Source organism: Oncorhynchus keta, chromosome 18 (assembly GCF_023373465.1).
Source record: "Oncorhynchus keta strain PuntledgeMale-10-30-2019 chromosome 18, Oket_V2, whole genome shotgun sequence".
In the NCBI taxonomy this organism is placed as follows: domain Eukaryota; kingdom Metazoa; phylum Chordata; class Actinopteri; order Salmoniformes; family Salmonidae; genus Oncorhynchus; species Oncorhynchus keta.
The window spans coordinates 5,064,286-5,208,464 of record NC_068438.1 but is presented as its reverse complement, the minus strand read 5'-3'; the positions used below and the strand labels follow the sequence as shown (position 1 = coordinate 5,208,464).

The 144,179-nt window shown below is 43.1% G+C and overlaps 3 protein-coding genes across 6 annotated transcripts; 1 reads left to right on the top strand and 2 right to left on the bottom strand.

Annotated features, from left to right (window-relative positions):
* Positions 1 to 11,241: 11,241 nt before the first annotated feature.
* On the bottom strand, positions 11,242 to 12,450 carry rnf26 (ring finger protein 26). The gene has a single exon (XM_035791221.1). It carries the CDS (start codon positions 12,448 to 12,450, stop codon positions 11,242 to 11,244), a length of 1,209 nt encoding a protein of 402 aa, XP_035647114.1.
* Positions 12,451 to 26,354: 13,904 nt separating this feature from the next.
* On the top strand, positions 26,355 to 72,993 carry LOC118397092 (cell surface glycoprotein MUC18-like). Of its 4 annotated transcripts, none has more exons than XM_035791551.2 (17): positions 26,355 to 26,517; positions 56,238 to 56,365; positions 56,693 to 56,924; positions 57,073 to 57,143; positions 57,397 to 57,484; positions 57,980 to 58,159; positions 58,512 to 58,639; positions 59,120 to 59,255; positions 59,611 to 59,726; positions 65,769 to 65,910; positions 65,986 to 66,116; positions 66,598 to 66,736; positions 66,984 to 67,019; positions 68,250 to 68,339; positions 69,355 to 69,481; positions 69,899 to 70,004; positions 70,252 to 72,993. In XM_035791551.2, exons 1-17 carry the CDS (start codon positions 26,454 to 26,456, stop codon positions 70,279 to 70,281), a joined length of 1,944 nt encoding a protein of 647 aa, XP_035647444.1. In that variant the 5' UTR covers positions 26,355 to 26,453; the 3' UTR covers positions 70,282 to 72,993. The 4 variants fall into 4 exon arrangements, with proteins under 4 accessions (XP_035647444.1, XP_035647446.1, XP_035647447.1 ...); XM_035791553.2 differs by having other exon boundaries at positions 70,247 to 72,993; XM_035791552.2 differs by having other exon boundaries at positions 26,360 to 26,517; positions 56,241 to 56,365.
* Positions 72,994 to 79,310: 6,317 nt separating this feature from the next.
* cbl (Cbl proto-oncogene, E3 ubiquitin protein ligase) lies at positions 79,311 to 132,454 on the bottom strand. The gene is made up of 16 exons (XM_052467213.1): positions 131,678 to 132,454; positions 119,699 to 119,946; positions 103,542 to 103,688; positions 102,825 to 102,981; positions 89,024 to 89,145; positions 87,888 to 88,025; positions 86,904 to 86,991; positions 86,276 to 86,407; positions 85,893 to 86,105; positions 85,120 to 85,251; positions 84,405 to 84,782; positions 84,134 to 84,228; positions 82,867 to 83,019; positions 82,541 to 82,629; positions 80,359 to 80,583; positions 79,311 to 79,906 (listed from the first exon to the last, which is right to left on the bottom strand). Exons 1-16 carry the CDS (start codon positions 131,819 to 131,821, stop codon positions 79,608 to 79,610), a joined length of 2,760 nt encoding a protein of 919 aa, XP_052323173.1. The 5' UTR covers positions 131,822 to 132,454; the 3' UTR covers positions 79,311 to 79,607.
* Positions 132,455 to 144,179: the final 11,725 nt, after the last annotated feature.

Below are 144,179 nucleotides of genomic sequence, written 5' to 3'. Positions count from 1 at the left end.
AGAGTTGTATCACCACAGCACAGCAGATCCTCATTCAAAACGATTTGTGCCCATTGGTTACTGGAGGCAACCTGGAGGGAACATCTATTACCAAGTGCCTCAAATATAAGAATTCACAAGTAATTTGTGAGCCAATTTATCTTGGTAGAATATGTAAGATAACAGTCTTTAGGGATTGAAGTGCCCTGCTGGTTATAACAACAGTAGCTAAATGTTTAAATTACATTTACAAAGACATGAACTTATGGCCCACTTCCTTTTTTCCCTCATCCGGCCCAGCTCCAGCCCATAAACTCTCCTCTCGTCACCTTATTCATGGACAAATGTTTATACAATGCATCCTTTCCTAGATTCCTATTCTACTTCTAATCCATCACAAAGTGAAGGGGGGGGGATCTTGGAGTTTGAAGCAGTCCATGGCCCTACTGTGTGGGGGCGTGGGCATTGAGAGAGCTTTTTAAATAGTTCCCATTGGCTCAAGAACTATGGAATGTGTGTGCTGCATAATGGTAAGAGAAACTGAAGCAGAGATAGGCCTACACTTCCTTTTAGAACAAGGCCCCGAGCCAACTGTGAACGCCTGTCTCCGGTGTGAGTAAGATGAACACTTAGGACAGGTCACGTCCATTGGTGCTGCACTCAGAAACGGAAATGAGAAGGGAACTATTCCACGAGATTGAACTATTTATATATAAAATTGTGTGCGCCCTCCTTACAATTCTGTGTCACTTAGTCTGTCACTGAACTCTGGACATTGTATGTCATTGCCAAATAGCGCCATCCCATTGATGATAACTACATAAGGATTAGGATTGACGAAGGATACATCAGGATTGACGAATCTTGTTCTCAGATGTGCCTTTGCTCTTTGCTGACAGTATCTATGCATATCCCTCTGTCAAGAAACAGTAGAATTAGTATGTTTCCTTTGGTGATGTGATGGTGCCTTCTACAGATTGTCACTGGAGTCAAAAACCTACCCTCCCCAAAGACTTGGCCGATGTCATCAACACAGAACACTGGTCCAACGTGGTCCTGCAATCATCAAAACATCTTTGATTATTCCACACACATTCAAATCGATCTCATAATGTGCTCATCTTTGATAATATTTTCTTTGACAGAATAGACAGTATGGCACTTCTACTGGTATGTACTATTAAAGGAATAGTAGAACTCACGTCTGAGGCGTAAAAATCAGCATAGAACACGCTCTTCTTCCAGTCCTGGTCAGTGAGGAGGAAGATGTCTAGAATGTTAGCTGGCAGGCTAAAGTTCCAAAGGCACCGAGCCTTCAGGTAGGATGTCCACTTCCGCTGTAAGGGTCCTCTGGCCACCCACGTCCCCATACACACCAACCAACCACATAGAGGTAGACATGCTTGGTGTCAGTGGAGCCAACACATTTATATCAGATGATGACGTTAGAGCATATTATACAACTGTATCTTGCAGACATGTGCCACTCGAGAAACCTTGAGCTGGTTTGGCAGGTCAAACTCCATGGCCTCTTCACTAAATAACAGACTTCATTGTCATCCCCGCTAAGGCTGTTAACGCTCTCGGGGACAACGTCCAAGTGTCCCAAGGAGGGTTCTGAAATAAGATACAGTTCAGTTTTCTCAAGGAGATTGAAAACACAGAAATAATGCCACGTGGGTTTTATTATTTAAGGCATACTGAATAAAGAAAACATCCAATTCAAAACTGCAATATTTCTCTGTTGAGGTGTCTTTTAGCTATACAAATAAGGGCAGGATTCAATCTGATCGTGCATTGTCGAACAATACGCCTTTTAAAGGGAATGTTCCCGCGCTGGAGATCATATTCACAGCAAATGCTGCATATGTCGGCTGAATAGAAATGTACCTCTATATATGCTACAACGCATGATCGGATTGAATCCTGGCCTAAGACACGTTTGGACACACTGTCAGAGTATTCTGTAGCACTGAGTTAATAGAGGCGGTAGAGCTAACTCTTAAAGGGAAATTCCAAAAGTGTTTCAACTTCACATCCATCATCTCCGGCACCACCCCAGCATCAACATAGATAAAATGGCGTGTTTCTATGTTTTTGTAGTAAACAAGATAGAGGAAGAAGTGTGTACAATGACATCATCTGTGCATATCATGTGATTTTAACCAATTATGAGTAGGCATTGCCTACTAACTGGTTGATGATGTTATTGGAAACACTTATCTCCCTCTATCTTTTTCCCCACATATGTTGATGTAGGGGTGGTGCTGGAGATGATGAATATGACGTTGAAAATGTTTGAAATTTCCCTTCCATAGCTGGGGAGGAGTGATATCGGAACACCTGCTCAGTGCCCAGGAAGATGACTGCTGTGGCTGAATAAAGGTCTGCCCCTGATCGATGAGGAACAATAGCAATCATCAGAACGAGAAATGACGGATCTCAAAAGAATGTAAAGAAGTCTATCCGTAATGTATTTTAGATCACAAACACAACTTTCGGTGTCGGTGCACTAGTCTAACACTCCGTCCTTGGTGTGGAGGCACTGTAGACATCATAAAGTAACAGTACTCACCAACCATGACGAGGTTGATCTCGGGGAAGGATTCAAATGAAACTTTCCCTCTTCCCTTCTAGGGTCACCTTTTCGTTTGAGTAGGCATGTTTGGAGATCACAATCCATGTTTCGTTGCGATGTAGAGGTGTACATTATTGCTGTTATCTTTAACCACTTTGAAAGGTAGTGGAGCCCCTCACAGACAGACAGAGGGAAGGTGTGTGATGTGTGTGTACAGTTAGTTCAGTGTTAATATCCAGAGTATGACAACTGCTTGAAGTCACATGATAGCGTCAAACAAGAATAGAGATGTTCTGTCCTGACTAGGTTATATATGTGATATTGTAGGCGTGGGTCCCACGCCTACAGTCTTAAGTCTTAAGGGTCTTGATATAGTCTCAGCATTCCAACTGGAATAGGATAAGGTTTGTATAATTATGTGGTTTGTTTCTAAAACATCTATCAGTATATTGCTTCAGAGTTGTCTGTGAGGAGAGATGCTGCATCATAGAATCCACTTGCTTCTGATTTTTTCCCCCATTGGTCTTGCATTCCTTTTACTGCTGCTCTGAGACCTGCCAGTAGACCTGCAACAACAGAGAGCTTCACATCTACAGGAGCGCTCTGGAGAGCAGAAAATACCACGCACAGGTAACTTCCAAAAATAAAAGAAACACCAACATAAAGAGTCTTAATAGGGCGTTGGGACTGCACGAGCTGCCAGAACAGCTTCAATACGCCTTGGCATAAATTCAACAAATGTCCGGAACTCTATTGGAGGGATGCGACACCATCATTTGGTGTTTTGTTGATGGTGGTGGACAACTCTATCTCAGGCGCCGCTCCAGAATCTCCCATAAGTTCTCAATTGGGTTGGAATCTGATGACATAATAATAATAATAATAATAATATATGCCATTTAGCAGACGCTTTTATCCAAAGCGACTTACAGTCATGTGTGCATACATTCTACGTATGGGTGGTCCCGGGAATCGAACCCACTACCCTGGCGTTACAAGCGCCATGCTCTACCAACTGAGCTACAGAAGGACGGCCATAGCATATGGTTTACATCCTTTTCATGCTCATCAAACCATTCAGTGACCACTCGTGCCCTGTGGATTGGGGCATTGTCATCCTGGAGGAGACCACTCCTTCATTTTGGCAGTTACCTGAGCTTTATTAGACTACGTTTCTTACCACAGCCTTTTTTCGAGATGTCCATGAGGTCTAGGATGTACACGGCCTCTCAGGCTCCAAGGAACAGGAGACCCAGATCCTCTCTCAAAGTCATGGTGGATTATTCAAATAAATAAAAAAAACAACTCTCTGAAACTTTTAACATACAAATTCCAAAAGAAAGAAATGATCTCACTCCAATACATTTTTATAAAAAGCAAAAATAGTTAAGATCTTGCTACCATTTAAGGGAATATACCTGTCTATTTGTGGAAAAATCACCCTGATTAACTCTTTAGTCATATCCCAGTTTACCTATTTGCTTCTGGTTTTGCCTACACCTGGTGACCTGCTTTTTAAATCATATGAACATAAAATATTCTATTTTATTTGGAACGGCAAGCCAGAAAAAATTAAAAGGGCCTATTTATATAACGAATATGAATTTGGAGGGCAGAAATGATTAAATATTAAAGCATTAGATCTCTCACTAAAGGCATCAGTCATACAAAAGTTATACTTAAATCCAAACTGGTTCTCTAGTAAATTGTTACGAATGTCTCATCCTATATTCAGGAAGGGCCTTTTCCCCTTTATTCAGATTACACCTGCTCACTTTCGGTTGTTTGAAAAGGAAATAATCTCCAAAATATCTTTATTTTTTAAACAAGCCTTAGAAAGTTGGTTGCAATTTCAGTTTAATCCACCTGAAAATACAAAACAAATGATACAACAAATATTATGGTTAAATTCAAATATACTAATTGATTAAAAAACTGTATTTTTCGAAGAAATGTTTAAAAAGGTATATTTTTTGTGAATGATATCATAAATAGGACTGGTGGAGTTATGTCACACATGTAAGCTAACACAGACATGGAAATGACTGCCCAAAATTACAACCAATTAATTGCAGCATTAACACAAAAATGGAAGAGGCAAGTAGAAGGGCATAAAATTAAGGAACTTGTATGTCGGCCCTGTATTAAAGAACATAAATGGTTAAAGAAAAGTGTGATAAATAAAAACATATACCAATTTCATTTAAGGACCAAAAAAATGACAGCTGTGCAATAAAAATTTAAATATAGTTGGGAAGAGATTTGCGATGTACCCATTCCATAGCACATGGTTTATTAATTGATACGCAAAACAACGCCGGATTCAAAACTTCAAATTTTTCAATTTAAATTACTATACAAAATTCTTGCAACTAATAGAATGTTATATACAGTGTGGAGAACAAGTATTTGGGCTACATTTAGGCTACAGGACAATAGGCAAGCAGCTTGGTGAGAAGGCAACAACTGTTGCCGCAATTATTAGAAAATGGAAGAAGTTCAAGATGACGGTCAATCACCCTCGGTCTGGGGCTCCATGCAAGATCTCGCGATACATGGCCCTCGTGGGGCATCAATGATCATGAGGAAGGTGAGGGATCAGCCCAGAACTACACAGCAGGACCTGGTCATTGACCTGAAGAGAGCTGGGACCACAGTCTCAAAGAAAACCATTAGTAACACACTATGCCGTGCATGTCCAGGCCCGTCTGAAGTTTGCTAATGACCATCTGGATGATCCAGAGGAGGAATGGGAGAAGGTCATGTGGTCTGATGAGACAAAATAGAGCTTTTTAGTCTAAACTCCACTCGCCGTGTTTGGAGGAAGAAGAAGGATGAGTACAACCCCAAGAACACCATCCCAACCGTGAAGCATGGAGGTGTAAACATCATTCTTTGGGGATGCTTTTCTACAAAGGGGACAGGACGACTGCACCGTATTGAGGGGAGGATGGATTTTCCATGTATCGCGAGATCTTGGCCAACAACCTCCTTCCCTCAGTAAGAGCATTGAAGATGTGTCATGGCTGGGTCTTCCAGCATGACAACGACCCGAAACACACAGCCAGGGCAACTAAGGAGTGGCTCCGTAAGAAGCATCTCAAGGTCTTGGAGTGGCCTAGCCAGTCTCCAGACCTGAACCCAATAGAAAATCTTTGGAGGGAGCTGAAAGTCCGTATTGCCCAGCGACAGCCCCGAAACCTGAAGGATCTGGAGAAGTTCTGTATGCAGAAGTGGGCCAAAATCCCTGCTGCAGTGTGTGCAAACCTGGTCAAGAACTACAGGAAATGTATGGTTTCTGTAATTGCAAACAAAGGTTTCTCTACCAAATATTAAGTTCTGCTTTTCTGATGTATCAAATACTTATGTCATGCAATAAAATGCAAATTAATTACTTAAAAATCATACAATGTGATTTTCTTGATTTTTGTTTTAGATTCCGTCTCTCACAGTTGAAGTGTACCTATGATAAAAATTACACACCTCTACATGCTTTGTAAGTAGGAAAACCTGCAAAATCGTCAGTGTATCAAATACTTGTTCTCCCCATTGTATATCCATCCTGCCCTGCCTAAAATCTTCGAAAGCCAAGTTAATAAACAGATCACCAACCATTTCGGATTCCACCGTACCTTCTCCACTAGGCAGTCTGGTTTCCGAGCTGGTCATGGGTGCACCTCAGCCACGCTCAAGGTCCTAAACGATATCATAACCGCCGATAAAAGACAGTACTGTGCAGCTGTCTTCATCGACCTGGCCAAGGCTTTCGACTGTCAATCACCGCATTCTTATCGGCAGACTCAATGGCCTTGTCTTCTCAAATGACTGCCTTGCCTGGTTCACCAACTACTTCTCAGAGTGAGTTCAGTGTGTCAAATCGGAGGACCTGTTGTCCGGACCTCTGGCAGTCTCTATGGGGGTGCCACAGGGTTTTATTCTTGTGCCAACTCTTTTCTCTGTATACATCAATGATGTCGCTCTTTCTGCTGGTGATTCTCTGATCCACCTCTACGCAGACGACATCATTCTGTATACATCTGGCCCTTCTTTGGACACTGTGCTAAGAAACCTCCAAACGAGCTTCAATGCCATACAACATTCCTTCCGTGGCCTCCAACTGTTTTTAATGCTAGTAAAACTAAGTGCATGCTCTTCAACCGATTTCTGCCCGCACCCTCCCGCCCGACTAGCATCACTACTCTGGACGGTTCTGACTTAGAATATGTGGGCAACTACAAATACCTAGGTGTTTGGTTAGACTGTAAACTCTCCTTTCAGACTCACATTAAGCATCTCTAATCCAAAATGAAATCTAAAATCGGCTTCCTATTTCGCAACAAAGCCTCTTTCACTCATGCTGCCAAACATACCCTCGTAATAAAACTGACTATCCTATCGATCCTTGACTTCGGCGATTTCATTTACAAAATAGCCTCCAACACTCTACTCAGCAAACTGGATGTAGTCTATCACAGTGCCATCCGTTTTTACCACCAAAGCCCCATATACTACCCACCACTGCGACCTGTACGCTCTCGTTGGCTGGCCCTCACTACATCGGCTCCAGGTCATCTATAAGTCTTTGCTAGGTAAAGCCCCGCCTTATCTCAGCTCACTGGTCACAATAGCAACACCCACCCGTAGCACGTGCTCCAGCTGGTATATTTCACTGGTCACCCCCAAAGCCAACACTCACTTTGGCCGCCTTTCCTTCCAGTTCTCTGCTGCCAATGACTGGAACGAATTGCAAAAATCTCTGAGGCTGGAGTCATATCTCCCTCTCTATCTTTAAGCATCAGCTGTCAGAGCAGCTTACCGATCACTGTACCTGTACACAGCCAATCTGTGAATAGCACACCCAACTACCTCATCCCCATATTATTACTTACCCTCTTTCTCTTTTGCACATCTCTACTTCCACATCATCATCTGCACATTTATCACTCCAGTATTAATGCTAATTTGTAATTATTTCCACCTCTATATTGCCTACCTCCCTACTCTTCTACATCTGCACACACTGTAGATAGATTTTTCTATTTTTATTTTCTTTTGTGTTATTGACTGTACATTTGTTTAAGTGTAACTGTGTTATTGGTTTTGTCATACTGCTTTGCTTTATCTTGGCCAGGTCGCAGTTGTAAATGAGAGCTTGTTTTCAACAGGCTTTACTGGTTAAATTAAGGTGAAAAGCACAAGGTGCACGTGTATAATGATCGTGATGTTTAATCGCCTTCTTGATATGTCACACCGTTTAGGCGGATGGATTATCTTGGCAAAGGAGGAATGCTCACTAACAGGGATGTAAACAAATGTGAGCATACACTTTTTTTTAAATAAAATTTTTATGCTTATTTTTATGGGATCTTTATTTCAGCTCATGAAAAATGGAACCAACACTTCACATGTCACAGATGGGATATATTTAGAAAATACTTTGGGAATTAAGTCCCAGAAGTTATAAACCACAAAACTCTAGTGAATAACTAGTTCCTGGAGGAAGTGGTCCCCGATGTCCAGTAGAGTCCCCTTTCCTGACCCCTTCCTACACACATCACCCCCAGCTGCTGCTCTTCACTGGTTCCCTCTCCCTCTCCTCACAGATGGGGAAGTCTGGTGCAGGGGATGGCTACTTTCTCACATTCAGAGATACTATCACCATAATGGCTACATTTATATGGAGTTTTCAACATCCCCATCCTACTTGGTTTTCAAGACAATCTAGCAGTTTTAGTGAACTTCAGAGTGGTGGATCAAAATAGAAATCTTGGCAATGGTGGCATCTTGGCAATGGTGGCATGGTAGGAAATAGGACTTTTTAACTAATCCAAGTTCAAAATGTATGTTGGAAACATTGCCCTATCATTTCGGAGATTGACTCGAGACATTACCAATGTCTGGTGCATGTAATGTCAAACACTTATTTGGGGATTCATTGGTCAAGAGGACCGGAATCAATTATACATTAAACATGGTTTTATCCACAAGGAAATAATAGCCTTTATTATCTCAAAGATGCTGACGCATCTAGTGCTAATATGATCTATTATGATGAGCAAAGCATCCTGTAAAACAGAACTGGCTGTGACGCTGTTCTCTTTCTGGTGGATTGTGGCAAACCTAGGTTTGCTCACACAAGCTGGTAAACCCAATCTGTAACACAAACCCAGTCTATTGACTGCTCTGAACAGGGATGCAAAGTAAATAGTGAAAATGCATCAAAGACATTTTTTTTCACAACAGAAAAACAATACCAAAAGATTGTTTGTTTATTCTCTCACAGACATTTGTCATTCTCATTCGTGAGTATGGCCACATTCAGAAACATTTATAAAACTAAATAAATGTGTACATGACACATTTATCCTCTTTTATCCAGAGACTTACAGGAGAAATTAGGGTTAAGATTTTTCAACTATGCAGCTCAGGGATTCAAACCAGCAACCTTTCAGTTACTGGCCCACTACTCTTAACCACCTGCTACCCCATTTATGGCTTATTGCAACGTGCATAACTTTGTGCCATGTCCCCTGGATACACAGGTCAGTCTTCCTAGACAAAATAAGCCATGTGAATGGCAACACGTGTGGTCTGTGGTAAGAGTCCACTGTATATGTAGACAGGAATGTCACACAATGATTAAAGGGCTTTGGGAAAAGAGGTCAACTCAGAATATAACCTAGAATTTACTCTGGACATCAAAAATATAATATGCCTAATCATTTTTCATATTGTATCAATATAATGTCACGTCAGATAATTCATGGGCCCAACCTTTTCTCTCTCCAGATTTTTATCAATATTTCACATCATAGACCATTGTTGGTTTTATAGTTATTATATTTTTTACATGGGGTGTTAACAAAATGGCAGGCCTTTTGGAAAATGTTGGTTTGGCACTAGAGAAAAGGCAAAGTATTGAATGAGTGATTACAGTATCTGTTGAAATAACAGACACATGTTAAGACTTCTGATTGGAACAAAGACAGTGGGAAATTATTATAGGCTACACAATGTCAATGAGACTAAGACAGTCACAGGACATCAGTCACAGGACATCAGTCACAGGACATCAGTCACAGGACATCAGTCACAGGACATCAGTGACAGGACATCAGTCACAGGACATCAGTCACAGGACATCAGTCACAGGACATCAGTCACAGGACATCAGTGACAGGACATCAGTCACAGGACATCAGTCACAGGACATCAGTGACAGGACATCAGTCACAGGACATCAGTCACAGGACATCAGTCACAGGACATCAGTCACAGGACATCAGTGACAGGACATCAGTGACAGGACATCAGTCACAGGACATCAGTCACAGGACATCAGTGACAGGACATCAGTCACAGGACATCAGTCACAGGACATCAGTCACAGGACATCAGTGACAGGACATCAGTCACAGGACATCAGTGACAGGACATCAGTCACAGGACATCAGTGACAGGACATCAGTCACAGGACATCAGTCACAGGACATCAGTCACAGGACATCAGTGACAGGACATCAGTGACACTATGGTTCATGTTCTGGCTCCTCTGTCACAATATTGAAGTCAGTCCATCGTGTTTGACCCCAAAATATATTACGGGCAGAGCCTATCCAACATTTATGAAACCTTGGCCCAAAAAAGGCATATCAAATATGACTCACCAGCCTTTTGCTTTTATTGTCACTTAACAAGCCTTTCTCCAACACTTGCAATCTAATTCAATAACCATTGCAGTTTGTGCTGTAAATCTTCAACATGGCATTTCACAGAGCTTTGATCAATACTTATTTTGAGCAAAGAGACAAAATTGAAACAAGGAATTATGAACCCATTACTGACTAATGGTGGTAATTGTGAACATGTCAATGTTTGATCACAAGTTAAAAACATTTTAAGAACTATAAAGATGAATAAACCTTGTGTGGAGCATAAATTATGCAGTGTTCATGTGTCAGCATAGTGGAAAGAATTGGCTATAGTGACAAAAATGATGGAATAATAATTTGAACAAAACCAACATTTTGTTTTTCATGACAAGACAGATAGATCTAGTTAATCATTTCTGACACTGATATTTTTAGACAACCATAGCTTATGAAATTAACCATTTCCCACAATACAAAAGCATTTCACACTTTTTATGGGTCTCTGGATGTGAACTGCTTGGAACAATATTGGCTATTGACAAATTGCATTTGAGAGGTTGTCACCATTTAAACCTATACATAAGCTACAAAATGTGCTTTTACGACAACATTTGGTACGTATGGTATTGTCTCCAGTGTTTTAAACTGCCAATGGAATGCTTTCAAACTGAACATATGCTGAATAAAGTAAATTAACTGCTATACAGCAAACATTCCTTATTAGGTTCACACACAGTTTGGAACGACATGAAGTGTATAGAACATGAAGTGTTCAGTAATATGAACAAACAAAAGTATAAACATTTTGGCAAGCACTGTCATGGTGGTCTGAACAAAATACAGGCATCATTTATGACATCAGCCACGGACGACAAGCCATTTCAGCAGTGCACTGGACTTGGATAGCGTGCGTCTGAGCTGCAATGTACTGCAGGTGTAGATGTAGCCTATAGTCTCTGCACATCCTAAACCTGAGATTCAACATGTTAACAATGCAGCACTCTGGGTAATGCCCCTCCCCCATTTGGTCCCTCAGAGATACACATCCATGGTATTAAGGATCATATGGCGGCAGAGCGGACAGTTCTGCTGGTAGATGGGCTGGCGCAGCAGTATGTGAGTACAGTCCCGACACAGACACAGGTGGCGGCAGGGCAGCAGCACCACTGTCTTGGTGCTGTCCTGGCAGATGACGCACTTCTTCCTCTCCTCATGCTCCTTGAGCAGAGTCAGTAGGCTGTCGGCCGGGGGACCCTTGGAGCTGGAGCTCCCCTCCCCCGATGAGAGTTTCTGTAAAGGCCTGTCTGTGCTGCTGGAGCTGGGGAACGCTAGGTCCCACAGGTCATCCATTAGCTGGCGTGGCCGGGCAGCATGTTCAGTGGGTGGTGCTGCGTCTCCTTCCCTACTGTCCGTAAGAGCCCCCTGTTCTCTGTCACTGGGCTCAGGTTGCCTGGCGTGGCCGTCACCCCTCACTCTGATGTTCCTGTAGACTGGTGTTATCGTTTGGTGTAGGCGGCTGGCCTGCCGCTGAAGCCTCTGCCACACGCCCCTCTCCAGCACGTAGAGGCGATGGAGCGCCCTCTGTATGAGATGCAGGGTGGGGACAGAGTTGACAAAACCGAAGGCGCGCCGGGCTCCAAGACTGGTCAGCTCAGGGTTCATATAGACTGTGGCGGTGACAACAATGGTCACTGTGAGAATGAGGCCATAGATGTTCAGGAGGAAGACGCTGACGAAGATGTGTCCGAGCGAGCCCAGGAACTCCAGGGCCAGCCTGATGGGAGTCCAGAGAACGACTGAGGTGCCAACCAGGCTGCTGTACAGAAAGGTGAAGAGTGTGAGGGTGAGCTCCACAGCCTTCTGCAGGGGGCAGGAGACTGCCTCCCACATGCTGACTACAACAGAGTAGACGTTCTGTGTCCCGATGAGCAGCAGGTTGACCACCGTGTTGACCAGGTAGAACACCAGGCTGACCGCAATGCCACAGCCCTCCCACACCTGCTGCAGCAAGCAGTGGCCACACAGCAGCCCACGGTGGAACAGATCCCTGACACGCAGGAGAACATGTGAGGACAAGTAGCACACCATTTTGAAACTCTCCAGAACACCTCCCAAGAGGTGCAGCCAGCGCCCCAACATGTTGACTGTGCCCTGGGCCAAAAGTGTTACGCTGTCCATCATGGTGACCATGCAGAACACAGTGAAGTTCCAGCACTTCACAATTGAGTTGGTCAGTAACATGGGTAGGTTATTCACAAAGGTGATACATGCCGCCAGGAGACGTATCACTGAATGGACTATTAAGAAATTTAGGTCCAGGAGTAAAGATATGAAATTGAAACATTTCCCAATGGTGCAAAAGACTAGGTTCACCAGACCCATGACAAAGTTCTTACTCGAGTTGCTTCACTATCTTGATAAAATCACGTTTTTTTGTCTGGCCAGTAAAGGTTAGATATAGCTAGCTAGATAAGGTTGTCGGATGCGTTGTCCACTTCTCGTTCGGTACAATTTGCCAGCTAGCTAAACTAGTTAGCGATCTAGCATAACAATGCTAGCTCTATTAACTAGCTAGCATAGCTACCTGCCAAACACGTTGGTAGGGCACATTCCACTTGCAATTTCAAATAAACAGCTGTGCAACCGCGTTTGTTTTGGCTAAAGTGCAAACATATGCACGCACTGTAAATCAGCGTACGTTTACTTTCAAACTCGGGCTGGCTAGTAGTTCAACTTTTCTTGCTAAATTACATTTCCGTTTTAGGCTCACACAATGTTACATTTACTCATGGCCCGTCGCCAATAACGTATCTCTCATCTCCCTGTTCAAAATCCACCATAATCCAATGCAAAATAAATGAAATAGTTATTTACATATTTACACGCTGGCCACCGTAACGGTTTGGTCACATGATCTTCTCCTCCAATGAATCACGTCCGCGAGCTTTTTGCGCCTGTCAGCATCACGGGAGTCAAAAGCAGGACGCGTGTATGTAAATTCAACTGGTTTAAAATTAATTTCCTTAATTGAAGCCAATGCAGTTGGAAAAAATATTTGATGAAACAACATTCAATACATTTAATTTAATTTACAGTAACATTTTCATCAGAACTTTATATTTCATTTATTAAATGAAAGTACGTTTAGTGAGCTAGGTCTTTGACTAGGCAATTTATCTTTTTATCTTTTTTTAAAACTGGGCTTTAATCATACACTACAGCCATCGTTTCATGCACGCTGTAAGGGTGACTCAAATTCCCTTCGCACTCTGTGTTGTCGAGCTTCCCATTACCTCACCTGATATAGGATGTCAATAAAAACTCTGTTTTTCTGAACAATAACTTCAACCAAGTTTCCTTCCTTGTCTGATGATCATCCTCTCCAGCTGAGGGTATGGAATTGTGGAAGGAGAGCAGATGCCAAAAAGGAACTGATATGATCATGGGAAACAGATTGAATCATTGGAACCAACAAAGACACCATTTGTTTAAGCAATTAATGTCACAGTATGGAGGAAGAGCAGTTGCATGAGTTCAGTTACTTCTTTAGCCTATTAAGAGTCCGCTGTGTTTCTTTGTACTCTATGCCTTTTATGGTAACAGTTTGACTGGGGGCAGGACTCAGCTTCCCATGTTTGTTTTACTGCTGGACCAAATGCTTCATTTGCAGTACCATCAGTAACATTATTACATTGTTACATCTGTTGAGAGGCAGTGGGATATCATGCTTATGAGGAACAATTTTACTGGTGCACTGTTTGTTTTTTGCCTCACAGGTGTTTTTGGACTAATCATAATTTTGCGGGGGTGCATGTGCATCCTATAGGTTACCTGGCGAGATTTGGTTCTGGGTTGCCGAGATTACAATGCGACCACCAAACTATCTCAGATGACGATTAGGCATACATGTCATGCAATTTTGCCTGCCTTTGATTATTTTATCCACAAAAAAACAAAGTAATAAACCAGTAATAAACCCATCAATGAGGTAACAAAAAAAAATGATGGCCTCAGTACACTTATAAATTCATCTCTTAAATTATTGTTTAGACTTTACAGAGTAGATACACCCCTCCAGCAAGCTCACATCTGGGATTCATTCCACTAAGGATAAGTGTGACACTCAATCACAACCCCAAGGCACAGGGCTACTTACTTCAGCTCCAAAGGGGCATTCCCAATAAGGAGGAGTGTATTGTTCTAGATTTTCATCTTAACCAAGAAAAATATGTTTTATTTCATCTTAAAAACCCAGAAAAATTATCTGTTTTATTTCTCAGTTGGTAGAGCATCTTCGCCAGGGTAGTGGGTTCGATTCTCCACCCATACGTAGAATGTATGCACACATGACTGTGTGCTTTGGATAAAAGCGTCAGCTAAATGGCATATATTATTATTATTATTATTAAAACCCAGTCAGAGGGTTATCTGTAGTATGGATGTAAAGACAAACAGCCAATGACCGACATGAGCACCCCCCACACACACACACACACACATTGAACATTTGTCAGTGACGACAGTCCCACTATCACAAATAAAACACAACTTATCATGCTGGGCCATAGTGGCTCATGGGTCTGCGTGTACCTACATCCGGGCCGCCAGTTGCCCATCCCTGCTCTTGGGCCAAAATGGAAACGGTCTCGTCAGAGGCCCTGGGTAAAATAAACAAACAATATTGAAGTGTCCCAGATTGGAGAACAACGGAAACCAGCAGGATGGGTCCCAGGGAATAATAAGCAAACCGCTTGACACATTTCCTACAAGGCGAGGGGACCCGCCAAGGACACATTTTCTGGCTGGAAAAAAAGATGGTCACCCCTTTTAACACAGGAAGTGATCTGATGGGTGGCGTCCCCTGGTCTGCGTTAAATGGCTGTTTAACAACTGGGTGTTGTGATGATCTTGTCAACTATTTGTTTCTCCAAGCAGGGAAAAGTTAACTAGAATGAATGGTAATTTATTCATATTTTACTGTCCACTGTCTGCAATCAAATAAGCTTGAACTATTATCAATAACTCATAAGAATGAAGTAATATATCACTTTTATATTTCTCATGTGGCAAATCACTATAGTTTCATGACATAATGTGAAAGGAAAGGAAATCAGTTAAACCCCAAATACTTTATTTAACTTTCCTCTTTTGACCTTTAGGCATATCTATCTCTGAAATGTGTGACAGTATTTTTTTTTTCATTTAGGACTTTGTGGTTCGTTTTCGGGTAGCTTGTATTGCGACCATCTAATCCTCTGTTGACTTTGGCAGCCTGCCAGTGTAACTGGAGGAGAGTACTATTAATATTCACAGACTGGGAGAGGGTGTGACAGCGAGCAGGGGGTAATCAGCAGACCAGAAGCTTCTATGGGAAAACACAAACTCCAAACAGAAGAAATCACTGGCGAGCAGACTGGTCACAACCCAGGCTAAGACCCTGCATACCACAGCAGCCCACAGGGGTAAGAAAGAGCCATACATGTGCAGAGAGAGAGAAAGAAAGATAGACAGAAAGAGAGACACACAGAAACAGAGTGTGGGGGGTGTGTGTGTGGGGGGGGGGGACTGAGGCACTGACTCACTGAGAAAGAGAAAGATCTGAAAAAGTAAGACTACTGTTGAATGTGGAAGTCCCCCAGGATGACATTCTTGGTCCGTGAAAGTTCTCCTTCCCAGGACCATTGGAACGGCTCTACTAGGTTGACACGGTGGTCACTTGTTAGCTCAATGTAATTTAGAATGTTAGAATGCTCAATGTTATGCTTCTTTTAACATTTTAGAAATGAGTCCAGAAATGTGCAAATTTTGCCATTCCAAAAATAGGCATCACAGATGCGATAAACTGAGTTAACTCAGTTACAACTGGATGGACTTTGGACAAAGAACAGCCTAAATCACTCTCTCACTCTTCATGGCGTTGGGTAGGACTGGACATACCCTGAAACCCTGTCTGTGGGATGTTTAATGGTTAATAGCCTATAATTACATGTAATCACCATGGAGACAGGGATTTGCAAAAGCTTGCGTCTCTTATCAAAGTGTCCCTTTGTCACAATCGAAGTTATAGTGACAGAGTTGAGCAGGAAAAAAAGGACTCCTGCGCACACTCCGTGCTCCCACCCTTGTGCGCATTGGACAATGGCCCTCACTCATTCGTGCAAATAACCCCAAAACAACTTGCTCTTGGGCCTGGCCTGGAAAGAATGACTTCTTTCCCTCTTTCCTTCCTCTAGGCTCTCCTTAGATCATGAGCTATAGAGTCTCTTTCCACCACAGAGAGCGAGCGCGATAACAAACAGGAGTTCTGTCCAATCATCAATCACAATCATGCAGGGACCAGGGTACGCTGGGTTATATGCTGAGGGTTCTAGGCTAGACAATACGCCAAAGGGGAAATGACAGGGCAACCGGATTCAAGGACAACATTTAAGTGTGTTTATTCCCAACAGACGTAATGTCACGCACTGACCTTAGAGAGCCAAATCTATTTGGTTATTTGGTCCAGAGCTTCCGGCGACAGTACCCAGTCCAGAGCTTCCGGCGACAGTTCCCAGTCCAGAGCTTCCGGCGACGGTCCACAGTCCGGAACCTCCAACGACGGTCCACAGTCCAGAGCCTCTTGCGAGGGTTCCCAGTCCGGAGCCTCTGGCGACGATCTACGGTCCGGAGTCCCCGGCGACGATCTACGGTCCGGAGTCCCCGGCGATGATCTACGGTCCGGTGTCCCCGGCGACGATACACGGTCCAGAGCCTCCGGCGACGATCCACGGTCCGGAGCCTCCAGCGACGATCTATGGTCCGGAGTCCCCGGCGATGATCCACGGTCCGGAGCCCCTGGCGACGATCCACAGTCCAGTTCCACTGAAGCGGAGGGATCATCGAGCGGAGCGGGCTCTACATCCCGAACCGGAGCCCCCATCGAGGCTAGATGCCCACCCGGACCCTCCCCCATGGAGTCAGGTTTTGCGGCCGGAGTCCACACCTTTGGGGGGGTTCTGTGTCCCCTCACAAAATTCGAGAATATCCTGACTTTCTGTCCCTCTCTGTCAGCCAAGTCAAAAGGTTACTCTCTTGGGTCTTCTAGGGTCTTTGCAGTCCCTGGGAACTGAAAGGGGAAGAGGCATCCAGGCACTTTTTTTGTTGTCTTTTCCTTACTCAGTCCCAGTCTATTTTATTTTCCAAACTGAATGCTCCCAATCTTCCCAAACCCTCTGCCTAGGATGTATTATATTACAGGTAAAGGGCACTCATTCTTGAGATTTATCTTGACCAAAAGATAACACCGGCATCTTCTCTGTTTATACTGTACATCACAAATATACAGCAAATCTACTGACTATTTTACTTGTATCATTTGCATATTTACATCATTTTTTAATTAATGGTCAAGGAAAGAGCTGATGACAGCTATAATGTAAGCATAAACTGACTTACCATCCATAACCTCAGAGGAATAAGGCTGACACAGCCTATCATGACAAAGTGGTAGAGACGGTAAGACTATTGTTTCAAAACCCACAACATGGCAGTCATTTACGATATCGCAGCAACGCGGGTCTTAACTGCATTCATCATGACTTCCATGTACTAAATGAGTATGCTTATCAAGGCACAAGGCAAGACCCAGATGCAGACACAGGAGACAGATGGTTGGAGTCTATGTCATGGACAGGCAAAATGTCAAAACCAGATCAGAGTCCTGGAGGTACAGAGTGGCAGACAGGCTCTTGGTCAAAAGGTAGGCAGAATGGTCAGGCAGGCGAGTACAAAGTCCAGAAACAGGCAAAGGTTAAAACCGGGATGACTAGAAAAAGGAGAATACAAAAAGCAGGAGAACGGGAAAACCGCTGGTTGACTTGGAAACATACAGGACGTACTGGCCCAGAGAGACAGGAAACACAGGGATAAATAGACTGGGGAAAACAAGCGACACCTGGAGGGGGTGTAGACAATAACGACGACAGGTGAAACTGATCAGGGTGTGACAATGCTATGACATATCGTTTCAATATAAGCCTCTTCTCTTCTAGGTATTTCAGGAATGGTCACATGTACAGTAAACATATGTCACATGACCTAGTAGTAAAACAATGAGTGATTGGAGGAAACGTTTGGATGTTTTTCCATTTTCTTCTCCTCTACATGTCAACTATAAAACTCCACCCTTCCTCATGTGCGCAAGCTCTGACACAATGATGAGAATTGTCCATCCACCCACTGACTGTGAAACGTAACCTACCATAGCCTACACACCACAGCTAGACTAGTCTGTGCTGGGCTGAAAGAAATGCAGGAACAAATTCCCAATCTAATCACATTATTGACAGCTGTGTCTTAGGTTGGCCTCTCATCTCACTACTACCAGACTGTCCATTGACCATACGGCTCTACTGTAATTTAGATCAAATCATTTGTCTCACAAAAATACTGCACATTGTATTCTATAATGTGAAAGCCAACAAGGCGAGGCATGGTCCACTGCTGCTTCTGTAGTAGCAAAATAAGTACCCATATTCAGGGGTTGGAAAGGAGAACAAAATCTGTCTGGGGATACACCCATGTAAAATCCTTGGAATCAGTTTTACAAAATACAAGCTCTGTTTTTACAAAAGATGACCATTTATTTCACATCCCCCCATTTCCCCCCCTGCCTGTATTCATGGCTGTTGTTTGCATACATTACATTGTGGATACAAAAGGTTCCTTTACCTTGGTCATTCATAACAGAACAATCTAATATGATAATTTCTGTTGACATCAGAATTGTTACTTTGCCTAAACTGAACGTGTGTTACATTTCACTGGTTTGTCTGGGAACAGGGGCCCCTTCATCTGCTAACCTATCACTACACAGTGTAAGGATTCTGCCAGGCCATACAGGAAGTGGAAGCATCAACAGCCTCTTTGTTTACGTCCCCTTTTTATCCAGAGGTGTCGTGATCTCCCTGTTTGACTTCTGGTAAACTTCTGAAGGTCATCCACACACCAGCCACCACTCCGTTGGCCTCTGTCTTCCCTAAGGTCACAGCACTATTATTCCTATAGTAAAGTATACATTTTCACACGCAAAAAAAACTGAACAAAGATACTCTAGAATCTACATCAAAGCTTCACCTGCAACATGAAGAAATATGTTGGATGAAGCCTTTTCAAATAATGTCAAACATATTTATGTATTGTGTGTGATGACTAGCATTGCTCAGAGACAGATGTGTAATTCCCTCCGTATGAGTACTCTATGAGTGAGTGTTGTGGATCGGAGCTTTAACCAAACCAGAGAAAATGGATTTTGCTGTAAACACAAATGGAGGGAGGAAGAGGAGGAGGCAGTTGTGGTCATTTATCTGCGTTTAACTTATGTTTCCATCAAAACAGAGCAACGTCTCCACAAAAAGATTGTCGTCTGATATCATGGGGAAAGAAAAACAGAGCGCAATGAAGTCTACTGAGCATAAAAGGAGTTGTCTGGTCTGTTGAATGGCCTTCATTATGGTTTTAGAAAGCTTGATCCCCCAGACGGCAACACACCTGCCCTGCACAGGACTACACAAGACTACACAGCAGATAAGGCAACGATGAAAGACTAAAAGCCTTTGTCTTGAAGGAAGCGTGAACACCTCTTCCACCTTTAATCATGGTATTATTATTGATGCCCCCTGCATGTACTGTACCTCACCTCAAGGACTTTTAAGTTCACAGGAGTCTGATCTGGGGAGGCTTGGCAGCTCGCTGAGAAAATAGCTTCACAGAGGCCTCTCCCACAGTCTCCAGTAGGTCACTACAACATAAATAAAATACATATCTTAAAGAACACAGACTTGAAATAGAGCCTATGAATGGCAGACTATGAAACATTAAAAACAAAGCCATAAATGTATACAAATATTGAAATATTGAAATCGTAACATTGACAGTTCCTAATAAAATATCATATCCCAATTACATTTTTATTTAGTCACTGTAAAACTTATTATATATCTGGAGTTTCATTCCAAAATCCTGTACACTGAGTGTACAAAACCTTAGGAACACCTTCCTAATAGTTGCACCCCCTTTTTCCCTCAGAACAGCCTCAATTCATCGGGGCATTGACTCTAAAAGTTTTTTAAAGCATTCTACAGGGATGCTGGCGTATGTTATCTCCCATCCCACAGTTGTGTCAAGTTGGCTGGATGTTCTTTGGTTGGTGGATCATTCTTGATACACATGGGAAACTGTTTAGTGTGAAAAACCCAGCAGCGTTGCAGTTCTTCACACTTTCAAAACAGTGCACCTGGCACCTACTACCATAACCCATTCAAAGGCACTTCAATATTTTGTCTTGCCCATTCACACTCTGAATGGCACGCATACACAATCCATGTCTCAATTGTCCCAAGGCTTTAAAATCCTTCTTTAATTAAAATGTCTCCTCCCATTCATCTACACTGATTGAAGTGCATTTACCATCAATATGGGATCATAGCTTTCACCTAGATTCACCTGGTGAGTCTATGTCATGGTAAGAGCAAGTGTTCCTAATGTTTTGTACACTCCTTGTATCTACATTTTCAGAAATCTTGGCAAATTACTTTGTATTAAGAATTTATAAAAAAGAGGTTGGTGTGTTTTTCATTATCTAATAATGGCATGGTTGTTGAATGACAGACATGCATTTGTTTAAAATCTGTCACTTGATGGTTTTATTTCAGAGAGACAAATAATCATGGAAATGTTTTTTGTTGTTGCTAAATGCTAAATATCCCCCTCACTCTCAGATAAATTAGTACTGCTAGGTTTAACACAGTCAAATGTAACAAATAACTACATTTTTAATAAAGAACTGTTCAAATTTCCTCCCAAATGGCACAGTGGTCTAAGGCAGTGTTTGAGGGGTCACTACAGACCCGGGTTTGATCCCAGGCTGTGACCGGGAGTCCCATTGGACGGTGCACAATTGGCCCAGCATTGTTTACTTGGCTCCTGGTGCTCTAGTGACTTCTTGTGGTGGGTCCGGGGCCTGAAGGCTGACTCAGTTGTCAGTTGAACAGTGTTTCTTCCGATACATTGGTGCGGCTGGCTTCTGGGTTAAGTGTGTAGGTGTAAAAGACTGCGTTTTGGCGGGTCAACTTTCAGAGGACGCAGTACTCAACCTTCATTTGTGACATTAATATTTAGTGAATGAAATTACATTTAAGTCATTTATCAGATGCTCTTATCCAGAGCGACTTATAATAAGTGCATATTTAGCTAGGTGAGACAACCACATATCACACATTGTATACGAACATGCCATTCCAGCTAAACAATGGATATATAGCGTTTTGCAAAAAAATACATTTTCATACATGTCTAAAAATCTATTAATAAAAATCAGAGAACAGTAAAATTTTACACATAGGCAATATTTTCTCATGAAAAAACACAAATCTGAAAAATTGGTGGACATAGCATTTTGGAAATAAACTCTTCATATCTCATTGAAACCTCGGTGCTACTACATCCATTCAATCCCCTGACACAGAAAGAGAAAGCAGGAAGAGGAGAGAGAGAAGGGCGGGGGGGTTAGACAGACAGACAGACAGACAGACAGACAAAGAGCAATCTGATCAAATAAATCAAATTGGTTCATAACAGCCCACTTCACTTCAAAGGAGTAGTTCAGTTAGACTCAAAGACCCACAAATGCAGAGGAGCCAAAATGCTATTGCATTTTCCTACTGCTGCCAGTGCCTAATGGTCAGAAGGAACCTTTCATTACTTGACAGCAGTGACGTGTGTGTGCTCTCCCACAGGTGTACAAACAATCAGCGGCTTTGTATGCAAACACAGTGTATATTGAGACTGTCGACTCGGATACACTTGGTCTCACACCACAGGAGGAACTCCAAAGCTGATGATAAAACTCCTGGCTCTAGTGCGGCGAGCACACTGCGCTTTTTGTACTGGAGTTAGCCTGGAGCTAGCCTGACTACCTAAAAAAAAGTATTCTGTCTACCTGTAGCAGAGGTTTTCTTTCAGCGCGGAGTAGTAGTTCCTTCTTTTCAAGTTCTTTATCATGTGGCAAATGTATTGAGGCTTGTAGTTGAAATCCATGATTTCCGAAGGCCCAGATATAGCACATTTTGAGTACAGAGGAATAAGCAGAGCAATCTAAGTTTTCTAATAGGCTTTGATTTATCAATTAGAACAGCTGTTGGTCAAGCAATTGAATGCTCGGGAATGCTCTGGAACCAACTGAAATGTAATTCAATGCCGTGTATGCTTTACGAATCTGGCAAGAGAACAGGCCCATGTATCATTTCAACACAATTACATTTTAAGGGACCCTCTGTCCGATCATACACTATATATACAAAAGTATGTGGACACCCATTCAAATTAGTGGATTCGGCTATTTCAGCTCCACTCGTTACTGACAGGTGTATAAAATCGGGCACACAGCTATGCAATCTCTATAAACAAATGGTGGCAGAAGAATGGCCTTACTGAAGAGCTCGGTGACTTTCAACGTGTCACTGTCATAGGATGCCACCTTTCCAACAAGTCAGTTCGTCAAAATTCTGCCCTGCTAAAGCTGCAAGTGTAAGTGTAAGTGTTGTTATTGTGAAGTGGAAACGGTTGGGAGCAGCAACGGCTCAGCCGCTCACAGAACAGGGCCGCCGAGTGCTGAAGCGTGTTGCAACACTCACTACCTAGTTCCAAACTGCCTCTGGAAGCAACGTCAGCACAATAACTGTTGGGAGCTTCATGAAATGGGTTTCCATGGCCGAGCAGCTGCACAAAAGCCTAAGATCACCTTGCGCAATGCCAAAGGCCGGTTGGAGTGGTGTAAAGCTCACCACCATTGGGCTCTGGAGCAGTGGAAACGCGTTCTCTGGAGTGATGAATCACACAGGTAAACGCTACCTGCCCGAATGCATTGTGCCAACTGTAAAGTTTGGTGGAGTAGGAATAATGGTCTGGGGCTGTTTCTCATGGTTTGGACTAGGCCCCTTAGTTCCAGTAAAGGGAAATCTTAACACTACAGCATACAACGACATTCTAGACGATTCTGTGCTCCCAACTTTGTGGCAACGATTTGGGGAAGGTCCTTTCCTGTTTCAGCATGACAAGACCACCGTCAATGCCCAACATCAGTGCCCGACTTCCCTAATGCTCTTGTGGCTGAATGGAAGCAAGTCCCCGCAGCAATGTTCCAACATCTAGTGGAAAGCCTTCACAGAAGAGTGGAGGTTGTTATAGCAGCAAAGGGGAACAACTCCATAGTAACGCCCATGATTTTGGAATGAGATGTTCGACGAGCAGGTGTCCACATACTTTTGGTAATGTCGCATATTTTTCACTCATACACGTCAAATGGTTTTCCCCACTATTTAAACATTCACAGTGTAGGTTGGAAAAAGTATGTGAACCCCTAGGCTAATGACTTCTCCAAAAGATAATTGGAGTCAGGAGTCAGCTAACCTGGAGTCCAATCAATGATATTTTGGTTAGAGCTGGCTTGCCCTATAAAAAACACTCACAAAATTTGAGTTTGCTATTCACAAGAAGCATTGTCTGATGTGAACCATGTCTCGAACAAAAGAGATCTCAGAAGACCTAAGTCTAAGAAATGTTGACTCGCACAAAGCTGGAAAGGATTACAAAAGTATCTCTAAAAGCCTTGATGTTCATCAGTCCACAGTAAGACAAATTGTCTATAAATGGAGAATGTTCAGCACTGTTGCTACTCTCCCTAGGAGTGGCCGTCCTGCAAAGATGACTGCAAGAGCACAACGCAGAATGCTCAATGAGGTTAAGAAGAATCCTAGAGTGTCAGCTAAAGACTTACAGAAATCTCTGGAACACGCTAACATCTCTATTGTTGAGTATACAATACGTAAAACACTCAACAAGAACGGTGTTCATGGGAGGACACCATGGAAGAAGCCACTGCTGTTCTAAAAAAACAATGCTGCACGTCTGAAGTTCACTAAAAGGTACCTGGATGTCCCACAGCGCTACTGCCAAAATATTCTGTGGACAGATAAAAATAAAATTGAGTTGTTTGGAAGGAACACACTACACTATGTGTGGAGAAAAAAAAGGCCCAGCACACCAACATCAAAACCTCATTGTAACTGAGGGAGCATCATGGTTTGTGGCTTCTTTGTTGCCTCAGGGTCTGGACAGCTTGCTATCATGGAAAAATGAATTCCCAAGTTTATCAAGACATTTTGCAGGAGAATGTTAGGCTACCTGTCCGCCAATTGAAGCTCAGCAGAAGTTGGGTGATGCAACAGAACAACGACCCAAAACACAGACGTAAATCAACAACAGAATGGCTTCAACAGAAGAAAATACGACTTCTGAAGTGGCCCAGTCAGAGTCCTGACCTCAACCCGATTGAGATGCTGTGGCATGACCTCAAGAGAGCAGTTCACACCACACATCCCAAGAATACTGCTGAAAAGTTTTGTAAAGAGGAATGGTCCAAAATTCCTCCTGACCATTGTGCAGGTCTGATCCGCAACGACAAAGAAATGTTTGGTTGAGGTTATTGCTGCCAAAGGAGGATCAACTAGGCTACGCTGGGGTGGCAGCATAGCCTAGTGGTTCGAGCCTAGTGGTTAGAGCTGACAAGGTAAAAATTATGTCGTTCTGCCCCTGAACAAGGCACTTAACCCATTGTTCCTAGGCCATCATTGAAAATAAGAATTTGTTCTTAACTGACATGCCGAGCTGAATAAAGGTAAAATAACCAAACGTATCCAAGGCTTCACATACCTTCCCCACCCTGCACTGTGAATGTTTACACAGTGTGTTCAATAAAGACATGAAAATGCATTATTGTCTATGTGTTATTAGTTTAAATAGACTGTGTTTGTCTATTGTTGTGACCTAGATGACGATCATCAGATCTAATTTTATGACCAATATATGCAGAAATCCAGGGATTTCCAAAGGGTTCACCTACTTTTTCTTGCCACTGTAGATATAATTGGCACCAGGGGCACCATAGGATACTAGAGCAATAACTAGTGATCAAGTGGACTTTGTCTTTTGCAAATGAATGTCAGACATAAATTATGCAGACAAACAATGTGAAAAATTGTGATTAGTATATCTGTATAAACACATATTTTTGCCCTATTATGTGGTCTGAATGTAGTGAAAAGTGGATATTTTATTTGGGAAAATTAGAAACTGGAAGTCCTGCCGCTTGCGCAGTCAGCGTATTACAGCTGTGATAGTGTATTGAAGTACTTTCGAATGCTAAAATTGAGTGTACTTAGTGAGATTTAAATCATTTACACAAACAGATTTCAACAAAATAAAGTCCCAGATTACAAAGATGATGGCAATATACAAATAAATGAATGCTGAAAATATTTCACATATCTTAAAATTAGTCAAATTGACCCGAGAATTGGTATATAAATGCAATAGTGTTGGGGAGAAGTGAACTACACGTAGTTCAACTTGTTATTTAACTACATTTTGCAGTAGCTTGGTCATAGTTTATCTAAATTCAAATCTAGTTATTGTTTTCAGTAGTTAATTCACTTTTTGCCATGTAGTGGTGTAGCTAACTACTGAAACTACACAATCCTTTTTTGCAAATAGAAAATAAAATTCCTAATTCTCACTTGAAACATAGTTTTTGTGTTTAATATGTGCTACATTACACATTCTGTTGACATATTTACTTCAGAGTGATTTGTTCTTGCAATTTCAAGTCTATGACATTTTATATTTAGATATGATCATTTATGAAGTAGTTGGGATGTAGTGAACTACTTTTTCAAAGTAATTTTAGTTAAGTAAACTATATTTTTCTTACGGGTAGCTTCAGTTTAGCTTAACTTCTTCCAGTGTGAAGTAATTGGTACCTTGGTAAACTAGATTTCTAGAGTAGCTTCCCCATCACTGAAACTCAATACATTGAGTAATGAGTGCTTGCTTTGTTATCCAAATGATCTTGTGTACCCCGTTCATTGCTGCTCGCAGCTATATGTTATATTCTATTATATTACATTCTAAACAATCAAGGAACCCTTGTACCCAACCATGTTATCATTAAGGCTACCTGTTCAGAAAGATTACTGTCTGTACTATCGCCTTTCCCCTACAAGTTCCTCCTACCAACTACACTGTCCCTCTCGACCATATCTGCACCCAGATATATTGCCCCTCTCGCACCCTGCGTCTGTCTCGCAGTTTTCCAGCATCGTCCAGCCGTCACACTCACTCTCAGGACGACACTGGGCAGAAGCAACAACATGGCTTTACGAATGAAGGCTTGCATGTTCGTGGGACTTTTCCTGCTTTCTCTGACCTGGAAAGGTATGTGACCTAATACAGATCTAACCTCTTGAAAACACTGCATAGGACGCGGTTTTCTGCGGTCTATCGTTTGGTGACTACTGTACTGTACATTGGAAACTTTGCGGGGTTGCTCGTCAACTGAAGGCTGGCTTCTTGATGGAACGCTTCTCTGCTCCGCTCCGAATAAGGTTGCGTAGACGCGGCAAACTGCAAATATGTGATGTTGCTACCTTTATTCGGCCGTTTTTCTGGTCAATTGTTTAAGAAAGCTGAAAAGCAAATGGTTGCTTATTTTCACAAATTATGAATATAGTTGCCTAGGATGTTTAAAGCATATCAGTTTTCTACCATCAGTTAAAGTTAAAAGATACTGTAGGTAACCTAGTTACAATAATTCAAGTAATTTAAGTGTTTGAGATTTACATCAGAACACATGTGCACGTCTAATGTGTATAAAGTAGTTATTTATTTGTCATCATATAAATAGTAGTAGTAAGTGGATAGAATAAGTGGATTCAATTAGTCACCCCTATACAGCAAATTCTGTCTTGAAAGATGGTCATTAGATTGTATCACTTAGCCTATGCATATGAACAAAAAGCTCTTATTTCATGTTTGTATGCATGCCCTCACTATTACTGTTTTTGAGTCATTATTTTGTTTTGACTGAATACCTAAATACTGTAATTTTAGGTATGTGTGACTCTTGAGGAATGCAATCTGTAACTGGCTATGAGAAAGATGAAAGTTGTCGCAAAGAGACCACTTTTCTAGTCTGTTCTATAGCTTACTTCTTTTAGATCAAAAACGATTTATTCACAGAACTGCAATTGTGAAAAGCATTCCACTGTATTTTTGTCCATAATGAAATAGCTCAATTATTTCAGATTTTATGGGTGCCTACTCTAAGGTCTATGAATGTTTGTGCAGTAAGCCCATCAAATACAGCTATGTTTTTGTTATATGCTTCGCAGATACTGGTTGTTACAAATGTTTTTTTGGTCATTTGGTCGAATATGTTGTTGAGAAGGGAAAATCAGCTGCCTAGCTGCGTACTGTCAGGTCATGTCTTCCTAGCAGGGTTAATCTTGGTCAGTCATGTTCTGACAATGTTCTGACAACATTTACAGACGTTCTTATCCAGTCATACAGTACAGTAGTGAGTGCATACATTTTTATACGGAGTCAGATATGATCACTCTGTGATGGATGCAGTATGCATGCTCTTACCAAATCTACACAGAACGATTCCTAGGGGAAAATGTAAGGGGAAATGAAGGAAAAATGATACAGGTCCCTCTGCTAGGCTATACCTTAGTGACATCTGAGAGTATAATATATATCTTTTTAAATGGACTAACTCAATCTGTGATACAAAAGGAGCACCAGTCAAACCTCTACGGGATTGGTGTCCCCGCCATGGGACGGTCGAGCCAACGTGCGCTAATGTGATGAGCATGATGTTTTACATAATAAGAACATTTCCCAGGACATAGACATATCTGATATGGGCGGAAAGCTTAAATTGTTGTTAATCTAACTGCACTGTCCAATTTACAGTAGCTATTACAGTGAAAGAATACCATGCTATTGTTTGAAGAGAGTGTTATGACACAGTTATGAATTTGAAAATGTAAATGTATTAATAAACCAATTAGGCACATTTGGGCAGTCTTGATACAACATTGTGAACAGAAATTCAATGGTTCATTGGATCAGTCTAAACCATTGCACATACACTGCTGCCATCTAGTGGCCAAAATCTAAATTGTGCCTAAGCTGGAATAATACATTGTGGCCTTTCTCTTGCATTTCAAAGATGATGGAACAAAAGAAATACAAAAAAAAAAATGTGTTCTTTGTATTATCTTTTACCAGATCTAATGTGTTATATTCTCTTAAATTAATTTCACATTTACACAAACGTCAAAGTGTTTCCTTTCAAATGGTATCAAGAATATGCATATCCTTGCATCCGGTCCTGAGATACAGGCAGTTAGATTTGGGTATGTCATTTAAGGCGAAGATTGAAAAAAAAGCATCCGATCCTTAAGATGTGGAATGATGACTTATAAGTGTATTTTAGGGCGTACCACCTGGGTGGGGTGGGAGGATGGAGGGGGTATGTTGTAGGAAGTGTGGTGCGTATAATATCCTATTTTACAGCTCAGTCATTTCAAAGCATTTTTTCATCATATTTGTCTGTTTCTATTTATTTAGACAGGTGTCTCCGGTCTTTCCCTTACAACCCATCCTTTGCGTATCTGACTTCCCTCCCCTCTTACCCCTTTACATCTCTGGTCGCCTTCTCTCCCCTCCTGTTTGGACACTCGTCTCGCTAACTCCCTCTCTTTATTGTTTTAGCTCATGCTCGGCTATTGTTCCTAATCTCATCCTTTCCTTGACCTCCCTGCTTCTGGTGAGCTTACTTCCTAAACCCCTGCCTTACTTCTTGGCCTCGGGGGACCAATTGTGGTGTTTTCCCACCGCCCCTCTTATCCCACACTCCTTGTTTCTTAGGAAGTAGATGCTAGTTTTGGACTACGGTGGGAATGTCATAGCTATCATGTTGGACATACATATAGCATGGGTTGATAGAGCAGGTTACATCATGTGACTTTATAGGCTACGTCCTCATTGTTTACTGTTGGTCATGTTCTTGATTTCTTACTATGGGTTTGTCTGATGTCCATATGTTGTCTACCTGGTCTATTCTTTGATGGGCCTCCTTCACATTCACATTTGACAGCCGCATAAATAGTCAGCCACATTAAATGTTTTTTTCATTCTGAAAAAAAAAACGTCAAAGTCTGGTCTTGCTGTGTTGGATTTCATATTAGCCTCAATTGATTACTTATGCCAGAGTGATCAAAAGGGTTTGCCCTCATCTGGTTGCTATGGAGGCCAAGTGTCATATTGGACACAGACTTCAAAGATATCTTTGTGCCAGGATGCCAGCATGCCAGCTTGTTATTGACCACAAAGGCCCCAGCAAATACTTTGACATTTACCCTCAAAGGAGCAACATCACTTTAATAACGTATCTAAATGCATTAATGAAGCTGCTTACAGTAATACCTAAATTAACCTTCACAATAGTGAAGGCATCAAAGGAGTGGTGGTATCATCAGGGATTCCAATAATGACCTTTTGATAATGATAGAATGTACTTCCTGTAACACCAGCCAAATGCAGGGGCAAACGGCATGCTCATCACAAAGACATCTCCCATTAAAAGGACGTCTTTTCTTTTCTTTTTTTGTTGAGGAATGCTGGTGATGGGCTGGGTGTTGAGAGGGGCTGCCAGTCAATGTACATAATTAAAGTGATTGTGCACCACCTTAGAGCTTAGATAAAAATGAAGTGTAGATCTGGGCAGCAAATCAGCAGAGAGCTGTGATTGAAACGGAAGTCCCTATATTCGGGCCTCTGGCAAAGGGGATAGAGTGCGGAATGCCACTGTTTCACTTCCAAGCCCCACTTAAATTTTCACGGTGACAGAGTTCTTACACTGTAAAGCCTTGTTCATCTTAGCCTCCTGATAAGAGCAACCAGTTACAGCCAGTGGCACACATTCTCCATCCTCATCCTGTTTATGTAACAGTTACGTTTTTAGGTAGAATCCTCCTACAGTCAAATGTATCCAGGAATTCAAAGTAGTAGCCTGGGATATGATCTTGAATAGTTAACATCTTTCTTCACACTGGTTGGAATCCTTGTGAATGAAGCCTCACCACAGACACTTTGCTTGATGTCTTTAAAAAATATATAATTTTTTTCCACCTTTATTTAACCAGGTAGGCTAGTTGAGAACAAGTTCTCATTTGCAACTGCGACCTGGCCAAGATAAAGCATAGCAGTTTGACACATACAACAAAACACTTACACATGGAATGAACAAAACATACAGTCACAGTAGAAAAAAACTAAACAAAGTCTATATACAGTGAGTGCAAATAAGGTCAAATAAGGGAGTTAAGGCAATAAATAGGCCATGGTGGCGAAGTAATTACAATATGGCAATTAAATACTGGAATGGTAGATGTTCAAAAGATCGATGTGCAAGTAGAGATACTGTGGTGCAAAAGGAGCAAAATAAATAAATACAGTATGGGGATGAGGTAGATAGATGGGCTGTATACAGATGAGCTATGTACAGGTGCAGTGATCTGTGAGCTGCTCTGACAGCTGGTTCTTAAAGCTAGTGAGGGAGATGGGAATCTCCAGCTTCAGTGATTTTTGCAGTTCGTTCCAGTCAGTGGCAGCAGAGAACTGGAAGGAAAGGCGACCAAAGGAGGAATTGGCTTTGGGGGTGACCAGTGAGATATACCTGCTGGAGCGTGTGCTACGAGTGGGTGCTGTTATGGTGACCAGCGAGCTGAGATAGGGCGGGGCTTTATCTAGCGGAGACTTGTAGATAACCTGTCGCCAGTGGGTTTGGCGACGAGTATGAAGCGAGGGCCAGCCAATGAGAGCGTACAGGTCGCAGTGGTGGGTAGTATATGGGGCTTTGGTGACAAAACGGATGGCACTGTGATAGACTACATCCAGTTTGCTGAGTAGAGTGTTGGAGGCTATTTTATAGATGACATCGCCGAAGTCAAGGATCGGTAGGATGGTCAGTTTTACGAGGATATGTTTGGCAGCATGAGTGAAGGAAGCTTTGTTGCGAAATAGGAAGCCGAATCTAGATGTAATTTTTGATTGGAGATGCTTAATGTGAGTCTGGAAGGAGAGTTTACAGTCTAGCCAGACACCTAGGTATTTGTAGTTATCCACGTATTCTAAGTCAGAGCCGTCCAGAGTAGTGATGCTGGACGGGCGGGCAGGTGCGGGCAATGATCGGTTGAATAGCATGCATTTAGTTTTATTTGCATTTAAGAGCAGTTGGAGGACACAGAAGGAGAGTTGTAATGGTATTGAAGCTCGTCTGGAGGTTAGTTAACACAGTACTATCAGATATCAGATATGGTGGTTGGGGAGCGTAAACTGTATGTAGCTAGTGATAGATCAGTGGACGCCATCATTTATCGTTACCTCTTTTATAAATCATTACATCATCAATCAAATGTGTGATGTAACAAATGTAGCAGATCTAATTACATTCTTTTCGAAGACGTTATATTATATTTCATTATGTTCATGTTATGCAGGTCTAACCCTATAAAAATGCTTTATCATTTTACATTTGAAAGCAAGCCATAACCATCATGCTTTTAAGAACAGTGCGGTAGGTTTATAATGTTTGATAAATAGCAGCTGGTTAGCCACCCTGCTCAGAAATGTAGCTGTGGTTGTTTTTTTTAAATGCCGTAATGTCCTGTGCTGTACCCAGATTAGGCCACATTGCCCCTTATCATCATAGTCCAGAAATAAACTTTAGCTCAGCTCTCCAAACGTTGTTTACATATTCACATTCAACACAAAGTCCTTGTGACAAAGTCAAGAAACAGGCCACCTCCGCTTTTTGATATTGTTCGGTTGTTACTGTGAAACATCCATCAGAAATGCTTGTGGAATGTAAATTCATTCTTCACACAATGGTCATTCATCGGTTTTAGACCTGTGTGAAAATGTCCAGATCTCTGTGCGAAATCAACAGGACAAGTTATAAACTCTAAAGGATAGGCCTTTGAGTTAGTATCATATACATTGTTTTTATAGAAATATAAAAAATAAACACACATTCATCTTGCAAAGCATAATCATTTCTAAGAATTAGCAGGATGGTACAGGAAGATGGAAGGAGGTCAGGAACAGAAACATGAATGATTTCTTTTTCAGCATTTAGCGTCATCTTGGACCCTACTTGGAATCTGACTCAAAAAGAGGAGAGTGAGGCTGAGTTGTGACGATGTTGCTTGGTTACTGGCATGGTGCTCTGAAGTCTGAAGACACATCAAAGCTAACTGGGGAAACTGCCTGATTGATCAGATAGTCACAATGATGTAAAAACATGCTGTCCTCAGCGCTAAACGGCTAGAGGCCGTTGTCAGGGGTCTGGTTTTGAGGGATGTTTTGGGTCGTCAAGAAAACTTGGGGGCTTTTCCAAATCAACCCTATGATTGAATTAGGTTAGAACAACAACCAGAGTCCGTTAGGGACCTGCTAGCGTAATATTTGTTTAATTGGACCCCAAAGGATCTCTCCTTCAACTGGATTACTGCTGTATCTGGCTAGCTAGAAAGGAGCACACTTTCTTTATCTTGAGCAGCCTGTCAAAGCTATTGAACGAAGCCAGGCTTCCTGAATGAAGTACCCTCTCGCAGTAGTCTGCAGCCACACTGGTGTAAAGGACTCAGGAAAGTTTCACAAGCCGAGCTTCGTGATTATATATAGAATTTGAAAAATAATCAATCTTCCAAACCATTAACTTTTATTGTTGCTCTCTCTTACTCTCTCCATTAAGTTGTAGAGGACACCATCTGAAGTGTGAAACAAGTTGGAGAGTATAGCAGTGGCTACCGGGGCATTATGTTTGCTGTGTTGTCAGGATGAAATGGCCTAATGATTTTTAGGCTGTAGGGAATGACTTTCAATACTAGAGATGGCACAAGTAGAGACAAACAATGGACAGAAGCCAGGAAAGGAAATGTCCTGTGTAAAGTCCAGATCGGAGAGTATGAATCTGCCCCCACAGACAGGCATTACCACAATCAATACATGGTGTGCTGGATCAGACTGGAGAAATGAAAGGAGCAGTCCATTGATTTGATTGTTTGTTTGTGTGGAGGCTCCCTCCCAGGCCCCTCCACTGTTGACGTCAGGGCATTGTTGACACTTTGCTAGCACTGGTTATCTCGCTTAAGCTAATTGGTAGCACACAACCACTGCTCGATCAATTAAGCAATCAGGCTCGTTGAATGAAATCTCTGTCGTCAGCAAATGTTTGAAACAGCCATACAAATGTTTTTTTTTTTATGATAAAGAAAGACAATTCTTGTGTCTTTTTTGTATTATTTCCAGGTGTAAAGGATCTGGTTCCGATCTGGTTTTGATTTCGATTGGTTCAACGCCGCGTGCAGTAATGCATTTACAGATTGGCTTGATGTGAAATTGCCATTACAGTCTTTCAATGTCTCCAGATGTGCAATGAGGCAGCCCGTATGTAAGACACCTGCCACATGTTGCATTAATATGTCTTCTACATCGGGGCTGTCGGACAGTCCATTGATCCATGAATGTTTAGTGTGTTTGAAATCACTTCAGCTGTTGCTAGAAATTCCACCACTATCTTGTCATCAGTTCAACAGAAATCAGAAGAGCTAAAGTATGAGGGCAGTCTTGCCACTATCTTGCCCTTAGCTCTTTTGATTCCCGTTGAACTGATCTCTAGACAGACGCACACACAGCTGCATACACCAGGCGCCAAAACTGTCTGAGAGAACCCAGACGGAGGTTCAGGTTACTGAAGTCTTCATTATCCAGTAGCATGTCTGTCCGCATCCCCCTGGGGTCATGTCTCAAGCACTGCTGCTACTTGATTCCTCTGAAGTCCTCCAGCCTCTGGAATCCTCCTTTATTGGCCACCCACTCCCACTCCCACACCTCCTTCTACCTCATTTCACTACACCCGCAATAACATCTGCCAACCATGTGTGTGTGTGACCAACACAATTTGATTTGATTTGATCTCTTGTCGTTTTCTTCGATACAGACCAAGTGTTCTGTCATTGGAGCTGAATAAGTGTCAGACTGGTGTCATTGACATAATGCTTGACCGCATTGGGTGTAATTACCTGCCAATTACCTACCTTACATGTATCGAGCCCAGAGGAGGCTGGTGGGGAGGAGCTATATGAGGACGGGCTCATTGTAATGGATGGAATGGAATTAATGGAACGGAGTCAAAGATGTGGTTTCCATATGTGTGATGTGTTTCATACCGTTCCATTCATTCAATAGCAGCCATTACAATGAGCCCATTCTCCTATAGCTCCTCCCAATGGCCTCCTCTGATCTAGCCTAACAATTTAGCGGAAAATGCTAAATATATTACTGCAAAGATTGCTGCACTGCCCACACATGTTACAGGCTTGGGCCTTCTTGGTTCTGTCTATTGATGCCTGTTGATGGTGTGATCTCACCATCACAACAACAGTCATGTAAAGCCCCCTTCATCAAACTCTCAGAACAAGAGATCACAGAGACATTTGATTCACTGTTTCAAATCACTGAACGTTGGAATAACAAATAGCGAGCCTGCTTCGTAAGAGAGAGGGGGGGATCTATCAGGGTGCACATCCTTTGATTGGTTATTAGCAGCTTTTCACACAGACTACACGTTTACCCTGAGAAATTGTCTGGGTGGTCCGCAGCACGTTTAAATTCATCACCAACACTCTGATTGCCTGTTGCTGCAGTGCTCTTGAACAGTGTAAACAAAGTCGCCTCCATTCAATTTACTCCCCAGCTTTACCAGAGCACTTTCACATTGTGTTTATCTCAAAGGAGACTGACCCCACTGAGGCACCGTATAGGGCTTCACCATGGAGGAGCTAACATGGACATTAAGGGACTAACCACCTCTTCACCTCTTGCTGTTCTTCTCCTGTGACTTGCTGCCGTGTCATCAACACTTTAATATGAGTCTTCACCTGAGATCCTGAGAAGATACCTAGTTCTTAGGAAGTGTTCCTGTTGGTGTCTGTGGTAGCTAGGTGTTTCTGTTATGAGGTCAGAAAAAGTGTTATCGCAGTAGAGTAATTTTACTTTCCTGAATAGCTTGTGTGCTTGCTAAGACAGTCTTGGGTCTGGGTTAAAGCAACTAACCAAACCAAGTCAAACTCTGTATGCCACTACTGGTCAGCCATAAACTGATGTTTTGTCCACTGAGGAAAAATATTTTTGGTTTTTCTTTGACAAATAGAGAGCTCTCTTCCTGGCCAAAATCATCAGCGGTCACTTAAAATGTTGCTCTGCTCTTGCAAAATCCGTAATATTGGTATACTGAAGTTGGTCATTATTAAACAGGTGTTTGATCAAGGCATAAGACATAAAAATCTGAGAACTGAATTTCTGTTCAATTTCTTTCATACCAGTTAAACTTACAGTGTCTTGCGAAAGTATTCGGCCCCCTTGAACTTTGCGACCTTTTGCCACATTTCAGGCTTCAAACATAAAGATATAAAACTGTATTTTTTTGTGAAGAATCAACAACAAGTGGGACACAATCATGAAGTGGAACGACATTTATTGGATATTTCAAACCTTTTTAACAAATCAAAAACTGAAAAATTGGGCGTGCAAAATTAATCAGCCCCCTTAAGTTAATACTTTGTAGCGCCACCTTTTGCTGCGATTACAGCTGTAAGTCGCTTGGGGTATGTCTCTATCAGTTTTGCACATCGAGAGACTGAAATTTTTTCCTGACTGTTTTAAAATAACAGTTTTATATTAGCCTGTTATGACTGCACCTTCATCAGACTGTCTACATGTATCAGTCTATGATTTTATTTCACACCTACACAATTAGTTGTGACTCTCAGTTTGTTTCGCTGTCTGCCGTTTTCTCAGAGGACAAGGCATGATACCATAGAAGGACATTATTTAATGTTTGTATGCTTTTGGATACAATAACCAAACAAATGTTTCGGGACAAAGCCAAGTTGGCATGTAAACGGCTGCTTTAATACTCGACTCATTACCTGGTTGTGAAAGATTATTGTTGTTTTCTCCAGATTTCTCATTCATTAAGATGTTATATGTGCCAATTCTTGCTGTCTCCGCCTATTTTAGGAATGAAATGTTGGGAGACAAACGCTGAGAGCTAAATCAAATCAGGCTAGCTTTTATTTCCTCTTTGCCCCTCAGGAGCAGTTGAGGTCATTTGATTCAGTAATTGGCATATTTTGTGGCTTACACCTCTCCATGCATTCATGTGGTTATTAGATAATATAGCTCTACGCATGGTTCTCACCCCCTTCCATAGTCTTGTGATGATAACGGATCGGAGAGAGTCAGGCATGACAGCTGTGCTCTGTGAGTCTGTGTGAACCAAGGGAGTGACATTTGTTTCAACTTTTCACCCCCTCAGCTGACGACACACAGACACAGATGCAGAGAGAAGCAGAAAGGCACACATGCACACACACTTTGATCTTAACGACAACTAAAATGACATTTGTAAACATCCCATGCAACCGTCCAAATTTTTGATCATGGATGGAGATACAGATACAATTGATAGAGATATCAAGTGCTAACACACCTAAGGTAGCTCTAACAGCCTGCTTGTGCCATGAATGAAAGAGGCCTGTTCTGTTCTGTGTTCTTCATTGTCCCCTTGTCCACTGTCACATGAATTGTGTTGTGTGGAAGCCACGTCTAAAGCCCGGAGCTCATTACGCGATTTGCTGGAATCTGAGGCCACTCAGCGGCTTTGTGTTTGGTAAAATGGTCCTTCTGCCCTGTCTCTGTCTAAGCATTAAGCTCATGGAGCCAGATCAAATTGAATAATGCCCTTAGATAGAGTAGACAATGGGCTAAATGAGTGAGATTGCATTTATTTTTTGACCCTAATTGACCTTTTATACACTAAATATGTGTTTGTTTGAGTCTGGCACTTTTCAAGAATCACCATACAAAGTGGTATAGGAAATGTAGGTGACATTGCTGAGTAACAACTGATGGCATTGCAAACACAAACACAGCGGGATCGTACCAGCTAACAGCAAACGTTCCCACAACTTTAGACAGCGTCCCCTTAAGAGTCTCTTTAGGTTATTAACTAACGTTTTGATAGGAATGTTCCTGTGATGTGCAAGGAATGTTTTCAGGAGACCATTCCGTTAATGTCAAACTTAATTTGCGGTTACCATGTTCTCAGGACTTAAGAAATTAATGTTCTAGACACGTTTCATGGGAACATTGCAAGAACATTCATGTGTCCAAAGAAAAATATATTACACATCACACTTTTTACCGAGCCAATCAAAGCCCTGATTGGTGAACCACCGATCCATGTTTAACTCTTTGTCTGTTGGCAAGGTTATGGATACTCACCTGTGGTGGCTCCTCATAGGAGGAAATTCAGTGAATTTCACAAAAATAAAAATAGTGAAACATTTAAAAAGTTATCCTTTTTAGATAAAACTATGCTATATATATTCACGTCACCAAATAATTGATTAAAACACATTGTTTTGCAATGAATGTCTACAGTAGCCTCAACAGCCCTCTGTTGCGTAGCACCATGGTGTAGCAGGAGGACAGCTAGCTTCCGTCCTCCTCTGGGTACATTGACTTCAATACAAAACCTAGGAGGATCATGGTTCTCACCCCCTTCCATAGACTTACACAGTAATTATGAAAACTTCCGGAAGCCACTCCTCAGTAAAAGGCACATGACAACCCACTTGGAGATTGCCAAAAAGCACATAAAGACTCACTGACCATGAGAAACAAGATTCTCTGGTCTGCTGAAACCAGTATTGAACTCTTTGGCCTGAACGCCAAGCATCACGTCTGGAGGAAACCTGGCACCATCCCTATGGTGAAGCATGGTGGTGACAGCATCATGCTGTGGGGATGTTTTTCAGCAGCAGGGACTTGGAGACTAGTCAGGATCGAGGGAAAGATGAACGGATCAAACTACAGAGAGATCTTTGATGAAAACCTGTTCCAGAGTAATCAGGACCCCATCCAATCTGACAGAGAATGAGAGGATCTACAAAGAAGAATGGGAGAAACTCCCCAAACACAGGTGTGCCAAGCTTCTATAGCGTCATATCCAAGAAGACTCAAGGCTGTAATCACTGCCAAAGGTTCTTCAACAAAGTGCTGAGTAAAGGGTCTGATTACTTATGTAAATGTGATGTTTCAGTGTTTTATTTTTTATACATTTGCAAAGATTTCGAAAAACCTGTTTTTACTTTGTCATTATTGGGTATTGTGTGTAGATTGATGAGGGGGGAAAACGATTCAATCCATTTTAAAAGAAGGCTGTAATGTAACTAAACAAGGGGTCTGAATACTTTCCGAATGCACTGTATTTAACACACAATTACATTGTGCATGTTAATTTATACAGTAATTATTATACATCATGTCCGCACTTGGGATTTGAATTCACAACCTCTTGGTTCACGGCATTCTGATCTTCCTGCTATGCCAGCATGTCAGTTATCAGTTAATCTGAGTATTCTCATCATTGATTTTATTGACTTATTTCAGCAATTTAAGGGCTTTCTGTATTAGTTGCCTAATGTTGGTGGGGCATATTAACCTGTTTTAAAGTTACTCCTGAATCACTATAATCAATCAAATATTCTTTAGCACAATTACTGGAAGTCTATGGTATCTACTAGTATGCTAGGAGTTATCATGGACTTCCAGTCATTGCGTTAAACACTACTAGCAATTGTGCTACCGCTAGTTAGCAACTTCCTTCAAACTTCACGCAGAAGCATAAACATTATATCCACGGGTTTATCTGGGGAATTAGATAAATGGCTAAATGGCTTCATTGCCAAAATCCTGAAGTATGCCTTTAAAATTTGGAGATGGAACTCTGTGCTGTGTATTGTTTTGGTATAACTGCAGGCTGCATCACAGCCGGCCGTGATTGGGAGTCCCATAGGGCGGCGCACAATTGAGCCAGCGTCGTCCGTGTTTGGCCGGGGTAGGCCGTAATTGTAAATAAGAATTTGTTCTTAACTGACTTGCCTAGTTAAATAAAGGTTAAATAAATAAAATGACTGTCATCGTCATTGCTTAAATGTGAAATGTGAGAAAGTACAGACATACTACTGTAAACATACACATTTCTGATATTCTGAGAATATGGCAACCGTGTTCTGGTTATGTTTCTATCAGAAGCAACACTGTGACCTGATCCATGTTTTGTCAACAAATTAGCATTGTTCCAGATAGAAATGCAACGACTAGAACTGATGTGATTCCTTATCAGAGACACGTTTGTTCCAAATGTTATATGTGCTGTGGATTTTTAAAAAGACGACAGAGTTCTCTTTGAGATGCTCAGCTATCTAGAATTCTACATTCTTTCAAGGAGAAACACATTTAAATTAGAACAGATAGGTGTGTTGTAACTGTTGCCAAGTAATGACATTAACATACTGTATGTTGCTAAGAATGTGAGAGTAGGGTGACTCCCCTTGCAGGTCTCAAACCTAGGCCACCAGCACCGATGACAAACACTCTCACTACTGTCCCAAGAATGTATATCTCTAGGGCATGTGCTTATTAGGCCAGTACCACCCTATCCCCTCCTCCCTACGCACTTGTGTAGATTTGAAACAACTTGATAGATGTAAGCAATATAGGGTGAATGCACTTTGAAGTAAATCTTAGCTCTGTTAAAAGTACACTCGAGAAAAAAAACTTTTATTGAGCATAGTGATTCAGGAGAATCATTAAAACAGGTTAATATGCCCCAACAACATTAATGAAACAAAATCAATGGTAGTCCAAATTAGCTGATTACTGACACAGATATGTGGCGTAGCAGGAAGATCTGAATACTGTGAACCAAGAGGCTGTGAGTTCAAACCCCAGGTGAGAACATATTGAACAATAATTACTGTATGAATTAACAAGCACCATGTAGTCAAAGTGTGTCAAATATGTAAGTTGAAAACACTGTTAAATGCAGTGTGTCCGTATCCCTAACCTTGCCAACAGACAAAAAGAGCTGTGAAAGGATCAGTGGGTCACCAATCAAATCAGGGCCTGATGTCCTGACAAATGATACACAGAAATGTTGCTGCCATGTTCCCATGAACAGTGTCTAGAACATTAACATCTAATATTGTGAGAACATGGCAACCATGTTTGGTGGAGAGTTGATGGAATATTCTCCTAACGCTCATAAAACTGGACACATGAATGTTCTTGCAACAGAAATGTGCCCATTGAAACTCGTGTTGAACATTCATGCTGTATACTCTGAGAACATTGTAACCACGTTCTAGATCAGTGCTGCTTGACATTATGGGAAAGTTCTCCTAACTTTAACATCAAAAGGTTCTCAGAAAGGTTTGCTAACGTAGATAGAATGTTCCCCTAAAAAAAAAAAAGGCACGTGCTTCTGATTTGCGAGGTAAAACAAACCATAGCATCGCAAATGTGAATGACTTTAGACCATTTAGAAGGATGTTTTGTTTCTAGAACATATGTTCTAGTGAAGATTTTCCAGGAAGAAGCTAAGATACACTCTTTGTGTGGATTTTCATCACTGTGTGGAGAATCTGTTGAATCTTCTATGTGGAGTATATTGTAGATCGGCAATATGAAGTATATCAGGAACTTACCGTGTACTACAGAACGCTAACTGTTATTACGCTTATTGAACTGTGGTTTTTCACGTCATGACATTGGTCATTTCCATAGCTTTCTCGCTCTAGCCCGGCCGATTGTGATTGTGGTTCTCAACCCCTTGACTTCTGCTCTGGGATCAAAACGCACACTGCTTTCTGTTCCTGTGGTGAGAGTTAATGACCTGAGAGAAAACACTCAACACCAGCTAGTCGGCTCGGTCCTCCCCTCAAGCTCCGTGGCTCGACGACTCATTGCGAGCTCACAGAACAGGGCTCCGGGCAGCCGAGCGGAAATGGAGGAAAACTCGCCTCCCTGCGGACCTGGCATCCTTTCACTCCCTCCTCTCTACATTTTCCTCCTCTGTCTCTGCTGCTAAAGCCACTTTCTACCACTCTAAATTCCAAGCATCTGCCTCTAACCCTAGGAAGCTCTTTGCCACCTTCTCCTCCCTCCTGAATCCTCCTCCCCCTCCCCCCCCTCCTCCCTCTCTGCAGATGACTTCGTCAACCATTTTGAAAAGAAGGTCGACGACATCCGATCCTCGTTGCTAAGTCAAACGACACCGCTGGTTCTGCTCACACTGCCCTACCCTGTGCTCTGACCTCTTTCTCCCCTCTCTCTCCAGATGAAATCTCGCGTCTTGTGACGGCCGGCCGCCCAACAACCTGCCCGCTCGACCCTATCCCCTCCTCTCTTCTCCAGACCATTTCCGGAGACCTTCTCCCTTACCTCACCTCGCTCATCAACTCATCCCTGACCGCTGGCTACGTCCCTTCCGTCTTCAAGAGAGCGAGAGTTGCACCCCTTCTGAAAAAACCTACACTCGATCCCTCCGATGTCAACAACTACAGACCAGTATCCCTTCTTTCTTTTCTCTCCAAAACTCTTGAACGTGCCGTCCTTGGCCAGCTCTCCCGCTATCTCTCTCAGAATGACCTTCTTGATCTAAATCAGTCAGGTTTCAAGACTAGTCATTCAACTGAGACTGCTCTTCTCTGTATCACGGAGGCGCTCCGCACTGCTAAAGCTAACTCTCTCTCCTCTGCTCTCATCCTTCTAGACCTATCGGCTGCCTTCGATACTGTGAACCATCAGATCCTCCTCTCCACCCTCTCCGAGTTGGGCATCTCCGGCGCGGCCCACGCTTGGATTGCGTCGTACCTGACAGGTCGCTCCTACCAGGTGGCGTGGCGAGAATCTGTCTCCTCACCACGCGCTCTCACCACTGGTGTCCCCCAGGGCTCTGTTCTAGGCCCTCTCCTATTCTCGCTATACACCAAGTCACTTGGCTCTGTCATAACCTCACATGGTCTCTCCTATCATTGCTATGCAGACGACACACAATTAATCTTCTTCTTTCCGCCTTCTGATGACCAGGTGGCGAATCGCATCTCTGCATTTCTGGCAGACATATCAGTGTGGATGACGGATCACCACCTCAAGTTGAACCTCGGCAAGACGGAGCTGCTCTTCCTCCCGGGGAAGGACTGCCCGTTCCATGATCTCGCCATCACGGTTGACAACTCCATTGTGTCCTCCTCCCAGAGCGCTAAGAACCTTGGCGTGATCCTGGACAACACCCTGTCGTTCTCAACTAACATCAAGGCGGTGGCCCGTTCCTGTAGGTTCATGCTCTACAACATCCGCAGAGTACGACCCTGCCTCACACAGGAAGCGGCGCAGGTCCTAATCCAGGCACTTGTCATCTCCCGTCTGGATTACTGCAACTCGCTGTTGGCTGGGCTCCCTGCCTGTGCCATTAAACCCCTACAACTCATCCAGAACGCCGCAGCCCATCTGGTGTTCAACCTTCCCAAGTTCTCTCACGTCACCCCGCTCCTCCGCTCTCTCCACTGGCTTCCAGTTGAAGCTCGCATCCGCTACAAGACCATGGTGCTTGCCTACGGAGCTGTGAGGGGAACGGCACCTCAGTACCTCCAGGCTCTGATCAGGCCCTACACCCAAACAAGGGCACTGCGTTCATCCACCTCTGGCCTGCTCGCCTCCCTACCACTGAGGAAGTACAGTTCCCGCTCAGCCCAGTCAAAACTGTTCGCTGCTCTGGCTCCCCAATGGTGGAACACACTCCCTCACGACGCCAGGACAGCGGAGTCAATCACCACCTTCCGGAGACACCTGAAACCCCACCTCTTTAAGGAATACCTAGGATAGGATAAAGTAATCCTTCTCACCCCCTTAAAAGATTTAGATGCACTATTGTAAAGTGGCTGTTCCACTGGATGTCATAAGGTGAATGCACCAATTTGTAAGTCGCTCTGGATAAGAGCGTCTGCTAAATGACTTAAATGTAAATGTAAATGTAGTCACCATCGAGCAGTCCAGGAGGAGCAGGATAAGGAAGAGAAGGCCCTTCCTGGTACTACCACTCCTTATGTTTTCTCCTTGACTCCAAAAGACACGGTGGCCAATCGCTGTGGAGTGCTCGCCCCTGTCTCACTGTCAAGTAGCTAGACACTTCTGGACAGTGGTCCGTCAACTGTGTTCGGTACTGTGAGTTTTCTAAGAGAGTGTTTGTGTGCGTGCGTGCATGTGTGTGTGCACATGTGGTTGGGCCTTTCCTATAACCAAGGCAGCCATAATGGACTGAGATGCCGAGCATTCCTCAGACATTTCTCCCCCTGCCTGCCTGCTTCTCTCTTCTCTTCTGTTCCCCCGCCAGTTTCAGGGGCAGAGGGCCTCTGACCCCTCAGACCAGCCCTGGGTCCCTGCCACGGTTCAAGCCAATCAGAATGAGTTTTCCCCGAGAAAAGGGATTTATTATAGATATATTTTGTAAATACTCCTCGGTTTCATCAGCTGTCAAGGTCTCAGACCAAGAAGCCGAATGCAGAGGTCGTGGGTTGGCGTGGTTACATGACCCGGTTGGACGTACTGCCAAATTCTCTAAAATGACATTGGAGGTGGCTTATGGTAGAGAAATTAACATTCAATTCTGTGGCAACAGCTCTGGTGGATTTTCTTGCAGTCAGCATCCCAATTGCACGCTCCCTCAAACCATGAGACATCTGTGGCATTGTGTTGTGTGACAAAACTGCCCATATTAGAGTGGCCTTCTATTGTACCCAGCACAAGGTGCACCTGTGTAATGGTCATGTTGATTAATCAGCTTCTCGATATGCCACACCTGTCAGGTGGATGGATTATTTTGGCAAAGGAGAACTGCTCACTAATGTAAACAAGTTTGTGCACAAAATTTGAGAGAAATAAGCTTTTTGTGCGTATGGAAAATTTGGGGGATCTGTTATTTCAGTTCATGAAACTTGATGCCAACACTTTACATGTTGCGTTTATATTTTTGTTTGGTATATTTGATTCAGCAGATGTGATTGAATGCCATTATAGATGAACCACAGAGCCAGAATCATTTAGTTCTTAATGAACACAATTATTGTGTTAATGTTCAAACAAGTTGGCCATAATTAATACATTTCCACTAGTGTACAGTTACTGTGCCGCCCAATACCTAGAATGTTGTATTCAAATCTGCAGCTAAAAGCTGAATTGAAAGCTTTTGGAGAGAAGACAAGGAGAGAAGTTCAATTTCTGTAGTTGCTGGTGAACATGACACACATTGAATTTGACAGTTACACCAAGTTCCATATTTAGACATAATATTTTACAGAGGGCTACATTTGAGAAAACTCAGATGTACAGTAGTTACTGTATTATATCAAATATCATCTTATAGGTGTTCTCTCTCTGGGAGGGTAAGACTCATATGGTAGGCCTGCTAAACTGGTGCCTGCTGTGAGAGATGGAAAGGGCTGATGGGACAGTCGTGTCAAATATGGTCTTCGGCCTCAGCCACGTCCGTTTGCACCTCAAAAGTGAGGGAACACCGGAGTCCCTCTTGCAGAGCCTCTTAAGAGCCCTGCTTTTAGCTGACGGCCTTTATAGGTATTGGAGCGTACTGAAGTGGCCCTCGGGGGTGCTCAATTGATGGGGTGAAATGTGGGAGCGGGGGAGATCGCTCAGCCCGTGTCAGAAGCAGTGTCTCGTCCACTGCAATCAATACACACTGCTGCTTAATAATGAATGCTGTTTTCGGAAACATCAAACGTCTCCCAGCTCATCTAAGGCACATTAGGCATTTTAACCCTAATGCCTAATGCAGACCAGACTACTGACTCCCTTACTGCGTTTGTGCGTGCATGTGCACGTGTGCATGCATGTGCGCGTGTGTTTGTGCTGGTTCATGGAACATACAGCAGAGCACTCTGGTCGTGTCCGTTTACATTCCAGACAATGTTCTTCTCTCTGGACTTACTGTACAGTAGCCATTAGCGACTGTACAAGATCCTATCGCCATTATACGCTGTATGGCTCCTCCATATAGAGCTGTATTATTGGGCGAGGTCATTTACATCTTAGCATCTTTCACGAGGAAGCACATGAAATAATACAAAGTGGACACTACATTATTGTATTCTGTCTTTGCGGTAGCCATTTAGCCAATCTAAGGCGCTTTCAAGTGTAAAATGTTTAAATCCTGTTTAAATGTTTAAAGCCTGTTGTTGAACCCATGCGCCAATCTAAGTAACATAATACCAAAAATCCCCATCAAAATCCGTCAGTTTAAGCTTGCATGGGCTGCATCTCAATCCACCGCATCTGCCTATGTCGGCCTTACGCATTTGCGGTGGAAGGTGGCCGAGCTACAGCCATGTTTGTCCGACCATGAGACCCCCACTAATGTCAGACTAATGGAAGAATGGAGGTAGTTTTGTACCAACAAAGTAAAGGGTTAAATATGTGTAAACATATATATATATATATATATATATATATATATTTCCTGGCTTTCTTACATCTCTTAGATATCGGACAGGCACTTCAAAACCTTATCCCTTATTAGCAATTTTTTAAATGTATTTTTTGCTGTTTATGAATGTGTTATTCATGCGTTTCTATGGGCTATAGTAGTAAAGGCCAAATTCAATATTTTAATCCTCCCACCCAAAAATATATTGATATCTAAAGGAGTCCTTAAATTCACAATCAAATAACTAAATGATCCATGGTATAACCATCTTAAAAAAAATCCATATGTTAGCTTAGTAACTTCTTTATAAGAACACTACATTGCTACTTTTTTCAGGACTAGCGTACTACGATAAAGCCCTTAACCTGCTTTAAAAGATTTCTCTGTCCCAATGGGTGAACGGCTGCTTCTCAGGCACACTCAACCCCTTGTATAGTACTGTGTACTACCTGGCATTGATTCACGCCACTTTTAGGGTACACCAAAAAAGGAGAGAGCCGCTCTCGAATACTTCTAAAGGTGGCTATCTTTAGAATTGCCAATGGGAGAGAGACAATGCGAGAGAGAGAGAGTTCCAGCATACATCTCATATTTCTGAAGGCATGTCATGGGGTTTGCTCTGTCGTCACAGTCAATGCGGCACGAATATAAGATTGTCCCTAATGGCCTTTCCCATACTTTTGTGCTTCAGTGTTATTTTTGCCTTTTCCTGAGTACACAAATCCTTTTCGAGGCCACTTTTTCCCTGAAATGTGGGAAAGAGGATGGAAGGGGAAATTTGTACCACCATGGGATAAGGCAAAAGGCGGGAACCCTGTGAGTTTGCAGTTAAAATACAGCTGTCCATTTTGTTATGATTTCACTTGTATTTTTGGGGGGTGGGAGTCAGAGCTGGACATGGGAAGCTGACCGCATCCCACATAATGTCAGAAGTCATGGACAACACATACTTTTATGCAGAGGTTATCCAAACAGTGAGTGTTGGAGAGTGTGCGTGGAAGAGAGCAATATGTTGCCATGTTATCAAAGTCTCATCTTTTGAGACAATGCCAAACAAATAACAAATATTTCAAGAGCGATGAGCCAGTGAACCTGCTGAATCTGCAGTAGTAGTCTTCAGTCTCTTCACAGTGGGAGCCGGAGAATGTTCTAGACTGGGTCGTGTTCATTAGGGTACATCGTAGAAAAACAGTGCAACAGAAAACAAAAAACCTGTAACCTCATTGGACAGGTTCAGGTAGTACCTCCCTGTTTCACAACCTTTTCTCCCTATGGAACATGTAATTCAAGACAACATCCAGATGGACCAATAGAAGAGGAGTGTTACGTTTTTAAAAAATCCGCCCCTGAGGTGATTTTAGGAACAGGTGTGCTGCTGAAAGAGTAAGAAGGGATCGGATTCACTGAGAAAAAATTGGATGACATTCTTTTCTGTTGCGTGTGTGTGGTCCCATTTCTCCATCTTATGTTTTTTCTGCTCCTCTCTCTTATACATCATTGGACTGTAACGGTATGTTGACTGGCCCCCAGAGTAGGCATTAGACGACGGCCCAGGGGAAAGCATTTGAGTCATGGTGACCAAGCAGCACACCTGTTCCTAAAACCACCTAAGGGGTGGATGTTTTTTTTAAACTTATAACACTCCTCTTCTATTGGACCATCTGGATGTTGTCTTGAATTTTGGCACGGAAATGTGCCTATTGTAGCTGCCCATGTCAGTACTATCTCTCAGCATGTAAAGTATCAGCTCAGTCACAGCATCTTGCAGCGCAAGATGTTGGAGTTAGCCTTTCTAATGCTAACTGGCTAGCAGCTAACTCAGCACAGTGAAGTTGGAGTTAGCCTTTCTAATGCTAACTGGCTAGCAGCTAACTCAGCACAGTGAAGTTGGAGTTAGCCTTTCTAATGCTAACTGGCTAGCAGCTAACTCAGCACAGTGAAGTTGGAGTTAGCCTTTCTAATGCTAACTCGCTAGCAGCTAACTCAGCACAGTGAAGTTGGAGTTAGCCTTTCTAATTCTAACTGGCTAGCAGCTAACTCAGCACAGTGAAGTTGGAGTTAGCCTTTCTAATGCTAACTCGCTAGCAGCTAACTCAGCACAGTGAAGTTGGAACCATATAGCAGGTGTGGTGAGTTGAAGCTCAGCCATAACACTAGCGTTATCCCAAGGTTACGCCACTACCGTAACTAGCACAGCGTCATTAAATGATGTCTGGAATTGGGACCAGTACACATTGTTATTAGGTCTCAAGAGATTTCAGAATATACCCAATGTTACTGTGATGGCATAGAAAAACAGTTCTTTGATCTCTGTGTCTCTGTTATATTTTCATTTTTTAAAGTTTCTGCTGGTGTTTTTTCTGTAGCCACTGTGTATCGAATACCAAGTTTGGTGAGAAAATATGTCTTATTCATGGTCCTTTATATTAAGTCCATTATGCCCAAGGCCAAGGTCTTTTGCCTGTTTGCCATTCCCATTCAGACAAGGGCTACTCTATTGTTGTCACGTTCTGACCTTAGTTCTCAATCAGAGGCAGCTGTCGATCGTTGTTTCTGATTGAGAATCATACTTAGGTAGCCTGTTTTCTCCATTTTGGTGGTGGGTGATAGTTTTCTGTGTCTGTGTTTTCCACACATAACTGTTTCGTTTTCAGTTTGTGTAGTGTTCAGTTTTGATTAAGAATATGACGAACACTTACCACGCTGCGTATTGGTCCGATCCTTCCTACTCCTCCTCAGAAGAGGAGGACGAAAAACGTTACAGAATTACCCACCACAACCGGACCAAGCAGCGCGGTAACCAGGAGCAGAGGGTTCTGGACTCCTGGACATGGGGTAGTAGAGGACGGAAACCGTTACAATTGTTGAACACATCATGTAACACTTTTGTTCTAACTCGTTCGGAATTTAATGCAAAGGACAGACATTTACAGAACTACTGCCATTACAATAATTGTTCACGTGGTAGTTCAGTTTTGATATGTCACAATCTACAGTAACGTAATGTGAACGTGTATTTCGTGCACTGAAGCTGATTTGTTTTTTTTTTATTTGTATTTTTTTACAATAAAAGTAGCATGTTATATGGTACTGTATATGTATCAAAGGGAGCCCATGCAGTCGTCCCACCAGTGAAATCTGGGTTGTTGTTCTTCACCACAGTGCCAATGATATACAGTGTGTATGTGTTTTTAAGTTCTCTATAGCAGGGTTTTCCAAACTCGGTCCTGCCCCCCGGGTGCATGTTTACCCTTAGCAGTACACAACTGATTCAAATAATCGAAGCTTGATGATTAGTTGGTTATTTGAATCAGCTGTGTAGTGCTAGGGCAAAAAAACAACAAAAAAAACGTGCCCCCGGGGGGAGGTTTGTGAAAGCCCAGGTTATAGCTAGAGGTGAAACATGTTTGTCAGGTAATAACTGCTGTCATCCTGCTGTTGCTATTCAAAACCTAGCATGAAGTTGTAGGAACCTCCAACCCTAATTAAAAGCTCTCGGGGTGAAGTTTCCGCTAGGTACATATCAAGGATCAGCTACCCCTCCCCCAATCCTACCTAATCTTACCAATTAGTGGGGAAAAAAATCCCAAATTGACTCAAGACCGGTGTCTAGGGGGGCGACTTCACTCTGCTCCTAATAAAACAGAATCCCAAAAGAGGATATTTAAAGTTAATGAGCCAGGCAATAATTAGGGGACGGCCAGAGTCCTAGTGTCTGATGCTTCACAGTGGGCCTCTTCTCATTCGCTCTGAAGTATGCACGCCTGTGATCACTTTTCCATTCTCTATTGAAGGTCTAGTCCCAAAGCATATTTGATGATGTGACTTTTAACATATTCTGTGTGTGCAGACATGCTTGACTGACTGTGAATTGTACTCCTGGCGCAGCGTAACCTGTGAGGATCAGTGTTTTTGACAGATAAAAGGGCATTTGATGGTTCTGATGATTAAAGGGGAACTCTTTCTTTGGTGCCTGTTAGAACAGACAGAGGGTACAGCAGCAGAACTCATTTGATTGACGAGCTCTTGACAAGATCCTCATATTTGCATCTTTGGGAATGCCTCAGAGAGAGACCTACTCTCTTAAGGATGTTAAGACCTCTAGGCAACAGGGGAAACTAGTGGTACAAGAAGGCAGTTATGTGTTGGGTTGACGCGGTCTTGAACTTTGTTGCCCTCTCAGGAGGTTACTCCACCGCTTGCCATCCAGTATATTTCTCCTGTCGAAGGATGACACCAAAATGTAAGAATCTAGGCTACAGCACCACTCTGTGCCAATTGTCAATGCCAAGTCCAGTGCCAACTCTCTCCTGGTCTAGAGCCAGACAGGCCAGACAAACCCAGCCATGTTGTTCCTAGGTTCTCACGAACACTGACACGGCACTAAAGTAGGGGGTCTATTTATGACGCTCAGGGGGTCAACGCATTGTACAGTGTCTACCGTATCGTGTAAGCAAACACACATGACATGGTATTGTTATTCTTAGAGGTGAACTGCCATTATGAACAATGAGTGGTGTATATGAGTATGTATGGAAACATACACAGTGCACTCGGAAAGTATTCAGACCCCTTCCCTTTTCCACATTTTGTTATGTTACAGCCTTATTCTAAAATGGATCAAATAAATAAAAATCCTCAACAATCTACACACAATACCCCATAATGACAGAGCAAAATCAGTTTTTTAGAAATGTTTGAAATGTATTTTTAAAAACTATCTTTAAAAATACCTTACTTACTTAAGTAATCAGGCCCTTTGCTATGAGACTCGAAATTGAGCTTAGGTGCATCCTGTTTCTGTTTAAGGCTGTGAAGTAACAAAATGTGGACAAAGTGAAGGTTTCTGAAAACTTTCCAAATGCACTGTATCGTGCAGTGGTCAAATTCTATAACAAACATCTATGAGGGAAATGAGGAGAAAGCATGGAATAGCTGCTTGCTGTCCTCCTGGTTCCTAAACTGTAATAATATAATAATAATATGCCATTTAGCAGACGCTTTTATCCAAAGCGACTTACAGCCATGTGTGCATACATTCTACGTATGGGTGGTCCCGGGAATCGAACCCACTACCCTGGCGTTACAAGCGCCATGCTCTACCAACTGAGCTACAGAAGGACCGTTCATCCTAACGAATCATTTTAGATTTGTGAAATTTCAGTTTACCGAAGACCAGGGTAAAGTCCACTATAAATAAAGAATGGATTTATTTTTAGTGGGGAGAATCCACAGCTTATATCTAAATATTATAAAGAGGATTTAGATGTAGCCCTGGTCTGGTTTAGAATAGATTCATCTAGCGTGCCAGACTTTACAGCTCCACAGAGACACACTCACCTGACTGGAAGATCAATCAAAGTAGATGAAATACATTGTAGGCATTACATAGGAACATTCTTTGTGGTACTATATGCAGTTTATATGAAGACTTTTCAAATACAAATGATTCTCTTCACAACTGCCTCTAGAGAGTAATACTCAATCACTTATTGAAACATAAACAGACGTAAAGTCAAGGGAAGAATGACTCTCCAATGGATGTGCAGAAAGATTCCTTACCGTGTATATATGCACTATAATGTGGTGTGTGTGTGTGCGTGCGTGCGTGCGTGTGTGTGTGTGTGTGTGTGTGTGTGTGTGTGTGTGTGTGTGTGTGTGTGTGTGTGTGTGTGTGTGTGTGTGTGTGTGTGTGTGTGTGTGTGTGTGTGCGTGTGTGTGTGTGTGTGTGTGTGTGTGTGTGTGTGTAGATGTGTGTCGATCTCAAATGCTGTAAATCTGGCAGGTTGCCTTTAACGTGTGTAGTCTGTTTACTGGTGGAATCATGTCTTCAGGTCAAGTTCACGGGCCCCCAGAGCATAAACTTGCTTAAGTTGAATGTTTCACGTTTGATTGGTAAGGTGAAGATTTATTTAGCGGTGGAGGTTGGTTGTTGGGGGAGTCTCAACACAGATCTGAATCCACCGCCACACCCTCCCCCTCAAAGGGATTTGTACCACTCCATAGCCCCCCAAGCCAGATGATAGGGATGAGCAGTATTGTCAGATGACAGGTCTCTCAGTTAGGAAATCACAAGGACATCATCCATAATTGAAAATCATCATTGAAAACCTAAGTGGCAACATGAATTGAATCCCTAAAATGACTGTGGAGACTCTGATGGTATGTAATTTAACAATGCAGGTCTTTGGCTAGTGAGGTTGAAACACATATATCCTGTCAAGGTCCAGTGGTTATGCTAGTTGAAAGGTGAGACCTTGAAGCGGATTAGATGGGGAGATACAGTATATGAAGAGATAAGAGGTGGCGTGAGTGCCCCACACCTGCTCCCCTAAAGCCAGGCTAGACAGACAGACAGACAGACAGATGGACAGAGAGAGGGAGGCGGGTAGGGCGTGTCCCTCCATCCATCCCTTTGAGTCAAAACACATTCCAGGCTTTGAAAAGCCAGTGCCATGTCTCATCTACCTGTCTTGGGATTCTGTTTTTTTTTTTTTTGCACTGCAGGTCAGGGGAAGAAAATAAAAAACGCGTTATAGTGTGTGAAATCTCGAAAACATTACTCCGAATGCATGATCTAGTGCGTGATTGCGTTGACTCCCGCCATAGGTCATTTAAGTACAGCGCGTCAATTACCAGCGGTTGTCAAACACGTGAGTGTTTATCTCGAGAGGAGCTGTACGATGTTCGCATTGCGGACACAGAAAAACCCCGAACCAAATGGAATTCAAATAATTGAACCTATGTCATCAATTAGTCGTTTAAAAACCGAGAAATAACCTACATTTCAGATAATCGCTCAGCACTTAGGTGTTTGCAGGCAGGAGTTACGTCTACAAATACATCAAGGTCTGGTGTGCAGATATGCAAAATATTTGATATAATATGGCCTGAAAAAGAGGGCTCCGCCTTTACATGTCGTTGAAAGCAGTAACAATAATGAATAGTTAACCTGAAAATGCTTGTTCCTGTTATCTGGTGTAATTATGCCACGCTTTGTTGGCAAGCCCACTGATCTCACATGATTGAGCATGGACAGCTGGAACACTTCCGGTTCCTCACTTGAACTATCAACAGTGACTTCCTTGCGAGTGCATTGTAATGACACTCCTTTTAATCTCTCGTCTTCTGTCAGTGAGCATGTCAACACCTAGAAATAATCAGAGTTGTCAGCCCGCTCCAGACATGTCTCAGACTCATTTGTCGTAATTAGACTCAATGATGATGTTCAAGGTGGTTGATTCTTAGGTATGCAGACAACTGCCTCCAGCTAAACTCTGACTGCTGTGAACAATGCTGTGTTTGAAGCCACGTTTTTTTTCATGAAAACTTTTTTTAAGACATTCTTAATGTGTCCAGTCTAGTCTACTAGGTAATCACATTTAAAACCTGCAAAGCGTTTCATGTCATAATGATGAAAGGATGTTTTCAACTGCTGGTATCAAGCATTTAGTTTATTTGCGAGATAATGCTATACCATGTGATAATTATCTTCAATGTTAGGTAAGATGATGCCTAATACCATGGGAGAAAGGTCTTGGTAACACCTTACAGTAGGCTGCATTCATAAAGCCTTAATATGGGCTACATAATGTTTGAACGTATCTCTTCTGCACATGAAGGTACTCACATGAAGGTACTCACCTCACATGTGCACAGTGTGGACAAGGGGCACAGCTCCTCTCACATTCTGGCCTCCCGGCCATCAATAACTCTTAATATAGTACCAGTCAAAAGTTTGGCAACACCTACTCATTCAAGGGGTTTTCTTTATTTGAACTATTTTCTACATTGTAGAATAATAGTGAAGACATCAAAACTATGAAATAAAACAAAAAAAATGTTAAACAAATCGAAATATATACTTTGAGATTCTTCAAAGTAGCCAACCTTTGCCTTGATGACAGCTTTGCACACTCTTGGAATTCTTTCAACCAGCTTCACCTGGAATGCTTTTCCAACAGCCTTGAAGGAGTTCCCACATATGCTGAGCACTTGTTGGCTGCTTTTCCTTCACTCTGTGGTCCAACTTATCCCAAACCATCTCAATTGGGTTGAGGTCGGGTGATTGCGGAGGCCAGGTCATCTGATACAGCACTCCATCATTCTCCTTCTTAGTCAAATCGCCCTTACACTGGAGGTGTGTTGGGTCATTGTCCTGTTGAAAAACATGAGAGTCCCAATAAGCGATGGGACTATCATGGCTTATCGCTGTAGAATGCTATGGTAGCCATGCTGGTTAAGTGTGCCTGAATTATAAATAAATCACTGACAGTGTCACCAGCAAATCACCTCCACACCATCACACCTCCTCCATGCTTCAGGGCGGGAACCACACTTACGGAGATCAAAAATCTCAAATTTGGACTCATCAGACCAAAGTACATATTTTCACCGGAGCAAGTTTCTCTTGTGTCATTTAGTAGTGGTTTCTTTGCAGCAATTCGACCATGAAGGCTTGATTCACACAGTCTCCTCTGAACAGTTGATGTTGAGATGTGTCTGTTACTTGAACTCTGTGAAGCATTTATTTGGGCTGCAATTTCTGAGGCTGGTAACTCTAATGAACTTATCCTCTGCAGCAGAGGTAAATCTGGTTCTTCCTTTCCTGTGGCGGCCCTCATGAGAGCCAGTTTCATCATAGCGCTTGATGGTTTTTGCGACTGCACTTGAATAAACTTTAAAAGTTCTTGACATTTTCTGCATTGACTGACCTTCATGTCTTAAAGTAATGATGGGCTGTCATTTCTCTTTGCTTTTTTTGAGCTGTTCTTGACAGCTGTGATATGGACTTTGTCTTTTACCAAATAGGGCTATATTCTGTATACCACATCGACCTTGTCACAACACAACTGATTGGCTCAAATGCATTAAGAAGGAAAGGAATTCCACAAATGAACTTTTATCAAGGCACACTTGTTAATTGAAATGCATTCCAGCTGACTACCGTATGAAGCTGGTTGAGAAAATGCCAAGAGTGTGCAAAGCTGTCAAGGCAAAGGGTGGCTACTTTGAAGAATCTCAAATATATATTTGGATTTGATTAACACATTTTTGGGGTTACTACATGATTCCATGTGTTATTTCATATTTGTAATGTCTTCACTATTATTCTACAATGTAAAAAATAGTACAAATAAAGGAAAACCCTGGAATGAGTAGGAGTGTCCAAACCTTTAAATGGTACTGTAGATCTCATAAGTAAGGTGAGCAATGTGTAACCCCCCCCGTCCCTTTGTTTACACACACAAATGCATGCACATGGACACACACACAGTCCTTGACTTGGGCAGGAGCTCACCGGAGCTGAGTACAAGCACCTGAAATGTTCTACTGCTTGATCTCCTGTTCGTCTTACAGAATATTAGCTCAAAAGTATTGTGGAGTTCCTGCACCTTAATATAACATGAGTACCACCACCTGTTTCAGTCCAAGTCAAGCACTGGACACACACAAGCCTGTTCAGAGTGAGTCAGCATTGGCCTATTGTTACGTTGCTAATGCACAGGAAATGTTTTTGTGGGAATACCTAATTGAATCACTGTAATAAGACAACATCCTTCTTCCTGCATTAGCCTCTGGTGTGTGTGTGATTTACTGTTGATGCAGGACAGGGCGGAGAGATAATAACCTGCCTGTCACTGTGTTGTTGAGGTCAAACGTGCTCAGTGAGTATTAATGTGCCCTCCATGTGAACTGTCTCACCAGTTAAAGGCGAAAAGGAAGACCCGTACATACAGTACATGTACGTAGACCATGCTTCCAATAAGACACACAAAGACACACTGTCCACCCACCCCCCATACACACACACACACGATTGAGTTGCCATATTTCTTCCTTAACTCGGGCTTCTGAAAGTGGCTAATTAACGCTGGATCTAGGCAGAAAAGTCTATAGGCACAGCAAGGGGTCATTGCTAACCTAGAGGCTATAGGAAGGAGTCTGCTTTCATATTGTGTGTAAAGTGCATAATGGCCATTCTGGCCTGTGTGTCGTCCTCGACACGCTTGGAGGGAAAAACCACTCATTCCTCTGTGAGAGAGCCGAACACTGGCTCACTATGCTGTCTGTAAATTGAGTCTTTCTTCCCTCCTAAACGGTGACACACTGGAATGCAGAACATTACCATGGACATGGGTGGGCTCCCAGAATTCCTGTCATTGCTTCTTTTTTCTTTGACCATTATGAGCTTTTTGTTGCTTTTTTTCAGCTCCGACCATATCAAGCCAGGCCTGTGTGTGTGTGTGTGTGTGTGTGTGTGTGTGTGTGTGTGTGTGTGTGTGTGTGTGTGTGTGTGTGTGTGTGTGTGTGTGTGTGTGTGTGTGTGTGTGTGTGTGTGTGTGTGTGTGTGTGTGTGTGTGTGTGTGTGTGTGTGTGTTAATGGTGAAACAGCAATGTCCGTTTGTGATATTACAACAACAAAGAAGTTACTGCAAGCAACAAACACAGTTTTTTCATTGATAGAAGATGGTGGTGTGGCAGCCATCGGTGCCGTTTCCCCCCTACTGCGGAGGCCATCTTTAATGTTGGTACAGCAATGATTACTATGTATGATCAAAACTACAAACTTTCACATCATTGTGAAAAGGGTCTTTAAACGTGACTGATTCTGCCCAATCTGCCGCCTGTAAATGACCTCAAACATGTGGCTTGTTTCTCTGTGTCTCTACAGCAGCCTGGGCCAAGGTGCAGGTGAACATGGAGGACAGAGTGGAGGTGTTTCTGGGGGACACGGCCCAGATCACATGCATGTTCACGGTCTCAGACAGCCCCGACAACATCATTATCCAGTGGTACATGGTGAGTAGTCCCACACACAAATGCATGAACATGGACACACGCGCACACACACGCACATGAGCCTGGTTGCAAAATCTGTTAGTGCTTTAGCACACATCCCTTCCATCTCAGATCCCTGTTTCACAAATGAACACATGCTCTCTTAGCTCTATGGGCTGATTCCTAACCTACATCTGTACATTTATGCATCAGCTAACATTGATGTAAATGGGAGATTTACATGGGCACAAATATTTACTTTACACCCATGGATCTCAAGGATTCGTCCCTCTGTCTCTGCCCTGTTTTCCAATTGACTTTGACAATGATCTTCAACTTGGATCGTAGATCACGAAGACCAATGTCCGCTTGAGGATCTACCACGGAAACGGCACCATGCAGGTAGTCGACCGGGGCGGGCAGTTCACAGACAAGATCAGTGTGAAGGGGATGGGGAATAGCAGCGAGGTGGTGCTGACCATCAGGGACGTGAAGCTGGAGGATGAGCTAGAGTTCATCTGCCACGTCAACGGGATGTCAGCCGGTAGCGACGAGGGACGCACTGTGCTCAAGGTGTTCGGTAAGAGCATGATGCACCCATTCCTAGGGCCAGTTTCCTGGACCCAAATTTCACCTAGTCCTGGACTAAAAAGCATGTGGCATGCTTATAAAGCTTCCGTATTCTAGCTATTGCTCTCTATTTGATGTCATCCATTGTTCCTCTCTAGCGTCACCTGATCGTCCAATCATCACGGGGGAGGAATCTGGGATCTCTGTCAGCAATGAGAACCCAACTAAGGTAAAGACGAACAAACGAAAAACCACATTGTTAGCGATAGACAGTGAGGACCTCAGGTTATAGCATGGGGATAAGGGAAGGGCTTGTAACTGTTGAGGGCTTGTAACACTGACATTTAGGGAAATGAAAGTATTTCGGTTTTATTGTAAAAGAAAACAACAAAAACATTGAGCTTTTTATCCCCGAAATCGAGTACATGGTTTTCAGGAGAAAAGGGCTTAGACTGTCCGTGTAACATCATTTTTCTCCACAGATAGGGAGCTGTGAGGCTAAGAACGGCTACCCCAGGCCCAACATCACTTGGTACCGTGACCAGAGCTCACTGCAGAACACGCCAGGCGGTGAGTACTACTAAGGCTTAGACCACAGTGTCCATGGACACATTAGTATCTACGCTATGTGAAACAGAGTTGATAATAACAGCTATCAATTCCACATCAATTTTCACGCTCTTCCTGCTTTTTTTGTGCTGGCAACGTGACAATAATAAACACATTTAGAATGTTGTAAACATGCCTCGGGATCTCACAAGGAATAACTTTGGGGTTATCAAAGATGAAAAGCAGATTGATGTCAGTCAGGAATTTGACAGTGAAATTGATCTACGGATTAGTATGACAGCCTGTTGGAGAAATAGATGTCTGTTTCATGTGCCTGAATATGAGATGTGGCTGTGGAAAATATTAAAAATAGAAGACAAAACTATGTGATAGTAAACTACCCCATGTATTCTCTCTCCCAACCTGGCCATTGTGGAGGCATCAACATGTGTAAGCAGCTACACTTCTACAGTAACTCAAGCTCTCTGTTTTCCATATGTGCTGCATGTCTCACAGAGGTCAGTGTGTTGACCCTGGTCACTAAGGAGTCCAGTGGTCTGTACACTGTCCAGAGTGACCTTCACCTGAATGTGGTCAAGAAAGACAAGGATTCGTTCTTCTACTGCGAAGTCAGCTACCTTGTCCCCGGTGGAACCAAGATGACTGAAACCAACAAGATCAACATCACTGTCTACTGTGAGTCTACTGTGCCGCCCTCTTAATGTGTCCCCCCTCATATGGAGACAGTAGAAAACTATACACATGCACAGTCACAGATGTACACAAGCACAGTGCCATCTTAAATTTTGTTCAGTCTCAACGAGAAGCATGAATCTTAAATACAAGTAACTATGCCACCGTGCAAACAATTTTTATTTTCTGACTCTTTGTGCTGTCGCCACGAGTTTCTGTCAAGTTTCTCTTGTCCTGTACTTTATATGGCCATACTTGCCACTTTCCAGGTGATATATGTCAACGAGAATTAGAATTTTGTTGACTTGCCTGGATAAATAAAGGTTAAATCGAATGGATGTAAAAATCTCTTCAGATCCAACCACTTCGCTTGATGTGTGGGTGGAGTCACCAAAGGGCAGTGTCAGAGAAGGAGATACAGTTGAGGTTCATTGCCGTGCCGACGGGAATCCTCAACCACCCTTTACATTCATGCACAATATGGTAAGAAACCCATGCCTATCTCTTAGTCCCATGTAGAAATGTTAAATAAAATGCTTTCTGTCTCCAACTATAAACAGAACTATGTACATTTATGCATGTGTTTACTGTAAGTGATTGGATGGGCCTATACCTCTGGATGTGGATTGTGTGTGTGTGTGTGTGTGTGTGTGTGTGTGTGTGTGTGTGTGTGTGTGTGTGTGTGTGTGTGTGTGTGTGTGTGTGTGTGTGTGTGTTTGTGTGTGTGTGTGTGTGTGTGTGTGTGTGTGTGTGTGTGTGTGTGTGTGTGTGTGTGTGTGTGTTTGTGTGTGTGTGTGTGTGTGTGTGTGTGTGTGTGTGTGTGTGTGTGTGTGTGTGTGTGTGTGTGTGTGTGTGTGTGTGTGTGTGTGTGTGTGCGTGCGTGCGTGTGTGTGTGTGTGTGCATGTCTTTGTTCATACACAACACTGTTGATGTATGTTATAAATGCCACTGTCTCTCTGTAGGAGGAGCTGGAATCTGATCTGAACGTATTGGTCCTGAAAAACGTGACGAGGCAAAGCAACGGCAACATCATGTGTACAGCACTGGACCTGGACACGTATGAAGAAACCCTCGGGCAAACAGAGCTCTTCGTCGACTGTGAGTGAGACATTACTCTGGTACAACTGTCCTGTACTTCCGGGACATTTCTGGGACGTTAGTCACTGTTAGTAGCGCCAGGAGTTGTGACATGACCGGGAAAAAACTTTTAGGGCCCTCTTTGTGATCTTATTAGTAGCACCAGGAATTATTCCCTGGCTCTGGGAAAGACTCCTGCAGTATTAGTGAAATGTAGTGTAATGTAGTGCACTGGTTCTCAAACTGTGGGTCGCGAAGGTGAAACTGGATGTGAACAATGTATACCATTGCCCCTTCGATCTGGTTACCAACATTGGCCTACTGTATATAGAGTTGTGTAGCAGTGTTCTTAACAGTGCATGTTGTGTGTACATAGATCTGGACCCGGCTGTATTGATTCCCAAAGACACCCATGTCATGGCCCAGGGAGAGGAGCTGATGGCCACATGCAACGCTCTGTCCTCCCTGCCCACACACACTGTTTGGTTCAAGGTAAATTACAGTAGCCCACTGAGTCAAACGCTATACTCCTACACAGTTATATTAGACTGTGTTACCTTATATTTCATTTTTAGAGGCGATCTATCTATGCTGATATTTAGTATTTATTAGGATCCCCGTACTCTTCCTAGGGTCAAAACGGGGTTAAATCTATTACCTTACAACAAAACACAACAACAGCCTACATCTTAAATAAAACAGTACACCATGCAATATATTGTTACATTATTACTCTCTTAATACAAATGTACAAAATAAAATACACAATACCTCAACATTAACATGTGTGTGTGTGTAGAGTGTGTTTTAGAGTGTGTGTGTATGCGTGTGTGTGTGCGTGTGTGTCTCTTCGCATTCCATGTTGTGCTATGAGGTGTTGTTTTATTTATTTTTAAAAATGATTTTACTGCTTGCTTGAGTTACTTGATGTGGAAGAGAGTTCCATGTAGTCATGGCTGTATGTAGTACTGTGCGTTTCCCATAGTCTGTTCTGGACTTTGGGACTGTGAAGAGACCCCTGGTGGCATGTCTTGTGGGGTATGTATGGGTGTATTGCTCAATTGCCACATTATTCATTACAATATTAGGTTTAGGGTTTAGCTAATGTTTGGTCACAAATACAAAGCTTTTAGTTATTGATATATTTAGGACTAGCTAATTACTTGCCACCCATTCTAGAACTGACTACAGCTCGTTGTTCAGTGTTGCAGTGAGACACACAGGCTTTATTCAATACTGGTGGAAGGTCAAAAGACAGGTTTACTCACTAACATAAACCAAACTCTACCTGGTTTATGTTAGAGAGGCTTCCATTAAATAACTCCTGCTGTGTTCTGTTAAATAGGTAACTCTCAATCCACGATGTGGCAGAGAAAGGAAAGCCATGTTTTTTTCAGCAGAAGACAATAATCGATCATGTCTAACTAAACAGCTCCCACAACCCCCTGGTATCTGTCTCAAGTATCTTTCGAATCTCCCTGGGTCTTTCGGATCTCCCCGTGTCTTTCGGATCTCCCTGTGTCTTTCGGATCTCCCTGTGTCTTTCGGATCTCCCTGTGTCTTTCGGATCTCCCTGTGTCTTTCGGATCTCTCTGTGTCTTTCGGATCTCCCTGTGTCTTTCGGATCTCCCTGTGTCTTTCGGATCTCTCTGTGTCTTTCGGATGTCTCTGCCTCTTCCGAATCTTCCTGTGTCTTTCGAATCTGCCTGTGTCTTTCGAATCTCCCTGTGTCTTTCGACTCTCCTAAAAGAGGTGTAGCTGTACTTGATTGGCGCTGGAGGGGATGGCTGCCGTTTTACGTGCTCCTAACCAACTGTGCTATTTTGTTTGTTTTTTCGCGTTGTTTGTAACTTGTTTTTAAAAACTTATTTTGTACATAATGTTGCTGCTACCATATCTAATGACCAAAAATAACTTCTGGACATCAGAAAGCGATTACTCACCTCGAACTGGACAAAGATTCTTTATTTAACGAGTCCGATGCGAAGGATATACATCTTTCTTGGGAACGGGCCCAAATTCCTATAATTTGCGTGAAGAAAAGTCAGAGAAAAAGGGGGGCTGCCTTCTGAGAATTTAAGTAAGTAAATCTCCACTACCATGCGTTCTATTGGCCAATCATTGGAAAACAAAATGGATGATGTAAGATCAAGACTGTCCTACCAATGGAACATTAAAAACTGTAATATCTTATGTTTCACTGAGTCGTGGCTGAACGACAACACAGATAATATAGAGCTGGTGGGATTTTCCATGCAGGACAGAGAAGCTACGTCTGGTAAGAAGAGGGGCTGGGGTGTGTGTCTCAAGGTATTGCTCGCCTGAGGTAGAGTACCTTATGATAAGCTGTAGACCACACTATCTACCAAGATAGTTCTCATCTATATTATTTGTAATCGTCTATTTACCACCACAAACCGATACTGGCACTATGACCGCACTCAACCAGCTGTATAAGGCCATAAGCAAACAAGAAAATACTCTTCTAGAAGCAGCATTCCTAGTGGCTGGGGACTTTAATGCAGGCAAACTTAAATCTGTTTTACCTCATTTCTACCAGCATGTCACATGTGCAATTAGAGGGAAAACAACTCCAGACCACCTTTACTCCACACACAGAGACACATACAAAGCTCTCCCTTTACCATCCATTTGGCAAATCTGACCACAATTCTATCCTCCTGATTGATTCCTGCTTACAAGCAAAAACTAAAGCTGTGACTTTCTCAATATGGAAGTGGTCAGATGACGCAGATGCTACACTACAGGACAGTTTTGCTAGCACAGACTGGAATATGTTCCGTGATTCATCCTGTGGCATTGAGGAGTATACCACCACAGTCATCGACTTCATCAATAAGTGCATTTACGACGTCGCCCAACCGTGACCGTACCTACATATCCCAACCAGGAGCCATGGATTACAGGCAACATCCGCATCGAGCTAAAGGCTAGAGCTGCCGCTTTCAAGGAGTGGGACACTAATCCGGAAGCTTATAAGAAATCGCGCTACGAACCATCAAACAGGCAAAGAGTCAATACAGGATTAAGATTGAATCCTACTACACCGACTCTGACACTCAACAGATGTGGCAGGACTTGAAAATTATTACGGACTACAAAGGCAAACCCAGCTGTGCGCTGCCCAGTGACGCGAGCCTACCAGATGAGCTAAATGTCTTTTATGCTCCCTTCGAGGCAAGCAACACTGAAGCATGCATGAGCGCACCAGCTGTTCCGGACGACTGTGTGATAATGGTCTTGGTAGCTGATGTGTGCAAGACCTTTAAACAGGTCAACAGTCACAAAGCCCCGGGGCCAGACGGATTACCAGGACATGTACTCAGAGCATGCGCGGACCAACTGGCAAGTTTCTTCACTGACATTTTCAACCTCTCCCTGACCAAGTTTGTAATACCTACAGGTTTCAAGCAGACCACCATAGTCCCTGTGCCCAAGGAAGCGAAGGTAACTTGCCTAAATGATTACCGCCCCGTAGCACTCATGTCGGTAGCCATGAAGTGCTTTGAAAGGCTGGTCATGGCTCACATCAACAGCATTATCCCGGATATCGTAGACCCACTCCAATTTGCATACCGCCCCAACAGATCCATAGATGACGCAATCTCAATCGCACTCCACACTGCCCTTTCCCACCTAGTCCCCTCCTGTACTCCCTGTTCACCCACGACTGCGTGGCCAAACACGACTCCAACACCATCATTAAGTTTGCTAATGACACAACAGTGGTAGTGATTACCGACAACGATGAGACAGCCTATAGGTAGGAGATCAGAGACCTGGCAGTGTGGTGCCAGGACAACAACCTCTCCCTCAATGTGTGCAAGACAAAGGAGCAGATCTTGGTGGGCCGAACAGGCCCCCATTATCATCGATGGGGCTGTAGTGGAGCGGGTCGAGAGTTTCAAGTTCCTTGGTGTCCAAATCACCAACGAGCTACCATGGTCCAAACACACCAAGACAGCTGTGAAGAGGGCACGACAACACCTCAGGAGACTGAAAATATTTGGCGCGGGTCCCCAGATCCTCAGAAAGTTCTACAGCTGCACCATTGAGAGCATCCTGGTTGCATCACTGTCTGGTATGGCAACTGCTCGGCATCTGACCGTAAGGCGCGACAGAGGGCAGTGCGTAAGGCCCAGTACATCACTGGGGCCAAGCTTCCTGCCATGAAGGACCTATATACCAGGCGGTGTCAGAGGAAGGCCCGTAAAATCGTCATAGACTCCAGTCACCCAAGTCATAAACTGTTCTCTCTGCTACCGCACGGGCAAGCGGTGCCAGAGCGCCAAGTCTAGGACCAAAAGGCTCCTTAATAGTACCTACCGCCATAAGACTGCTGAACATTTAATCAGATGGCTACCCAGACTATTTACAGTTGAAGTCAGAAGTTTACATACACTTATTTTTTAACCTGTATTTAACTAGGCAAATCAGTTAAGAACAAATTCTTATTTTAAATGATGGCCAAGGAACAGTGAGTTAACTGCCTTGTTCAGGGGCAGAATGACCGATTTTTACCTTCGTTACTAGTCCAACGCTCTAACCACTAGGCTACCTGCCGCCCATGTTGGAGTCATTAAAACTTGTTTTTCAACCACTCTACAAATTTCTTCTTAACAAACTATAGTTTTGGCAAGTCGGTTAGGACATCTACTTTGTGCAAATACTTTTCCCTACAAGATTAACAAAACAGACAGATTATTTCACTTATCATTCACTGTATCACAATTGCAGTGGGTCAGAAGTTTACATACACTAAGTTGACTGTGCCTTTAAACAGCTTGGAAAATTCCAGAAAATTATGTCATGGCTTTATAAGCTTCTCATAGTCTAATTGATATCATTTGAGTCAATTGGAGGTGTACCTGTGTATGTATTTCAAGGCCTACCTTTAAACTCAGTGCCTTTGCTTGACATCATGGAAAATCAAAAGAAATTAGCCAAGACCTCAGAAAACAAATTGTGGACCTCCACAAGTCTGGTTCATCCTTGGGAGCAATTTCCAAACGCCTGAAGGTACCACGTTCATCTGTACAAACACTAGTACACAAGTATTAACACCATGGGACCACGCAGCCATCATACCGCTCAGGAAGGAAACGCGTTCTGTGTCCTTTGAGATGAACGTACTCAAAGTGCAAATCAATCCCAGAACAACAGCAAGGAACCTTGTGAAGATGCTGAAGGAAACAAGTACGGAAGTATCTATATCTACAGTAAAACGAGTCCAATATCGACATTGTCTGAAAGGCCGCTCAGCAAGGAAGAAGCCACTGCTCCAAAACCGCCATAAAAAAGCCAGACTACGGTTTGCAACTGCACATGGGGACAAAGATCATACTTTTTGGAGAAATGTCCTCTGGTTTGATGAAACAAAAATAGAACTGTTTGGCCATAATGACCATTGTTATGTTTGGAGGAAAAAGGGGGAGGCTTGCAAGCCGAAGAACACCATCCCAACCGTGAAGCACGGGGTGGCAACATCATGTTGTGGGGGTGCTTTGCTGCAGGAGGGACTGGTGCACTCACAAAATAGATGGGATCATGAGGGTAAACATTGTGGATATATTGAAGCAAAATCTCAAGACATCAGTCAGGAAGTTAAAGCTTGGTTGCAAATGGATCTTCCAAATGGACAATGACCCCAAGTATAATTCAAAAGTTGTGGCAAAATGTCTTAAGGACAACAAAATCAAGGTATTGGAGTGGCCATCACAAAGCCCTGACCTCAATCCTATAGAATATTTGTGAGCAGAACTGAAAAAGTGTGTGCGAGCAAGGAGGCCTACAAACTGACTCAGTTACACCAGCTCTGTCAGGAGGAATGGGACAAAATTAACCAAACTTATTGTGGGAAGCTTGCGGAAGGCTACCCGAAATGTTTGACCTAAGTGAAACAATTTAAAGGTAATGCTACCAAATACTAATTGAGTGTATGTAAACTTCTGACCTACTGGGAATGTGATGAAAGAAACAAAAGCTGAAATAAATCCTTCTCTCTACTATTATTCTGACATTTCACATTCTTAAAATAAAGTGGTGATCCTAACTGACCTAAAACAGGGAATGTTTACTAGGATTAAATGTCAGGGATTGTGAAAAACTGAGTTTAAATGTCTTTGGCTAAGGTCTATGTAAACTTCCGACTTCAACTGTACATTGACCCCACCATTTGTTTTTACACTGCTGGTACTCGCTGTTTATTATCTATGCATAGTCACGTTAGTCATCCGTACCCCCGCACATTGACTCCCCTGTACCCCAGTATATAGCCTCGTTATTGTTATTTTATTGTGTTACTTTTTATTATTATTTACTTCAGTTTATTTCTTGAGCTGAATTGTTGGTTAAGTGCTTGTAAGTAATTATTTCATTGCGCATGTGACATTTTGATTTATTTAGACGTGTGTGTGTGTGTGTGTGTGTGTGTGTGTGTGTGTGTGTGTGTGTGTGTGTGTGTGTGTGTGTGTGTGTGTGTGTGTGTGTGTGTGTGTGTGTGTGTGTGTCTAGAAAGGAAAAAAAGTTGCAGAGGGCCACACACTGACCCTGAAGGACGCTGTGTTTGACATGGCGGGGACGTACGTGTGTGTGGTGAAGGTGTCTTCACTGGAAGGACTGGAGACCAGTGGCTCTTTACGTGTCTTCGTAGAGGGTGAGCCCACAAACACAAACACACACACACACATATACACACACACACAACTAACCCTGCTCCTCTCCCATGCAGGACGCCCAGAGATCAAGAAGTCAGCAGACCCAGTCCAGGAGGTGAGCCCAGAGAAGTCCCAGAAGCTGAGCTGCCACGCTAGAGGATACCCAACCCCTGTTATCACATGGAGCTCCTCTGACAAATCACAGGTAGACAGACAGACAAACAGACAAACAGACAGACACAGACAGACACAGACACAGACACAGACACAGACACAGACACAGACAGACAGACAGACAGACAGACAGACAGACAGACAGACAGACAGACAGACAGACAGACAGACAGACAGACAGACAGACAGGAAAACGAGGTCTTCTCTGGGTCAGCTCATACAGACAATGTTTGACTAGCTTTTGATCTATTTATGCACAGATCTGTTCCCAATCCTGGCTTCCTGGGTCATTTCCTGTAACAATGTTAATCGACAAAGCAACTCACGTTCAACATTCCTTTCTTAACTGACATCTCTACATTTGTCAATAATGTTTATTGTTCGTCCCAAATGGCCGTCTTTTCCCATTGTAGTGCACTACTTTTGACCCGGGGCCCATAGGATGACATTTGGGACACACACGCTGTTCGGTTTCTGGTCTTATCTGTACTTTATTTCGCCGTTTGTGCCAGATCCTGAAGTTGTCCCAAAGAGAGACAGAGGACGAGGTTCTCAGTGTGGTGAGCATCAAGGTGACCTCTGACGTCACAGCCTACTGCAACGCCTCCAACGACCATGGCACAGTCTCCATCTCCTTCAGCCTCAAAGCCAGTAAGTTCTGTCTGTCCACTTTCTTATTTGTCATATCGTGTATCTTTTATGTCAACATGTCCGGTCTGACTGTTAAGAGAAAATCAACAGGCAGAATATACTAACGTCCGAAGGATTTAATTCATGGCAACATAAGAGAAAACTTGAACCTGAGCTTCAAATCATCTTTAGTAAAGCTTCTCTTAGTTTCCCTCAAACTCAGTGTGCTAACAGTAGAGTGTCACTCTCCCCTTTTGCCTTTTTTCAGTTGTCCAAACGACCTCGTCAGCTCCCAGTACTACAGGTAAGTGTACCACTCTTTTAGTAGATAACACTCACTGTCATCACTGCTGTGGCATTGGTTGAGTTCCACGTAGCCTTTATTGCGGTCATGCTGCACATTCCTTGAAGATCACTGTATCACATCAACGGGGGTTTAACATTTCCCAAGCATTGTGAGATCTGATCACCTGTGAATGCAATGAAAAAAATGACCATGGTGTTGAAACAAGCAACGTCATTTATCAATCAAGCGCGCACCCTTGTGCTCAATCATATTTCCCCCAGTCTTGTGTTCGAACGGTTTACGGTCTACTTTAGCTTTCTGTGTGAGTCAGGCCAATTTTTTTTTTTTTAAAGAGAAGAAAAATAAAAACGCGACAGGTGCTTTTAGAAATGACCCAAATCTGAATTTTTTTCTTCATGGGTGAACTAAGGTTTCTACTGATGAGGACGGTCATGGTTGGGAAACCTTTTATTGACTCATTGCCGTGCGAGAGCCGTTTATCTTCCACATGTTGCTCCGTCATATAATACGAACACATCCTGATCTGTTCTTTGATAACTGTCATAATTCGATGTTCGATTAAATGAAATCTTTATGGCCCGGCTTCACAGACACGGATAGATTAAGCCTCTTGTCCTGAACTGGACTAAAAATCTATTTCAATGGAGATTCTGGGCTGTCATTGAGCATGCTTTTAAGTCCAGAATTAGGCTCAATCTGGGTCCAGGAAACCAGCCATAGAACTCTTACTACGCTGTCATCCTATTTCGGACTATGTTCACTAAATGGATGCGTATCGCCCTATTGCATAAATATAGCCTATAGCTGTCTTGTTTGCACACAGATCAGGATCGAGGCTGAAACTGTAGCCGTGCGCTGATGGTAAAAGTGCCCTCAACAGTCTCCTGACTCCCATTTCCTCAAGCGGACCGCTCACGTCATGCCAGGAAATCTTTGCCTACGTCCCTCTGAGGGAAAATCCTGTTTGTTGTTTCATTTGCAGGCAAAATTGGATTAAGTAGCCAGCGCTGCCGCTCCTGGAAACGATTAGGACATTTTTTTGGGGGGGTGCAGACTGCAGAGCCTTTCCTGGTTCATGTCTCCTGCCTATCTGTGTTTGTAACACGGAGCTAAGTGATTAGGGCCATGCTAAGTAGACAAGGCAGTTGTTGCACAGTCGTTAACAGTGTTGTGTTGCCATAGAGCTGGTGTATTATCGTGACAACTGTGTCCATGTGGTTTGTCCAGTAACAACTCCATTAGTTCCAGTAACAGTGGTAGCTCCAGTGACAGTAACAACAGTAACACCAGTAACTCCTCCGAAGAGAGTCAAGAAAGGTTTGTGACTTCTTATCGATGCTGCCACCCACCTAATGCGCTTAGAAGGCTGCCCTGCCCACCCCTCGCTCCACCCAGCTCACACTGCCTAGACTGAACCCCCCCAACCACCACCACCACCACCATCACCCTCCACAACCCCCCACACAGCTCTCGCTTTCTCAACACAGGACCTTCGTTCTCTATGCAGGGGCAGGCTTTGTACTCACTACTCAGGAAGCAACACCTGTGACATATGGAATAATTCATAATTGAATAGGATCTCCCGGTTTGTGACTTTGTAATACTGCATGAAAATGTACCGTATTACACAACTTTATCTATGTGGAGAGATACTTATAAATGATCAAGTGGAAAATGATGAAATCTAGATTTTTTAAAACATTGTTAGTGACAATGTTATCATTTGTATATTTTCTCTGTATGATGCTTCGTGAATCATTGGAAACATAATCAGAAAAAACTAGGCTGAAAAGTTACATTTGCACATTGAGCATTTTGAGTACAATCCCCCTCCTGAGAGAATGGAGTGGTATCACCCATTCTCTCCCTTGATGGAAATGGATCCATCCATCTACATCTGCATCCTTCCTCCAGGGGAGGTCCATCAACAAGTGCACCCATCTGCCTCTTTACCTTCCTTCACTCTCTCTCTCTCCCTTTGTCATGCTGTAGTCATACTGTAGTTCTGGTTGGTATTCTCTGAAAAAGAAACCAAGCAGCCCAACTCTGGAAAGTGTTCCTTCTGGCTGATCTTTAGTCCTCAATGAAGAACTTCTTCCATGATGAACAACCTGGTTCAGAGACTGTACACCTGTTCATCACCACCACCACCTGTGCATGCTGTTGTCTCTGAATGATGCAAGCGACCCCCACGCACATGCACACGCACACCCACACACACACCATCATCATCATCATCATCAGAAACTCCTTAAGAGGACGAAGTTATCATAAAGCAATTACCGGACAGGAAATGACCCGTGGTTCCGCCTCTTCTTCTTTGTCCCACCAGAGGGCAGCGGTGTGATCATAGCTGTCATCATCATCTGTATTCTTCTGCTGGCTATCCTTGGCAGTGTGCTGTACTTCCTGTACAAGAAGGGCAAGCTCCCATGTGGGCGTTCGGGCAAGCAGGATCTGTAAGTGTGTTTTCCATTTAAAACAAAAATGTATTTAAGGTTTGCAAAATTCCAGAAGCATTCTCAAAATTCCCAGGTTTTCCAGGAATCCTCCAACCAGGATTGCTGGAAGAGCTGTGCATTTTGGGGAAAGTTTGTTATATCAGAGCGCTTAATTTGTTGAATATGCCTCAGACGATACCTCTACAATAGCTCATCGTTTTTTTTGTCCATGATTTTACCTGATGTGTCATTATAGTTGCTATCAGATACCCTTTTCACACTATCGTGCTAACCCGAACCGTACTGTGCTGGCTGGGATAGTTTCTAGTCCTTTTTAGTATCGCAACTATGGTGGAGGCATAAACAGGCCAGCTCGTAGTAGTGTGAAAAAGGTCATATATTGGTCATGCTGGTGATTACGAGCTGTCCTTCCAGTACCAAACCGAATAAGGGCGGCATAGTGGTGGAGATGAAGAGTGACAACACAGAGGAGGCCGTGCTTTTAAGTGTCAACGGAGACAAGAAACCTCCTAGTGACCAGGTAACTATGGACACTGGCTATCTTTTTTTACCATCCTTGTAAATTGTACTCCTCATCAAAATTATAGTTAAAATTGTATTTTTTTGTATCTGAACTTCAGTGGTTAATACAATGCAATGTTGAGTTGGTGTTGAATGTTCCTTATCTGCTGTCCTATGATACAACCTGTGTGTGTGTGTGTGTGTGTGTGTGTGTGTGTGTGTGTGTGTGTGTGTGTGTGTGTGTGTGTTTGTCCTCTGGAGTAAAGGGTGATAAGGACATGTACGTGCAGAAGTGAGCGTAGGTGTGTGAGGGGGCGACTGCTGCAGCTGCTCCCAGGCCAGTTCACTCGCTCAGGGTGGGATGGATCCTTTGATGCCTCGTAGCCTACAACTTCCAGGAGAACTCATCTGATATGTGCTGCAGTTCTCTAACCTGATCCCAGATTCGTAGTTCTTTAGCATGGCAGTGGCTAACAAAGGACGTAGCTATGTTCTCTCAAGTCATGCTATTTCATACTTTATCCTGACAGAGATGCTGGCCTAAGCACATACAGATCTGGGATCAGCCTAGCAATTTTAATGAATGTGGTTATTCTTTGCACCCGTAAAATCCAGTTAGAGCATGAAATAAGAGGGACTGTTTGTTATATATTTTCCTTAATCCAAATACCAACTCGGGCAACCAATCACTGAAGAGCAGCCCGGAACTGCTTTTTCATGAAGTGTAATATATTCTGTATGAATTTCTTTATTTAAAATAACCTGAGACAAACCTTTTAAAAAGACATGGCTAGGAGTTGTTTTGGGTTTGTTGCTATTTGATGGAGGGACGTCTGTGTAGGCTTCGCGCTAGCTCTGGTCCAGGGCGTTAAGTGCGCGTTCCTTCTGCACCATAGTGGAGCAACGTGAACTAACGCCCTGGACCAGAGCTAGCTTTACTCTAGAGGTCCACCTGCTGTTGTTCTGCGTGTGATTGGCTGCATTCACTTCCTACTTTGCTAAAGTCTGTACACTGAAACCATGGATGCATAATGACGGTCTTACCAACCATGTCTACATGTATACAGCCTGCTTCATCTACCCATGTAAACCAACATCCAACCTTTAGAGCTATGTTCTCAAAATGGACCCCAGTATGGGTCATGATTCCATTTGAGTTTAGTCTTCGTATTGTTGTTGTTGTTGTAGCTTTTACTTACCACTGAAACTATTCTTAGATGCGTTTTCCCTTTGTTTTTGGCTTTGTGAATGAACATGTAAGGCCTTGTCTGTAAGGCCTTATCTTATGAGAGATGGGCCCTGTTTGAATATGTTGGAATGCATATGTTGGAATTCTTTCCCTCATTTGGAGTAATCAATGAGCTGACACGACTTGGATAGGTGAAGGCCTATCCAATCAGGTCAAACCAGTGATTTCTTCATGGGAGGAAGGATATGTGCTGAAATATGCATGGATAAGGGGTCCCCGTTCCTATCAGCTCCGGATTGGGTTATTTTGTACTACAATAGCCAATAGCAGAGCTCCGATGAAGCCGAAGCGTCATTGGTTACTTTTTCATTCTTCCATAGTTCTTGTACTCTTTTATTTCTTCTTCCATAGTGCTTGTACTCCTTGTACATAAGAGTTAAGAATCACGCTGATATGTTTCCAGTTCTGTCTGCCTTATATACATTCAGCCTCTTATTCTACAAAATCACAGCGAGCAGTACAGCTGACTTTCTTTCACACTTGTTTTATCGTTATTCGTGAATATTTGTCCAGTGCACTGATTTTGTTTTGTTTGTTATGATTTGTCGTCATGTTTTGTCTGTGAATCTCTGGTTTAAGTTGGGTGAAGGAGTGTTTGCGAGTGAAATGTCATCTTCGTTTCTCATGAAAGTGAAGATAAAATGGCTCTTTAATGTGGGGAGAGGGGTAAGTTGAGGCAATGCCAAGTTGAGCAAAGCAAAGTGTTTTCTTCCCAGGTGTAATGCAAGACATTCTCACTGAGATATGAGGTAACAGCAGGATAAGAATAGATATGGTTTATAAAAACGTAGTGGTCATATTTCATTCAGTAAAGAAATGTAAGTATGTAAGTTGTGCCAAGACAGCACTTTTTTTTGGACAAGCTGCTTTCAAAACTAACATTTATATGAATTCTGATTATTTCCAGGGATACGCAGCATCCTGACATATGTAGATATCCTTGTTAGAAAGAATACTATATTTCCCTTGATGGCGTGATGCTGAAAGTAAGAACAATTCAAATTTACTCTACTCACCCCTATGGCAAACATCACCTATATGAAAGTTGTCTGAACAGGGACTAAAATGTTCAACTCTGATAGTGTTTTACACAGAACTCCTCGGAAATGTTATGCTTACATGTATATACACATACCTAGTGGTTTTCATTCTACAAACAAAATGGCAAGACTTCATTTTATCTGTTGGTCAGACTACCACAATTTCTACAGGAGAGAATGACTTGATAACAATACACTCCTTAGTTTGAGCTTTCTTAATCACAAAGCAAGATCCGAAGAGCTCGCTCATGGCCATATTAAAACACAAACCCCAGAATGTCCTCTCATTACACCACAGGTTAAAAGCTGGTATGCTTAAGTGAGCACCAAACTTAAGTCTGCATCAATCATTAGGGCCACCAGTATTTTTGTAGTTTTTTTACTCATGGTTCTCCCAATCATATGTTACGGTCCAGTCAGGAGAAAAGTAAGACAATCATCAATCTTTGATAGTTTGAGGTAAAAATGTATGTTTGGTTCTTTTTTAATTTACACCCTTCAATATCTCCCCCTAAAGATTGTGTTAATATTGTGGACAAGAACTATCAGTGTTAATTTTGATTATTTAAAAAAAAAAAAAAGTGTTTTTTTGTTGTGTGTGTAATATCTATGAGTTGCAAAGACAGATTAACTTCAGGGCAGGTGAATGGATTCCTTTTGTTTGTAATTTATTTTTTATGAAGTAAATGCCAAATAAAAATGACTTGTTCAATGAAAAACTTGTGTCTTTAAGCCCGAAAAGATTGTACATCATCTTGACGACCTTCCACGGTCCGTTTTTCTTTGACAGGCCTAGTCATCCATTGACAGAAAGAATACTGTATAATATATATACTCCAAATATAAAACACTGCTTTGGGCTTGTGAAGACAGGAATGTACACTGTACTACAGTCACTGAGGCAGTGTTTTGGTCCTCTCCCATGTTTCACACGTTGCTTCCCAAAGAGTAAAAAAAAAAAAAGAAGAGATTTGGATAATTATCCCATTTTGAATTGATACCAAGATGAGGGGGGAACAGGAGTTGGTTGTACTGGGTCTGTGTTCATAAAGGGATCTTAGCCTTTTAAGAACACTAAAATGGGACTAACAATTCTTACCAAGATCCTTACCGAGAGATTCAGATAAAGGCACAAACGACAAGTAAGCAAGTCAGACCTCGATCGTACCCTAGTGATCACTGCAGGGAGGATCGTTTGTAGTTGGACAGGACGTTGGACTGGCAGAGCATCCACTTCTCACTGGGAGATGCAATGGAGGACAAGCGCACCCCAATGTGGATCATTGAATCAAGTTCAGGTTCACTGTAGAAACTCAAACCCAAGGTTTCCGATTCTCCACCCTTCTCCCAAAAAGCGTGCATGTGCATCATGGATTTAAATGCATTGAGTGTAAGCGTTTGAGGTAGTTTCCACCATTGTTAAATCCACGACTGCATGTTTCTGGACTCGGGAGAAGGGTGGAGAATCAGGACATAACCCTAGTTGGGCTTTTTTAGTCTTTTCTTTGTGATTCAAGTGACAAGACAGGACTGCATCAAATTAATGGATGTCTATGATAATGGATAAATAGCAGAAATAAATCAACAGGATAAATGAATATGGACAAAATAAATGCAGCATAGCAATATAAATATATATTTTTCAAGACTTGAAAAATGCTTCTAATTCCAGAAAACAGTTTCATTTAAGTTTTTGGAGGAGCAGCAAAGCATTAAATTAATAAATATGTTTATAGTGGAAAATGCGTAACAAAAGAACAATGGACCCTGAAAGGCCCCCGTTATCGGACCATCTACATGCATTGACTTACAGACATGTTTTAAACCAAAGTGGACATGGTGGTACTGACGGTACTGAAGCAGTAAGGCAGCGAGAGAGAGTCGGACACTTGTCCAATCCCAAATCCACCCATAGCCCCTATGCACTTACGGAGGTCTCAGGAGCAATTACCATATTACTTCTAAAAAGGTACATAGGGTCAAGGGCTTGATTTGGGGTTGGACAAGTGTCTTCCAAAAGCCCAAGCCTGGGGCACAATCAGCAGCCAATAACATGTTATGTATAAAACATGGGTTTTTAAAAACTAGATGGATGAAGAAAATATTTTGCTGCGGTACAGGTGTGAACCAGAGTAGTGAGCTGAACACAGTCCTTGAGCAAAGCATAAGTACCGTTAAACAGAGACCGGGACAAGACATCTTACTATTCATTTAATAAACAGTACAGCACTGTGCATACTTCCAAAGTGATATGAGCATTAAAAAACATCAAAAAGTTAAACGCCTTGACTGTTGAAGAGAAACATGGCAACGTGGACAGACAGCGCCCTCATCTGGTAAAAAGTGGAACAATTCCAATTGTGAAAAGGAGTTTGGTGTGTAACGTGGTGACGCCATCCAATAGGCAGAGAGGGAACATAGGTACTGTAAGAAGAACACTGGACGAACTGAGACCAAAGGGTTGAAACCATGTTCTCTCGTCGGACAACGCCGTATTCTTAGTCATCAGTAGGACATTACCGACACTTCTAAACATATGGCACTGCGCACAGAATTATTCACAAAAGTAAACAAAAACCGTTGGGGGAAAAATACAAAATAGAATTCTGACATATACAGGAATGCTAAATAAAATAAAAACATAGCAATTTCCGCACATTATTTTAAATCAGTAAGTATACACCTCATTTTTAAAGTGACAGTATCGTAGCAAAAATTGGTATAGTATGCAGAAAAAGTCAATATACACTTATGAGTGCCTTCAGGAAGTTCACACCCTTTGACTTTATCCACATTTTGTTGTTGTGTTACAGCCTGAAGTTAATGTAGATTGTCGTTGGCCTACACACACACAATATCCCATAATGTCAAAGAGGAAAATATTTCTACATTTTCACAAATTCATAAAAAATGAAAAGCTGAAATGTCTTGAGTCAATAAGTATTCAACCCTTTTGTTATGGCAAAAAGGAGTAAAAAAATGTGCTCAACAAGTCACAAATTGCATTGACTCATTCTGTGTGCAATAAGTGTTTAACATGATCTTTGAATGACTACCTCATCTCTGCACCCCAGACATACAATTATCTGCAAGGTCCCTAAGTGCATTTCAAAGACAGAGTCAACCACAAAGACCAAAGTTTACCAATGCTTTGCAAAATAATTGCACCTATTGGTAGATGGGTAAAAATAAAATGCTGACATTGAACTTCCCTTTGAGCATGAAGTTATAAATTACAAAGATACAGGTGTCCTTCCTAACTCAGTTGACGGAGAGGAAGGAACCCGCTCAGTGATTTCAACATGAGGCCAATGGTGACTTTAAAAGAGTTCGAGAGTTTAATGGCTGTGATAGGAGAAACTGAGGATAGATCAACAACATTGTAGTTACTCCACAATACTAACTCATTGACAGAGTGAAAAGGAAGCCTGTGCAGAATAAAAAATATTCCAAAATATGCCCCCTGTTTGCAACAAGGCATTAAAGTAAAACCACCAAAAAAATATATATTTTTTTGTCCTGAATACAAAGTGTTATATTTGGGGCAAATCCAGTACAACACATTACCGAGTACAATATTCTCCATATTTTCAAGCTAACTGGTGGCTGCATCATGTTATGGGTATGCTTGTAAATCGTTAAGGACTGGGGAGTTTTCAGGATAAAAAAATAAACATAACGGAGCTAAGCACAGGCAAAATCATAGAGGAAATCCTGGTTTAGTTTGCTTTCTGCCAGACACCAGGAGATTAATTCACTTTTCAGCAGGACAATAACCTAAAACACAAGGCCAAATCTACACCTGGAGAGTTGCTTACCAAGAAGACAGTGAATGTTCCCAAGTGGCTGAGTTACAGTTTCAACTTACATCTGCATGAAAATATATGGCAAGACTTGAAAATGGTTGTCTAGCAATGATCAACTTAACAGAGCTTGAAGAATAAAAACGAGAAAAAAAAGAATGTGCAAATACTGTACAATCCAGGAATGCAAAGCTCTTAGACTTCCCCAGAAAGGCTCACAGCTGTAATCACTGACAAAGGCGATTCTAACATGTATTGACTCAGGGGTGTGAATTCTTATGGAAATGAGATATTTCTGCATTTCATTTTCAATACATTTGAAAACATTTTTAAGCACTTTCGCTTTGCCAGTATTGTGTGTAGATCGGCGAGAACAAGAAATACATGTAATCCATTTTGAATTCAGGCTGTAACAACAAAATGTGGAATAAGTCACATACATACATACATACATACATACATACATACATACATGTTCATACATAGACAAGAATCAGTACAGTCATCAAGATTAAAGGATACGTGGTTCCATTCTGAAACCTCACAATCCCTATTGAAGGTGGTTCATTCAAAAGTGACTTTACCGTTTCCCTCAAAAGGCAACTAGGAACAGAGGAAAAAGAAACAAAAAAAAGAGACGCCACATACCTCTTCCAGTCTGGAGACTGAGATACAGGTGAGAAGCTACAGCCCATACGATGATTCTACAGCCCATACGATGATTCTACAGCCCATACGATGATTCTACAGCCCATACGATGATTCTACAGCCCATACGATGATTCTACAGCCCATGGTGGCTATCCCATTAACAGAGCTTCTCCACCTTTTAGGGGCCAACGTACCTCATTTAGTACCGGTCCCGGAGAGAATAATCTAGGAATGTGAGCCAGTGCCATTTATTTTTCTTAAACATTTGAACCAACAATGTAATAGAAGTCAGCACAAAATTATATGCAAGTTTTAATGACAATTTAGTAATAGGCTACTTTCGTAAATTCAATACGTGTGGATATTCATCGGTTATGGGCTCCCTAAAAATAGAGGTTTGTGGATTGCGTTCAAACTCCGAAGGCCCTACTGAATCTGAAAACACAGGAAAACTCAAAAGTGAACAAAGACCTACCACGTAGACAGACAGGAACGAGGTGCACCTGCTGTAATTCAATGAGTGTATTGGTTAGTTTAACAATTCGTTGCCAACTCATTAGAGTTAAGACGAGTCTGAACAGTCCATGTGAAGTCTCTTGTCTGGTTAGGGTACAAAACGGTATTTCTGAGTAACAGATTAGGATTGCAACATTTTCCCTGGAATCAGGAGGTAATGGGCAGGGAGGCCATCTTATCCTTCAACTGGGATTTCTGGGAAACCTGGGAATTCTGGGAAGGTTTCAGTAACATTTCAACCCCAGTTACAGAGGAAAGATGTGTTAGTCCTCGTTCAACAGAGGAGTGTTTTAACAAATTCGGAGAAACCAGAGAGAAAAATTCCCACACTCCCAACAGGTCCACAAACCCTGTTGTTGCGTTGACCCAAACACTGGTTGTAAATACCTCTATAGGAAAAAGAAAGGCAAACACTCTTTAGAACCCCATCACTGTGTGACCGAAAAGGTTTACGGAAATAAACAAGAGTCATATAGAATGTGAACCCCCCCCTTTCCTTTTTTTGGGGGGCTGCAACTCGTAAACGTTTTGGCTGTGCGTCTCAAGATGTTCTCGTTCACTAAGCTACTGGGCTTAGTTGCAGCTGTGCAATTAAGTCAATCCTTAAAATGACAAAGCTCGCACAATTATAATCTTAGATTAAAAGTGGAGGCATCTACAACACAGATTTCTGAACGAGTTATGATACTGTTACTCTTCATCAATCACATTGTTTGGTTTGCTGATGCTACCACTTGCGGGACAGTGCCATTTACGATGTCATCATAATTCCTCTAAAGGCTAACCAGTCCAACACTTTCCTAAAAATGGAGAAACAATTGAAGTCGGCTTGAATTGCACAACCCCAAGCTGCTTGCATTTTCACATATGCTACATCACCAACTAAAGAACACAATATGAGATACTGTCACTTCAAAAAAAAGAGGAGGTTAAACAATATTCACAAAATGTACATTTAAGGCTTAATTGTATAGCACTAACAATAGTAGCAGCAGTAAAGCACTTCTGAATGAATAATAACAACAATGATCATAATAATAATATATTATTAAAGTAATCGATGACACATTTCTCTCACAACGCTTGAACAGCTTCGGTGCACATCGCAGACGAAGCTCTCCTCATGTCTAAGCTGTTGTCAATGTATCATAGAATCTTCACCCCCGGTACTGGGCCGTTATTAGAATCCATCAATCCTTTTTCTCTCGCCATTACATTTCCGTACACTTTGCCTCTCCCATTCAGACTCTTGCTTGAGAGCACTACATTTGAGGAGGAAGAAGAACGAAAACGTCTGAGCTATATATTAATTCCACATTCATTTTGCACAGAAGAGGGATTGGGACATGGGCCAACCGGGACCTCCCAGGTGGCTTCGATTGATTGGCTCTGACAGCAGATCCAGGACTTGCCTCTAAAAAACATCTTACTGAAAAAACAAAAACACAGGCTTCCCAGTCTGGGCATCGGAATCACTGGACGAGATGATTAGGGGGGTGGTTCCATGTAAGGAAACGATGCTACCCACCGTAGAAAATGATGCACATAGACAACAACACAGTCAAACACAGCTTTGCTTTTCACCTGGGTTTTAAGTCAAATGGTCAACCAGTGAGCTAGGTCAGCCAATCACGTCCCAACCCTACTAGCCAGGTCATTGGCCCGACACACACACACACACACATCATGCTACTTTGAGGCAAACCACACACACATTCTATTCCCCCCACAGAAGTACCGAAGCATTAATAAAGGCCATATTTGACATGTTGCCAAATGTTCTGCTGTGAGTCTAGGCAACGCCTGCTTCTGAATGCTAAACGACAACCGCCGCTCTCTTCAAAGTGAGGGCTGGGGACGACAGAAGGGTGCTTCTCTCCCAAAGAACCACCATCTTTATCCTCTGCAATCTATCCTTAAACATGGACGACGTGAAATAAAACAGACCTTCAAAGCCGAACTCATTGGAAATATATATGTATACATTACACACATTTAATATATATTTAGTTATATATTAAATTCTTAGATAGACGCACATACGTGTTTTTTTTTTTTTTGGGGGGTCGATTACATTTCGGTAGAGGCCTCGAGAGGACGTGAAAACGACCGTCGAAGCGTCGGTTGTGCGATGAGCCATCATCATCACTTCACCCCATGGGATCTGGAGAGTGGCCCTGCAGCACATTACAAAAGGCGTCCGGTCACTCTTGAAAAAGCGCGTGAAGCGCAGGGCTCGGAATGAGCTAGTTTTGAGAGGGCGCCGGACAGGAGACTGCAGGGGCTCCAGTTAGCACTGAAGCGCTAGTACTGCAGGAGATGGACTTTGGGCTGAGCTGGGCAGGGCTGGAGCAGAGGAGGTACTATGTAAGAATGTGAGCCGTGGAGGGAATGGAGACAAACTCGCGCAGGATATTCTTGGCCATCTCCATATTGTTCTGTGCAATCATCAGGGCTTTCTGGATGTCCTGGTAGGTGTAGCCTTGCCTCATGAGATGCTCGATCTCACTGGTGATCTGGGGGTTGGCTACTCCTCCACCTCCTCCTCCCCCTCCACCACCACCACCGCCTAATCCAGGAGGTATGGGCCGGTGCTCAGAGTTGATGCGGCGTGGGAGGGGCTTGGGCGGCCGCTCTGGGGCGTCGCTGGAATCTGAGAAGGCTAGAAGGACAGGGAGGAAAATAGAACAGCATTCACATCACAAACCACAGAACAACAAGCAGCATCCACATTCACAATCCTGTACTCCTGCCCAAATCTCGATTCGCAATCGGAAGTCTTGAAGACGCCATAAGGGTGCTCTGAGATATGTATAAATATAGGAATACAACACTAGGGACAACCTTGTTAAATAAACAGGGTTGTGTAACCGTTGGAGACACATAGGGCCAGGAGTTTCTCCTCAACATGACTGGTCTGGAAAAACTCTGGGCTCTAGTAACAGAATTAGCTATTTATTTAACTCAAATCTGGTGCACCGTTTGGTCGTACATGGTCTCTATCAAACAAACTACCTAGTGCCCAGAGTTCCCTGGTCAGATCAGGAAAAAACTCCCCGCCCTACAAATTAACTATAGGGGTCTGAAACAGGTGTCTCTGAAGGGAACGCTTACAGGCGGATGCTCCGGGTTCGCTGTCCATGGAGAGACGGTTGAAGGCGGCGCTGGAAGTGGCCCCCAGCTCGGACAGGGTGCGTCGGGCCGGGGCCATGGGCAACGCTGGTTTGGGGATGTCGTAGCCGTTTTCCTCCTCTACCTCCTCAGGGGGCTCCCGCACCGGGCAGGGGATCTCCCAGATGGGACAATTGGTACTGGCCAAGGGAGGCAGCTCAGAGTAATCTGAGGAACGGAGAGATTCACAGTAGGGTCAGAAGGGTGAAATGAAAGAATGGCATTTGAATCTAAGGATAGAATAGAATACAGTGGTGATAGAATAGAATACAGTGGGATAGAATAGAATACAGTGGGGATAGAATAGAATACAGTGGGGATAGAATAGAATACAGTGGGGATAGAATAGAATACAGTGGGGATAGAATACAATACAGTGGGGATCGAATACAATACAGTGGGATAGTATAGAATACAGTGGGGATAGAATACAGTGGGGATAGAATACAGTGGGGATAGAATAGAATACAGTGGGGATAGAATATAATACAGTGGGGATAGAATAGAATACAGTGGGGATAGAATAGAATACAGTGGGGATAGAATAGAATACAGTGGGGATAGAATAGAATACAGTGGGGATAGAATAGAATACAGTGGGGATAGAATACAATACAGTGGGATAGAATATAATACAGTGGGGATAGAATAGAATACAGTGGGGATAGAATAGAATACAGTGGGGATAGAATACAATACAGTGGGGATAGAATACAATAGTGGGGATAGAATACAATACAGTGGGATAGAATACAGTGGGGATAGAATACAGTGGGGATAGAATAGAATACAGTGGGGATAGAATACAATACAGTGGGGATAGAATACAATACAGTGGGGATAGAATACAATACAGTGGGGATCGAATACAATACAGTGGGATAGTATAGAATACAGTGGGGATAGAATACAGTGGGGATAGAATACAGTGGGGATAGAATACAGTGGGGATAGAATACAGTGGGGATAGAATAGAATACAGTGGGGATAGAATAGAATACAGTGGGGATAGAATAGAATACAGTGGGATAGAATACAATACAGTGGGGATATAATACAATACAGTGGGGATAGAATACAATACAGTGGGGATAGAATACAATACAGTGGGATAGTATAGAATACAGTGGGGATAGAATAGAATACAGTGGGGATAGAATTACAATACAGTGGGATAGAATAGAATACAGTGGGGATAGAATACAATACAGTGGGGATAGAATACAATACAGTGGGGATAGAATACAATACAGTGGGATAGTATAGAATACAGTGGGGATAGAATAGAATACAGTGGGGATAGAATTACAATACAGTGGGATAGAATAGAATACAGTGGGGATAGAATAGAATACAGTGGGGATAGAATAGAATACAGTGGGGATAGAATAGAATACAGTGGGGATAGAATAGAATACAGTGGGGATAGAATACAGTGGGATAGTATAGAATACAGTGGGGATAGAATACAATACAGTGGGATAGAATACAATACAGTGGGATAGTATAGAATACAGTGGGATAGAATAGAATACAGTGGGGATAGAATAGAATACAGTAGGGATAGAATAGAATACAGTGGGGATAGAATAGAATACAGTGGGGATAGAATACAATACAGTGGGATAGAATACAATACAGTGGGGATAGAATAGAATACAGTAGGGATAGAATAGAATACAGTGGGAATAGAATAGAATACAGTGGGGATAGAATTACAATACAGTGGGGATATAATAGAATACAGTGGGGATAGAATAGAATACAGTGGGGATAGAATAGAATACAGTGGGGATAGAATAGAATACAGTGGGGATAGAATAGAATACAGTGGGGATAGAATAGAATACAGTGGGGATAGAATAGAATACAGTGGGGATAGAATAGAATACAGTGGGGATAGAATACAGTGGGATAGAATACCGTGGGATAAATCAGTGGCTAAAATTAGAATAGAGCTGGAGTGCTGAACTAGGTAAAGATGGGGTATACTGCATGTGTGTTTATAATAAGCAGAAGTAGAGGGTTTCGAACAGAGAGTGGCCATAAAGTACTGGTCAATAGTGAACTACGTAGTGCAAATGGTGCCATTTGGCACGCAGACAGTGTTGCGGTAGGGCAGTACCCGAGTCTCTGGCCAGGTGAGCCTGGACCTGGACGTTATACATGGCTTCATACATTTGAGGTCCTTCATCCAGGTCATTCAGCATGGGCCTACCAAACACAGGAAGGGGAGGAAAACTAATAGGACATGACATCATATGGCCAGTAATTATTATTAAAACGTTTTTTTTACTTGTGTTTTTCGCTATTGACGTGCAAATCAAATGTCAGAATGAGAAAACACATAACAGAAGATGTACACAGTACCCCCTACAATATCATCAACAAACTTACAGTGAAGTGTTTTTCAATGAGAAGATATGCTGACTTATAGCAGAGGGTGCTTACCATGAGTTGAAAGAGGTAGGCTGGGGGGGTTTGGGGACTGGGGTCTCTGCCATGGGGACCAGGACGGGCCGAGAGGTGGGGATCATGTAGTCGGACTCCTCGTCACTCTCGTAGGCCTCCTCCCCGGCCACTGGCTTCAGACCTGGATGGGGTCTGACAACGCAGGGAGAGAGAGGGGGACACTTCATATAACCAGGGCCAGGAGATTTTGGGACCTGATCAGGGAAAACTCGGGGTTCTGAGCTATACACCTAGGACAGAGTTTTTCATGGGTCACTTGGTCAGGAAAAACTCCTGGCCCTATACAGTGGGGAGAACAAGTATTTGATACACTATGGCAGTCAATCACCCTCGGTCTGGGGCTCCATGCAAGATCTCACCTCGTGGGGCATCAATGATCATAAGGAAGGTGAGGGATCAGCCCAGAACTACACGGCAGGACCTGGTCAATGACCTGAAGAGAGCTGGGACCACAGTCTCAAAGAAAACCATTAGTAACACACTACGCCGTCATGGATTAAAATCCTGCAGCGCACGCAAGGTCCCCCTGCTGAAACCAGCGCATGTCCAGGCCCGTCTGAAGTTTGCCAATGACCATCGGGATGATCCAGAGGAGGAATGGGAGAAGGTCATGTGGTCTGATGAGACAAAAATAGAGCTTTTTGGTCTAAACTCCACTCGCCGTGTTTGGAGGAAGAAGAGGGATGAGTACAACCCCAAGAACACCATTCCAACCGTGAAGCATGGAGGTGGAAACATCATTCTTCGGGGATGCTTTTCTGCAAAGGGGAAAGGACGACTGCACCGTATTGAGGGGAGGATGGATGGGGCCATGTATCGCGAGATCTTGGCCAACAACCTCCTTCCCTCAGTAAGAGCATTGAAGATGGGTCGTGGCTGGGTCTTCCAGCATGACAACGACCCGAAACACACAGCCAGGGCAACTAAGGAGCTGCAGTGTATGCAAACCTGGTCAAGAACTACAGGAAACGTATGATCTCTGTAATTGCAAACAAAGGTTTCTGTACCAAATATTAAGTTCTGCTTTTCTGATGTAAAAATCATACAATGTGATTTTCTGGATTTTTGTTTTAGATTCCGTCTCTCACAGTTAAAGTGTACCTATGATACAAATTATAGACCTCTACATGCTTTGTAAGTAGGAAAACCTGCAAAATCAGCAGCGTATCAAATACTTGTTCTCCCCACTGTACATCATACAACACATTCACACAGCAGGGAGAGGAGTGTGTGCACTTTACGGTACCTTGTTGACAGAGCATAGATGGCATTTGCCGAGACTGAAGGCTTCACTTTGGGGTTGTCATACGCCTGACTGCCAGACGCCGTGCCTCCAAAGCTCTGGGGAGGAACAAGAGAAGACCGACAAGACACACAGTCAGACACAGCTAAAGTCGTATTTCTGTAAATACCAATTTGCGATCCCCATACAAATTGTACACCGTCTTGGTATAGGTCACATCCATGTCTGTGAAACCACATTTAACCAACGGCTCTAACAGAAGATCGTATTAGACCTGGGCTCCCTTCTCCAGCTGATGGTCCAGACTGAGCGAGCTGTTATTCCTCTGTCCGTCGGTGCATCCGTCTAGCACTGAGGGTAGGGCCAGGGGGAGCGAGTGTCTGTTGGAGAGCTCCCGGACCCCCCGCGTGTCTCCCACACTGGGTGGCTGTCCGGGGGCCTTGGGCACTGGCCTGGGGTTCCAGTCGGCCAGGTTGCGGTTGGGCGGGGCCGGAGGCAGCTTGGGCTCCCCCAGGGGGGTGCAGGGTAGGGGCCGTCTGCCGAGCCACCCGTCAGGCCCGGCAGAGAGAGGTCTGTCTGGGGGAGGAGGCGGTGGCAGGTCCCTCAGGGCTGGGGGCAGGGGGAGAGGCTTGTCCTTGTGGTGGGAGGACGCCTAAGGGAAAGGAGAGCACAATTACAGACCACGAGGACAATCAATTCAATCTGTTTTCAAAGGAGGAAGTAGCCTACTTCACAGGAGTATTTGTCAACTTATTACGGAAGCACATTAATTAACAGCAAATTATTACGGAAGCACATTAATTAACAGCTGTAAAGCCTTTGGTTTTTTAAAGAAAGTTGTTTGAGGTTTTTGGTTGAATTATTATACTTTTTTATTTCTAGTCAACCTCCACTGTCCTCCAACAGTGGCTAAATAGGCCCCTCTCTCACACATTTCACCTTGTGACATTCCCATTTGTCTATTGCTGTTTGATGAGCAGAGAGCTTGCCTTGGATGTGGCCCCTGGGCTGGATGCTCCTGGGGGGTTAGGTGGTCGGTGCTGCAGGAGGTCAAGGCGGGGGGGCACGGGGGGCAGGGAGGACTGGGGCGCCAGGGACATGGGCGAGGGGGGACGCTCCACCTGCAACGCACCAACATCCCCACCCCACAGCTCAGGAAGAGAGTTCTGGATACTTTTCACTGCACTTACTCTTCAAAACCAGGGGGGAAACTTTCCCCATCACGTCAAAGCCGTGTGTGTAGTCTCACTCTCAAAGTAGTCATCTATACAAGCTTACTCCACTGGCTGAGTTCTGACGTGTTACAGACAGACAGCTGAGAGATGCTGGCTCACAAGAGGAGAAAAAGAAAGGGGCCCTCCACATCAAATACCTGGAAGAAGCAAAGCTAACCCTGACCTTAGAAGTTAAAGATGAAAGCGATGCGATCTTACACTCTGAAGGTGCGAGAAAGAGAGAGAGTTCCTCAGAACAGTTCAGTTCACAGCAGGGGTGCTCAACTATAGTCCACAAGGATTACAGTAGGCTATGTGCCCAAATTGAGTAGGCAAACTTAGAGAAAAATTCAGTCACAAATAATAAGTTTCTATCTGAACGTTCCAGTGTTGCGCCTTGCTGAACGTGGCCCAGGGATAGAGGAAGAGCAATGTATTAAGATTGGGGGAGCTGATCCTAGACCTGTCACCTAGAGAAAACTTCACCCGGGAGCTATAGAGAAGAGGGCTCCATAATCAGCTTTAGGCCCCAGCTAGACCGCGCTCACCTTGGAACAGGCCAGCTTGCTCATCATGAGGTGGGGGTCGTCCAGCCGGTCGTCGTCGTCATCGTCATAGCTGGGTGAGGGGGCGCCATCTGCCCCGAACAGGCCCCTACAGGAGCCGCCTATGGGGTCCTTGGGGTCAAAGGGGTCAACCACGATGGGCTCCGTGCCCTTGATCTCACAGCGGCAGAACGGGCAGCCCTGACCCTCCGACTCCTGAAGGAGAAGAAAAGAAGAGAGAGAGGGAGAGAGAGAGAGAGAGAGAGAGAGAGAGAGAGGGATTAGGGAAACACATGCACATGCATGCACCCACATACACACTTCCGCCCGCTGACCCACTGATCCACCCAACCCAGCAAGTGTGAAAGAGACTAGGGGTACAGTACCTGCCAGGCGGTGAGACAGGAGGTACACATGAGGTGACCGCAGGGCTCGATCTTCACGTCCTTGTCGTTCTCCGCACAGATCTTACACAGCTGGAAGGTGGAGCCCATCTCACAGTACAGCTCATATTGCTCCTGAGGACATGCACACAGTCAGCCATGGGATTTCAGGAGGCCTCCCTGAGCACAGGGTAACACATTCATACAAATAGAGCACATTAAAGCACCCTTAGTCGAGTTCGGTTCGTACCGTATGCGGCCACTGAAAAGAGCCAGAGTCATGTTCAGGAGGACACAGCACGGCAAAACATTTTGAAACAGACAACTAAATGAGAATTTTGCGTTTCACTCAGTTTCAAATCTTTTTCCCTACTAAACAGGACCCAAAATTCAGGAAGTGCTGTATGTCCTGTGAGGTTATGAATGCGAGCGAGCGAGACAGAGAGAGACAGACAGAGACAGAGACAGAGACGGAGACAGAGAGAGACACACCTGTATGACTTTAATATGGTCTTGTGGCGATGGCTCACACAGTCCTGTGAGGTTATGAATGTGAGCGAGCGAGCGAGACAGAGAGAGAGACAGAGAGAGAGAGAGAGAGAGAGAGAGAGAGAGAGAGAGAGAGACCCACCTGTGTGACTTTAATATGGTCTTGTGGCGATGGCTCACACAGTCCTGTGAGGTCTGGGTTCTGTGTACGCCCGTCGGGGAACAGGTAGCTGGGCAGAGGAGACGGAACTCTGGTCACTCACAAGGGTAAAGCAACACACATAGGTTGTCTCAAATGACACCCTATTCCCCTTATAAAGTACACTACTACTGACTAGAGCCACACAGGGCTGCCACATAGGATCAAAAGCATGGCACAATATGGGGAATAGGGTGTAAATTGAGTCACAGCCATACAGCATGCTTTTGACTATATCTTTCATGTAACCTTGAGGCCTAAGTGATACTTTCATAGTGGCTTTATAGAACACATGCATCAGGCTCTTTGCAAAGCAAACCTTTCCACAGACTAATTCAGCATTTGATTACAGGTTTGAAGATACTTACCACAGCGTTTATAAAAAAATCTAATAAAAACACCGGCATACTCGAGGACAGTGGTTCCCAACTCCGGTCCTCGAGTACCCTCCAACAGTACACCTTTCTGTTGAAACCCCAGACAAACACACCTCAATTCAACTTGTCAAGGGGTTGATGATTAGTTGACAAGTAGAATCAGGTGTGCTTGTCCGGGGCCACAAGAGAAAGGTGTACTGCTGGGGGTACTCGAGTGTGGAAACACTGCTGTAGGAGACGATATTATATACACTGTCCACCCAAACTACTGCACGGTGCAAACCAACCTCTCCTGTTGCTTATGAAAACAGAAGAGGCGGACATGGAGTCGTGGCCGACGCAACATGAGACGTGTTGGTTTGAGTTCAGTGGCGTAGGGACTTTGAGACGTATCCACAAAGTTTATATGGGCGAGGGAGGAGACAGAAATACAGGCGAGACAGAAAGAGAGACAGACAGGCGAGAGAGAGAGACAGACAGGCGAGAGAGAGAGAGACAGACAGACAGGAGAGAGACAGAGAGAGAGAGAGAAAGAGATTGGTAAACTCACAATCCTTCCCGGAAGCCGTCGATGAGGGCCTGGAAGAGGGGCTTGTTGTGGGGGATGGTCTGCAGGATGTTCCCATCTGCAGTGACGTAGCCGATGGCCCACTGGCCCAGCCGCGTGCAGCTCAGCCTGAAGATGTAGCTGCGGAACACACACATACACACCAAGGACTAATGACAACAGGGGGGACGAAATAAAATGCCCAATCCCAGCTCATCCCCACCCTAAACAAACTCCTGGTGAGCTTCCCTGCACTGAGTTCAATACTAAATGACATATTTTCATTAACAAGCCTTTTATAAAGCAATTGTGGGCATTACAAGGTTAGTAAACAATATATGGTTATAAATTGTACTGCTTATAGTGTGAGTGTTTGTGCACACACACCCACCCACCGCTTACAATGCAGTATATATGCAACGCTTGTAAATGTTCACAGAATCACAGAATCCTCAAGTATTATCAGTATGAATATACACTATCCATAAATAGCTAAGTAAAGCTTATTCTTTTAACGTCATTATAAAGCGTCACCAAATTTGTCAACTAGGCCTAAGAGGTGAATGAGGGCTAAATACTGGCCGCGTTGTGTCACACACTTGCGCTCTGTTGGAGCGAGTCTCCAGTCTCTACAATACATCCTATTGATGCTAGGTACCACGCCGTTCCGTGTGCCACAGGGGGCACGTGAGACGGGGGGGGTGTCATTGCCTTCTGGGTCATTGTGTAAGTGTGTGTTAGGTATGGTGGTGCAAAGTTGGGTTTGTTAGTGGTGTGTAAGCTCATGACAGACAGACTGTGTGAGAACGTAATGTGCTTAACAGTTGTCTAAGTAGCTGTATTGGAGCGTGAGAGTACGCGACAGCACGGGCAAGTCAGTGAGTTGATTATTTAAATTATTTAAAAAAATATGCAGAGTAATGGTTATAATGAGTTGGTAACTTGATTGAAAGTGCATAATAAACAGCAGCATCTGTCACTGTGTGTGTGCTTTGACATTAGCGGAGAAAGTGTATTTAGCTGAGGTGTGTGTGCTCCTGTCAGTGTGCATATGCTAAGTGTGTGTGGGTGTGTGTTGATGTGCGCGTGTCAGTGTTGCATGCGTCTGTGTACGTGTACGTATGTCGTCTCTCACTGACCTGCCAGGTTTGTGGATGAACTTCTGCAGCCGGGCCTTGACCTCATCGTAGGTGAGGAAGGCCATGTAGCCCGGGTGAGTCACCGCCAGGCTGTTCCAGTTCCTCAGCAGAGATGACCAAGGCTGTATGCGCACGCACACACACACACACACACACACACACACACACACACACACACACACACACACACACACACACACACGCACACGCACACACGCACACACGCACACGCAGAGCGTGAGTCCCGTCGTCTCAGAGTGGTACAACGCCGTGGTACAACGTTGAGAGCAATGCACAAAATCATGACTGACTCTTAAAGCTCCCTTTACTTTCTCCAGAGATGCAACCCTATCTTCATATCAGATCTGGCCCCGGGGACGGTAATGTGGTAACGACAGTGAGAAGCTACGAAGGTACTGTACTAAGAGTCAATCACCATGCGCTGCACTAGGCCTTCCTGCTTGACTCAAATTAGAGTGTTACTCCGCCGGGAGGGGGAGGAGGGAGGGACGGACGGACTCACAGAGTACACTGACACACCATGAGGAACTATTTTCAGCTGGCTGGTATTAAAATGTATGCGTGGTGGAAAGAGGAAATAGAGTTAGGCCAGTGATTGTGAAAGTTATACTGCTAGCAATGGAAGCTAATGCGCTATAAACCGCTTTAAAAATGTACTTAGCAATTAGCGAGCATACATAGCGGTACAAAGGGGGATCCACACCAGTGAGTTCAATGAGGTCCTTTGACACGTCAAAAACAGTGAAAGAAATTGCGAAGTGAATTCATGCTGATGGTTTAGAGGAAACACAACACAAAAAATAAAGTGGAAACACAATGACCAAAGGCCTAGCCTTGTTCAACACAGTTAACCAATGGGTTATGCACGTGTGGTGACCCAACAGACAACAAAATGGCACTCAGGGTTGACTTCAGCTTCAGTCACAATATGACCAGAAAGAAATCTACGTGTTCATCTTTACCTCAACCGCTACCAGGTGCTAAGTGTCATGCATGTAGCATCACCGATATGAGCCATTAGCAAACCTACTACTTGTCATGACTCTCCTGGTCGAGGATCCAAGACCTCAGATCAGCTTGGCAAAAGGCTGACAGATAGCCAGACTAGAGGTCAACCGATTAATCGTAATGGCCGATTAATTAGGACCGATTTCAAGTTTTCATAACAGTCGTAAATCTGTATTTTTGGACGCCGATTTTGCCGATTTAAAAAATATAGATTATTATTTATATTTTTACACCTTTATTTAACGAGGCAAGTCAGTTAAGAACACATTAACTAGGAACGGCGGGTTAACTGCCTTGTTCAGGGGCAGAACAACAGATTTTTACCTTGTCAGCTCAGGGATTCAATCTTGCAACCTTACGGTTACTAGTTCAACGCTCTAACCACCTGCCTCACGAGGAGCCTGCCTGTTACGCAAATGCAGTAAGAAGCCAAGGTAAGTTGCTAGCTAGCATTAAACTTATCTTATAAAAAACAATCAATCAATCATAATCACTAGTTATAACTACACATGGTTGATGATATTACTAGTTTACCTAGCGTGTTCTGCGTTGCATATAGAGTGCCTTGCGAAAGTATTCGGCCCCCTTGAACTTTGCGACCTTTTGCCACATTTCAGGCTTCAAACATAAAGATATAGAACTGTATTTATTTGTGAAGAATCAACAACAAGTGGGACACAATCATGAAGTGAAACAACATTTATTGGATATTTCAAACTTTAAGGTTTAAGGTTAGCAGGCAATATTAACCAGGTGAAATTGTGTCACTTCTCTTGTGTTCATTGCACGCAGAGTCAGGGTATATGCAACAGTTTGGGCAGCCTGGCTCGTTGCGAACTAATTTGCCAGAATTTTACGCAATTATGACATAACATTGAAGGTCGTGCAATGTAACAGCAATATTTAGACTTAGGGATTCCATCCATTAGATAAAATACCGAACGGTTCTGTATTTCACTGAAAGAATAAAGTTTTGTTTTCAAAATAATAGTTTCTGGATTCGACCATATTAATGACCTAAGGCTTGCATTTCTGTGTGTTATTATGTTATAACTAAGTCTATGATTTGATAGAGCAGTCTGATTGAGCGATGGTAGGCACCAGCAGGCTCGTAAGCATTCATTCAAACAGCACTTTCGTGCATTTTGCCAGCAGCTCTTTGCTATGCTTCAAGCATTGCACTGTTTATGACTTCAAGCCTATCAACTCCATAGATTAGGCTGGTGTAACTGATGTTAAATGGCTAGCTAGTTAGCGGGGTGCGCACTAATAGCATTTCAAACGTCACTCGCTCTGAGACTTGGAGTAGTTGTTCCCCTTGCTCTGCATGGGTAACGCTGCTTCGAGGGTGGCTGTTGTCGATGTGTTCCTGGTTCGAGCCCAGTTTGGAGCGAGGAGAGGGACGGAAGCTATATTGTTACACTGGCAATACTAAAGTGCCTATAAGAACATCCAATAGTCAAAGGTATATGAAATACAAATGGTATAGAGAGAAATAGTCCTATAATTCCTATAATAACTACAACCTAAAACTTCTTACCTGGGAATATTGAAGACTCATGTTAAAAGGAACCACCAGCTTTCATATGTTCTAATGTTCTGAGCAAGGAAACTTTAGCTGTCTTACATGGCACATATTGCACTTTTACTTTCTTCTCCAACACTTTGTTTTTGCATTATTTAAACCAAATTGAACATGTTTCATTATTTATTTGAGGCTAAATTGATTTAATTGATGTATTATATTAAGTTAAAGTAAGTGTTCATTCAGTATTGTTGTAATTGTTATTATCTTTTATTTATTTATTTAAATTGTCCGATTAATTGGTAACGGCCCTTTTTGGCCCTCCAATAATCGGTATCGAGGTTGAAAAATCAAAATCGGTCGACCTCTAAGCCAGACCCCCACCCTCCCATAGGAGAGTAGAGGGCTGGGCAGGTTTTATGACACCTCACACCAATCGTAAATCTTACGCAGCAGAGAACCCTCTCTTGCTCTTTAGTATTACTAAAGGAATGCCTTGGTCCCTAATGAAGACTTTTGCAGCCGAAACTATAAACACCCAAAGAGTGAACTTTGGAACAATATTTCTAAGATTGGAATGTTAAGATTGGTCAGTGGGGATCTAAAGAATAATCATGTCATATTGCTATTCATTTTGTGACGTTATTAACTGTATGAACCAAATACTGTAACTTAGGAAGGAAACCACCAAGTTTCCATCCAATATGATGTTAATACAATATGAAGAACATGGAAACTATTTTTGTGAAGATAGGAATGTGATTTTAGTTTTCTAACGAGATCATAGTTAATGTGCATGGGACATGAAAACTAAGTCACGCCCCAAATAAGATCAGAAGAGCGTGTCAGTGAGATGGAACCAACCTTGACCAACCTTGACCAGAGTGCTAAAATGGACTCGCTAAGAAATAACTCCCGGACCAGCAAACGTGAAACATGAGCTAAAAGTTACAAATGGTTGAAACTCAAACTCAACACGACGTGAAGAAGGTAACCTCACTAGACCAAAACATTGACAGTCTGCAGCTATGCATGTAAAGGGGTCTAGAACTTTGACGATCTACCCGAGGAAGAAAAGTCTTGAGAAGCTCACCTCTGAAAATCAATTGTGAATCATTGAAGCCACATACAACTAAGGACATTGTGACCTCTGGTGGACAACCAGAGCCTTACACCCATCGAGCAAATCATTCACAAAACAACAGCAAAGACCCCTGTGAAGATGCTGGAGGAAACCGGTACAAAAGTATCTATATCCATAGTAAAACGAGTCCTATATCGGCATAACCTGAAAGGCCGCTCAGCAAGGAAGAAACCACTGCTCCAAAACCGCCATAAAAAAGCCAGACTACGGTTTGCAACTGCACATGGGGACAAAGATCATACTTTATGGAGAAATGTCCTCTGGTCTGATGAAACAAAAATAGAACTGTTTGGCCATAATGACCATTGTTGTGTTTGGAGGAAAAAGGGGGAGGCTTGCAAGCCGAAGAACACCATCCCAACCGTGAATCACAGGGGTGGCAGCATCATGTTGTGGGGATGCTTTGCTGCAGGAGGGACTGGTGCACTCACAAAATAGATGGCATCATGAGGGTAAACATTGTGGATATATTTAAGCAAGATCTCAAGACATCAGTCAGGTGTCACGCCTTGGTCATTGTATTTTGTGTTTTTGTTATATGTTTGGGTAGGCCAGGGTGTGACATGGGTTTATATGTTGTATTCGTATTGGGGTTTGTATTATTTGGGATCGCGGCTGATTAGGGGTGTGGTATAGGCTTGGCTGCCTGAGGCGATTCTCAATTAGAGTCAGGTGCTTATCATTGTCTCCGATTGGGAACCGTATTTAGGCAGCCTCAGTTTCGCTTTGTATTTTGTGGGTGTTTGTTCCTGTCTCTGTGTTGTAGTCACCAGATAGGCTGTAATTAGTTTCACGTTCCGTTCTGTTGTTTTTGTATTTCAGTTATTTCATGTACCGCTATTCTGTTCATTAAAGTCATGAGTAACCTACACGCTGCATTTCGGTCCGACTTTCTTCATTCAACAGACGAACGCCGTTACATCAGGAAGTTAAAGCTTGGTTGCGAATGGATCTTCCAAATGGACAATGACCCCAAGCATAATTCAAAAGTTGTGGCAAAATGTCTTAAAGACAACAAAATCAAGGTATTGGAGTGGCCATCACAAAGCCCTGACCTCAATCCTATATAATATTTGTGGGCAGAACTTAAAAAGTGTGTGCGAGCAAGGACTCAGTTACACCAGCTCTGTCACAAGGAATGGGTCAAAATTCACCCAACTTATTGTGGGGATCTTGTGGAAGGCTACCGGAAACATTTGACCCAAATTCAACAATTTAAAGGCAATGCTACCAAATACTAATTGTGAGTATGTAAATCATTCTCTCTACTATTATTCTGACATTTCACATTCTTAAAATAAAGTGGTGATCCTACCTGACCTAAAACAGGGAATATTTACTAGGATTAAATGTCAGGAATGATGAAAAACTGAGTTTAAATGTATTTGGCTAAGGTGTATGTACACTTCTGACTTCAACTGTACATTGCACTTCTTACCCAGACGGACGGTGGTTCATGTGCAAGGTATATGATTAATGTGAGAATAGTTATAGAATGTATCCATGATAAACGTCCCTTTATCTCTCGCTTTCCCCACCCCCTCTCCATTGTGTAACAAGCCGCCAGATCTTGTCAGTCCACAAGGGACTTTTGTCTCATGTAAGTGTGTATGTGTATTCTGTGTAATTATTTAGTTAGTAAATAAATGATTACATAAATTTGTGTAGAACTGAATAATCATGTCACGGTCTGACCATCGTTCGTACGTGTTTTCCTTGTTTTAGTGTTGGTCAGGACGTGAGCTGGGTGGGCATTCTATGTTGTGTGTCTGGTTTGTCTATTTCTATGTTTGGCCTGATATGGTTCTCAATCAGAGGCAGGTGTTAGTCATTGTCTCTGATTGGGAACCATATTTAGGTAGCCTGTTTTGTGTTGGGTTTTGTGGGTGATTGTCCTTAGTGTCTTGATGTCCTTGGTCTGTGTGTATGTGCACCAGTATTAGGCTGTTTCGGTTTTCGTTACGTTTATTGTTTTGTAGTGTTTGTTTTGATTCGTGTTTACGTTTGTTCATTAAACATGGATCGCAATCTACACGCTGCATTTTGGTCCTACTCTCCTTCACCTAAACAGAACCGTTACAAATCAGAAAAGGCTGGGGTTCTTGCCGATTCAAGAAGTCTGCGATGTTCAGAATGAGACTGATATGAGGTAATGATTAATAAATGACAGTTATCGATATATCTTATGTTAGTGATGCACCGATATTACATTTTTTTGGCCGATACCGATATCCAATATTTTACTTGCCAAAAGAAACGCTGCCCGATATTTACAATTTTAGCGGCCTTTTAAGCATTCTAGTACAGTTAAATAGTTAACACAGACACAAAGAGGTCAAAGGCACTCCATCTCAATGCAAGAGGCATCACTCCAGTCCCTGGTTCGAATCTAGGCTGTATCACATCTGGCTGTGATTAGGATTCCCATAGTGCGGCGCATAATTGGCCCAGCATCATCTGTGCAGTCATTGTAAATAAGAATTATTTTTAACTTCTTATTGCTTGGGGGGCCGTATTGAGTAGCTTGGATGAATAAGGTAAACTGCCTGCTACTCAGGCCCAGAAGCTAAGATATGCATATTTTTAGTAGATTTGGATAGGAAACACTAAAGTTTCTAAAACTGTTTGAATGATGTCTGTGAGTATAACAGAACTCATATGGCAGCCAAAAAACTGAGAGTTCCATGCATAACCCTTGTATCTTTCATCAATGTTTACTTTGAGTATTTCTGTAAATTGACGAGGCTCTCTGCAAAATCACCGAATGTTTTGGAAGCAAAACATGACTGAACGTAACGTGCCAATGTAAACTGAGATTTTTTGGCTATAAATATGAACTTTATCGAACAAAACATACATCTATTGTGTAACATGAAGTCCTATGAGTGTCATCTGATGAAGATCATCAAAGGTTAGTGATTCATTTTATCTTATTTCTGCTTTTTGTGACTCCTCTCTTTGGCTGGAAAAATGGCGGTGTTTTTCTGTGACTAGGTACTGACCTAACATAATCAGATGGTGTGCTTACGTCGTAAAGCCTTTTTGAAATCGGACACTGTGGTGGGGTTAACAAGTTCATCTTTAAAATGGTGTAAAATACTTGTATGTTTGAGGAATTTTAATTTAAAGATTTCTGTTGTTTGAATTTGGCGCCCTGCACTTTCACTGGCTCAGCCATAAGACTTGCCTAGTTAAATAACGCACACATCATTTTGTTGGCATTTACACATGTCCCCATTACTAGTAAAACAATCATAACCTATTTCTTTCACTTACAGCTGTGCTGTTTCGTTATTAATTTGTTCAGTCGTTTCAATCTCAATCAGAATTTCTATGGAACGCCGTTTGGGTCTTTGCGTGTCAAAAAAGATACATGTCAAATAGTGTTATTTGATGTGTTAAATTACACAACAACTACTTCAGTAGCTATAGTTAGCTAGCCAACTATATAGCTAGGTGTCATTTAAAATAACCCTAATTTATAAGACAGTTCTTATTTGATTAATGGTTGTCGGACCCATCTATGTGAAGCTAGCCACAATAAGCATTAGTCACAATAACGGCATTTGCGGTTAGCCTTCAAAATAAATCTATGGCATAATTCTACTTTTTGTATACATTTGCATTACTGTCAATGACATACTTTTATTTTTGAAGGCAAACCGCAAATTCCGTTATTGTGCCTAATGCTTATTGTGGCTAGCGTCACAACACATAACCTGGTGCGGTTGAGCCTCACTAGCCAGATGAAGCTAGCTGGCTGCTTAATAACGTTAGCTTTGGGCAACAGGGTTAAGTTGCTGACTAGCTATTTATTTTCATGAACTGAAGTTCAATTTCAATAGGCGAACAACAAGTGGCAACCTAGCTAATACTTACTCACATGGATTCCTAAATCATTGCTAAGAATAATGAAATTGACTTTAGGTTCTACTGGTCATTGTTTTCAGGTTGGATGTATTGGTGCTAGCTAGGTACCACGCTAAAGTGCTACTGTATCTTTTTTCACACACAAAGACCCAAATGGCGTTCCATAGTATGTATGTTGTGAAGCTACACAAGCTAACTCCGGTAGGGAAACATCTGAAACGACAGAACGGTTGATTGTCAAGGGCAATGAATGCCATTATCTTGGCGTGAATGGAATTCGCCTTTGAGTTGTCTCACTGAAATTTTGTTACACTTTCAAATGAATGCTCGATCCACACAACAGACATTGAGTTAGTTTAGGAATGAGTTTAATTCGGGAGATGGTAACTCGTTAAACAACAACTTCCGTGGTGCCTGAAATTCCAAATGAGTTAGTTGTTACGTGATTAATTCAATCTGGTAACAATTAAACATAAGTTAGTTGATTCTATAAATAACAGTCATCACATTAATCAAAGTCAGGTAACCATCAGATAGCACAGGGGCCATAGTTATAGATAAGACATCCATGGCAGACAGCAGTCCTAATTATACATTTACTAATACCAGCATGTTTATTGTCAGTTTGGCTATTGTATAAAGGAAGGCAGCCAGTAGCAAATGGATACGTCACAAATGGCACCCCAATTCCATATAGTGCACTACTTCTAAACAGACCACCCTGTCTTGTGTTACTAACTGGAAATGATGCTTCCATCCTACTGCAGTGTCTCCTTCAGCCATCTATCCATCATACAGGTTGATTCACATGCTGATGAGAAGCATGACCTTGATGTCCAGGGGCTTCAAAAGAACATGAGCTGCTGTCGGCAAACACGCAGCGGCTATTTCTAGGGCGCTTCTAAAAACCCAAATAAAGAGCCTGTATTCAGCTGTTCAGCATGACTCGCAGCCAGCCAGCCATCTCGGTTGAACCGCATCCAATCTACTCACAATCACAGGGAGCTAGCTACGGCCTAATGAAATAAAGAAACCATCAAATCAAATATTAGGTGTCCCTTAGAAACGACAAGAAGAAACAGATGATTAAATGGGGAACATTTATATAATCCTTCGCTTTTAGGTTTTGAAATTGCTATGTAAGTGGCATGGGTCACATTCATTAGGCACCAAACAGAAGAAAATGGACTGAAACAAGGAGCAACTACTTGGACTTGTACAATAAGAAACACCTCATTTCCATTTTCCCTGGCGAAATGTTTTACAATATTTCTCAGTGCGTGTCCTAATGAATACAACCCTGTGCTTTGTGCATCATAGAGCTAACTATAGTGAGACAATTACTTAGTTGGTTGTTGGTCCTTTAGCAGCACTAAACATGACGTGTGTGAAGAAGAGCAGCGGGGGGGTCGGGGTCCCGGACACAGATTCATCTATATTGAAACCAGTCCAAGACTAGGCTTAAACTTAATCTTCAATGCAACTAGAATAGAATCTGAAGTGTCAGATTCCGAGGTCCTTTGTGACAGGATGAATATGTTGTGGTACAGTTTGTGCCTCACAGTTGATCAGCAGGCCCAGTAAGCACTCTCTGTTCTCTGTACAGTGGCCACTTAACGACTTGATAGAATTAGCCCAAAAATACCACTCCTCTCCAAGGCACTTAATTTCATCCAGTCTCCTGACTCCCTGCAAAGCAACGATTCAAAACTGGTGGGTCGCGACCCAGGTTTGAATGGGTTGTGAGTGTTCTCTAAATATATACGCCAGTCTGAATTGAAATGACTAAGACCAGGGAGAAGGTGTGTAGAAATAACAAAGAACCTTTACATTTAAATCATTTAACCTCCAAATTACTTTTCTTCAATCATAGTATTTTCAATATAGAATTATTCATTTAGAGTATTTGGTTGATTTTATAGTCTCAAACCAGAATATGGGCAAAATTGAATTATTGAAAATGGAAAAGATGGGACTGTTGTTCCCTTGTCATATAATTGGCACATTTACTATCAATATAGAATAAAAACAGTTTTCCAGATTGCATTTTGGCTAAAATAAATAAAATCACAATGCGAATATTGGATCGCGACTTAGACAACCTGGTTCAACATGGGTCCCAAAGCAAAACCAGTTGAGAACCACTTCTGTAAAGAAGAGTTGGAGCCTGCATTATGCCAACAACAAGGGGCGGCAAGAGGCCTCTTCAGCCTGGACACACGTGAAGCAGCCACTCAACTCAACTCCAACCACTGGCTCCCTGTCTCAGCAGGCAGGGATGCAGACAACTGCCACCCAATAACACACAGCAGAAATGGCCACAATAGTCTTGCTTTGGCAAACTCATGTGTAGTTAGAAAGTGTGGCTATGGTAATGAGCATTGTTAGACCCTTTTCTCAACTTATCGCTCAAGAGATATTGTGTACGGTGTCGCAGTGGTGTGTAGCACAAATGGGGCTGTGTGTGATTGTGGGTGTTTGCGACCATGCATGCGTGTGACCATGCATCCAAGCCAGAGGTCGACCGATTAATCGGAGTGGCCGATTAATTAGGGCCGATTTCACGCTTTCATAACAATCGGAAATCTGTATTTTTGGACACCGATTTGGATAATTTTTTTTTTTTTTTTTTTTTTTACACCTTTATTTAACTAGGCAAGTCAGTTAAGAACAAATTCTTATTTTCAATGGCGGCCTAGGAACAGTGGGTTAACTGCCTGTTCAGGGGCAGAACGACAGGTTTTGTACCTTGTCAGCTTGGGGATTCAAGCTTGCAACCTAGTCCAACGCTCTAACCACCTACTTGCACTCCACAAGGAGCCGGCATGTTACGCAAATGCAGTAAGAAGCCAAGGGAAGTTGCTGACTAGCATTAAACTTATCTTATAAAAAACAATCAAGGAGGGCCTCCCAGGTGGCGCAGTGGGCTAAGGCTCTGTCGCAACCGGCCACGACTGGGGGCGAGGCACAATTGGCCAAGCATCGTCCGGGTTATAGAGGGTTTGGCCGGTAGGGATATCCTTGTCTCAGGTGCACTGTGTTTCCTCCGACACATTGGTGCAGCTGGCTTCCGGGTTGGATGCTCGCTGTGTTAAGAAGCAGTGCGGCTTGGTTGGGTTGCGTTTCGGAGGACGCATGGGAGAGACTAAGGTCGAGAGCCGAGTCAGTACAGGAGTTGTAGCGATGAGACAAGATAGTAACTACTAACAATTGGATACCACGAAATTGGGGAGAAAAGGGGGGTAAAATTCTCGAATAAAAATAAAATCAATCAATCATAATCACTAGTTAACTACACATGGTTGATGATATTACTAGTTTATCTAGAGTGTCCTGCATTGCATATAATCGATGCGGTGCGCATTCGCGAAAAAGGACTGTTGTTGCTCCAACGTGTACCTAACCATAAACATCAATGCCTTTCTTAAAATCAATACACAGATGTATTTTTAAACCTGCATATTTAGCTAAAAGAAATTCAGGTTAGCAGGCAATATTAACCAGCTGAAAATGTCACTTCTCTTGCATTCATTGTACGCAGAGTCAGAGTATATGCAACAGTTTGGGCCGCCTGGCTCGTTGCGAACTAATTTGCCAGAATTTTACACAATTATGACATAACATTGAAGGTCGTGCAATGTAACAGCAATATTTAGACTTATGGATGCCACCTGTTAGTGAAATACGGAACCGTTCTGTATTTCATCTGAAAGAATAAACATTTTGTTTTCGAGATGATGTTATCCGGATTCGACCATATTAATGACCAAAGGCTCGTATTTCTGTGTGTTATTATGTTATAATTAAGTCTATGATTTGATATTTGATAGAGCAGTCTGACTGAGCGGTGGTAGGCAGCAGCAGGCTCGTAAGCATTCATTCAAACAGCACTTTCGTGCATTTTGCCAGCAGCTCTTCTCAATACGTCCAGCATTGAGCTGTTTATGACTTCAAGCCAATCAACTCCCGAGATTAGGCTGGTGTAACCGATGGTTCGCACTAATAGCATTTCAAACGTCACTCGCTCTGAGACTTGGAGTAGTTGTTCCCCTTGCTCTGCATGGGTAACGCTGCTTCGAGGGTGGCTGTTGTCGATGTGTTCCTGGTTCGAGCCCAGGTAGGAGCGAGGAGAGGGACAGAAGCTATACTGTTACACTGGCAATACTAAAGTGCCTATAAGAACATCTAATATTCAAAAGGTACAGTGCCTTGCGAAAGTATTCGGCCCCCTTGAACTTTGCGACCTTTTGCCACATTTCAGGCTTCAAACAAAGATATAAATCTGTATTTTTTTGTGAAGAATCAACAAGTGGGACACAATCATGAAGGGGAACGACATTTATTGGATATTTCAAACTTTTTTAACAAATCAAAAACTGAAAAATTGGGCGTGCAAAATTATTCAGCCCCCTTAAGTTAATACTTTGTAGCGCCACCTTTTGCTGCAATTACAGCTGTAAGTCGCTTGGGGTATGTCTCTATTAGTTTTGCACATCGAGAGACTGACATTTGGCGATTGGATTCAGGTCTGGACTTTGACTTGGCCATTCTAACACCTGGATATGTTTATTTTTGAACCATTCCATTGTAGATTTTGCTTTATGTTTTGGATCATTGTCTTCTTGGAAGACAAATCTCAGTCCCAGTCTCAGGTCTTCTTCCAGAATGGTCCTGTATTTGGCTCCATCCATCTCCCCATCAATTTTAACCATCTTCCCTGTCCCTGCTGAAGAAATGCAGGCCCAAACCATGATGCTGCCACCACCATGTTTGACAGTGGGGTTGGTGTGTTCAGGGTGATGAGCTGTGTTGCTTTTACGCCAAACATAACGTTTTGCATTGTTGCCAAAAAGTTCAATTTTGGTTTCATCTGATCAGAGCACCTTCTTCCACATGTTTGGTGTGTCTCCCAGGTGGCTTGTGGCAAACTTTAAACGACACTTTTTATGGATATCTTTAAGAAATGGCTTTCTTCTTGCCACTCTTCCATAAAGGCCAGATTTGTGCAATATACGACTGATTGTTGTCCTATGGACAGAGTCTCCCACCTCAGTTGTAGATCTCTGCAGTTCATCCAGAGTGATCATGGGCCTCTTGGCTGCATCTCTGATCAGTCTTCTCCTTGTATGAGCTGCAAGTTTAGAGGGACGGCCAGGTCTTGGTAGATTTGCAGTGGTCTGATACTCCTTCCATTTCAATATTATCGCTTGCACAGTGCTCCTTGGGATGTTTAAAGCTTGGGAAATCTTTTTGTATCCAAATCCGGCTTTAAACTTCTTCACAACAGTATCTCGGACTTGCCTGGTGTGTTCCTTGTTCTTCATGATGCTCTCTGCGCTTTTAACGGACCTCTGAGACTATCAAAGTGCAGGTGCATTTATACGGAGACTTGATTACACACAGGTGGATTGTATTTATCATCATTAGTCATTTAGGTCAACATTGGATCATTCAGAGATCCTCACTGAACTTCTGGAGAGAGTTTGCTGCACTGAAAGTAAAGGGGCTGAATAATTTTGCACGCCCAATTTTTCCGTTTTTGATTTGTTAAAAAAGTTTGAAATATCCAATAAATGTCGTTCCACTTCATGATTGTGTCCCACTTGTTGTTGATTCTTCACAAAAAAATACAGTTTTATATCTTTATGTTTGAAGCCTGAAATGTGGCAGAAGGTCGCAAAGTTCAAGGGGGCCGAATACTTTCGCAAGGCACTGTATATGAAATACAAATCGTAGAGAGAGAAATAGTCCTATAATTCCTATAATAACTACAACCTAAAACTTCTTACCTGGAAATATTGAAGACTCATGTTAAAAGGAACCACCAGCTTTCATATGTTCTCATGTTCTGAGCAAGGAACTTAAACTTTAGCTGTCTTACATGGAACATATTGCACTTTTACTATCTTCACCAACACTTTGTTTTTGCATTATTTAAACCAAATTGAACATGTTTCATTATTTGAGGCTAAATTGATTAAGTATTATATTAAATTAAAATAAGTGTTCATTCAGTATTGTTGTAATTGTCATTATTACAAATACATTTTTTTACTTAGTCTGTTTTATTAAATCGGCCGATTAATCGGCATAGTTTTTTTTTTTTTTTTTTTTGTCCTCCAATAATCGGTACCGGCGTTGAAAAATCATAATCGGTCGACCTCTAATCCAAGCTCATGTACGTGTGTGTTTGCGTGCGTCCATGTGTGTGTGCATGTGAGTGTAGGCCCGACCTGGAAGAGCCTGGTGAAGATATCAAACTCGAAGACGGAGATGTAGTCGTTGCAGGCGAGGTCGATGGTGGACTTGAGGGCCATGGCTTCCAGGCCCGAGCTGATGGGGTGGAACTCATGCAGTGCCTGCCGGAACACCTTCCAAGGCACTATAGTCCTGAAAACACATCAGGACAACATGTTCACTATACTATACCCATTGAGCCGAACAAGCAACATTGATGCAGTTTAAGCCTTCCCTGTTATTGCACTTACAATGTCCGATCCCACTTCTGATTTGACCCTTAATATGGACGTTCCAAAAATGCCATTTGCTACAGTGCAATAATAGTGTTCAGGGCAGGGGTCAGAAATGACATTAAGCCATGGCCTGATTCTGTTCTTTTTATGGACACATTTGTCAGGCCATATGAAATCTTGTTGGCTTAATTTGGCCAGTTCCTTTTCCTGGTTCTGGGTGTTTACGGTAACTGACAAAAATGTGACTAATAAAACAAGCATAGTAAACAAAAAAATCTACTCAAGTAACTACTTCCTATCTGCTTATCTAGTCTACCTCACAAAGCTTGAAAAGGTCGAAGCCATTTCTTTCTTGCTGTTTCCATCATGTGGTGCATAAATATATCCAGTCTTACCACTTAGATGTCAATACTTCCACCGTGACTAGCGAGCTTGCAGCAAATGTCTACTTTTTGCAGAGAGCAGAGGTGGACTCACTTGTCCCCAAACGATCTTCTCCAGAACTCGGCGGCATCAGCCTTGGTGATTCGGAAGTTATCCCCCTGGAACAGGCCGTTGGGGAAGATGGCTTTGAGCTCGGCCAGCATGTGACTGAAGATCAGCGACAACTTGGTCAGGTTCCGTCTACAGAAGAGGAACAGAGAGAGTATTGTACAACTTCAGGTTAGATGGTTCCTCACCCTGAAAGTAGTCTTATGGGCCAGGAGAAAACTAACCCATGGATCGGTTGCCTTTAAATAGCCACTACACATATCAGCTAACTTTAGCCACCGATAGCGAACATGTCATGTTAACATGGCTTCGTAATTTCCACGCCACAACATAGATAGAAGCCAGGGGCTGAGCTTCATGGTGGAAGCTGAGAGAGAGAGAGAGCGCCAGGAGGGACCAGACCCTCATCATGCTACACATGCTAGCCAAGGCCCTGGATGTGCAAGCTGGGGTTTGATGGGCAAAAGGGAGGGGTGGTTGGAGGGAGGTGAGGCCACGACATGCCTGGTACATTTTTCTGATTCCAGTCGCCCCTGGGCACATGAGCAGCGAGGTGGGGCAGACGGGCGAGCGCAGCGGCGGCAGGGGGGGAGAAAGTGGGAAAGAAAAGCACGTGATTTACGGGATAGCACAGTGAGGGATTGTGCGAGGCTCTTGGGGCCGGAGAAATTGACATGCACAAGAGAGCGCGAGTGTGGCGGCAGCAGCGTCGTCACAGCTGCCTCCAACCAGATTCTCCCTCTCCTCTCACTCCACAATGCCAGCACAGAGGAAGGGTGGGGAAGGGAAGGGTGGGGAGAGAGAGGAGAGGACAGACTTAAGATGAGCTCGAAAAGACAGTGAGGAGTGAGGATACAGACACACTGACAAATTGTGTGAGTTGAGTGTGTGTGTGGGGGCATTTCTCACACTCAACTGTAAAAGCGAGAAGAGAAAGAATATTTTTTGTGAATGGCTTTCCAGCTAAGCCTTAGAGCGAGTGAGGCATTCTATCTGCCCCGCTGGAAATCAGTCCTGCGCCGCTTCCCCTCGTCGCAACCCTGGAAAAACTCAGCCTGTCTTACTAATCAATTTTCTTATCCCTCCTTTACACTTTTTTTTTTAAATGCATCAACAAAAAAATGGACTTAATTTATCTTAATTTATTTTCCACTGGAAAATTATGCCAATGAGTGCCCACCCAATGAGTGCCCACATTTCAAGAAGGGGAAGTCCTGTGGGCATTACCGCCCCTAGCTAACAGAGTGGGCTGTGATGGCAAACAGAAAGCGTAAATTGGAGTCACCTTCACACACATAAGCGAGCGTGCACAAACATTGTTGCTGTGAGGGTAGTCTTGCATTGCCATACTGCCAAAATCACTTCGCTATCACGCCTCCCTTAGAGGTCTGGAGAATTTTGTATTGCAAAAATGGTATGAACGGTTTCCTAGCCACCCTCGCGCACTGTTGAATCTACAACACTTATCTAGTAAACACATCGAGTTCTGCCCAAGCAAGGCATTTGATATGCCGTGCGGCATCACTGATTTACACCGGGTGTCCACCTCATTTAGCAGGTTTTTTTTTCACCATGAGCTCCCCCAGGCTTCCAGTTTTAGGGAAGCCTGGTTCTTGGCGAGGCTCGTGTGAGGGCATTGCTCTGTAGGTGGCAAAGTGCCCTCGGTGAAGCACACCTGCGCTCAGTCATTGTGTGTGTGTGTGTATGTGGTCACCATTAAGTGAAACATTCTATAAAACAATGAGTTACTGTCAATCTGAGAGTGATATTGTAGCTTATGAGTTTACAGTGTGTGTGTGTGTGATTTCTTTCCTCATATCTCTGACTAGGGTAGGACTCTTGCTATGTATTTCTCTGTGCCACTGGGCATGGCACCAATGCTACAAGGAGAGGCAAGGGAGCCCTAACCCTTAAATGCATTGCCTGTATGTTGACTGATACAGAGACCAGCCTAGTGGACAGTGGAGTAGACACACTGCTTCGTCGACACACTCCTATCAGAGGGCAAGGTGGTGCTATTAAAACATTGTTTAGAATCCTCTCGGATCCTCACAAGTGCATATGGGCTCCCGAGTGGCGCAGCGGTCTAGGGCACTGCATTTCAGTGCAAGGGGCGTCACTGCAGTCCCTGGTTCGAATCCAGGCTGCATCATATCCGGGCGAGAATGGGAGTCCCACAGGGCGGCGCACAATTGGCACAGCGCCGCCCGGGTTTGGCCGGGGTAGGCCGTCATTGTAAATAAAAACTTGTTCTTAATGGACTTGCCGAGTTAAATAAAATAAAAATAGGCTTGTCTATACTCCTCTCCTCTGTCTGTATGTGTCATCTGCTCTAACTCAAAACCAGTGTACACAGATACAGCACCCAACAAAAGTTCAAGTTAGAAATATTTGACAAACTACACCAACTCACAAATACATCCATTTATTATTTATGTCCATTCCTTTTCCTCTGAAAAACCCAAGGACATCATTAGCCGGAGAGAGAGGGAGAGAAAGAGAGTATGTTTCTGAGTAAATGCAACCTCAGTGAGTGGGCTGCTGGGTGTTTTGCTAACCCCGGCATGGCATTTCTTTCTGCGTTCAAAATGGCACACTACCCCCCCATATAGTGAACTACTTTCGACCAGCGCCCAATCGCCAAAAGTATTGCACTATATAGGGAAAATGGTGTCACTTGGGATGCAGACCTTTTCTTATTCTGCATGCGCTAGTTAACCCGCAGATACATATGCCACCTCAATCCAGCGCTGCCTCGACAATTGAGCATAGATCCTCGCCGTTACCACAGGGATGAGCCGATACATCGCTGACCTCTGACCTGCAGCTGGCTGCTCCATTCTCCCTTCCCATTTACGGTTTTCTGAGAGAAAGCGTTAAGGCCAATTTGAAGATGGTGCTGGCTAAAGCTATAACTGGCGAGTGTAGAGAGTATAGAGATATTGTTATCCCTGTCGGCACCAACGATGTTCGGATGAAACAGTGAGAGGTCACCAAGCGCAACATAGCTTCAGCGTGTAAATCAGCTAAAAAGATGTGTCGGCATCGAGTAATTGTCTCCGGCCCCCTCCCAGTTAGGGGGAGTGATGAGCTCTACAGCAGTCTCACAACTCAGTCGCTGGTTAAACTCTTTTCTGCCCCTCCCAAAAGATAGAATTTGTAGCCAATTGGTCCTCTTTCTGGGACTCACCCACAAATAGGACCAAGCCTGGCCTGCTGAGGAGTGACGGACTCCATCCTAGCTGGAGGGGTGCTCTCATCTTATCTACCAACATAGACAGGGCTCTAACTCCACAATGAAATAGGGTGCAGGCCAGGCAGCAGGCTGTTAGCCAGCCTGCCAGCTTGTTAGAGTCTGCCACTAGCACAGTCCGTGTAGTCAGCTCAGCTATCCCCATTGAGACCGCATCTGTGCAATTTTATTACGTTTGCAATCGCAACAAATAATCTGCTCAGACCACAACCAAGGAGCATCAAATGTCGTGCTATAAATTCTCAGACAACACAAAGATTCCTTGATGCCCTTCCAGACTCCCTCTGCCTACCCAAGGATGTCAGAGGACAAAAATCAGTTAACCACCTAACTGAGGAACTCAATTTAACCTTGCACAATACCCTAGATGCAGTTGCACCCCTAAAAACTAAAACCATTTCTCATAAGAAACTAGCTCCCTGGTATACAGAAAATACCCAAACTCTGAAGCAAGCTTCCAGAAAATTGGAACGGAAATGGCGCCACACCAAACTGGAAGTCTTCTGACTAGCTTGGAAAGACAGTACCATGCAGTATCGAAGAGCCCTTACTGCTGCTCGATCATCCTATTTTTCCAACTTAATTGAGGAAAATAAGACCAATCCGAAATGTATTTTTGATACTGTCGCAAAGCTAACAAAAAAGCAGCATTCCCCAAGTGAGGATGGCTTTCACTTCAGCAGTAATAAATTCATGAACTTCTTTGAGGAAAAGATCATGATCATTAGAAAGCAAATTACGGACTCCTCTTTAAATCTGCGTATTCCTTCAAAGCTTAGCTGTCCTGAGTCTGCACAACTCTGCCAGGACCTAGGATCAAGAGACACTCAAGTGTTTTAGTACTAGATCTCTTGACACAATGATGAAAATAATCATGGCCTCTAAACCTTCAAGCTGCATACTGGACCCTATTCCAACTAAACTACTGAAAGAGCTGCTTCCTGTGCTTGGCCCTCCTATGTTGAACATAATAAATGGCTCTCTATCCACCGGATGTGTACCAAACTCACTAAAAGTGGCAGTAATAAAGCCTCTCTTGAAAAAGCCAAACTTTGACCCACAAAATATTTTAAAACGAATCGGCCGATATCGAATCTTCCATTCCTCTCAAAAACTTTAGAAAAAGCTGTTGCGCAGCAACTCACTGCCTTCCTGAAGACAAACAATGTATACAAAATACTTCAGTCTGGTTTTAGACCCCATCATAGCACTGAGACTGCACTTGTGAAGGTGGTAAATGACCTTTTAATGGCGTCAGACCGAGGCTCTGCATGTGTCCTCATGCTCCTAGACCTTAGTGCTGCTTTTGATACCATCGATCACCACATTCTTTTGGAGAGATTGGAAACCCAAATTGGTCTACACAGACAAGTTCTGGCCTGGTTTAGATCTTATCTGTCGGAAAGATATGTTTGTCTTTGTGAATGGTTTGTCCTCTGACAAATCAACTGTAAATTTCAGTGTTCCTCAAGGTTCCGTTTTAGGACCACTATTGTTTTCACTATATATTTTTACCTCTTGGGGATGTCATTCGAAAACATAATGTTAACTTTCACTGCTATGCGGATGACACACAGCTGTACATTTCAATGAAACATGGTGAAGCCTCAAAATTGCCCTCGAAGCCTGTGTTTCAAACATAAGGAAGTGGATGGCTGCAAACTTTTTACTTTTAAACTCAGACAAAACAGAGATGCTTGTTTTAGGACCCAAGAAACAAAGAGATATTCTGTTGAATCTGACAATTAATCTTGATGGTTGTACTGTCGTCTCAAATAAAACTGTTTAGGACCTCGGCGTTACTCTGTACCCTAATCTTTCTTTTGACGAACATATCAAGACTGTTTCAAGAACAGCCTTTCCATCTAGGTAACATTGCAAAAATCAGAAACTTTCTGTCCAAAAAATGATGCAGAAAAATGAATCCATGCTTTTGTTACTTCTAGGTTAGACTACTGCAATGCATTACTTTCCGGCTACCCGGAAAAAGCACCAAATAAACTTCAGTTAGTGCTAAATATGGCTGCAAGAATCCTGACTTGAACCCAAAAATTGGATCATGTTGCTCCAGTGCTAGCCTCCCTACACTGGCTTCCTGTTAAAAGGCAAGGGCTGATTTCAAGGTTTTACTGCTAACCTATAAAGCATTACATGGGCTTGCTCCTACCTATATTTATGATTTGGTCCTGCCGTACATACCTACACGTACACTACGGTCACAAGACCCAGGCCTCCTAATTGTCCCTAGAATTTCTAAGCAAACAGCTGGAGGCAGGGCTTTCTCCTATAGAGCTCCATTTTTCTGGAATGGTCTGCTTACTCATGTGAGAGATGCAGACTCTGTCTCAACCTTTAAGTCTTTACTGAAGACTCTTCAGTGGGTCATATGATTGAGTGTAGTCTGGCCCAGGAGTGTGAAGGTGAATGGAAAGGCTCTGGAGCAACGAACCGCCCTTGCTGTCTCTGCCTGGCCGGTTCCCCTCTCTCCACTGGGATTCTCTGCCTCTAACCCTATTACAGGGGCTGAGTCACTGGCTTACTGGTGCTCTTTCATGCTGTCCCTAGGAGGGGTGCGTCATTTGAGTGGGTTGAGTCACTGATGTTGTCTTCCTGTCTGGGTTGGCACACCCCCTTGGGTTGTGCCGTGGCGGAGGTATTTGTGGGCTATACTCGGACTTGTCTCAGGATGGTAAGTTGGCGGTTGAAGATATCCCTCTAGTGGTGTGGGGGCTGTGTTCTGGCAAAGTGGGTGGGGTTATATCCTTCCTGTTTGGCCCTGTCCGGGGGTATCGTCGGATGGGGCCACAGTGTCTCCTGACCCCTCCTGTCTCAGCCTCCAGTATTTATGCTGCAGTAGTTTATGTCGGGGGCTAGGGTCAGTTTGTTATATCTAGAGTACTTCTCCTGTCTTATCCGGTGTCCTGTGTGAATTTAAGTATGCTCTCTCTAATTCTCTCTTTCTTTCCATCTCTCGGAGGACCTGAGCCCTAGGACCATGCCTCGGGACTACCTGGCATGATGACTCCTTGCTGTCCCCAGTCCACCTGGCCGTGCTGCTGCTCCAGTTTCAACTGTTCTGCCTGCGGCTATGGAGCCCTGACCTGTTCACCGGACGTGCTACCTGTCCCAAACCTGCAGTTTTCAACTCCCTAGAGACAGCAGGATTGGTAGAGATCCTCTTAATGATCGGCTATGAAAAGCCAACTGACATTTACTCCTGAGGTGCTGACTTGCTGCACCCTCGACAACTACTGTGATTATTATTATTTGACCATGCTGGTCATTTATGAACATTTGAACATCTTGGCAATGTTCTGTTATCTCCACCTGGCACAGCCAGAAAAGGACTGGCCACCCCTCATAGCCTGGTTCCTCTCTAGGTTTCTTCCTAGGTTTTGGCCTTTCTACACCTGCATTGCTTGCTGTTTGGGGTTTTAGGCTGGGTTTCGGTACAGCAGTTTGAGATATCAGCTGATGTAAGAAGGGCTATATAAATACATTTGATTTGAAAGCGAGCAAGTTAAAGCCGCGGACCACTTGAAGCCAATTACTGGACGGACGGTCTGGGGGACTAAATGACAGTGGCTGGGGCACTACACACATTAGGCCTACATGACATTAGGGGAGGGGTGGGGGTGGGGAATTGACATCTTGCAAGGCTGGTGGTAGGCCTTCTCTCAACGCAATACAATGTAGCCATCAGTCTGTGAACTAGGATCCTCAACACCCAGCAACAAGAGCACGCCACAATACTCATATTGAAACTTCGACAGAAAAAAGAAAAAAAAACATTGCTGCCACAAGATGGAAAAACTGGGTTCCCCTTTCATCACAGTCTTCACATTATAACATTGAACTCTCCGGAAGTGGCTTTGCACCAGATCACCGATAGGAAACAGTGTTCGAGAATGCCACCGATGCCTGGACTTACCATTTCCTGTCTAAATAACCTTTACCACACTTGCATAGCCTATTTGCTGTGTTGTCAGACCAAATAGGATACTGTTAAATAGCCTAATGTTCCTCATAATCTCGTGAGGACTAGATTATCTGTATTATTTTGAAACTGACAGCAGAACGCCATAAATAAACATGATGCGGTGTTGCCTCTGTTTGCGTGCATATATGTGTACGTGCCTGTGTGCGTCCGTGTGTCAGGTTAGGGGTGATGTGGAAGCCAGTGTAACTCAATCTGAAACGTCAGCCCGGGAAGTGTTAACTGCATTTCCATTCACAGCAACGCTAACAGCTTGGCCTGTATGTGGCATGATGTGTGAAGGCCAGTCAGTAAAAAGTGTGTGTCCGAAATGGCCCTAAATTAGGGAATAGAGCACCATTTCTGGTGCACTCAAACAGTCAACGGCTCTCGTCTGTTTCAGTTCCATGGGAAACAATAAAGAATATGAAAGTTAGTCATAAATAGGAGTGTGAACGGTTAAACGAAATTGGGATCCTTAACGTTGAGAAAAATCCGTAACTGAAAATAATCCGTAAAATCAGGGCTCAGTTATCACAAATCATATGATTTTCCGTGTTATTGCCGCCTAACTCGACGATAGGCTATAAAGGCCTGTGAAAAGTTGTGTAATTTAAATAAAACCAGGAGGAAGAGGCGAACTTAAGGCTACTTTGGTGAATTTGTGAGGCATGCAAGACATTGCGAGATACAGATTACCAAGACATATGCACTCGTTTCTTTCCACCTGCCACCTCGCGCTGGTTCGCCTGGTCTTTCTCTTATCTAATGATGCGAGTACGTGTTCAGTCTTCGGTCTGTTGCGTGTAGAATATCCTAGCCGCAAGACACTAAGCCAAGAAATTGTCATAGCAGGATTCCGTATAAGCGTACGGGTTAGAGTCCGCCTCCTCGAAAGCAGCAGCTCTGCCCTTTAGCTCAGTGCGGACGTTGCCTGTAATGCATGGCTTCTGGATGGGGATGTACTGTGGGGACGACGTCATCGATGCACTTATTGATGAAGCCAGTGATTGATGTGGTGTACTCAATGTCATCGGATGAATCCCGGAACATATTCCAGTCTCTGCTAGCAAAACAGTTCTGTAGCTTAGCATCTGCGTCATCTGACCATTTTGGTATTGAGCAAGTCACTGGTAGTTTTTGCTTGTAAGCAGGAATCAGGAGGATAGAATTATGGTCAGATTTGCCAAATGGAGGGCGAGGGAGAGCTTTGTATGCGTCTCTGTGTGTGGAGTAAAGGTGGTCTAGGGTTTTTTTCCCATCGTTGGTAGAAATGAGGTAAAACTGATTTAAGTTTTTCTGCATTAAAGTCCCTGGCCACTATGAGTGCCAACTCTGGATGAGCATTTTCTTGTTTGCATATGGCCTTAAACAGCTCATGGAGTGTGGTTTTAGTGCCAGCATCGGTTTGCATTGGTAAATAGACAGCTACGAGAAATATAGATGCAATCTCTAGTTAAATATAGTGTGGTCTACAGCTTATCATGAGATACTCTACCTCAGGTGAGCAAAACCTCAATAATTCCTTGATACAAATAGACACAGACCGTCAGCCCTCGTCTTACCAGAGGCAGCTGTTCCATCTTGCCGATGTACGGAAAACCCAGGCTACACCAGGGGTCGGCAACCTTTTCCACTTGGAGTGCCAACTTATCTTACCATTTCTACCGATCTGCATGCCAGTTATGATTTTTATATGCACATTTTTTGTGAAAACAAACATCTAAAATGTAACATGCAAAAATGTCAAAGATTTTACTGAGTTAATAAGGAAATCAGTCAATTGAAATAAAGTAATTAGGCCCTAATCTATGGATTTCACATGGTATGGGTGCAGCCAATCAGAATCAGTTTTCCCCCACAAAAGGGCTTTATTGCAGACAGAAATGCACCACTCAGCACCCCCTCAGACAATCCCGCAGGTGAGAAATAAACATTAAATTCTTTGGCAACAACTGTGGTGGACTTTCCTGCAGTCAGCATGCCAGTCAGTCAGCACGCTCACTCAAAATTTGGGCCATCCATGGTATTGTGTTGTGTGACAAAACCGCACATTTTAGAGTAGCCTTTTATTGCCCCCAGCACAAGGTGCACCTGTGTAATGACAATGCTGTTTAATCAACTTCTTGACATGCCACACCTGTCAGACGGATTGATTATCTTGGCAAATGAGAAATGCTCACGAACAGGGATGTAAACAAATTTGTTGTCAATATTTGAGAGAAATAAGCTTTTTATGCAAATGGACATTTCCGGTATCTTTTATTTCAGCTCATGAAACATGGGACCAGCACCTTACATTTATATATTTTTTCAGTGTAACAAAGTCTTCGAATCTCAAAATAAATTATCATGTGTTTAATCAAAATGATTTTAAAAAATGACTTCTATAGCCATTGCCAACTACGTAAAAAATAGCATATATAAATAAAAACATTGCAGCCTGGAGGTAGAAAATATCCTGATTTAAACATAAATATCCTATAAATCACATTGGCTAGGCATGACCTATCTGCAAAGAACTTGAAACATTGTATCAACTATTAACTTGGTCTGACCTAGCTACTGTAGCTCTAGCAAATTTGCAACATTGTATAAAATATTCTGGACAGACTGTGCAAGGAATAAGAAGAAATCAGGTAGGCCTATTTTTATGACATTTCCACCATTTCCCCCCCACGCTGAGTGGTTATCGAAAAGAGAGCTGGAAAGATTTTTCAAATAGGCTACATTGAGGGACCATTCTCAATGGGTGTAAAAACAGACTTTGTTCACTTGCTGTTTGGGGTGAAGTAAAAAATGACTGAGAAGTTCCACTGTGGTGGTGAGTTAAGACAATCAGAAATACTAATCAGATCCCCAAATGGGCACATTTATAGGCCTACATTTGCACACAGACATACATCTATGTGTAATGTGGTGCGTGTCTTTACTCAACACTGACAGGATCGCTTCAAACAAACGACAATGACAACTATTTATATAGTATGTATAAGCTTGAAAGCAGAAGCCTAAGCGTTGTTGTTCAGTAGTTTACTTCGATTATGGGAGGGTCATGGTAGGGTTAGAAAGTAAAAGGAAAATATATTTTTTTTAAAGTGTGTATTTGTGTATGTATATGCATGCATGCATGCATGTATGTATATATATATATATATATATATATATATTTGCAAAAAAAAAATATGGGGGATTGGAAGTGATACAGACAATTACATTGACACACACACACACACACACACACATATACACACACACATATATATATATATATATATATAATATGTCAATGAATAAATTAACAACTCCTAAATGGAATGAAATTAACTAAAACTAGTGTAGCCTAGGTTGTGCGGTCTGCAAATGTGTCCACCGAGACAATGAAAACAGTAAAAGACTGTCATCAAAATATATTTAATGCATTAACAGAAATTACCGTAACCAAACAAGCATTATAGATGAGAAATTATGGGAATTAACGGTAAATGTACTACTGGTGATACTGGTGCGCCATACCGCAGCGTCCGCAATGGATTAGTCAACTGAGACAGGTGTCTCATGCGCAATAAAATATATATATATTTATATCTTGGACTGCTCTACAATTTTAAAAAGAAATCTTGGTCGACCAACAGCCTATCTACCAAACAACAGACCAGTCGACTAAATGGGGTCAGCCCTCCCTGTACGGCAATACTTTGAGAAGTTAAATGAGTTAAGGATTAAGTTAAGGATATGCAAACTTTGCGAGGTGGAATTGAGGTACAGGTGCAACGTGTAACTCTCTGAAAGGGACTCGGACACAAACCATTGCTGGAAGCAATACAGCTGTATTGGAATTTTCAGATTTTTGTCTTATTGAAAACGTTAAAATGTTTTCCCATTTGTCACATCACCAGCCAGAAACCAACCGCAAACCTTCTGTCTGATCTTACAGAACCCATCATGAAATAGCCTCACATTTCAGACAGAACCAGTTATATAAAAGCATGAATGGTGTATGAATGAATGAATGAATGAATGAAGTGGAAAATAATATGTAAAATTCAGCAGCCCAAAACACAGATAAGCAGACAATGAGTGACGCTACAGTATGCATTATGCAAATGCAGGCTATATCACATTCTCTGCAAGCACCCCAAAAATGTACACATCCTTTTTGCATGATATTGTTATCCGACAGTGCATTTCCCTATTGCTAGAGCTGATCCGTTCACATAGACCTTTGCCAGCAGATAAGATGGGAGAGATAGTCAAAGCCAATAGCCTGCTCCTGAGAGAGAAACTATTGTTTCACCAGCAGGCTGTCCGCCCGTCTAGTCAGACACATTTATAGAAAATGGGAAGTCATACTTTATCTTAGGCCAGAGCTTTGAGGGACAAATTTAGCAACTGGCACAAGTGCCCTTTGCAGACACAGTGATGGTCATGGTACTAATGCTGGAAGGGACATGAATACCACAGAGGTCCGGCAGCATGGATGGGAGGCAGAGAAGCTCCTTTAGATAGGAACTACATACTGTAATGACAACCGTTTGGTCAACATTCTCAAAAGCTGTCAAAATAAACCATTTGCAAATAATTTCTTTGTCTTATTTAGAGAAGAGATCGAACATGTCAGAGTAAAGGTGGTTTTAGAAGAGACGGACACAACAAAAGGGGTTGTGTGAGCCGCCGAGGCACTTGCAGACTGGCTTGAGACTGCCAGGTGCAAGAAGATATGAGAGGCTCGCTCTTCCTCGGTCTGCAGAGAGAAAGGACGGCATAGAGACGGTGTGGGTGTCTGCAGACGGGAGGAAGAAGAAGTAGGAGGCCCAGGGCCAACCACGCAGATCCTTCTCCCAACGTCACTGGGGTGTCACCATCTGCAATACCCTCAGCTGTAACCAGCGGAGGCTGCAACAGGCAGCCGGAGGCTGTGACGGGGGGACACATGAACGCAGAGGGAGTGTCCTTCCTCTTATGTTGATCCGAACACGTTCAAATCCAACACGGCCGGGATCATGGGCGGTGGAGGGAAAGAAGGATGAGAGGACCGGCCCGCGGACATGAAAACGGCGACAGGAGTTAAAATGACAGCCGCGCCTCGGACTACAGACACCGGGACTACTCTCCTCTTGGCAGCATCCCAAAAGGCACCCCATTCCCTACATAGTGCAATACTTTTGACTAAATCCGCATAGGCCCTGGTTAAAGGTAGTGCACGATTATAGTGAGTAGGATGCCATTTGAGGTCCTTCCTCTCCCCTCAGGATATATTAACCACCAGCAGTCAGGATGGCTCGATCGTCATGGGCTTAGTCAAGAAAGCCAGATCAAACAGCAAAGCTCAGGGAGGTCAGAACGATATCTGGATATAGGGGAGGTTGGAAGTGCCTGTTTTCTGCACACATCGACTCCATACTCAGCCTGGACTTTGCGGTTATAGACAGGCTAGTGTTTGCTGTGCACCCTCCCCCTCTCCCTCTTTGAACAGGTTAGAAAATGGAACTAGCTGACCTGTGAGAAACAGGAAAAGGAAGCTCGCAGGCTACCGGGAAGAAACTGTGGGGCACACAGTTTGTGACTGTGTCACTGTTAATAATTAGGTCCCTTCTCGCAGACAACACCTCGCCCCCTCACACAGCAGCGTTGCAGCTAGACTCCCATGTCAGACCACCGCCGCACAAAAAGCGGAACTCAAATTAGCACAAGGCCGGGCTTTCAGTCTACTGTGGTTGTGGTAATCAACCAGCAATACAGTCAGAACACTGAATGCAAAGTTCACACTCCTGGGAACAATAAAAAATATATATATATATATATAATAGTCTGGTGTTCAACGTCACCCCGCTCCTCCGCTCTCTCCACTGGCTTCCAGTTGAAGCTCGCATCCGCTACAAGACCATGGTGCTTGCCTACGGAGCTGTGAGGGGAACGGCACCTCAGTACCTCCAGGCTCTGATCAGGCCCTACACCCAAACAAGGGCACTGCGTTCATCCACCTCTGGCCTGCTCGCCTCCCTACCACTGAGGAAGTACAGTTCCCGCTCAGCCCAGTCAAAACTGTTCGCTGCTCTGGCTCCCCAATGGTGGAACACACTCCCTCACGACGCCACGACTGCGGAGTCAATCACCACCTTCCGGAGACACCTGAAACCCCACCTCTTTAAGGAATACCTAGGATAGGATAAAGTAATCCTTCTCACCCCCCTTAAAATATTTAGATGCACTATTGTAAAGTGGCTGTTCCACTGGATGTCATAAGATGAATGCACCAATTTGTAAGTCGCTCTGGATAAGAGCGTCTGCTAAATGACTTAAATGTAATGTAAATGTAATAATAATTTAACCTTTTATTTAACTTGGCAAGTCAGTTAAGAACAAATTCAACAAATTCAAGTCAGTTAAGAACAAAATTTACAATGACTGCCCAGCCAAACCCGGGCGGGGTCGAACCAGGGTCTGTAGTGATGCCTCTAGCACTGAGATGCAGTGCCTTAGACCGCTGCGCCACTCGGGAGCCTATGGGGGCTCTGTGTCTGTGTACAAGAGAAGCAAAAACGATTTGTACTGCTCAAATCTAAATATGGAGGGCTGGACGCCAAAATTAAAATAAAAAGAAGAGTAAATTTAGCGGGGGTAATAGTGGCGAAATCTGCATAGCATCTCAGCACCACATCCACCCACTCTATAGCTCTTTGTACTGCAAATGGTCCGAGGAGAAACGACCATGTAATCATCACATATCATTCATAACTACCATCCACCATTTTTCACTAAATGGTGCTCAATCTTTAACAACCAGAGGAAAGGGAATAGCTCACATTATGTCGATACAGGAAACTGTTTCAGTTGAGTCTGAAGCTAACAGTGTATCAAATGGTTTCAACCATCTCCATCCTGTCCAGAAGGAAAGAGTGGTTAAGTAGGGCTTTATAGTGCGGCCATTTGAAATCGCACACGCCCCTAAATATTTAACTGCGCAACATGGAATTTCAATTTAGGAGCTTTAGCTTTAGTACCTCAAATATTTCCCATTGTGCTCCTAAATGTGTTGTGTCCGCCTACATTTTTTTCAACTTAGGCAAACATGTGCACCTTATAAAAAAAATTAAAATAATTTTCTTAAAAAGGTAACGTAGAGCTGGGAGGAGTGTTACTCGGCTAAAGCCATTTTCTAAAAATGTTACGAACCACACACTACCGGGCAATAGCCTACTCATTTGAGCCCTCCCCTCTAGGCATAATAGCGCTCTTAGTCTCTGGTCCCCGTGTGGGGGAGCTTCATCGGTTAATTACCAGCTCCGGCTCTAGAACCCACTCCCTCTGTAACGAAGTGATGTACATGTATTTCTCAAAAGGAGTGGTTAAGACAGCTCAAAAATGGGCCCAATGCCAATTCAATTAAGAGGGAAGACAGAACAGAGATGAATTTGTGAGCGGCGCCTCCTCTCCCTTAGTTTCAGCACAAGGAGACCCGTTGTCCGAAACAAAAACAGAAGCCGTGCAAAAACTACAGGCAGGCAGAGTCATCGCTACTCTGATTCATTGCATTAAAAGAAGGAAATTAACCACAGTTTTCATAAAAAGTTTTGGGAAAAAGAAAAAGGGGAGAGTTTCGAGTTGATTGGAGATTGAATGAGCTCAGGGGTCTAATTGGTGTATCAGTTTATGGACAAAATATATGCTATTGATACTTGACTCAAGCCATCATAATCATGCTCCCCCTGCGATTGGGCTGGGAGAGGCCAGCAATAAGATAGATATGTGCAAATCAAGCTTAGTCTGTCGTCCTATTTAACTGTATAACCTGGGGCTGTAGTTATCAAGCATCTCAGAGTAGGAATTATACAGGGTGCCGTTGGCAAAGATGAATGACCACATATAATAGCCCACCCACCCCTGCATTTCTGACGGGATTTATTAATGGCAGTCAAAAATGTTTCAACTTTGCTAATGGGCTTCGCATACAATTCCTTCTCTGAGATGCTTGATTACTCTGACCCCTGACCTACCAATCATAAAGGGAATGGATGGACAGCAAGGGCTGTGGCAAAATATGAGCTCAGTCATCTAAAAAGACGTTATAATGCATTTTGTTGAACAATTTCATATATATATATAACAAAAGGTGTTAGTTAAATTGATTCAATTTAAGGCCTACTGGCAAACAATAATGCAGGCACTCGGGATGGGGGTGTGAGATGTAGTCATTGTTTGTGTGCATCTGTAAGTTGTATGTATGTATACCTTTGCATATATACTGACTTTTGTTGATATCATTAAGAAAAAGAAAAAAGGTGTATGACTACATTTTGCAGTTTCTTTAGCTCCTTATAACCTGCAAGTCTGAGGGATACTGCCGAGAAAAGGCTGTGAACACAGAGACAGAGTCACAGGCAAGTAGATCAGCGTCATCCCGACCACAAACATTCACTTGTGAAAACCACAGCACACTTCTCTTTGGCTGTTACTCAGTACAAGCCTAAATTGCTCCATTTTAAGATTAGGTGAAGAAACATACCCACCGATGAGATCTAACCCTACACCTGCATGCTATGACTGGGAAGGGTTCAACAAAAAGTCCCCCACCACACTTCACTTCAGACATAGTCTGCAAAGGCTCTGAATTTGTTTCTCCTACTATTGTGCCATCCCAAACCGTACTGGCTCAGATACTTGCTTTTCACCATGTTCTTTCAAATCACGGTTTTCTGGACCTATGGTGGATGTGTAACCAAGGCCAGTGCCGTACAGCTCTGCTTAGCTCTGGTCTCATGATGTCTCTGGTCTCATGATGTCTCGTAAAAATCAGGATACGGCAATTTTGAGATCGAGAAAAGTACCTAAGTATTACAGGAAAATAAACTATATTTCGTCAACAACAAGTTCCATTGCCACCTCAATCTCCAAAAAAGGTCATCCTCTCACCTGGGCTGCGAGTTCTCCTCGTACATGCGCTCCTTTCCCTCCTTGAAAAGGCTGATGGTCTGCTTGGTCTTCTTGGTCAGGTTCTCCATGAAGACGCGGAAATACTCGTTGTCGCCGAGCGTCTCCATCTTTCCCTCGTAGCGGGACAAGATGGTGCGAAGGTGCTGGTAGGTGTCTGGCAGCAGGTCCAGGATGTAAGGTGGGCTGTTCTTCAGGGCCAGCTTGGGGTTCTGGCACAGTCGCACCACCTGGATGGAGGGAGAGGATAGGACACGTTAGGGGAGATGATGAATCAGCTTACCGAGACAAATAATAAGCCGGCAACCGTGGAGGAAGAGACTAAATAGCACGCTAATGCATAACAGGGTTGGGATCCATTCTGTTTTAATACAATTCAGGAAGTGAATAAAAATGCTAGTTCTTGAATTGAAAGTTGCACATTGCTTTCCTTTGAAGATCTTTTCAATTCAGGAAGTGAATTGACCACAACCCTCACAAATAGCCTAACATTAACTGAACTAACTTCAAGAGTTTACAGTGTTTAAACTAGCCTACATACACGAACAGAACATCTGCACATAAAATAGTCAGTGAAAAGGGATCATCAAAAATCACGAATGAAACTACCACTGAACACCATTTGACAAATACATGGGCATTATGATAGTGTGACGACGTGGACAATATTTATCATACCACTTTTCGCGTGAATGTAAAATACTCCAGCAAATATTACATTTGTGCAGCAGTGTGTTGCCAGAGCATCAAGGCAAGTAAAGACGAGGTACAAAAGGGAAGAGAGATCAGCCTCTCCGGAGAAGAGGGAGATCTAGTAAAAGTGAATGGGAGAGCGAGGGAAAGATCAGTGCTGAGATCGTAACATTCAGGGTTTGCTACGCGAGTCTATTTTAAAGCATTCAACACAACGAAGAAAATTAAACACACTCATCTCAGGCTTACAGCTTCCTGTTGGTCTGGTAGTAGAGGACACACACACACACGTGCATGTACACACACACACACGACCTGTTTTCTTACGAATCATCATGTCATGGCTTGTACAGTGCGTTTGGAAAGTATTCAGACCCCTTGACTTTTTCCACATTTTGTTACGTTACAGCCTTATTCTAAAATGGATTTAAAAATTGTTTTCATAAATCTACACACAATACCCCATAATGCCAAAGCAAAAATAGTTTTTTTTTTTAATGTTTGCAAATGTATTAAACTGAAATATCACATTTCCAGAAGTATTCAGACCCTTTATTCAGTACTATATGTTGAAGTGCCTTTAGAAGCGATTACAGCCTCTAGTCTTCTTGGGTATGGAAGGTGAACCTTCGCCCCAGTCTGAGCAGGTTTTCATCAAGGTTCTCTCCATACCTTGCTCCGTTCACCTTTCCCTCGATCCTGACTATTCTCCCAGTCCCTGCCGCTGAAAAACATCCCCACAGCATGACGATGCAACCACCACGCTTCACTGTAGGGATAGTATTGGCCAGGTGATGAGCAGTGCCTGGCTTCCTCCAGGCTTGGCATTCAGGGCCAAAGAGTTCAATCAGACCAGAGAATCTTGTTTTTTTAGGTGCCTTTTGGCAAACTCCAAGCGGGCTGTCATGTGCCTTTTACTGAAGAGTGGCTTCCGTCTGGTCACTCTACCATAAAGGCCTGCCTGACTGGTGGAGCTCCCCAGAGATAGTTGGCCTTCTGGAAAGTTCTCCCATGTCCACAGAGGAACTCTGGAGTTCTGTGACAGTGACCATCGGGTTCTTGGTCACCTCCCTGACCAAGACGCGTCTCCCCCGATTGGGGACTGAATACTTATTTAATTTTTTAAAATGATACCTTATTTACATATGCAAACATAAAAAATAAAAAAAAATTGCTTCGTCATTGAGGTATTGTGTGTAGATGGATGAAAACAAAAAATGTATTTAATACATTTTTAGAATAAGTCTTTTACATAACAAAATGTGGAAAAGGTGAAGGTGTCTGAATACTTTCTGAATGCACTGTACAGCAGATGTTGATGCAAGGGGCTGACAGTACTTGTTTTTTTTTACAAGTATTTGTCGGAGGCTGGCATCTTAGCTGTGTGTGGGTTTGCACTTCCCATTGTCAATCCCCTCAAGCTACGAACACATCTGGTGAAAGATAATATACCGAAGCATGGCACGCAGCTGAGACACAACCATAAACACAATCAATAAACACAAACACGCATGCCATGGCATTCTGCAATGAATGAGTAGCGTTATCAGAATGAAACAAGGAAGATGGGCACAAAACTACACTATCTACTTTTTCCGTCAGCTTCTTCTTTGTATATAGTATAAAAGCCAGATCAAAAAACAGAGACAATCTGTGTCTACCTAGACTTACTGGCTACATTCATGTTCAACTTGCAGACAGTCAAAAGCAAATCAAATTTTATTGGTCACAAACATATGTAGCAGATGTTATCGCGGGTGTAGTGAAATGCTTGTGTTCCAAGCTCCAACAGTGCAGTAGTATCTAAAAAGGATTCACAGCAAAACAAAACACATTTAAAAGTAAAATAATTATATTAAGAAATATATCAAATATTAGACTGAGCAGTGTCGGAGTGCATTGACTAAAGTACAGTAGAATACAGTAAAAACAGTTGAGGTCAGAAGTTCACCTACAGCTTAGCCAAATACAAATAAACTCAATTTTCACAATTCCTGACATTTAATCCAAGTAAAAATGCCGTCTTAGGATCACCACTATATATTAAGAATGTGAAATGTCAGAATAATAGGAGAGAATGATTTATTTCAGCTTTTATTTCTTTCATCACATTCCCAGTGGGTCAGACGTTTACATGCTACCAAATGCTAATTGAGTGTATTGCCTTTAAATTGTTTCACTCGGGTCAAACGTTTCAAGTAGCATTCCACAAGCTTCCCACAATAAATTGGGTGAATTTTGGCCCATTCGTCCTGACAACGCTGGTGTAACGGAGTCAGGTTTGTAGGCCTCCTTGCTTGCACACGCTTTTTCACTTCTGCCCACAAATGTTCTACAGGATGAGGTCTGGGCTTTGTGATGGCCACTCCAATACATTGCCTTTGTTGTTCTTACGCCATTTTCCACAACTGTGGAAGTGTGCTTGGGGTCATTGTCCATTTGGAAAACCCATTTGCAACCAAGCAATGGTTCCTGATTGATGTCTTGAGATTTTGCTTCAATGGGAAAATCATAGCATTATGAAGCAGGAAAATTATATTTTTTTGTGAATTGCACCAGTCCCTCCTGCAGCAAAGCACCCCCACAACATGATGCCGCCACCCCTGTGCTTCACGGTTGGGATGGTGTTCTTCGGCTTGCAAGCCTCCCCCTTTTTCCTCCAAACACAACAATGGTCATTATGGCCAAACAGCTCTATTTTTGTTTCATCAGATCAGAGGACATTTCTCCCAAAAAAGTACGATCTTTGTCCCCATGTGCAGTTGCAGACCGTAGTCTGGCTTTTTTATGGCAGTTTTGGAGCAGTAGCTTCTTCCTTGCTGAGCGGCCTTGAATCCCTGTTGTTCTGGGATTGATTTGCACCAAAGTACGTTCATCTCTAGGAGACAGAATGCGTCTCCTTCCTGAGCAGTATGACGGCTGGTGGTCCCATGGTGTTTATTCTTGCGCACTATTGTTTGTACAGATGAATGTGGTACCTTCAGGCATTTGGAAATTGCGCCCAAGAATGAAGCAGACTTGTGGAGGTCTTGGCTGATTTCTTTTGATTTTCCCATGATGTCAAGAAGACCGAAGTTTGATGGTAGGCCTTAAAATACATCCACAATCCACAATTGACTCAGATTATGTCAATTGGCTTATCAGAAGCTTCTAAAGCCATGATATACTTTTCTGGTACTTTCCAAGCTGTTTAAAGGCACAGTCAACTTAGTGTATGTAAACTTCTAACGTACTGGAATTGTGATAGTGAATTATAAGTGAAATAATCTGTCTAAACAACTGTTGGAAAAATGATGTGTGTCATGCACAAAGTAGATGTCCTAACCGACTTGGCAAAACTATAGTTTGTTATCATGAAATTTGTGGAGTGGTTGAAAAATGAGTTAATGACTCCAACCTAAGTGTATGTAAACTTCTGACTTCAACTGTATATAAGAGTTGAGTAAAGCAGTACATAAACATTATTTAAACATTGAAGTGGGCAGTGATTCTAAGTCACTGTATATAGGGCAGCAGCCACTAAGGTGCAGGGTTGCGTAACCTGGTGGAAGCTGGCTAGTGATGGCTGTTTAATAATCTGATGGCCTTAAGATTGAAAAACAGCTTCAGTCTTCTGAAGCAAGGGGAGGACAATAGACTGGGATAAAGAATACGTCCATAAAACACTCCAGACATCTGGTCTGCGCATGCTCTGAGGACGTAGCTTGGGGGGCGGGCAGCCCTACGATGGTTAACAGGCTTAAAATGTGTTACTCGTGTCGGCCAAGGAGAAGGAGCCCAAAGTCCATGGTAAGCGGGCCATGTCGGTGACACTGTGTTATCCTCAAAGCGGCAAAGAAGGTGTTCAGCTTGTCCAGAAGCAAGACCTAAGTGTCTGGGATGTGGCTGGTTTTCCCTTTGTAGTCCGTGATTGTCTGTAGACCCTGCCACATACGTCTCATGACTGACATGCTGACCACACCGCTCGTGTAGCATGCACGAATGTTGTAAAATAAATGTACACACACTACCGGTCAAAAGTTTATAACACCTACTCATTCAAGAGTTTCTTTATTGTTAACTATTATTCTACAATGTAGAAAATACTAAGACATCAAAACCATGTAGTAACCAAAAAAACTAATCAAAATATATGTTATATTTGAGATTCTTCAAATAGCCACACTTTGCCTTAATGACAGCTTTGCACACTCTTGGCACTCTCTCAACCAGCTTCATGATGTAGTCACCTGGAATGCATTTCAATTAACAGTTGTGCCTTGTTAAAAGTTCATTTGTGGCATTTCATTCCTTCACAATGCATTTGAGCCAATCAGTTGTGTTGTGACAAGATAGGGGTGGTATATAGAAGATAGCCCTATTTGGTAAAAGACCAAGGCCATATTATAGCAAGAACAGCTCAAATAAGAAAAGAGAAACAATATTTTATCATTACTTTAAGACATGAAGGTCAGGCAATATGATAACTGTCAAGAACTTTGAAAGTTTCTTCAAGTGCAGTCGCAAAAACCATCAAGCGCTATGATAAAACTGGCTCTCATAAGGACCACCACAGGTAAGAAAGACCCAGAGTTACCTCTGCTGCAGAGGATATGTTCTTCAGAGTTACCAGCCTCAGAAATTGCAGCCCAAACAAATGCTTCACAGAGTTCAAGTAAGACATATCAACTGTTCAGAGGAGACTGTGTGAATCAAGTCTTCATGGGCAAAATTTCTGCAATTTGGTTCCAACTGCCGTGTCTTTGTGAGACGCGGTGTGGGTGAACGGATAATCTCTGCAAGTATATTTCCCACCGTAAAACATGGAGGTGGTGTTATGGTGCTTTGCTGGTGACACTGGCTGTGATTTATATAGAATTCAAGGCACACTTAACCAGCATGGCTACCACAGCATTCTGCAATGATACGCCACCCTATCTGGTTTGGGCTTTGTGGAACTATCATTTGTATTTCAACAGGACATTGACCCAACACACCTCCAGGCTGTGTAAGAAGGAGAGTGAAGGAGAGTGATGGACTGCTGCATCAGATGACCTGGCCTCAACAATCACCCAGCCTCAACCAAATTGAGATGGTTTGGGATGAGTCGGACAGCAGAGTGAAGGAAAAGCAGCCAACAAGTGCTCAGCATATGTGGGAATTCCTTCAAGACTGTTGGAAAAGCATTCCAAGTGAAGCTGGTTGAGAGAAAGCCAAGAGTGTGCAAAGCTGTCATCAAGGCAAAGTGTGGTTATTTGAAGAATCTCAAATATAAAATATATTTTGATTTGTTTAACACTTTTTTGGTTACTACATGATTCCATATGTATTATTTCATGGTTTTGATGTCTTCACTATTTTTCTACAAATGTAGAAAATTGTGAAAATAAAGAAAAACCCTTGATAGAGTAGGTGTTCTAAAGCTTTTGACCTGTCTTGCACATGTTATTCAATCATTGCAACCACACTGCTCACGAGCGTCTGCGTAGCCAGGCGCTAAAATAGAACTTGGTTCTATTTGTGATGCTTGATGCGCTGCAAATCCCACTTCTCCCTTCTCCTCGATGTTTTTTAGGAGCATAAACCCACATGGGTGATTGAAAGATGGTCCAAACTCCAGTCTACTTGGTAGTTGTAATGCACCTTAAAGTTCGTTGCCATCCGCCATATAAAGTCCAAAGAAGAAGCCAGAAGGAGAGATTACTAGAAACCTTCACCCTTTTATCTGTGGATTAATTGTCACCGGAATATCCGTGGACAAATTAGCTAGCAACAGCAAGCTAGCTAGCTAAATTGCCTTATATGTTTAATGCTTTTTGACCTGTCCCCAAATGAATATTAGTTGGTTCAGAGATCGCCATATTCCCAGTCACCTTGCCATGGTTAAATGTGGTGGTTCGCACTTTCAGTTTTGTGCGAATGCTGCCATCTGTCCACGGTTTCTAGTAATCTCCCATCACAACACAGCTCTACTAGACCCGGACCATCACAACACAGCACTGACCACTACTCTAGGGTCAGGCAGAACATAGTTCTTCAGAGAAGTGCACCACATGATGCAGTCCACACCATTTACCATTCAGATTATCAGGCTACATATGTTGAGGTAACCTCTGGCAAAAGACACCTAGAACTATCAGAGATTGGAGAGGTGCACCAACTACTGCATCTAATATGCTGACTACTTGGCTGGAATCCCCCTTTAATTCACACACACACACTCACAGATTGCATTGCACTTTTTGTGTGCAAAATTATTCCATTCTTACTAACTATCCTTTATTTTACTGGTACTTATATGTAGTGTGTGTGATATATATATATATATATATTCGAAAAAAAAGCACATTTTTTTGTCCATTAAAATTAACATCAAATTGATCAGAAACAGTGGAGACATCATTAATGTTGTAAATGACTATTGTAGCTGGAAATGGCACATTTATTATGGAATATCTACATAGGCGTACAGAGGACCATTATCAGCAACCATCACTTCTCGTACAACGCTGTGTACTACTCCCTTCAAAGAACAGCGTAAATGGGCTCTAACCAGAATAGAAAAGGGAGTGAGAGTTCCTCTGTCCAGTGTCTGTTTTTTCCCCCATCTTAATCTTGTCTTTTTATTGGCCAGTCTGAGATATGGCTTTTCTTTGCAACTCTGCCTAGAAGGCCAGCATCCCGGAGTCACCTCTTCACTGTTACGTTGACACTGGTGTTTTGCGGGTACAATTCAAATGGGATTTTTACCAAATTACCATACGACAGACCATGAATTTCACCCTGCAAACCCTAATTGACAAACAAACAAACCAAAACAAAGGCAAAATCTTCTCATGCTTGGTTGATTTTAAAAAAGCCTGAGACTCAATTTAACATGAGGGTCTGCTATACAAATGATGGAAAGTGGTTTGTGTGAAAAACATACAACGTTATCAAATCCATGTACACAAACAAGTGTGAGGTTAAAATTGGCAAAAAACATCTCTTTCCACATGAGAGAGCCATGAGGTGAGACAGGGATGCACCTTAAGCCCCACTCTCTTCAACATATATCTCAACAAATTGGCGAGGGCACTAGAACAAGTCTGCAGCACCCAGCCTCACCCTACTAGAATCTGAAGTCAAATGTCTACTGTTTGCTAATGATCTGGTGCTTGTGTCACCAACAAAGAAGGGCCTACAGAAGCACCTAGATCTTCTGCAAAGATTCTGCCAGACCTGGGCCCTGACAGTAAATCTCAGTAAGACAAAAAATAATGGTGTTCTAAAAAAGATCCAGTCGCCAGGACCACAAATACAAATTCCATCTAGACACCATTGCCCTAAAGCACACAAAAAACTGTACATAGCTTGGCCTAAACAAGAAGGGCCGTCTATGCCATCAAAAGGAACATAACATTTGACATACCAATTAGGATTTGGCACAAAAAAAAATACTTGAATCAGTTATAGAACCCATTGCCCTATATGGTTGTGGGGTCTGGTGTCTGCTCACCAACCAAGAATTCACAAAATAGGACAAACACCAAATTGAGACTCTGCATGCAGAATTCTGCAAAAACATCCTCAGTGTACAACGTAAAACACCAAATAATGCATGCAAAGTCAAATTTGGCTGATACACGATAATGACCCAAATCTAGAAAAGAGTGGTTAGATTCGACAACAACCTAAAAGGAAGCGATTCCCAAACCTTCCATAACAAAGCCATCACCTACAGACAGAACGTGGAGAAGAGTCCCCTAAGCAAGCTAGTCCTCTGTTCAAACACAAATCAGACCCCCCAGAGCCCCAAGACAGCAACACAGTTAGGCCCAACCAAATCATGAGAAAACAAAAAGATCATTCTTTCCAATGTGTCAACTAACAAAAAAACAGAGCAAACTAGAATGCCATTTGGCCCGAAACAGAGAGTCGTCTCATATTCTACAGCTCTCTGAAACTTAACGAAAGCTTTGACTATGTACAGACTGAGTGAGCATAGCCTTGCTATTGAGAAAGGCCGCCATAAGCAGACCAGGCTCTCAAGAGAAGACAGGCTATGTGCACACAGCCCACAAAATGAGGTGGAAACTGCTGCACTTGCTAATCTCCTGCCAAATGTATGATCAAATGTCATACCGCTGCCATTTCAATGGCATTTGAAAACATGAACACACTAGCTAGCTCCAGCCGAACAACTGACTCGAGGATTAAGCGCATCAACCGTGCCTGAAGCAGACATGATACCCCTGGTCATGGCATTGAAACGCCTGCTCAGCAAAGCGATTCGGTGGCATTCTCTTTACTGTGTCGCCACCATGCTTGATGCTATGTACAAGGACCGCTACCTCGAGGCAGACAAGAAACAGGGTTTACGTGAAATGTTACCTACACAGCTGAACAATATGGAAACGGACAGTGACAGTGCGCACCGAGGAAGAGAAGCCACAGACAGAGAGAGCTGAAACTTCACTGCTTGACATGTATGATGATTTCCTGGTTGAGAACGAAACGACTGAACAAATGAACAACGAAACAGCACAGCAAGTAAGTGAAGGAAGAATATGATTGTTTTACTGGTAATGGGGACATACATACAACGCCCAAAAAATGTATTTTTGGTCAGTGTGTGTGTGTGTGTGTGTAACCTTTATTTAACTAGGCAAGTCAGTTAAGAACAAATTCATATTTACAATAACGGCCTACCCCGGACGACGCCCGGCCAATTGTGCGCCGCCCTATGGGACTCCCAATCACGGCTGGATGTGATACAGCCTGGATTCGAACCAGGGACTGTAGCGACGCCTCTTGCACTGAGACGCCTCTTGCCTTAGACCGCTGCGTCCATGTGTGCGTGTTAACTATTTAACTGTACTAGAATGCTTAAAAGGCTGCAAAAATGTTAAATATCGGTTATCGGTATCGTTTTTTGGGGGGCCAGGAAAAGATTGGATATCGGCCACAAATGTCATATCGTGCATCACTATTGTAAATACAACCTATATTTATGTTTATTTATTTTTCCTTTTGTACTTTAACTATTTGCACATTGTTACAACACTGTACATTGAAGTAATATGGAATATTATTTTGGAACTACTGTTCACTTCACTTTTGTTATTTGTCTACTTCTCTTTGGAAATGTTAACATAAAAGTTACCCATGCCAATAACAGAGAGAGAGATAGCATGCTTATCTCTGTATCCATCTATGTGTTGAGTGTAGCCAGCTGAGAATGGGGGGGGTTGGTTGACAGCAGCACTGCTGACGTCAGACAGAGGGGGTCACAGTACACCCTGCGCTTCCAACCCAAGAATATGAGTCCTGTCAGAGAGCAGATAAGCCCTCGGCTAAACGTGCACAGACGCATACACATCCAGTCGTGGTGGCCTGGACCGAACCAAAAACGAAGAGGAGATTGCCTTATTCCCCTACTCTGCTCTCTCACTAACCTCAGGATTGGAGACTGGGAGAGAACCAACCCCCCTCATACTGCAGGGCTGAGCTGACCTCCCCTAGCTCTACACCACTGTGTTCTAGATCATTGGTACATCCCAAATGACACCCTATTCTCTATATAGCCCACTACTTTTGATCAGCACCACATAGGAGTCAATTTGGGACGTAACCCATGACTGCACGTTCCAGCTATGATAAAACCACTAAAATAATCGACTGTTTCCCGTGCCAATAAAGCCCCTTAAATTGTCATTTAATTCAGAGAGAGAGAGAGAGACACCCAATCAACATGGGAAGAGTAATAAGCCTATAATAACCCTAAAGGCCACTTATACTCTATTCAAACACTTTTGCTGAACTTTGACGTTCTTAGGGAGATCTATGACAAGCATGCACTGTTGTTTGGGTTGTCCTCATGATATTTGAATGTGCAGATAGGCGAACTTGTGCATGGAGCCTAACCGTCTGAAGACCAGCTTTAATCATTGGTTAAACCTGATGCCTTGAAGCACTCACACACTATTTGACAGAGACCTGTTGATACTGGGTAACAGTCTGCTAAAATCAGCAGGCCAAAGATCACATATCGCAGGTTCCACCGTGGTTTTCCTTTCAACAAAACCTCCACCGTGGACAAACTCCTGTATTTCAAAGGTCTTGTGGAAACACACACACACACACCTCTTCCTCAACTCGGCCTCATAAAGACCAGACATTGTGCCACCGATTGGGAAGCCCAGGCTACTTTCTGAAACAGAAAAGGAGAACTGACATTGCAGTGTCACTTCTGTTTTTCTGTTTGTGTGAAGTGACCTCTTCTTCATAATGAGTCAATGCAGATGTGCTTGTCTGGTGGAAAGAAATGCAAATTGCCCCCCCCAAAAAGTGCCATTATGACAATCTTCAGGGGCTTGGGTTCTTACGGATAAGAGAAAAGAATGACATGTGTAGACTACCCCTAGAGAAACAAACATAAAAGGCTGTCTTGTCCTCTGAATCACTGTGATAATTCAGTGTGAATTACACAGGAAACTAGGGGTCAGCCAGCTACATTTTTCAAAGAAGTGATGCTGTAAATGTAGCTAATTCTTTATTATGCTCACATGTATTAATTTCATTGCTGCACATTTACTCTGGATTTCAGGGGCCACAGCTAAGTGTTGGACTCGGGCAGTTAGATTGTTGGCACATTGTTTAGACAATGATTGTGTTTCATATCTGATCATACAATTGACAGATTCAAATCTCATTTAGCTACCTAAATATCACATTTTACAACCTTATTGAACAACTTTGTCGATGGGATGGATCTTGTTCTAAACAGTAAAATATAGCTCGGTGGGTGATCAAAACCCAAGCCTAACTTTGCTCAGCTAGCTAGTACTCAGCTAGCTACTATTTTCATGACCCTAATCTGGGATGATGATTGAGTCACCATCCCCATGCACACGAGATTATATTGGTCAATGTTGCTAACTAATGTTAATTGGCTAGCTAGTTGCCTAGGTAGCTGGCCAATGTAGCTCGCAATCCAGACACCAGCATTAAACTAACTAGTTACAACCAAGCTAAGTTCTAGCTACCTTCAGCCATCTACATATTCTACAGATGAATACAATATATTATAGATCATTAACGTTAGCTAGCTACCACCTTCTCTACTATTCGGCGTAGCCGTGCTGGTCGGTGTACCCCTAGCTAACTTTTTTTTATCTAGCTGGCTAGAAACTGTCTCGTTAGCGAGGAAGCAAATTAGCTAAAGTTAGCTAAGCTAACTTCCTGGGCCACTGATCATCAGCTGGGTACTGTAGCTAGATAGATATTCTCCGACTGCTAGTCACCCACCTTGTCCATTAGTTTCCAGCATTTCTCCACCGTCTTTTTGTCCACGGCCCCAGGTTGGTGATGGGAATGGAGGTGGTGATGGGGCTGAAACGCGTCCTTCATCATCCCGATCAGTCCTCCGCCTTTCTTCAGATTTCCTGCCATATTAGGCTCCACTAGGGTCGGCCAGAGCGACAGTCAATGCTGGGGGGGGGGGCCGCCCTCCTTCCCCAGTCAGACTGAGCAAAAACCGGCACCCCCCTGGGAAGACAGCGCCCGAGTCGGATTCGAGCGAAGGTCCGTCGGGGGGTGGGAGAAGGGAGTTCTATTGAAACGAGGATCCCATTTAAACCCCCCCACCAGTGGTTGTATCGAGCCTCGACGACAGTGGGGCAAACTGCAGCTTGGTGCTCAAGCAAGGAATACAGCGCAGGTTGTTGGTAAGCAAGCCAGTCGAGACCCGTCTCGTCGACTAAAAGAAGACAATGATATCGATTTGTCTACCCGTCTGGTCTTCGTGTAGATTGACCTGTATTCTCATTGACAACCCCTATATTCCCTATTCAGCTGCTCGATCTCTCCGTCTGCGTTCTTCTCAGTGACGGGAAGTTCAGTGGCAGGCTGGATCCAGTCAAGATAGCTTGATAATACGCTTACTGTTGAGGTAGAAGGAAGAGCTGACGGTGGCGCCAATAAACTAAAGGGACATTTACATAGCTAACACAAATCATTAACATAGGCGGAACGGAGACGAGGTGCATAAATACATTTAGAAAAATCCACACAGGCTGCAGTCCCCCCTCCTATGTGTGCACGGCCCTTGCTCTTCCTGTTCATCCCCTTCCGTTTGCAGAACCTCTCCCTGCCCTCCCTCTTGCACAAATGTTGCCCCCCAACACCTCCTCTAACTACGCCCTCTTCGTGCGCGATCTCGAGGTGAAAATACAGGCACGCGCTTCTGTTTTAACAGTAAAATTGCATGTTCAATAACATTATGGTCGGAAATTCATTTCTGCCAAAAACATTTGGCTGTGTAAATTCAGACACAGGTTTTTGTTGTAAATTCCTTACAACAACTGAGGTGACATTGACCTGTGCCCGCTCCTGTGGCATGAATCATTACGTTATACTTCATGTTGTAGCCTACGTAGATGGGTACTACTTCATGATAAGTGTGCAATTGGCACTAAGACGTGTAAGGCTATGTCTGTACCGTTGTCGTTTCATCAGCTCTCTCAGATGATAATTGAGATGTTATATAACGGCAGAGGCTTTGGTTCTGAAGGTAACTGCCCTTTCCGCTACCCTGGAAACCTTTCCCCAGAGCTAATAATCCGTATCACCCGCGCAGGTGGCCTCTACATTATGCACACATTTTTGTGCTAAACCTTCCTAAACATTTCTCACTGTCAATCGTGAATAAAAATTCAAGTTTTACCAGTGAAACATCCATGCCGCCAAGTATTTGAACGAAAATCAGTTTCATATCAGTTTTCATTCCCATGTGGGAATGTGCAGGGGTGCGATTTTCTTTTTCGAAGTAGGTGGGTGGGGGGTCATTATTATTATTATTTTTAAATCCTGTCGAATAAACATTCTAAACAGCCAACCCGCTTGGAGGCATCCGCATGGTCCTAAAGCACACACGTGCCCTGCTTTGTATGACATAACACTGGAGGGGTGCAATTTCAGAATGTGTCTGTAAAAAAGTTGTGGAAGTTGTGACCCTGGGAATATGCATTTAGATCTTCAGGAGTTATGTACAGTGTTGTTTCGAATTGTGTACAGTGAGCAAATTGTAGAGCAGATGGTCTTAAACTACAGCATAGGCCTATCTGTGTTATGTTTCAATCAATGCACATATTTTGCCTATTTGAATTATTATTATTATTATTTTTTTTAACCTTTATTTAACCAGTCAAGTTAGTTAAGAACATATTCTTATTTTCAATGACGGCCTGGGAACAGTGGGTTAACTGCCTGTCCAGGAGGCAGAACGACAGATTTGTACCTTGTCAGCTCGGGGGTTTGAACTCGCAACCTTCCGGTTACTAGTCCAACACTCTAACCACTAGGCTACGCTGCCGCCCCACAGTGGTGTCGTAATACCCATTAAACCTAGTGGTCAAACAGGATAATGATATCTTTCATTTTTCCCAGAGGGGATTTTAGAAACACTTAAAATAAGGGCTATGTGTTGTTTAGGCTTACCCTGGCGTGACGTTCTGATAGCCATGTAAAGGTCTCTCGGCTACTTCTCAGAGAGTTTTGAATTGACATGAGGAGTTAAACAAGGGTGTCTGCTGTCACCATATTTATCTATTCTTTATGGTCATCGAAATACTAGCTATTAAAATCAGATCAAGAACATTAGAACATTTTCTTGTCTCTGTGTATATCAATGATGTTGCTCTTGCTGCTGGTGATTCTCTGATCCACCTCTACGCAGACGACACGATTCTGTATACATCTGGCCCTTCTTTGGACACTGTACTAACAAACCTCCTACCGAGCTTCAATGCCATATATATACTCCTTCTGTGGCCTCCAACTGCTTTTAAATGCTAGTAAAACTCAATGCATGCTCTTCAACCGATTGCTGCCCGCACCCTCCCGCCCGACTAGCATCACTACTCTGGACGGTTCTGACTTAGAATACGTGGACAACTACAAGTACCTGGGTGTCTGGTTAGACTGTAAACTCTCCTTCCAGACTCACATTATGCATCTCCAATCCAGAACTAAATCTAGCATCGGCTTCCTATTTCGCAACAAAGCCTCCTTCACTCATGCTGCCAAACATACCCTCGTAAACCTGACCATCCTGCCGATCCTTGACTTCGGCAATGTCATTTACAATCCTCTTACTGGTGCTGTGAAGGTACCTGCATCAGAGGAATTGCATGGAGGGATCAACAATGTCACTGGCATTCTCTCAGAGACAGCCTCTTAGTGACATTGGACTCTTTGGATATGATGTGTACATACATGTGTTAATAGTACCTGTAACTGAGCTTGTTAACATCATTGTTGATGTTTGTGATGACTTTGGTGAAGACCATAGTGGTATCATCAGTGAAAGGTCCCACCTTCGCAAATGACATCCTCAGATGGTCTGTGAACTCCACAGTATTTCAACTGCACTGTACACTGTACAGTACCATCGAGCATACAATACACTGTGTTACTGTAATGTGATCCACGTTTGTCACGGCGTACCTGAGATTCCAACCAGTGCTCCCAAACAACACAGCATTCATATTGTTGACCTAAAGAGCCTAAGGCTGCTACACTTTGAAAGATACATTCACAAATGGTTTCCGACTTCTATAAGAAAAATGCAAAAAAACACATGTAGCATCATGTGACTCTCAGATGATAATAGATGAGGAGATAAATAGATTGTCACCAACCACTTCTGGAAATGATAGATGCACAGTTTGTGAAAATGTTTCTGTTTCTGGTAGAATTAGTTGTCATCAACACTGTGACACACTATCACACTATAAAAGCCTCTTACCTGCATTCTCTCTCTTCAAGTCCTCCATCTCTTTCTTGTGGAGGCAGGGTAGCCTAGTGGTTAGAGCGTTGGATTAGTAACCGAAAAGTTGCAAGTTCATATCTCCGAGCTGACAAGGTGCATATCTGTTGTTCTGCCCCTGAACAGGCAGTTAACCCACTGTTCCTAGAATTAGAATTTGTTCTTAACTGACTTGCCTAGTGAAATAAAGGTTTTTAAAAATAAAAATCTTTCTCGCTAGCTGTCACTTGGTCCAGGTGGTGGGAATTACAGAGAGAACCTAAATACAATGAAATGTTTTGTTGAATTCACATTAGTTGACAACTCAACCAAATGTTAATCAAAACTAGACATTGAACTGAAGTCTGTTCCCAGTGGGTATTGCTCCCTGATGGTTCTGCTGCTTGGGCTGGAACTATACAAATCAAACATACTAACTCAGGGCATTGTTAAAGAGTGTCCCCAGGAGGCCTTACATTGAATTTCAGCTTCCTGCAATTACACAATTACAGGAAGTGACTTTAATTGGGGGTAATAGGGGCGGTTTTGAAGGGTTAATTGACCCCGAATCATTTTTGACCTCCACACAATGGTCTTGCAGTTCTGCGTCTACTTGTCTGTCTGTCTGTGCCTGCCTGCTTCTGCCTGCCTGTATGTTTCTGTCGGTCTCCCTGTGTGTCTGCCTCACCTTCTGCCTGTCTGTCTGTCTGTCAGTTTGTCTGCGTCTACTTGTCTGTCTGTCTGTGCCTGCCTGCTTCTGCCTGCCTGCATGCATGTTTCTGTCGGTCTCCCTGTGTGTCTGCCTAACCTTCTGCCTGTCTGTCTGTCAGTTTGTCTGCGTCTACTTGTCTGTCTGTCTGTCTGTCTGTCTGTCTGTCTGTCTTCTGTCTGTCTGTCTGTCTGTCTGTATGCCTGCTTCTGCCTGCCTGCATGTTTCTGTCGGTCTCCCTGTGTGTCTGCCTAACCTTCTGCCTGTCTGTCTGTCTGTCAGTTTGTCTGCGTCTACTTGTCTGTCTGTCTGTCTGTCTGTGCCTACCTGCTTCTGCCTGCCTGCATGTTTCTGTCAGTCTCCCTGTGTGTCTGCCTAACCTTCTGCCTGTCTGTCTTTCACCAATTTACCCATTGCAGCTTTATCGCCAACTGTTTTGCATTGAATATCATGTTTGACTTACTCTGTGTCAAACCCCTTGACACATATGTATGCGTCAATATCCTGTTTGTGGAGGAGGGAGAGAGAGGAGAGAGAGAAGAGAAGAAAGATGAGTAGAGGGGTAGGGAAGGAAAGAAGAAGGTAACGAGAATGGGGGTGGAGGAGGGAGAGAGAGACAGGGGGAGAGAGGGGAGAGAGAAACAAACAACATTGTAAATACAACCCGTATTTCTGTTTATTTATTTTCCCTTTTGTACTTTAACCATTTGCACATTGCTACAACACTGTATATAGGCATAATATGACATTTGAATTGTCTTTATTCCAGTGGAAAATCGTGACTATTGGAGCTAGGCCCTCAGTTGCGGAAACAGATCTGACGTCATACATATAGAGAACTCGGATGCCTGTGTGTACAGAGCATGACTTGAGACCTTTATTTTTGCAGACCTCTGTAGGAGTTGTAATTCTTTAATGACAGAGTCAAACGGTCCTAAGCCATGCCTCGGCTGTGGCTCAGAAGCAGCACAAAAAAAAGAGTTGTATTCGATGTTCGATCTCCAGCATTCAACAATTGTTTTAAAATGCACCACAACACGAAATGTCATGTACCCAGTACTTCCAATTGCAACGTCATTACCTTTGTTTTTACCACACAATCAGTGATCTAACGTTGAAATAATATTTTACACATTGTATTCAAAATGATATGAACGAGATAGCAACAAAAAGCAAGCTGTAGATGAAAACAAAATGTCCACTCACCATTATGACTATCATTTAAAAACCAAGTCCATTCTCCTGTCCTTCTTTATGAAATGGGCAATGGCAGGTTCATATAGCTTGCCTTTTGATTTTAAAACCGAAATAAGTTATTTTTCGATTGAGAAAAAGGGCTGACAGCCGGGTCTGTCCAGGGGTGTTCCTGAAATATGTCTTGATCCTATTTAATGCAGAAAATATTATTTCTACTGATGCAGTGGACACTGGAATATTCAAAACTAGACAGGTAAGCAGATACAATTGGTGCATACTATCAAGTGGAGCAGATCAGCCAGGCTCTTACCTTCGAAGTCAGACATTGAGTATGTAACAGTATAACTTTAGACCGTCCCCTCGCCCATACCCGGGCACGAACCAGGGACCCTCTGAACACATCAACAACAGTCACCCACGAAGCATCGTTACCCATCGCTCCACAAAAGCCGCCGCCCTTGCAGAGCAAGAGGAACTACTACTTCAAGGTCTCAGAGCAAGTGAAGTCACCAATTGAAACGCTATTTAGCGCGCACCACCGCTAACTAAGCTAGCCGTTTCACATCCGTTACACATCCGTTACACTCACCCCTCTTTTGACCTCCTCATTTTTCCGCAGCAACCAGTGATCCGGGTCACGGGCACCAATGTAACAGTATAACTTTAGACCGTCCCCTCGCCCATACCCGGGCTCGAACCAGGGACCCTCTGCACACATCAACAACAGTCACCCACGAAGCATCGTTACTCATCGCTCCACAAAAGCCACGGCCCTTGCAGAGCAAGAGGAACTACTACTTCAAGGTCTCAGAGCAAGTGACGTCACCGATTGAGACGCTATTTAGCGCACACCACTGCTAACTAAGCTAGCCGTTTCACATCCGTTATAAGTACATAATGGTGAGTTCTGTTTTAAGCCGTGGCAAATCAAAATTAGGGCCATAGCTTTCCTCGAGACTTGAGAACGCAGTGTTTGGAAAGTTTGGGGTTTCCCTTTGGGGGTCAAGGAGGGCAAGGAACATGAGCCTTTCGTGGTCATTGGACCTGTTTCTTAGCTGAGTGACAATGTTGTCGATGATCGCAATGTGCAGCTGTTGTTACTGCCCGCGAACGTCTCCTTGCATATGTGTCCCTTGGCACTCCAGTCTCACTCACAGTGTCCTCGTAGATGGAATCAAATGTTCCTTTTCCCCCTCTCTGTGGTGTTGTAGAAGTCGTCCACCCTGGACAGGCAGAAGTGCATGTTAAACTCCCTTCTTCTGAAATTTTCCAAGCAGCACGTCGAAGAATGCAAATATGGAGTATAGCAGGAAGCAGGATAGCAGGAAGCAGAACTCGAAGCTCGTCAGGTGCATCATGTATCCATCTGCGTTGTGAACGGGTGTCTTCATCAAAGTCACCGTGATGCTCCACTATATATTGAAAGAGTTCAATGAGTTCCGCCTTTTTTTTTCATACACAGCGCAAACTAAGCGTGAGGAGAAGTTCCATCGTGTTGGCGCCACTCTGGGTAGTCTTCCCTGGCATATTTCATCCATTAGTTTTGTTTGTTTTGACAGATCTCGAGAAAAACGATGCTAGGCCCCCGAGATAAGGAAAACAAGTCTTGCATTCTTTAAGTTTACCAGCACCTTGTGACATCACCAGATGAAGAGTTCGCGCATAGCAATGAATGAACAGAGTTTGCGCATAGCCATGAATGAACAGAGCTTGTGGGATATATTCTTTCACCTTGGCTTGTACCCTGTTTATACCAGAGGCCATGACTGGGGCCCCATCGTAACACTGTGCCACAACTTTGGCCATGCATTCACACTCCTCTGATAAGCTGACAATTCGGGCAGCAACCGCAAATTTAAAAAAACCTTTCCTTCACATAGCGTAACGCAACACATAAGACATTTGGGCTACATTGCTGATGTCTGTCGTCTTGTCAAGCATGATGGTCACAAATGGGGTTTTCTTCCATTCTTCCTTCATGACATCTGTCATTACATTCGCTATCGCGTGTATCAGGTCATTTTGGATTTAGCTGGAAGTGCCTGAGACATAGCCATAGCCAAATGGCAGTTTAACATGCTGTCATTCTCCGCCAAGAAATCCAGTATTTCCAAGTACCCTCATCATGTCCCCTGAATGCTAATTCCTGCTTGCCTAAAAACACAACCGTATGAATAATGCGCTTTAGAATCTCCCTTGTATTCCTGACTTTATCATTATGAGCAAGTGTCTCATTTCGCCGCTGCTCGTTAAGTACAAGGTCTGCTCTTGTTTCACCAAGTGTTTTTAAACTCACTGTCGCTCTCAGGTGTGAAGTTGAGTTTTGGTGTTGAAGTGCTGACTTTGTCAAACAAGCAACATCTTTGAAACCAGTTGCCCAGGTTGAGCTATTATCAGTGCTGAAGAGTAGGCAATTCCATCAGTAAAGCTTTTTGTCAGCTCACAGCCGGTTATCCACGAATAGCGCTCATAATTATTCACTTGAAAATGCCTTTCAAAACTCTTTCCTCATTGCACCAAATCATGCAGTGCAGGCGTTGGTCTCCTGGCCTGTGCAAGATTGAACTTTTCCTAAAAATTAGTCCTGAAAAGGGTGATGCAAACAATTTAGCCACCACATCGTCCAGGATTACTCTCTCTGCAGTTGCCATCGCCATTGTTACATACACTTACATACACTGCAAAAAGCTAACCAGCTAGCTAGGCTCAAGCGTGAGAAAACAAGATAAGGCACTCTATTGGCTCTGAATTAGTGATGTATACTTAGGCCTTCTAGAGGGCCTTGAGGCATCATACAATTGTCCCACCCAAGACATTTTGTGATTGGTTGATTCTACTGTCATTCCAAAATGCTGCTCTAATTGAAGTTAATGTCAATGACGTTGGCTGGTGCCTTCTATTCAAAGCCTGAGGGCCTAGCCAATGAGTATTACAAATGATAATATATAAAAATAGATACAGATTAGTATCTATCCTTATGCCCTCCCACTGCTTTATTCTTTTGGAACTTCTGTGAGTGTAATGTTTACTGTTCATTTGAATAGTTTATTATCTATTTCACTTGCTTTGGCAATGTTAACATATGTTTCCCATGCCAATAAAGCCCTTGAATTGAGCTGAATTGAAAGGAAGAGGGTGAAGGAGGGAGGTGGGAGAGAGTCAACAGACAGAGAGAGGAGGGAGAGAGAGATGAAGGAGGGAGAGTGAGGAGAGGGTGAATGATGGAGGGGGAGAGAAAGAAGGAAGGGGAGAGAGAGCGATAGGGAGGTAGGAGGGGGAAAGAGAGCGATAGAAAAGAGACAGGGGGGGTAAAGAGTAGGTAGAGCGAAGTGGAGGGTTGGGCGAGAGAGAAGAGAGAGACGGAGCTAGGGTGGATAAGGGAATAGAGAGAGAGAGAGAGAGAGAGAGAGAGAGAGAGAGAGAGAGAGAGAGAGAGAGAGAGAGAGAGAGAGAGAGACGTCCGTATGCCTGTCTGTAAGACTCATCTTTTTATATTTTGTATTGTATTGACACAGTGCCTTCGGAAAGTATTGAGACCCCTTGACTTTTTCCACATTTTGTGGAATGTATTATTGTAAAATGTATGATATATTTTTATCCCTCATCGATCTACACACAATATCCCACAACGACAAAGCCAAAACAGGTTAATTATGAAAAAAATAACAACTGAAATATCACATTTACCTACATATTCAGACCTTTTATCAAGGATCTCTCTATACTTTGCTCCGTTCATCTTTGCCTCGATCCTGACTAGTCCCCCAGTCCTTGCCGTTGAAAACATCCTCACAGCATGATGCTGCCACCACAATGCTTCACTGTAGGGATGGTGCCAGGTTTCGTACAGATGTGACGCTTGACATTCAGGCCAAAGAGTTCAATCTTGGTTTCATCAGACCAGAGAATCTTATTTCTCATGGTCTGAGAGTCTTTAGGTGCCTTTTGGCAAACTCCCAGCGGACTGTCTTATGCCTTTTACTGATGAGTGGCTTCAGTCTGGTCACTCTACCATAAAGTCCTGATTGGTGGAGTGCTGCAGAGATGGTTGTCCTTCTGGAAGGTTCTTCCATCTCCACAGAGGAACTATAAGAGATCTATCAGAGGGACCATCAGGGTCTTGGTCACCTCCCAGACCAAGGCCCTTCTCCTCCGATTGCTCAGTTTGGCCGGGTGGCCAGTTCTAGAAAGAGTCTTGGTAGTTTCAAACTTATTCCATTTAAGAATGATGGAGGCCACTGTGTTCTTTGAGATCTTCAATGCCACAGACATTTTTTGTCATCCTTCCCCAGATCTGTGCCTCGACACAACCCTGTCTCAGAGCTCTAAGGACAATTCCTTCGACCCCATGGCTTGGTTTTTGCTCTGACATGCGTTGTCAATTGTGGGTCCTTATATAGTGTCATGACTACACATGAGGATCACAATGGGTCAGATTAGCTTGGCAATGGCTGACAATCAGCAGACCCTCTCCCAACCACAAAAAGGGGAGGGAACGGTGGGGGTTTTGACACCTCCACACCCGGTCGTAAATTTAAGCAGGAGAGAACTCTCTCTCTGGCTCTCTAGTATTGGGATTGGAATGTACTTTGTCTCCAGAAGACTTTTACCGCCAAAAACTCTAACATCCAAAAAGTGAACACTGGAACAATATTCCTAACATCAGAATGTGGGGAATGGTCAGTTGGGACCTAAAGAAGAATCATGTTATATTGTTTTTCATTTTGCGAATTAATTCGTAACTTGAAAAGTAGTTGCACTACAGGTATGAAGTCTCCATCCAATATGTAGTGTAGACAACATGAACAAGTATGAACATATTTTTGTTAAGATAGGAATTTGATTTGAGTTTTCTAATAAGGTACTTGTTTTTGAGAATACTTTGCACAGTAACTAGCCACACCCCAACTTATCTTCTGATCAGAAATTGTTTGCTTAAATATAGCACATTTTGAGGCAATTACACCTGCCCGCGAACTGTATATTTTCATGAACCTTGCCCCTGACTCCATGAGTTTGATCTCCAGATGTGTAGATCACAGATTACAGCATATTACTCTGTATCCACACAACATTTGAAGTAGACCTGGGAGGAAGACCTTGGTATGGAGATTACTGATGACAGTTGGGCTGATTGCCTTCGAGATATTCACTTTTGCTCGATAAACTCCCGACACCAACTTATTCAATACAAAGTGATTCACAACTACACTATTCCTGTACCAAATTACACTCGTTCTACCCCTTAGTCTCTCCGATATGCCCTAACTGCAAGTCTGCACAGGGTACCCTTGGTCACCCGTGGTGGAAATTCTACCCTTAATCAATAATGAGAGGCAAAATTAATCATCAATCAAGGTATTACTTTTATTAAAAGACTTGTTACAACAAGGAGGCTGGTCACCCCACTCCCACAGGTGGTGGAGTGAGAGCCCACTGAGTGGAGTTAGCTTCTGGGTTAAATACTATCTCAGAATAGGTCAGAATAGGTGCCACTTCGGAGATGTCATACAATGGTTCCAAACACTAACCTCACACATCCTGTGCCAGACCTTGAGCCCCAAATGTTATGTTTTGTTTTGTTCAGTACTAAGAACTTAGGACATTTGTTGTTACTTAGTTTCCACCTTGAACAAGGGGAGAGAACAATCTCCCCCTAGGAGGAGGTGACTGACACACAGACACTGTGGAGACCAGTGATTGGTTCCCCATTACTCATGCCATCCCTTCACATGGTTTGCAATAAAGACACACAGTTCACATAAGGAAACAATGTTTCCTTTTGACCTCCTTTGCCATACTCCTTGCTGATATTCTGCATAACAACAGGGACATGTGATAGATAAGGCTGCCTTCTCCCCTCTCTGGACCCAAGGTGACTGAGGGAGGAAGTGCAGCTGCCAACACCAGAATCCGACAGGAGACATTCTAATAACAAGAGTTTCAACAGTTCAATCATATAAGCATATTCTGCAGATAAGACATCGTAATTATCTGTGTTACTGAGCTAATTCTGATTTCTCCACCACAATCTTTCCCCAGAAGCAGGCTCCAAAACTGAACAATAGCTCTGTTACTGGTGTGCAGGATATAATCTTTACTGTCTAGGATCAAGAGGAACCAGTCAGTTTCTGTCATATTCTTGGCTGAGTGCCTGAACACCATGGGTTCATTTTACACACACAGAACAGTTAGAACTATATCAAAACGCACACACAATTTTCTGTGTTATAGGAGTTCGTTTCTTTAACATTCTCAAGCCCAATATCTAGGCTTAAAGAAGGATATCTTAGTACACAAGCATTAGTAAGGTTTAACAGAAATTGCCCTCACACACCTCTTTTGGTCACGCCCCAAACTACACACATTCTGGCAGGATATTTTTTAAGTGTTACTCAGAAGTATACAGCTGTAACCTCATACCAGCTCCAGACACTGCTGTTTTAGGCAGGTCACAGCACCGAACGACTTTAATCCACTGGGAACAGATGACTGTACATGTTAACCCTTTGGAATAAGGAGACTGTACCTGTTTTTAAAACCTGGTTAGCTGAAGTCGCCCGTTTACTACATATCTACCAAGAATTTACCATGATATCTCTGGCAGAACTAATACATTCGTTGAGATATGGTAGCCCTTTATAGCGTATCTATCGCGGGATGATGGGCAACACAACCTGCAACCCGCCCTGATCCACAGTCATTATTTTGAATGCTGAGCATAATTCTGATACTGTACTGTATGTCAAATATCAATGAAGCAAGGTGCCAATTCCTTAAGAGCAATGTCGTTGTCATGCCTACTCCTGCTCCTAAACCATCGGTCCTGGCACACCACATTGCGCACACCTGTTACACCCAGTGAACTGCAATAATCATGTAGAGAAAGAATCCTTCTTAAATGGTCAATGCCAAGATTCAGAGAGGGCACAGAGCCAGATATGATGGGTCTTTTATTAGTGTCTAGCAGAGAGTCGGTCAGCTCTTTAAAATCAAGTTTTAACTGCTCAGAGCTGCCCCTCATAATGTCATTAAAACCCACATGGACTACGATATAATTCATTTCCATGTCCTGACGTAGTACATTCGGGAGCATC

What these genes read in the sequence shown, in the direction of transcription:
- rnf26 (XM_035791221.1), bottom strand. Translation starts at nt 12,450, where the DNA reads ATGTTACTGACCAACTCAATTGTGAAGTGCTGGAACTTCACTGTGTTC.
- LOC118397092 (XM_035791551.2), top strand. Translation starts at nt 26,454, where the DNA reads ATGGCTTTACGAATGAAGGCTTGCATGTTCGTGGGACTTTTCCTGCTT. An exon ending in TTTACGTGTCTTCGTAGAGG is followed by an intron (nt 65,911 to 65,985) that starts GTGAGCCCACAA and finishes TCTCCCATGCAG; the next exon opens with GACGCCCAGAGATCAAGAAG. An exon ending in GCTCCTCTGACAAATCACAG is followed by an intron (nt 66,117 to 66,597) that starts GTAGACAGACAG and finishes CGTTTGTGCCAG; the next exon opens with ATCCTGAAGTTGTCCCAAAG.
- cbl (XM_052467213.1), bottom strand. Translation starts at nt 131,821, where the DNA reads ATGGCAGGAAATCTGAAGAAAGGCGGAGGACTGATCGGGATGATGAAG. An exon ending in GCAAGCTGGCCTGTTCCAAG is followed by an intron (nt 85,252 to 85,892) that starts GTGAGCGCGGTC and finishes GGTGCGTTGCAG; the next exon opens with GTGGAGCGTCCCCCCTCGCC. An exon ending in AGCTGGAGAAGGGAGCCCAG is followed by an intron (nt 84,229 to 84,404) that starts GTCTAATACGAT and finishes GTTCCTCCCCAG; the next exon opens with AGCTTTGGAGGCACGGCGTC.